At 40.4% G+C, this 128,931-nt stretch overlaps 7 protein-coding genes across 13 annotated transcripts in view; 3 read left to right on the plus strand and 4 right to left on the minus strand.

Annotated features, from left to right (window-relative positions):
* Positions 1-4,320: 4,320 nt before the first annotated feature.
* Positions 4,321-5,974, minus strand: LOC137072719 (microfibril-associated glycoprotein 4-like). The gene is made up of 5 exons (XM_067440651.1): positions 5,922-5,974; positions 5,366-5,575; positions 5,189-5,285; positions 4,898-5,065; positions 4,321-4,801 (listed from the first exon to the last, which is right to left on the minus strand). The coding sequence occupies exons 1-5, from the start codon at positions 5,925-5,927 to the stop codon at positions 4,545-4,547; spliced, it is 738 nt and encodes a 245-aa protein (XP_067296752.1). The 5' UTR covers positions 5,928-5,974; the 3' UTR covers positions 4,321-4,544.
* An 8,549-nt stretch (positions 5,975-14,523) lies between these two features.
* LOC137072685 (zinc finger protein 883-like) lies at positions 14,524-22,353 on the plus strand. Of its 3 annotated transcripts, none has more exons than XM_067440601.1 (4): positions 14,524-14,591; positions 15,168-15,335; positions 15,533-15,875; positions 20,454-22,353. In XM_067440601.1, exons 2-4 carry the CDS (start codon positions 15,168-15,170, stop codon positions 21,443-21,445), a joined length of 1,503 nt encoding a protein of 500 aa, XP_067296702.1. In that variant the 5' UTR covers positions 14,524-14,591; the 3' UTR covers positions 21,446-22,353. The 3 variants fall into 3 exon arrangements, with proteins under 3 accessions (XP_067296702.1, XP_067296704.1, XP_067296703.1); XM_067440603.1 differs by having other exon boundaries at positions 14,537-14,591; positions 15,189-15,335; XM_067440602.1 differs by lacking the exon at positions 14,524-14,591 and adding an exon at positions 14,631-14,757 and having other exon boundaries at positions 15,189-15,335.
* A 4,756-nt stretch (positions 22,354-27,109) lies between these two features.
* Positions 27,110-46,751, plus strand: dnm2b (dynamin 2b). 4 transcript variants are annotated; one of them, XM_067440575.1, is made up of 20 exons: positions 27,110-27,526; positions 29,659-29,732; positions 32,203-32,352; positions 32,468-32,552; positions 32,635-32,753; positions 34,687-34,785; positions 35,217-35,377; positions 35,462-35,604; positions 36,299-36,434; positions 37,175-37,242; positions 38,445-38,583; positions 40,979-41,065; positions 41,193-41,263; positions 41,331-41,382; positions 41,462-41,572; positions 42,408-42,517; positions 42,747-43,023; positions 43,603-43,829; positions 44,299-44,541; positions 45,561-46,751. In XM_067440575.1, the coding sequence occupies exons 1-20, from the start codon at positions 27,366-27,368 to the stop codon at positions 45,628-45,630; spliced, it is 2,583 nt and encodes an 860-aa protein (XP_067296676.1). In that variant the 5' UTR covers positions 27,110-27,365; the 3' UTR covers positions 45,631-46,751. The 4 variants fall into 4 exon arrangements, with proteins under 4 accessions (XP_067296676.1, XP_067296678.1, XP_067296675.1 ...); XM_067440577.1 differs by having other exon boundaries at positions 45,564-46,751; XM_067440574.1 differs by lacking the exon at positions 38,445-38,583 and adding an exon at positions 37,953-38,091 and having other exon boundaries at positions 27,115-27,526.
* A 2,415-nt stretch (positions 46,752-49,166) lies between these two features.
* On the minus strand, positions 49,167-58,685 carry tmed1b (transmembrane p24 trafficking protein 1b). The gene is made up of 4 exons (XM_067440639.1): positions 58,403-58,685; positions 56,249-56,346; positions 52,135-52,321; positions 49,167-49,723 (listed from the first exon to the last, which is right to left on the minus strand). The coding sequence occupies exons 1-4, from the start codon at positions 58,568-58,570 to the stop codon at positions 49,505-49,507; spliced, it is 672 nt and encodes a 223-aa protein (XP_067296740.1). The 5' UTR covers positions 58,571-58,685; the 3' UTR covers positions 49,167-49,504.
* Positions 58,686-64,711: 6,026 nt separating this feature from the next.
* Positions 64,712-73,313, plus strand: LOC137072705 (lymphotoxin-alpha). 2 transcript variants are annotated; one of them, XR_010904658.1, is made up of 7 exons: positions 64,712-65,072; positions 68,720-68,755; positions 68,844-68,880; positions 69,011-69,100; positions 69,267-69,501; positions 69,576-70,114; positions 70,146-73,313. XR_010904658.1 is itself a non-coding variant. In XM_067440634.1 (6 exons), the coding sequence occupies exons 1-6, from the start codon at positions 64,866-64,868 to the stop codon at positions 69,742-69,744; spliced, it is 774 nt and encodes a 257-aa protein (XP_067296735.1). In that variant the 5' UTR covers positions 64,712-64,865; the 3' UTR covers positions 69,745-73,313. The 2 variants fall into 2 exon arrangements, 1 of the variants encoding a protein (XP_067296735.1); XM_067440634.1 differs by having other exon boundaries at positions 69,576-73,313.
* A 20,818-nt stretch (positions 73,314-94,131) lies between these two features.
* LOC137072708 (uncharacterized) lies at positions 94,132-98,052 on the minus strand. Its single transcript, XM_067440638.1, has 3 exons — positions 97,511-98,052; positions 95,573-95,606; positions 94,132-95,468 (listed from the first exon to the last, which is right to left on the minus strand). The coding sequence occupies exons 1-3, from the start codon at positions 97,751-97,753 to the stop codon at positions 95,035-95,037; spliced, it is 711 nt and encodes a 236-aa protein (XP_067296739.1). The 5' UTR covers positions 97,754-98,052; the 3' UTR covers positions 94,132-95,034.
* A 25,251-nt stretch (positions 98,053-123,303) lies between these two features.
* Positions 123,304-128,931, minus strand: part of LOC137072646 (adhesion G protein-coupled receptor L1-like) — a 55,603-nt gene continuing 49,975 nt past the window's right edge. The window contains exon 25 of the mRNA XM_067440531.1: positions 123,304-125,257. Coding sequence (XP_067296632.1) covers positions 124,425-125,257 — 833 coding nt within the window. The 3' untranslated portion in view covers positions 123,304-124,424. The remainder of the gene's footprint in view (positions 125,258-128,931) is intronic.

Here is a 128,931-nt window from a genome sequence, read left to right on the forward strand (position 1 = left end):
GGGGCGGCACACAAAAACACAATTCATATGTCAGGCAGACTCTCTTCATGTCTAATGTCACGTCGAGTCACATTCATAGCACTTCTCATAACACAGATTGCCTCAATGCGGAGTCGGCTCTTGGCCTGAATACAGAAACATTTTAACTAATATTAATACCGATTGTCTGAAGTTGGTCAATGCGACTAGAATTTGATGAGAGCCGTCACATTTGGTCTGAAAACCATCAGGTACTGTGCTTCCCTTTTTAGTGTGTTTGCGTTAGTGTGTGTTCAAGTGTTTGGACAGCAGGCAGTGCATGATGAAATGAACTGGAGGATGGTGAAGATGTACACGACTTGACTTCTGTAGAGGTGTGAAGCAAAAACAGTACAATCGTGAAATCACTGTTTTTAACTTGAAACTATTCAAATGTATTTTTTTTTTCGGTGAGCCAAAGCTGCATTCAGTTTTCAGTGTCATGCCCCTTCAGAAATCATTCTAATAATGCTGCTTTGCTGCTCAAAAATCATATCATTATTACAGTATACAGTTGCTTGTGCTGCTTAATAAAGTATGGAAACTGACAAAGTTTTTTCATCAGGAAAAAGTAACAGAAAGTGTTGTTATTCCAAACCTGAATTAATTTATGTGTAACATAAAAGTAAATAATTTGAGTCTGTTTTTTGCTCATACAATATTCAGTGGTAGCCTAACCAAAATGGATTGTTTGCCAACATTCTTCAAAATATCTTCTTTTGTGTTTCACGGAAGAGAGAAAGTCAATCAGGTTTGGAACGACACGAGACTGAGTAAATGATGACAGCATTTAAAAGCAGTAAATTCACTTTGATGCATCCTAGCTCAAAATCAGTGCTTTACTGCCAAGTGCATTTCTGTGTGACAAAAGTGCAATATTAAGTTTATCTGCATTTGCAGTAAATTCGATATTATCTATCATTATTTGTTCCTGTCTTAGTTTAATTATTTACCTTTGCCCTAACCCCTGCAAAAACATTGATGGGGAACTCATGGGCCGGATAGGCTGGGTTTGCCAGGCGTGAATTTTATCCGCAGTCCAGCCCTGGTGCGTACACATGGTTTTATAAATCGGAATATTTTTTGGCGTACGCAAGTTTGTGTAGGGACCGAATGTTCTCTGAACTTTGGCTAACATTCTGGTATGGTTTTCTCAAAGTTATGAACTAAACATGCTTCCAGTAACGGTAATAGAAAGTTTGTTCAGTTATATATTCTTTAGTAATGTTCTCTCACAAAAAGCACAGAAAAATTATCTAAACATCGCTTAAAGGTAGGGTAGGTAGGACTGATCTAAAACACTTTTGTCCAAATTTGTACTTTCTTTATATGACTCTAGACTTTTTAATCTGCAATAAACACCGCTCATTATTTTAGTTCGGGACGAAACAAATGATTGGCTGGGGCGACTGTCACTCTCCCTCGCTACCATGGCGACCACCGCTTTCACTACTTGATCCGCCCACATGCGCGCGCTCGTTTGATTTGAGCAGTTCAAGAGGCAAGAAACCCAAATAATGGCAGAGAAAGAGCATTCAGAATTCACAGTGCAGGGTTTTACAGTCAGCGAAGGCAAACAATGCAAAAAAGGAAGACCGTACGAGAAAAGGCAATGCAGAGAAAGTCTTTGGATAAACAAAGAAATCAAACGCGAGTAAATATCTGCGTGGCTTTCACACGATGGTGAGAACTGAGGGGACCTGAAAAACGCCTCATCGCTGCTGTATTTCTGCTGGACAGGTCATCTTTCATTTTGATTATAATTTTTGGTTTATGTTTTCATGAAGCATGTATCAAGAGCACATGAAGCTGCCTAATATAGCTAACATCACATTACTTAGCATAAAGTTACAATATTATACACTTAGCCATTAGTAGAGATGATAAATACTCAATATGCTTAGCTCAAGTTGAGTTGAATTTCGCAAAATTTAACTTTAGATAACAAAATGCATGTGTAAAAGCTAGTACACCGCATCCAGGAACTTTTTTTTAAAGCTAAGTTAGCTTTAGCTGCTGCTAATCAACAATGCTTTCATCATGGACATGCTTACATGCAAAACACAGTATATGTTATGAATCTTACACGAAATTCATCTTCATTACAGTATAACTCAGTGTTTCCCAACCGGGGGTACATGTACCCCTAGGGGTACGCGAGCAGTCCCCAGGGGGTACGTGTGATGATTCAAAACATTATAATAAGCTTATGAGTGAGAGACAGGGTCAAGTTTCTCATTAATTGGTGAGTCCTTTTGTGTCATACACAGATCTAAACAGTAGGCTGCTACTATGTATATAAAATGTTATCTTTGTTTTTGTATAATTGTTCTGGACATGTGAAGATGTGAAAATAATAGTCATAAAAATATTGAACGAAGAGAAGTATGTTATTATAGGAAGTCAAAATATTATTATTATTTACAGGTAAATTAGATGTTACACTGTGCAAACCTAAAATTTACACCAAATCTAAAAATCACACCGATCACATGCGCTTGTGGTAAAGTGTTTTGGGGGTACAGTCCCCTAAAAAGGTTGGGAACTGATGTTATTGGGAAAACATGATGCTACCCGTTTTCTTTGCTTTATAAATATATAAATATAAATATATCTTTTGCCTTGATAAAGTTGAATGTTTCCTTAACGCATACATAACCAAGAAACATTTAAAAAAAACAGTTTGAAAAACATGAAATAATAATGTTTTTAGTCCTCTTGTATACTCATATGTGTGAGCAGAAGACCGCTAGATCACTGCAAGCCTATACAGGTTGATTGAACTTAAAACATTTATGGTAACTCGTTGCCCTAAAAAAGTTGATTTTGTCTTCTTGAAAAAACAAAACATTTCCAGTTTAATGTACTTAAGATTTCAACAGCATTTAATTACAAACTTTTAGTTAATTGAACACCATGAATACACCATGCTGGGTAATACCAATCAAAACTTCAACATGCATTGCAGCATGAATAAATTATGCACCTGAATTGGGACTAATTTTAATTGATTCTACTATTTGCTTTTACTTTTGATCTCATGTTTTTATAGCTTGTTTTATGTTCAGAGTTGATCTGTTTATCAGAATTTATTTGTAAAAAATGTTTGAATGTCACCATTGTAAATATTCATATGCGGATTCTTGATGCCTGTGTATGTTTAACTAAAGCCGTGAATTTAAACATTTTGTTCACATAAAAAATAAATAAATTGATCAATTACCACAACAGTAAAGGATCTCGGGCTATTTTTATTAATATTTCAAAACTGTTAATCATCAAAGAATCATCAATGAATAAATAACATCACTTGTGTCTCACAAACACAAAGCAGCTAGAGAACCACTAATATTACACAGTCAAGGGTCAAGAGCCCAAATAAAGCAAACACTGATCTCCATCATGGTGACTTCCAACGAAACTATTATTTTCATTAAAACATGAATAAAGTCAGTCTGGTTAGTTATAAGTTAGTTCACATAATATTGTTATGTTTAGTAACTTACACATTTTTACTTACCGAATTGAAGATTCCACACAATGAAAAAAACTCCATCTTAATTTGAATCAGCAACAGATGAGGCGAAAAGGACCGCCTTTTGTAAATGTCCTCCAATCAGTGAATTAGTTCTCTTGTTGCCAGACAGAACTCCTGGCATGGCCAATCACATCAAAGCAAGACCAGAGTGAGCTATTTTAATAAATTATGATTTTGAGTTCATACAACTTGAAATCTTAAGTTTATGTATTTTGTAGGTTAATAAGTTATACTAACTTATATTTTTGAGTTTCTGGACTAAACTAGTAATATTTAGTCAAGATTACTTGATTTGTTTAAGTAAAGACAACATTAGGGTTTACAGGGTGCAGAATGGGATGTAAAAGAATTTTGCTGGCAAATAAACAGAGATATCTGTGTTAAGAGAAACGTACACATTGTTCATTGCAATTTGATGAAGTTCAATGTTTCCTTAACGCATACATAACCAAGAAACATTTTAAAAAACAGTTCGGAGAACATGAAATAATAATGTTTTTAGTCCTCTTGTATATACTCAATGAGAATTACACTCTATGTGTGAGCAGAAGACCGCTAGATGATGCTGGATGAGATGTAAAACAGACTTTTGCTGGCAAATAAACAGAGATATCTGTGTTAAGAGAAACGTACACATTGTTCGTTCACATATAGGGTTGTATTTATAGGGAAAGTGAATCAGTTCATGAGCAGTTGAACTGAATTCCTCATTTACTGTTTCTGACGTCTATTCTGGAGATGAACAAATCCACATCAACACATAATGCCTTTCAATGCTGAACTTTATTAAAGTTTATTGTTGATTCGTTTCAGTTGTAGATTTAAAGAAGTGACCCACACCAAAGAGAAGATAACTGATCAGGGTATATAAAACAACAGCCATATATCATAGGTCACCATATATACCATGATCTACTGAGTTACTCAGTTAACAGAGGAAAGGACACCCAAAACTTTCTGAGAAACACTGTAATGTTTCTTCAAAGGTCTAAGCCACACGTTTGATCTTCATTCTGATGGATTTCATACCGACAGCGATATTGTTCTTCCAGTGGAACCAAACATTTCCAATGGCGAAAATGGTGGGATCTTCTCCCCATAAATACACACCGTTGGGGTTTGCATGATAACAGCCGTTGTACCAAAATGCCCCGAGATACTGTTTGGCACAGTTCTTCACATCAGTGTCTTGGTCTTTGTCAAAGGTGGTGAACTTCATACCATTATGGTAGGTCAAAGAGTCGCCTGCAGAAGAGAAGAGCACCATTGAGGACATCAGGTGCACATTTACTCAACTGAGTATGATTTATTTTTATTTTTTTGTGAATGAAAGTGTCGTACCTGCTGCTCCATCCTTGAACCCTGAAACTTGCAGTTTATAGCCGTCAGTTTCAGGACCCACAGAGAAGGTCGAGTACTGAGCAAAACCTTTCCTTCCAGTGAAGTCCTCCAGATCCACTCTCAGCATGTACTTCCTGTTACGTGTCAGCTGGTGCATGTTCTCCAGCCCTGTTCACACACACACACACACACACACACACACACACACACACACACACACACACACACAATAACATGTTCAACCAAACACATGATCATCCACACAAACAGACACACACTGTGAGATCTTACCCATCCAGTATTCGCTCTGCACATTCCCAAATCCTCTCTTGTACTTATTCCACGGCTGATAGAAATTCACACTGCCGTCCATTCTCCTCTGAATCACCTGTGATGGGTTTATATAGAATATATGATTCATAATGTGTGTTCTGATGTGTGTTTAATGATCTAAAGTCAGATTCGTACCGTCCATCCTCCGTTGTCTTCATCTTTCCCATCTGAGACCATCTGACAGTAAACCCAGACAGGAGCATTCCCTGCTGGATAGATGGAGTAAATCCCACTGAGGTTCTGTCCTGCTTTATAATGGGAAGAACAGTCGACCGGCATGTCTCCATCCTGACTGCACCCACTCACCAGAACAACAGAGAGAAGAGCCACCAAAAACACCTTCAACTACACGAGACAGAGAGAGAGAAATGGTAAATGGTAAATGGACTGCATTTATATAGCGCCTTTATCCAAAGCGCTTTACATGTTTGCCTCACATTCACCCATTCATACACCGACGGCGATGTCAGCCATGCAAGGCGCCATCCAGCTCATCGGGAGCATGCTGGGGTTAGGTGTCTTGCTCATGGACACTTCGACACTTGGTCAGGTGGAACCGGGGATCGAACCACCAACCTTTCGGTTTGTAGACAATCTACATGAACCACTGAGCCACTGCCGCCCCTAGAGAAAGAGATGAACATCACTCTGAAAACCATCTCTAGAAATGTAGAGTTGTAGATGAACTTACTGCCATCTTCTCAGTCTCTTCTCAGTAAATCACAGCAGAGATGTGTTATATCTAGATTAAAATAATAAAACATGTTCATATAATGTCTGTTTTCTGAAAGTTGTATCGATGTCTGATGCTCTGTGAGGTAAATGAAGAATTAAACAGTAACTCACCTTCTGTGTTGAGTCTTGTGTTGTTCAGTCTGACAGACACTCTTTATATAGGACAGATTCTCAGACTCCTCCTCTGTCACACAAGACATTTACTTTACGACACCACCTTATAGAAAAACACATGTAAATATATGCTTATAACTTTTGTTCTGATTGACCTTTTATTGACTGAAACTCTTATCTTGTCGGCCATTTTGGTGTAATGCTTTAACACTTTCACACCGGTGTGATTCGAATGCTCAGTGCATCAAACAGATTATATAAACTGACAATGTTTTATTCATATCAGAGACACATTGCATAGGTATTGTTGACCTGATGCAAATTCGTTTATAGGCTGTTTACCCAGAATATTCTGTCAAACATGGGAGGATATTTTTACAAAATGAGACGCTCTTATTTAAGATCTGAGGGCACTGTGGGGATTTTAATTGTGCTAAAATACACCAAAGCAAAAAAATTGACTCTAAATACCAAACCGTTGGTCTAAATTACATCAAAATTGGCATGCAGTGTCTTTGTCCAAGTCGCCATCCTAGCGCTTGAGGAAAGTCACGTATCTTGAACAACATGGCCGCTATCAGCCAATCAGGATTCATAGGTTATTATGTAAGGGATAATGTCCACCCAGCCGGTTGTTATCGGAGAATAAACCCCTCCAGAGTGATCAGGACCCCGACGCGAAGCGGAGCATCACTCTGAAGGAATTTTTAATTATTGGACAGAAAAGCTCCACAAGTAGTAACCGAGAATACTGTCTAACACTTGATGACTGCTCTGTCAAGCCCTCGTCGTCAGTGAGGAACCTGGGTGTGCTCTTTGATACCAATCTTTCATTTGAAAGCCACGTTTCTAGCATCTGTAAAACCGCATTTTATCATCTTAAAAATATATCTAAATTACGGCACATGCTTTCAATGCAAAATGCTGAACAGTTAGTACATGCGTTCATGAGCTCAAGGCTAGATTATTGTAATGCTCTACTGGGTGGTTGCCCTGCTCGCTTAATAAACAAACTCCAGCGGGTCCAAAATGCAGCAGCTAGAGTTCTTACTAGAACCAGGAAGTATGATCATATTAGTCCAGTTCTGTCAACACTGCACTGGCTCCCTATTAAACATCGCATACATTTTAAAATCTTGCTTATTACTTACAAAGCACTAAATAGTTTAGCTCCCCGGTACTTAAGCGAGCTCTTAACGCATTATACTCCATCACGTCTATTGCGGTCTCAAAACTCTGGCCAGTTGATAATACCTAGAATATCTAAATCAACTGCAGGCGGTCGATCCTTTTCCTATTTAGCTCCTAAACTGTGGAATAGTCTTCCTAGCATTGTTCGGGAAGCAGACACACTCTGTCAGTTTAAATCTAGACTAAAAACACATCTCTTTACTATGGCACACACACAGAACATTATTAACTTTCATTATTCAATTCAATTGACTGATTGTTAGGCTGCATTAACTAGGTCAGCCGGAACCGGGAACACTTCCCATAACACCTGATGTACTCGTTACATCATAAAAAGAGTGGCATCTACGCTAATGTTAGTCTCTCTGTTTATCCCGAGGTTTATCCCGGATCTGGGCCGTGTCCGGATCGGATGGTGGACCTGCCTGGACATGACCAACGCATCCTGGTGTGTCTGCTGAGCCGTGTCAAATGGTGTCTCCTCCGAATTTGCCTCACTGGCACGACATGCTCAAAACCCGTCTTCGGCGCAATAATTCCGATCTTTCATGTATTCATACTCTTGTGTAATCGACGCCCCATCCTAAATAAATCTGTCTCTTCCGTGATACCCTGAAATTTTGAATAATCCGATCTAATATTATTTCTAGGGGTGTGCATTGGCACTTCCTTCACGATTCGATTCGATTACGATTCACCAGGTAACGATTCGATTCTACGATGCATTGTGATGCATCAAAATTCTACTGCACACAAAGCAAATTTTTCATCAGTCATGAGGCAATACAAGCAGATATTAAACAACAGATTGTATTGGCTGCTATGTGTCTCCTTTATCTTTGACATAAAAGTTATTAAATAAAATAAAATGTAATTAAATAAAATGCAATTAGCCCTTAAATGCATGACTGTTTCACCAAACATTCTTACATATTCAGGTCGTTAGCGACCCAGATCTATATTTAACATGGATAGACCTCTACCTGTCCTGATAATATATAAAACTCCAGATGTTAGAGTATCAGCTACAGAAGAATAAAATAAAACCTATTTCGTTACCTTTTGGAGCTTGGAAGGGTTCAGTGTGAGCAGATGTTTAATACCATCATCATCATATGACCTCGTCAGAGCTCGTTTACCAGTATATTCAGCATCTGCCTCATATTCGCCATCTCCAGCATATTCTCAAAACTCATTTTCAATGTCTTCAAAATCAATATTTTGATCACTGACAGCTTCTTGACCACATCCATCATCAAGAGACAGCGACACTAACATATGATCGTGTTTAGTACTTGCTCTCTGCTGTAAATCACTGAGCCATTTCAAGTTTTGCAGATTATAATTATTGTTTCGTTTTCTGTCAGAGGTAACTATGAGAGAAACGTCACTTCATCATTGCGTATCAGACATTGCCACCTTGTGGAATAAAGGTGAATTGCGGCGTTTTTCGACATTATAGATTCATTGATTATTGTGCAAAAAAAATATACGTACAATCCTACACACCTCGGGTCGTTAGCGCGTTTTTAATAACCCGTCTATCGCGGTCATCTCCCTCCGCCTCAGCCATCTTCCTTGTTGTTGTTGTTATTCTCTCGGAACCGGAAGTATTTGAAACTTCACAACTTTATCGTCCGCCAGAAAATAAACAGTGACATAATCGATTATGGCACTTTGCCGCATCGATGCTGAATCGTTCATGCCCCGCATCGCGATGCATCGCCGAATCGATTATTGTTGACACCCCTAATGATTTCTGACCTGTAAGGTTGCCAGAATAATAATCTTACACGGTGTGTTAATAGGCCAGAGGAGAACTGGCACCCCGACTGAGTCTGGTTTCTCCCAAGGTTTATTTTTCTCCATCACGCCCTGATGGAGTTTTGGTTCCTTGCCACTGTCGCCTTTGGCTTGGCTTGCTCAGTTGGGGACACTAAAAATATGATTATAGTTATTCAACTTATTATACAAATAAAATGTATGAATTAGGTCTTATTTAATTCTATAAACTATAATACTGATCTGCCAACATTGTTGCTATATGATAAATTAAAATAAGCTGATAACATCACTGTTTTCTCCAGTACGACTGTACAGCCAAATCTAATTTTGTCGCAATATTATCCTGTTTGACACTGAAGCTGCTTTGACACAATCGTGATTGTAAAAGCGCTATATAAATAAAGTTGATTGATTGATTGATTGAAGGGGTTCATTCTGCGATAACAACCGGCTGGGTGGACATTATCCCGCTTATTACATGGCTACTAGTCTCAAATAAATTAGACACCATAGACTGTAAAAAAATATGGACGTAGTGTCCGTGACGTCACCCATAGGATTCCGATAAGCCGTTCTGAAGCTTAAAGTAGGGGCGAGCTGGGCGTTGCCATCTTGTGAGCGAGTCATCGCGTCACTCCCGGATAACAGAAAATGAGCAAAAAGGCGGGATGTGCGCGGAGCTGAGGTGACGCAATAACTATAGACGGCGGATAAATGGCTATCCACTTGTAACCACGCCCTTAATTATGCAGAACCTTAAGGCTTTATATAACGTAAACGAATGAGTTATAAAAAAATTCACCCCCCTCAGAGTTGTCATGAAGATCAAAATTAGCCTTATAAGCCAAAACCACAATTTGTACCAGGCTGTAAACATGTTTTTTTCTGCATTAAAGTTGAGAATTTTAACATCAATGAGATTCTGCTCCCTTCTGGAGCCTGTCCCTAGTGGCCAGTTGAGGAATTGCAGTTTACATTACTTCCGTATTGGCTTCAAGAGAGATCGCGGGAGGTTGCCGCTTGTTAGACACTAAATATTGTCTTGAGATTAAATATTTTATTAGCTCTTACGCAAAGCTTCCGCGAAGAAAAACAGTTCCAGACTGCTTAAAGCCTTTATCTATTGCTGCTAAATGTTGAGAATGAATGCTGAAAGGGTTAGTTCACCCAAAAATGAAACCAAGCCTCTGATTTACTCACCCTCAGGTCATTATAGGTGTTTATGACATTCTTCTGTCAGACAAATACAATCAGAGTTATATTTAAAAAGCCCAGGCTAACGTTAATCCCAGCAGTAGTTGGAGCTGTTTCTGAAGTCCATTAAATGCAGCTGTCCGTCAAATAACGCGCTCCACACGACTCCAATGGGTTAATAGAGCCTTCTGATTCCAATCGATGCGTTTGTGTCAGAAAAATATCCATATTTAAAACTTTATAAAGGAAACCTGCCTTGAAGTCTTCCATTGTAACCCACGGCTGTTTAAGCCACAAGATGGCGCCAGCGTTAAGCACAGAAGTAGAACCGGTCAAGATAACTCGCAGTACCCGGATGAGCGGTGTGTGTTATCTGGAAATAACGTACCGCTGGAATGCGCGATTGACCAATCAGAATCAAGTATTTCACAGAGCCGTGTAATAAAAAAGTTAACAGAACCCAGTCAGAATAAAACACAAACACAAAGTTAAGAGGTTTGTGAAATATTTTACAGACATATTAATGACTTTATAGAAACATATATCTGTAACAGTTTTCATATAGAAATTAAACTTTAAAAGCTAATATAGCAATTTTTGTTACACTGTCAGTAATTCTTTAAATCACTTTGCCTAAAATAATCACCATAACGCTACATATGTGATTGGGGCAGGCTTTGCTCAGGCCTGTAAATGATGCTTGCAGCGTTGTTTTGTAAAATAAATCCATAAGTTTTTTATAATAAGTCGTACTGCACATCCTGACCGGGTATTTCCCCTAAAAACCCAAGGCCCAGAAAGGTATATTTAATAGGAAATAAAATGCCGTTTTCTTCCAATGCCGCATCCTGGACTAACATAGTCTCATCAAACAGACTCCAGTTAAACAAAAGATATAATATTCTTGATTCAACATAGATGGATGTTTGTCATCTTGGAAGATGAGTTGACTGCCATAACTCAGAGTACAACACATTGCTCTTCAGGACTTTTCTCGACCATTCAGAAGATTTCAACAGAGACAGTATTTCCAGAGCAAGATAAAAAAAAGTAGAGACGTTCCCCAGATAGCAAGTTACCACTGAAACAATGTAAAATTAATGTTAATGTGTCAACGTTAAGCTCTTTGAATCAACATCACTTATGCACCCGCAATTAATGTTGAAAATATTTGGGAATTGCATTAAAAAAATCAACACTAATGGCATTAAATCAACGTTACAATGTAATGGTTCAATCATGTTTGCTCTCTCAGAAAATGAAACACAACAACTACAACTAAAGCCACACAGCCTGAAATCAACTGAAGATAAAAGAAGACAATACATCTCTCAAGATCTCAGCAGAAGCTCCCAATGAGAACTAACAGAGGTTTAGATACTGAGGTTTTGACAGTGTTTGGTCATCATTATGGAGATCAGTGTTTCCTTTAGTTGGGCAGTTTGACTCTTGGCTTTTATGTGAGTTTGTGGTCTTTGTTACAGTGTTAACCAAAACACATACTTTGTTGCAAATAAAGTCAGAAATAAAGAAGATCAGGTGACATAGTGATGTAGAATAATTCACTAATCTTATCCCTGAGAGCTTCTGCTGAGATCTTCAATGTCTTCATGTATCTTCAGTTGATTTCAGGCTGTGTGGCTTTAGTTGTAGTTGTGTTTCATTTCCTGAGAGTGCAAGCATGATGGTGAACCAGCATTATTTTTTACAGCATTAATTGCTGATGCAAAAGTGATGTTGATCCAGTGCGATTAACGTTGACACATTAACATTGATTTAACATTGTTTCGATGGTTGTTGCTGTCTGGGTACTGTTTAATGTTCTGTCATGAAGAGGGTTAGACACGATTCTGTGCATTACACTTTTAAACTGACTATATTTGATAATAAAAATACAGAAAGGTGTGTGAGGTTGTTATTTATTGTATTTATTTATTTTCATCACAAATTAAGAAACTGTTGTGACACCGGTGACAAATTCTCATAACAGAATGCCATCTTAAAATCATTCACATAAACACTAATTACACACCAATTACATATTTACAGGAATCATGTTTAAGTTATTTTTAATGTGCTAAACAGTATAGGGGCATTATGAACAGAATAATTGTATACTTCATAAACAGTTTCTAATATTATGCTTATTTGTAGACAGAATTTGTACTTAATTAAGTGGCTGAAATGTTAATAAATATTATAAAGCATATGTATATTCACACCAAACTGGAATAATGTGAGCTGTAATTAAGCCAAAAGAACAGCAACACATAATGACAAAATATCACATGCTCCAATGTCTCTTTCTTCAGGACATAAAATATTGGTTCAGTTTTTATCTGATAACAAAACGAATGAAAACAAACAGTGCTTAATATTTAATTTCATTTGCAGAAACCGACTTCCTTTAAGGGATCGTTGACCTAAAAATGAAAATTACCCCATGATATACTCGATCTTAGGCCATTCTAGGTGTGTATGACATTCTGCTTTCAGACGAATACAATCAGAGTTATATTTAAAAAAAACAAATAAAAATTCCTGGCTAATCCAAGCTTTATTATTGATTACTTCAATAACACAGACTAATTGCTGCCTTTAAGAACAAGCGGGTGAAGAAGATGATGAAGATGAAGCCGCCGCCGCTCCATGTCTCTCCTGAGATCTCATCTTTACGAACTAGCCTAAAGCACCGCGAGATCATTCCACCTAAAGCTCTTTATCAAATCCGAGTAGATCACTGTTAAGCCCGCCCCACGAGACGTTTGTGTCAAAACAGACAACGAAAATCTGAGAAACGCAAGCGAAATCTTTGGCAATGCATTCACAATCCACGATTTGCGAAAACGAATCTTTGAAAAACATTAACAAAGAATGAAGCGTACTGAATATCCTTTTACATTTTTTGCAACTGAGTTTTTCTTCTTTTGTAAAAGAACTTATGTGACATCAGTTGGTTGACTGGAATCTCTTGAAGCATCGAAAATACATTTTGGTCCAAAAATATCAAAAACTAAGTTTTTATTTAGCATTGTCTTCTCTTCCGTGTTCCTCAAATAAAGATTCAAACGGTTCTGAATCAGTGAATCGATCAATGGTTCGGCGTGCCAGTGTCATGTGATTTCAGCAGTTCGGATCGCTTGTCAAACTGCCAAACTGCTAAAATCACGTGACATTGGCGATCCGAACCATTGATCGATTCACTGATTCAGAACCGTTTGAATCTTTATTTGAGGATTGAACACAAACGCGGAAGAGAAGCCAATGCTGAATAAAGTCGTAGTTTTTGTTATTTTTGGACCCAAATGTATTTTGGATGCTTCAAGAGACTCTAATTAACCCACTGATGTCTCATATGGACTACTGTGATGATGTTTTTATTCCCTTTCTGGACATGGACAGTATAGTGTGCATACACTTGCATACGCTCTCGGACTAAATATAAAATATCTTAAACTGTGTGTGAAGATGAACGGAGGTCTTACGGGTGTGGAGCGACATTAGGGAGAGGAGTTAATGACAGACATTTCATTTTGGGTGAACTAACCCTTTAATAAAGGTCGTTGATTCTCAAAAAATATGTCATTGTATCAACCACAAAAAACTTTTTCCAATTACCTCAAAATTTTAAGGCAACCAGGTAACTTATTTTTAAAATATTTTTTTACAGTGTAGAGTGGGACCGTTATGTGCTCTGAGCAGTGTTGTTTTAACACTGGGTATTTTGCTGTGTATGAACACACTTTCACCACCGACCCCAGTTCAGTATCCAGCTGGTCCGTGACAGAAACTGGGTATTGATGTGGTAGGGCCTTTTGAGATGCATATGCTCTTAGATGCCTTTACATTAATTGACTACCACTAAAAAGGGCTAGAGGTGGCATTTGACCTCACGTTACTGCATCTATTGTTACCAGTTTTCTGAGATCAGAGTTTAGTCAAAAGCGGAATCCACTGGAGATTGTCAAAATATTACCTCAGTTCCTGTCATCAGAGTTCAAACATTCCCTCAAAGAAAGCACATTCACACCTCCATATCCCATCAGGGAGGAAATTGAGCCGTTGAGCATTGGAATAAGGTAGGATGCCATTTTCACTGCTATCATTTTTACCAGCTGTCTGGCTAATATTCGTTTATCATTGTATTTATTACATATTCACGTAAAGACATGGTAGTATAATCGTCTCCTGTCAACGCCTCTGAAATACAATGATGTTTATTGAGAGAAAATAACTTTGGTGAATCCTTGTATACTCCTTCCCAAACTGCAGGAGGCGCTATGACGCGTTTTGTCCATCGGGTTAAAACCACTGAAGAAATAAAGACTGGAGCACTCTAACGGTGAGTTTAATCTGTTTTATATTGTTTATGTGTTTAACTGCGCTTGTTGTTGTTCATAGTTTTTAATGAACTTTTAAATGAAGATTTTCTTCGTCCTCCTGTCTTGTGAAAAATAACCATGGTTTTACTAGAGTAACCATAACAAATGTCCTGTTGTTTTACTACAGTAAGTTAATCTTGTTTTAACGATGGCATTTGTAGTGAACAATAGTTACTATACTAACACAATGCTTAATGTTCAGTGCTAGATTCTTTGTTTTGGCTGAAATTAGTAGAACTTTGGCGTTTTTTATAGTAATCTCATAGTATTTGATAATATTCCTGCTCTGAGCTGGCTCAATACTAAACATGAACACTCCTAAACACTTTTACATCTGAAATATATATATATTTATTATGAATATTTTTCATTGTGTCAAAATTATAAAGAAATTAGATTAAATGCGCTATGGTATTTGAAGGAAATAGAGTAAAATGATGGTAAATCCATTTGTTTCATAACAAAACACTGAATCATATGCAAATAAGTCCATTATAATAAACGTGTCTCTATAGTAATGTTGTGTTTGTCTTCAGATGTTGACCATGAAAGCACAGATGGATGTGATCTGCTGTAAATCAGTAGGAACTGATCTGTCCATGCTGGATATTGAGGATTTCATCAGTGAAATCTGTCAGCTGAAGAAAGAGGTGGCGTCACTGGAGGCAAAGCTGAGAGAAAGAGGAGACAAACCCAACAGAGAGGTTTGAGCCGCTCATCATTTCATCCTTCAGCTCAATCAAACCAAAGTTTTGTTAGCTTCTCACTTCTTATGCACATCTCAAATTAAGCCAGCAGCAAAATATGCCACCAGTATAACCTCTAGAGATAACAGCTGAGTAATGAGGCTAATATCAACAGGTTGATCTTTATTTGTGTTAATCTGTGATGTGTTTGTCAGGATCTGGAGAAGGTTTCAGTGTGTGTGACTGATGGGACAAAGGCTCAGGATTCAGTCTGGAGATCCAGAGACACACAGGACTCAGAGCTCAGCCTCACTTTAATGTGTTATACTGACGCTCAGGATCATGGATCCGCTGATCAAACCTCTGACTGTAGCGCTGGAGAACAGCAGATGCTGAAGATGTGCTCTGTCAAACTGGTGGATTGCATGAACCTGATAGAGAGAAGAGGAGACGAAATGACAGCAGACGAACAACAGCAGAGCCACGAGGAGGAGGAAGATGGGAATGATGAAGATGGTGATGATGGGAATGATGACGATAATGACTTCACTCCTGCAGGTGTGTTTATCTCATAATCTTTTGTTGTTTCTCATGACTCTTGAACATCTTTATTGGTCATTCAGCAGAGACTCTGTAGGATCAGGTTCATATTGGCTGTTGGTCTCTGATGCTCCTGATCAGGTTCAACAGCAGATCATCTCAGATATTGGGGAAAATAATGGCAAATGATAGTAGGGCTGAAAAATTTGAGGGAAAAAATATACATATATTTTTTAATTACAATATTTATGACAATAATTTTGATTGCGATATACAGATTGTACAGTATATCTGGAAAGTATTCACAGCGCTTCCCTTTTTCCACATTTAATTATGTTACAGCTTTATTCCAAAATGGTCAATATTGTCCTCAACTCTACAAAGAATACCCCATAATAAAGTTTGTTTGAAATCTTTGCAAATGTATTAAAAATAAAAGATGGAGAAAAAAAATCACATGAACATTAGTATTCACAACCTTTGCTCAATACTTTGTTGAAGCATCTTTGGCACCAATTACAGCCTCAAGTCTTTGAGTTTGATGCTACAAGCTTGGGACACCTGTTATCGGGCAGTTTCTGCCGTTCTTCTTTGTAGGACCTCTCAAGCTCCATCAGGTTGGATGTGGGGCATCGGTGCATAGACATTTTCAGATCTCTCCAGAGATGTTCAGTCGGATTCAAGTCTGGGCTCTGGCTGGGCTACTCAAGGACATTCCCAGAGTTGTCCCGTAGCCACTCCTTTGTTATCCTGGCTGTGTGCTTAGGGTCGTTGTCCTGTTGGAAGAGGAGACTTCGCCTCAGTCTGAGGTCCAGAGCGCTCTGGAGCAGGTTTTCATCAAGGATGCCTCTTTGCATTGCTGCATTCATCTTTCCCTCGATCCTGAGTAGTCTCCCAGTTCCTGTCGCTGAAAAGATCCCCACAGCATGATGCTGCCACCACTATTCTTCACTGTAGGGATGGGATTGGCCAGGTGATGAGCGGTGCCTGGTTTCCTCCAGACATGACACTTGCCATTCAGGCCAAAGAGTCCATCTTTGTTTCATCAGACCAGGGGTCTCATTTATAAAACTTTGCGTAGATTTCATCCTAAAAGTGTACGTACAAAAGCTAGATTTTGCGTACGCACAAAACAATTCTGATTAATAAAACCATGCGTACGCCAGAACCTGCGTTAAAATCCCTTTATAAATCCCAGCCAGCAGCAGATTGTGTGTACGTGCTTCTCCTCCCCGAAATCACCATATATGGAGCTGACAGCGCCTAGTTTTACTATGCATGACCTCATCTGCATATCATTTGCATACATATTCCCATCCACGTGACACCATGTTTAACACTGTCAAAGGTAAGAGACATTAAAATATTAGATGCGGACTATAAATGCCTTTTGTGCCTTACACATTACATTGCTGAAAATCATTCAATATCCTTTTTATGTTGCAGTATAAATATATCAAAATATCCATAAAAACATAAATAGTGTTATGTTAGGCTAATTAAAAGTATTTAGTTAATTTCGTTCATTTCAAACACTTCAAATCAAATAAAATTCTACCGTTTTGCTGAATAATTCTCCTTATTCTGCTACTGGCGTCCTCATGAAGCTCTCGGGCCACTGGAGGATTTAAATGTTTCTAACAAATAGACTGATCATTAACACCTTGACAAAATCACAGAACTAATTTGTGGGCTAAAATTTAAGACAAAATTGTTATAGTGAACACATGCTTCTTCATGACGGTTTTGTAATATAGTTGGCTACGACCGATGATGAGTAGCGATTGTGCTTCATGACTGTGTTTGCAGACTTTGACATTTTATGATACATGTTCATTAAGGTAAATATTTAGTTTTTACACTGTTCTGCAGTTCTCTAATAAAAGGCTATTATATGCTATTCTGTATCACATCGCGCCATCTCCTGCGCTCCTGTTGTGGACGATGCGACTAAGGCAGCGCTGATTATTATTTTTTTACATATTTTAAATACATTTTGAATTACGTTTGGATTTTACTGGATGCATATAACCTAAAACAATCAGCACAAATAACACTGTTGGATTTAATCTTTATGACAATGTGGATATAACGTATGAAATGGAGTGAAAATTAAATGTCATTAGGGGCCAAGCACCGAAGGTGCGGAGCCCCTATTGAAATCGTATGATTTCTTCTTATTATTATTCCGCCATGGAAGTCTATGGCAGCCCATAGAACCGTTTGCGGGAAAGTTATGAAATTTGGTACACTGGTAGAAGTCTTTACTAATAGTAACCACACCTAATTTGAAGTCTCTAAACCATTCCCTCTAGCGCCACCACCTGTCCAAAGTTTCACTCATGTTTATGCTTATAACTTTTGAACCTTAAGGGATAGAAACAAAATTCTTTTTTCCTCTGATTCCTTGGCTCAAGCTGATTCAAATGCACCCTATGACGTCATTTTAGGTTATGCAAATTTTCCCACCATTTTTAATTAACTGAAAACCAACTTTTTCAAACTAGTCCTATGCCGTTTGTCCGATTTACTCGAAAATTGAACCAGATCATTCTCAGACAGGGCTGACAAAAAGTTATGGAAAACAAGTTGATTCGTCAAATCGTTTTTGATTAACGTGTGAAGAAATTTTACGTAGCGGTTGTAAAAACACACTAAAGGCGATATCTCCGCAATGCTTTGTCGTATTCAAACCAAACTTGGTCCGTGTCATCACAAGCATGACCTGAGGCAACATGCAGCGTTTCGGCGCAGCGCCACCTACTGGTCAGGAGATAGCAAAAATGGCTATTTTGGCTTATAACTTCTGAACCGTCTAAAATTGGTCTCATTAGACTCAGGGCATCATGCTGAGTCGAATGATATCAGATTTTACCATGTCGGCCATTTTGGGCGTCGGCCATTTTGAATTATGTGCTAAAATGCTGTATTTTACGAATGCATGAACGGATCGTTACGAAACTTGGTATGGGTCATCACCACGATGCCCTGAAGTAGCCTGAGAAGTTTCAAAACAGCGCCACCTAGTGGAGAACTTTTTTTTTTCAAACGGTTATAACTTTGGGTGTGGTTGAGATATTTTGATGGGAGGAACTTTTTTGTACTCCTGAATCCTTGCTGAGTCCAACGCCAGGTTTCGATGTACGGTTTGTGCAGCGTGGTAATTAAGTGCTTATAAAACATTCGCTGATATCTTGGAAACCGCTAGTCCAATCGAGACGAAACCAGCGTCAGAAAATCGGAAACATAGGTCGATAGCTATACGCCAATGCCCAAATCTCAAAATATTGATAGTAAGGGGTAGTAAAATCCAATCAAAGTCATGTGTCAGTCATTTTGTATGTGTTTTTTCACATAAATGTCTATAACTCCAAAACAAAATGAGATATTTCCACCAAAATTGACACACACTTCTATGGGCTCACTCCGAGGACACACAAAAAAATTGGTATGATTGTGCCACTTGGTGGCGCTATAGTTAAACAAAACATGTAATTGTCTCTTTTTTTGCTTAAAAATTGTCTCCAAATGTCTTTATTATTTTTGCAGTTGGTCTGCTGCTGGCTTCCTTGTTTGCTTTTCTTGCGCTTGGCCCCTATAATGGCTGCTAGCAGCTATATTTAATTCTTATAATCGTTCTTCTCACATTTATTTTCTACAATCTAACTTCAGTTCACGATCTCCAGAATGCTTAAAGGTGCACACATTCTCCCGTCAAGTTTGTTTTTTATTGATCATAACCTTTTTGTGGGAGCTGCCGTACGTACGTTTCCAGCCCCGTTTTGTGCGTACGCACGCTTTATAAATGAGACCCCAGAGCATTTAGTTTCTCATGGTCTGAGAGTCCTTCAGGTGCCTTTTGGCAAACACCAGGTGGGTTGTCATGTGCCGTGTGGCCACTCTCCCACACAGGCCTGATTGGTGGAGAGCTGCAGAGATGGTTGTTCTTCTGGAAGTTTCTCCTCTCTCCACAGAGAAACGCTGGAGCTCTGTCAGAGTGGCCATCTGGTTCTTGGTCTCCTCCCTGATTAAGGCCCTTCTCCCCCGATCTCTCAGTTTGGCCGGAAAGCAGCTCTAGGAAGAGTCCCGATGGCTCCAAACTTCTTCCGTTTACAGATGATGAGGCTCATTGGGACCTTCAATGCACCAGAAATGTTCCTGTACCCTTCCCCCGATCCGTGCCTCGATACAAACCTTTCTGCAGACCATTCCTTGGACTTCATGACTTGGTTTGTGATCTAACATACTGTGTTAACTGTGGGACCTTACATAGACAGGTGTGTGCCTTTCCAAATCATGTCCAATCAACTGAATTTACCACAGGTGGGCTCCAATCAAGCAGTAGAAACATCTCAAGGATGTTGAGTTGAATTGCGTCTTATAAAAAATCTAATGTGAAAACAAAATTACAAAGCACTCAACAAAACCATGCATCATCATTAGCCATATTAATGTTAGTTCAGCCCCTGAGGGAGAACCTCGCCTTGGGCTATTTTTGATTGGCAATTGGACTATCATTGGAATCTTCATATTACATTCATATTTTTGTCCTGTGACAAGACAAGATTAACTTTTTTTCTGTTTTGTTCCTTTCAGATGACAACAGCGGTTCATCTTCTGATGGAGATAATGAAACGGCCTCAACATCAAAAGATCAGCCGACGGCCAAGAGATTTTCCTGCACCACCTGTGGGAAAACATTGAGCTCACAGGGAAACTTAGCAAGACATGAGAGAACACACACAGAACAAAAAGTCTTCACCTGCAAGAGATGCAACGTCAGCTTTCCTACCTTAGAAGAGAGGAAACGTCATTCAAAAGAGCATTTCGTGAAGAAGCAGTTTCACTGCGAACAGTGCGGGAAGGATTTTTTCACCACTCCTTTAAATATGAGCAATCACACAAAGACCCACGGCGAAAAGACTTTCCACTGCAGTGAGTGCGACAAGTATTTCAGCACTAAAGGAAATCTTGATGCTCATAAGCGAATCCACACGGGAGAAAGACCATACAAGTGCCCTCACTGCGAGAGAACATTCATGTACGGATCCCATCTGAGGAAGCATGAGCGTTTGCACACCAAGGAGAGGCCGTACCAGTGCAGCGAATGTGGGAAAACCTTTACAGACTCAAGTTCTCTAAAGTTACATCATAGAGTACACTCTGAGGAGAAACCGTATCAGTGCAAACACTGTGATAGACGATTCCGTCAAAAAGCTAATTTGGTCCGTCATGAGAGGGTTCACACCGGAGAGAAACCGTACCTTTGCTCCATCTGCGGGAAGAGCTTTTATGATCCAACTCAGTTTTTATTCCATCGTAGAGTTCACACTGGAGAAAGGCCGTATCACTGTAACGTTTGTGGGAAGAGTTTTGGTAAATTTAATACTTTACAAAAGCACCAGAGGATTCATACAGGAGAAAGGCCATACAAGTGTTCTCAGTGTGACAAGACATTTGCCCGATCAGACGTCCTGAAGACTCATGAGCGAGTTCATACAGGAGAGAAACCTTACCATTGCTCCATCTGTGGCGAGAGATTCGCTTATTTAGGCAGTTTTCAGACGCACCAGAAGAAACACACGTAGTTTGATGACGCCAAGTTTGAGCTCAGAATCTTGGGACATGTGGACAATCCAGGGCTTGGCCCCTTAGTTCCAGTGAAAGGAACTCTTAATGCGTCACCAAGACATTTTGGACAATTTCATGCTCCCATCTTTGTGGGATCAGTTTGTGGACAGCCCCTTCCTGTCCCAGCATGACTGCGCTCCAGTGCACAAAGCGTCGCTCCATAAAGACATGGATGAGGAGTTTGGTGTGGAGGAACTTGACTGGCCTGCTCAGAGTCCTGAGCTCAACCCGATAGAACAGCTTTGGGATGAAATAGAGCGGAGACTGAGAGCCAGGCCTTCTCGTCCAACATCAGTGCCTGACCTCACAAATGAGCTTCTAGAAGAATGGGCAAAAATCCCCATAAACACACTCCTAAACCTTGAGGAAAGCCTTCCCAGAAGAGCTGGAGCTGTTAGAGCCGCAAAGGGTGGGGCGACTCCATATTAAACCCCACGGATTAAGAATCGGGTGGCATTAAAGCTTGAGTGTATGTAAAGGCAGGCATCCCAAAACTTTTGGCAATAAAGTGTATAATACAGTCATGTGAAAAAAAAAAAGTACAATCTATCAGTTGCATGGGGACCAGAGTTTTTATATCTTTAGGTTTCAGCGCCATAGAGAAACTTTGGACAATCCGTATTCATAATTTGTAATCATAACATTTATCATAAATATCTAAAATACTTTTTCCAATTTCGACTTATGATTTTGCAAAAGTATGATTTTTTTTGCTTATGTGGCAGATATGGACTATCATACTAACATCATACACATGATTTACATTTTTGACAAAATGAGATGTCACATGATGGTTCTTATACAGGTCCTTCTCGAAAAATTAGCATATTTTGATAAAGTTCATTATTTTCCATAATGTAATGATAAAAATGAAACTTTCATATATTCTAGATTCATTGCACACCAACTGAAATATTTCAGGTCTTTTATTGTTTTAATACTGATGATTTTGGCATACAGCTCATGAAAACCCCAAATTCCCATCTCAAAAAATTAGCATATTTCATCCGACCAATAAAAGAAAAGTGTTTTCAAATAATTATGTTCAGTTATGCACTCAATACTTGGTGGGGAATCCTCAAAAAATTAGCATATTATGAAGCGGTTCTCTAAACGAGCTATTAACCTAATCATCTGAATCAACTAATGAACTCTAAACACCTGCAAAAGATTCCTGAGGCTTTTAAAAACTCCCAGCCTGGTTCATTACTCAAAACCGCAATCATGGGTCAGACTGCCGACCTGACTGCTGTCCAGAAGGCCATCATTGACACCCTCAAGCGAGAGGGGAAGACACAGAAAGACATTTCTGAACAAATAGGCTGTTCCCAGAGTGCTGTATCAAGGCACCTCAGTGGGAAGTCTGTGGGAAGGAAAAAGTGTGGCAAAAAACGAGAAGAGGTGCCCGGACCCTGAGGAAGATTGTGGAGAAGGACCGATTCCAGACCTTGGGGGACCTGCGGAAGCAGTGGACTGAGTCTGGAGTAGAAACATCCAGAGCCGCCGTGCACAGGCGTGAGCAGGAAATGGGCTACAGGTGCCGCATTCCCCAGGTCAAGACACTTTTGGGCTACAGAGAAGCAGCACTGGACTGTTGCTCAGTGGTCCAAAGTACTTTTTTCGGATGAAAGCAAATTTTGCATGTCATTGGGAAATCAAGGTGCCAGAGTCTGGAGGAAGACTGGGGAGAAGGAAATGCCCAAATGCCTGAAGTCCAGTGTCAAGTCCCCACAGTCAGTGATGGTCTGGGGTGCCATGTCAGCTGCTGGTGTTGGTCCACTGTGTTTTATCAAGGGCAGGGTCAATGCAGCTCGCTATCAGGAGATTTTGGAGCACTTCATGCTTCCATCTGCTGAAAAGCTTTATGGAGATGAAGATTTGGTTTTTCAGCACGACCTGGCACCTGCTCACAGTGCCAAAACCACTGGTCAATGGTTTACTGACCATTGTATTACTGTGCTCAATTGGCCTGCCAACTCTCCTGACCTGAACCCCGTAGAGAATCTGTGGGATATTGTGAAGAGAAAGTTGAGAGACGCGAGACCCAACACTGGATGAGCTTAAGGCCGCTATCGAAGCATCCTGGGCCTCCAGAACACCTCAGCAGCGCCACAGGCTGATCGCCTCCATGCCACGCCGCACTGAAGCAGTCATTTCTGCTAAAGGATTCCCCACCAAGTACTGAGTGCAGAACTGAACATCATTATTTGAAGGTTGACTTTTTTTGTATTAAAAACAATTTTCTTGTATTGGTCGGATGAAATATGCAAATGTTTTGAGATTTGGGTTTTCATGAGCTGTATGCCAAAGTCATCAGTATTAAAACAATAAAAGACCTGAAATATTTCAGTTGGTATGCAATGAATCTAAAATATATGACAGTTTAATTTTTATCATTACATTATGGAAAATAATGAACTTTATCACAATATGCTAATTTTTGGAGAAGGACCTGTACAACAGTTGATTTGAATCGAGCCTGTCATTCTGCTCCTATACTATATTTTCCTTTACAGAGTAAATGTAGGTGAATTAACTGGTTAAAAGTCTGACTTAGCTCATAAAGCTATTGAATAAGTAGAGCTATTGTATATTGAACTCACAGTTGTGCTGCTGTGTGAAAGTCTTCATAAATATCACAGAAAAAAGGTGTCTTTACTTACCTACAGGAAAAAATACTATAGCCTATTATAATAAAATGACTAGTGTTTTTGAGCCATATAGTAAAGATACTACGGTAATTGCAGTATAGATACTACATTTAATTTATATTACATGTAGTATTAGTCAACTACAGTAAATAAATAAATACATTTATATATATATAAAACCTCCTGGGACCCAGTTATAGACTTTTGTCCACTGTAGTGGACATTATATTTGAGTGAGTTTCTGTCACATCACACACGTCACAGTTTAGAGTCAGGATGTCCTTTATAGAGCACATTCAGGGCTTCGCACAGATACCAAATGTGTGGAGGTGTCACCAGGACAACAACAACTTCTTGGTCTTTAAAAATGGCTGACAATAATGTTTAGCACTCTTATGGAAATATGATCATATTTTGTAATTATAATTTAAATCTGATTAATTTTCTAATTGTTTGTTATAAATCAACATCTCAGGAAAATGGGTTTCTAATCAAAATATGACTGGAACAAAACAGGGCATTGATTTCATAAATGTCCACTGTAGAGACGCCAGGACTTAAATCATGTTTATCAGGCATTTTGGAGACACAAACAGTAAATAGGGAAATAAATTACATATCAATATTCCTATGAAATATTACATATTATTATGAAAATGTTGCCAATTATTACTCCCCTTATTACACTTCTTTTTTTCTTTACATGTTGCACCAAGAACACAATAATATGCAAATTAGATGCAATATACCGATACATTGTATTGAATAGGAAAATCCAACTATGGCCATTTTACCCACATAGTGCATAAAGTAAGATGGTATATCAAAGCATTCAGTTATATCTTTTATAACATAGCTCAGAATCATCTTTAAAAAAAGTTTGTTTTAAAAAAATCCTGAAACTTAAAAATGTATTCGTGAATTAAAAATAAGTCCCATTGTTTTTGCCTATACATGCGATTTCAATTTCAAACAACTGAGTCCTGGTGTCAACTACAGATATCATAACATATGAATACAATATAATTTTCCAAAAAAATAATCTGTCCATTTGTTTCTTATGCTCTAAACAATCTAATGACATGAGAAAATACAAAATTAAAAAAACTTTTTTTTTCTGGGTCCCAGGATATATATATTGCTAGAGTCATTTAGTGTTTTTTTTCACGTGGGGCGATTTCTCACGAAATCTGCCAAAATGTCTCGTATTTCTCAAAGTAAATCTTTAGGACCATTAGTTTTGGGAATGTCCTTTTACTCATGCTTTCTGGAATAATACTGATGCTCTGATTGTCCAAAAGATTTCTTACAACTTTTCTTTATCATTTAGACATATTCTTTTTGGCTTTTATGGGACATTCTACCAGAAACGCACATTTCCACTTGTAAAAAATCTTGGGGGGAAAAGATCTTATTCTTAAATCTGAACATTGATTCATATTGAGGACATGTTAAACTATAAGAAACACATATCATGCCATCTCAGCATGTTTTTATGATTGAATAAAATACATTTTTACACGCCTTGCACCCTTAAAATGTCAGGCCCTGTCACAGACAAATTTGCATATGTTAGAATGGTTTCCTAATGATTTTTTTATATATAAATAGCATTTTCTTATTGGTCACATGTCCCTGATTGTATCTCACATGGTTTTGTAATTCCTATAAGAAATATAAGGTCAACTATAGTACACAAAAATCACAGAATACCCGCCAGGCACTCATATAATTATAAAATAACTACCTTTACATAGGAGATTTTTACAAAAACATCGTAGTGGATATATACCCCCACATTCATCTATACAGTTAAAGAGATTAATTCATCAATATTAAACGTGACAGGACTGACCAAAAGCATGGGGACAGTTGTAAAATAGTATTTATTTGTAGAATTTAATGTTTTTAATTAATTAATGTGATTGATAACAACTTAAACTTTTTATTGATGGAGTTTTTTTTTCCTAACAAAAGTTTTTTGCATAACAAAACTATGAAAGCTGCAGCTTCAATTCGGCTGAGGACAAATACAAGGACAGGATTTGTAATTTTAAAAAGTGTTTTTAATAAAGAAAAAAACATCTGAAAACCTAATGAATGACATATTCCTTTACAGAACAATTCACAGAAATCAACCATTAGTCAGCTTTAGACATTTTTGGATAAAATACTTTTAATTCCCTGTAAACAATTCAAGGACAGATAATGTACGTTTCTGGTAGAATGTCCCTTATGTCAAAGACAGTAATCTAATTAATGCCAGTTTTTGTATAAACCTTCTTTTATTTATTGGAAAGTTTCATAAATGTAAATTTATAACAAGTAAACCCCATTTTAACTTCTTTAAAGAAGAATTGAAGATGTATTTAAATACAATTTCAACTTCTGTTAATAGGAAAGCAATGCGAACATCAAGAATTTGTGCCATGTTTAATATTCTTTCTTAATATTTCTTTCTTTATTTTTGCCCTCTTCTTTTCTTTCTCTTCTCTCTGCTTCCTTTTTTCTTAGGTTTATTGTTCAATAGAATTGAACTTTTTACATACTTTTTCATTTGAAAGATGGTTTGTATTTCTTGTATGTATCGAATTTTTTGTTTGTTATTTTTGCATAAAAAAAAGGACCATTAACAGATTTTACATTGTGACTTTCACTTTACATACTTATAAATCTTATAAAACATGCCACTATACATGTAGTCTGATAGAAATAACGGTCAATAACGATTTTAAGGAGGGGCACCGGTTCTGAGGAAAATATTATCAGATGCAAAACGTTTAAAAATAGCCAAATTGTGCTTTTTTAGCTAAATATTTTTTTTATTTTGGGCGATTGGTCCTGATTGTCAACACTCGCGTTAAGTACTGTACAATTGTATTAAACTAATATCGCCTAATGTATTACTAAAGTATTTGATGTGTGTAATGGAAGAATTGTCTCAGTCTCGGGTCTAACGCCCCGTCTCGTGTTTGATGGACATCCGCGGTGGCCAATAGGAACGCGCGGTTTGAACAAGGGCTGTTCTTCATAAGTTTATGGTTGTCTGCTGACCGGATAGGAGAACTTTTTCTTTTTTTTTCCTGCCCGTCGCTTTTCTCTCCCTGTCTGACAAGTGGAGTTTGACATCTCGAGTCGGTTTTATTTGTGTTAAATCGGTTTGCTCTGCGTTATGAAGTGATTGGAGTTTCTCTGTGGTGTGTGTGGAGTTTGACTAAAGCTCGTGATGGGTAACCGAGGGATGGAGGAGCTTATTCCTCTCATTAATAAACTGCAGGACGCCTTCAGCTCCATCGGCCAGAGCTGCAGTCTGGAGCTGCCGCAGATCGCGGTGGTGGGCGGCCAGAGCGCCGGGAAGAGCTCGGTGCTGGAGAACTTCGTGGGCAGGTGAGCCAGCCTTCAACATAAACAACGCTCGAGAGAAATGTGTCGAGGGCTAACTTCAAATATTAAGTGTTACATAAGTGTAACAACTTGATATCATTGTTTTAACGTGAGTGTGTGTGTCCCGCAAGCGATACGTTGAAGCGTTCAGTGATCGGAATGTCACTGCTAGTCAAACATTAACCTTTAATACTCTAAAATGGCTAGTTCACTCGAAAATTTACATTTTAAGACCCACCAGTAACGATGGTAACGATTTCTTTGGAAGAATTGCTTTCATTAGTTATTTTTTCCCCCAGCTGATAAATAAAAAACTTTGACAGCCAATCAGAATCCATCCTGAGCATTTAAAGCGGCAGCGCGCTTATAATAAACAAAACGTCGATGATGTAGTTAAAGAGATAACTGAGTTCACCCAATAAAATGAAAATTACACCATTGTCTAGGCTACTTTTCAGAGTTATAAGTGTAATAACTTGATATATTTGTTTTAACGTGAATGTTTGTGCCCCACAAACGATCCGTTGAAGCGTTCAGTGATCGGAAAGTCACTGCTAGTCAAACATTAACCTTTTGATACTCAAAAATAGCTAGTTAACTCGAAAATTTACATTTTTAGGCCTGTTCACACCAGTAACGATTCCGTTGGAATCTCTTCCTCAATGATTTTCCCCCCAGCTGATGAATAAAAAAACACTTTGACAGCCAATCAGAATCCATCCCGCGAAGCATTTAAAGTGGCAGCACACTTATAATAAACAAAACTCGTCAATGATTCGTTATGTTGTATTTAAAGGGATAGTTCACCCAATAAAATGAAAATTACACCATGGTCTAGGCTACTTTTCAGAGTTATGTTTAAAAAATATCCTGGCTAATCCAAGCTTTACTGAATAGATAAAATAATAGATAGTGTAACGCCTCTCTCAGTTCCAAACTCTTACATTCATTTACTTTATACGGACACCCATCGATTCGTTTCAGAAGGCCTTTATTAACTTTATTAACCTCTAGAGCAGTGTGAAGCAGTTATATGATGGATAGATGCACTCTTATGATGCATAGATGCACTTTTATGATGATGGATGCACTTGTATGATGGATGGATACACTTATGATGGATAGATGCACTTTTATGATGGACGGATGCACTTTTATGATGGACGGATGCACTTTTATGGACTTCAAAACAGAAACAGCCATTCACATTCTAAAGCTTGGAAGAGCCAGGACATTTTGTAATATGATTCTGATTGTATTCGTCTGAAAGAAGAATGTCATACACACCTCAGCTGGCTTGAGGGCGAGTAAATCATGGGGTAATTTTCATTTTTGTTTGAACTATCCCTTTAAAGGCGTAGTTGGTGTAAGCGGGCCTTAAAGGGATATTCACCCAAAAATGTTGTGATGTAGTATAGTATGGAAATGGAAGATTTACTGACCTTTATGTTAACACAGACCCGTTTTTGTGAGCAGTGCTAACTGATTTTTGCTGATCTTTTCAACAATTCATAATAGTGACCACACACGTCACACTTCCCATGAAAGCGTCACAGTAGTCCACAATAGGACTCATTTATGGGAAGAATGACGGCATACGGGTTTGGAAGGAAGATGTGATGTATTATAATATTCCTTTCTTGTTGTTCCAAGGATACTCTAGGCTTGATATAGTAATTGTGTTCTTCACGTCTAACTTGAGTTGAGACAAATTTCAGCATGTGCTGACTTGACTTCTTTAGGATTCCTGCTCAAGCAACAGGAAGAGCCACACACACACACACACACACACACACACACACACACACACACACACACACACACACACACACACACACACACACACACACACACACAGAGTGCACTTTGGTCTGGGAAGTGAAACGTGATTTCTTGTCATTGAGGGTGTGTGTGTGATTCATTGCTCTTGTCTCCGTTGTTTGTGTCATTACATGAACAAATCAACCCTTCACTGAGAAAGGACAGCTCTTAATTCAGTTCAGAGATGCTAAAACCCTTCTATTGGGGGGTTTCCTGTACATTTTATTGCATTTTAATACCCCAGAAGCTGGTGCACCACAATAAAGAGTTGATGTTTTCACACACTCTCTGAAACCATATGCTCTGTTTCTCAGAGACTTTCTGCCGCGAGGATCCGGCATCGTCACACGCAGGCCTCTGATTCTCCAGCTGGTCAACAGTAAAGCGGGTAAAACACACATTACACACACTTAACATCACATCTGTCCCTCCTAAAGGTCCCAAGATGAGCGGTGAGAGCTAACTCACGTCATGTGTCCTCTTTTAGAGAGAATCACCTTCAGGGCGGCCGGAAATTATATCACAATATTGCAATAATGCATAATTATGGCGCTAAAAACAAACAGCTTTGCATCACAGGAATAATTACATTTTACAATATATTCACTAAGAAAACCTTTATTTTAACTGGGTTTCTGCAAGTCTTTAAAGCTCTTAAAGGTGCAGTGTGTAAGTTTTAGGGGCATCTAGCAGTGAGTTCGCCCGCCCCTCCCTTTCTGAGCACATAGAGAAGCTACGGTGGCTCACACAGGACAAAGATGGGCTCGTCTGAGACGGCGGAGAGACGCTAGTGCTCTATAGAGAAGTTTGTCCCTTTAGGGCTACCGTAGAAACATGGCGGGCCAAAATGGCGGGTTCACTGTAAGCGACCAATAGTGTGTGTAGATAGAAACGGCTCATTCTGAGGAAATAAACACATAACGGCTCATTGTGTGAGGTCTGAAAACATAGTTATGTGTATTATATTGCATTTCTCTCAATAGATCCTCATATATATTACACACTGCACCTTTAATTAGACCTGACACAATTTAAGGCCTTAAAATGGATCAGAAAGTGCCAAACGCGAATTGATCGTCAAAATCGCGTCTAGTTTGACGCGTGAATATTTTGAATCCATTTGCGCGTCTGCAGAAAATTGGACGCGCGTAGAAATCGAGCATTTGAAGTGCAATAGACGCGTGTTAAAGGCGCTCCAGGTGAAATATATTAAGCATTAACAGCCACACACGTGGTTCAGCCAACGCACTACCTGGATTATCTTCACTGCATGTATATTTAAATAAAATATAAAGTTATGAAACTTCACTTTGCCCTCAGTCAAAATGTTTTGGTAGGGAACAATAGATTAATTGGACCAAAGATCGGCCATTTGATGTACACAAGACGAAGCATATGTCATGTTAACCTCTACATCCGAGCCGGCGGCAAACGCCAGAAGGACCGGCCGAGGAAAGGCTGCTCTCGCCGGGGTTAACGAGCGCTGAGCGCCCGGAGATCGCCTGGAGCTCACAACTACAAAAACACAAGAGTGTTCTTTTTAAATAGGCACTATTTACTTTATAGGTAAACCACATATTTTAGCTTTAAACAACTACATTATCAACTGAAAAGCATTAAAACTACATTTAGTGACAAAATATCAGTATTTTTTAATTATATGTAGGGTTTCTCATCACGTGGCAGCAGCAAGCAGGCTCCTCATTGGTTAACGCGGCACGAATTGACGCCAAAGTTCACATTTTTTAACTCGGGCGTAGACGCGAATTCGCTTCAAACGCGTGAACGCGCAAAAAGCACCACTCGCGCAAGATGCTCAATTCGTCTTCAATTTCGCGTTATTCGCGCAAACTGGACGCGTGAATGAGGCGGAATCTGGTCCATCGCGCTGCAGGACCTCCAGACGCGCGTCAACGCGCCTTTCCATTGACTTAATATGGAAATCATTCGCTCCAGACGCTCTATTCGCGTTTGGTGTGAACGTACCTTAAAATTCGATATCATGGCATTAAATCAGGGCACTATGATGTCAGTGATTGCAGACTCTGTTCATTAAATGTCACAGAATTTCGTTTTGTCTAAATAAATCAATAGTAGGTCAGGCTCTTAAAGGGCCAGTTCACCCATTAATGAGAATCCTGGGATCATTTCCTAATGTCGCTCAAACCCATCAGACTTTCCTTCCTCATGTAAAGCCATGGAGTCTCTGCAGAACATCTGGAATAATCCGCTCGATCCGTATGGATCAGTTCCTCTTTATGAACTTTCTGAAACGTCAGTGGAAGTTGCTTAACCTGTCAATGGAGGACAGAAACCGGTGCATTTCATCTCAAATATCTTAATTTGTGTTCAGAAGATCAATGAGAGTCAACATTTAATCTGACCATTAAAACAGAGGCCAGAACAATTAAAAACATTAAAACAACATCCTTTGTTGTTATCCTAAACATCCTTAAATCGGGACACATTTAATAACATGAAAAACTAAGAAAGTCATGTTTTCTGAGAAACTGAACAGAATGAAGTGAGTTTGAGCTTAAAACAAGAGCAAATATCTGTCATTGGGGATGAACATGACTTGCGATTGAATGAAGTGGATGTTTATGAGGCCATTGGCAGAGATTTGCTCTCGTTGTTTCAATCATAAAATCACTTTCACTAGATTTCTCATCTTAAACTTTAAGCTGTTGTTTGTCAAATGAATAAAACAAGTGATGGAGCTCTGTTAGAAATTGTATTGAAGTGTCACTAATATAACGCATTTACATTAGAGGATGTTCCTTTCAGGTTTATTCTTAACATGTAATACAATAGTAATGATATCATTTCCCTGTTTTCACCGTGGTGTGTTGGTCTAGAGTATGCCGAGTTCCTGCACTGCAAGGGCCGTAAGTTTGTGGACTTTGACGAGGTTCGGCTGGAGATCGAGGCTGAGACGGACCGGATCACCGGATCCAATAAGGGGATCTCCGCGGTGCCCATTAACCTGCGCGTTTACTCGCCCAACGGTGACCGCAGTTTCTCTCTGTTGTCTGTTATACGATACTGATATTATTAATCCGGTTTGAGGAGTTCTTGAGCTGATCTGAGTGGTGTGTGTAATGACTCGTCCCTCTCTCGTAGTCTTAAATCTGACGCTGATTGATCTTCCCGGCATGACGAAAGTGGCGGTGGGAGACCAGCCGACGGACATCGAGTTCCAGATCCGGTAAGAGCCGTGGCTTTGATGGCCTACGGGACCCGGGTGAAACACTGACAGCTCTTCTCCCTGTCTGTGTGTGTGTGATCAGAGAAATGCTGCTGCAGTTCATCTCCAAAGAGAACTGCCTGATCCTGGCCGTCACGCCCGCCAACACCGACCTCGCCAACTCTGACGCGCTGAAGATCAGCAAAGAGGTGGACCCTCAGGGTGAGACACACTGACCCGCCTGCAGGAGGAGCTAACGCGCTTCATCCGTCCTTTAATGACCTTCGCGAAACGTCCTGGAAAACCTGATGATACATTGTTCACGCCCTAGCAATGCTTGGCAAACACCCAGGTTATCATAGCAACACCTTAGCAACCACCCATAATAGCATAGCAACTGACTAGCATCACCATAGCAACTACCTAGGATATCCTATCAACCACCCAGCAACAACATACCAACCACCTGGAACACACTAGCAACTCCCTAGCACCCACCCAGAACACCCTAGCAACCACCCAAAATACAGAACAACACCCCAGCAACAACCAGAACATCTTATCAACTGCCTAACAACACCATAGCAACTACCCAGGATATCCTATCAACCAACCAGCAACACCATGCCAACCACCTGGAACAAACTAGCAACTCCCTAGCAACCACCCAAAACACCCTAGTTACCACCCAAAATGCGGAGTAACACCCTAGCAATGACCGGAATATCTTAGCAACTGCCTAGCATCACCATAGCAACTACCAAGGCTATCCTATAAACCACCCATCAACACCATACCAACCACCTGTAACAAACTAGCAACTCCCTAGCAACCCCTTAAAATACCATAGCAACCACCCAAAAAGCAGAGCAACACCCTAGCAACGACCAGAACATCTTAGCAACTTCCTAGCATCACCATAGCAACTACCAAGGCTATCCTATAAACCACCCATCAACACCATACCAACCACCTGTAACAAACTAGCAACTCCCTAGCAACCCCTTAAAACACCATAGCAACCACCCAAAAAGCAGAGCAACACCCTAGCAACGACCAGAACATCTTAGCAACTTCCTAGCATCACCATAGCAACCACCTAGAATATCCTATCAACCACCTTGCAACACCATACCAACCACCTGTAACACAGTTGCAACTCCCTAGCAAACCACCCAAAACATCCTACCAACTCCCTAACAACCAATCAAAATGCATAGCAACACCCTAGCAACGACCAGAACATCTAAGCAACTGCCTAGCATCCCCATAGCAACTACCCAATATATCCTATCAACCACCTAGCAACACCATACCAACCACCTGGAACACACTAGCAAATCCCTAGCAACCACCGAAAATGCAGCGCAACACCCTAGCAACGACCATAGCATCTTCGCAACTGCCTGGCATCACCATAACAACTACCCAGCATATCCTATCAACCACCCAGCTACACCTGTAACACATTAGCTACTCCCTAGCAACCACCCAAAACACCCTAGCAACCACCCAAAATGCAGAGCAACACCCTAGCAGCAACCAGAACATTGTAGCAACTGCCTACCACTTAATTTTGATTAAAAACTTGCAGTTGGGAGTCATAAAGTCAGAATTGTGTGATATATCGCAGATTTGTATATATAACTCGCAATTGTGAGTTTATATCACAATTATATAAATTCGTAATTGTGTAAAAAAATTATGAATTTAATTTAAAAAAGACATTAAAAAGTTACGTCTTTTCTTATTATCCTGTGGCGTAAACAAGCTTCACTAGTCATAATGTCTGATTAAGAGCTCATATTAAAACTGTTTTATGGTTAAGTCATGGCAATAAAGTGTACGCCTTTTAAAGACTCGGAGAGCAGTATTTGGCGTGATCTGTCTTTTATTCCCGTTGAAAGGATCTCTGTAGAGTGGGGAACCCTGATGACACCTCGCTCATATTTCATTTGGACACTTTTCTTTTCTTAGAAAGTTCAAAAAATCAAAAGTAACGTCGCCACGATGTTTGCCAAAGGGAATGCTCACTGTTCAAATAAGAAACGTTTAAAAAACGGGATGATTGGAACGTTCAGAGAACATTCCGAAATAAAAGGGAATGTTAGCAAAACATTTTGAGAAACCAAACGCCTTTGCTGATGCCCTGCAGGTCTTCGCACCATCGGCGTGATGACCAAACTGGACCTGATGGATGAAGGAACGGACGCCAAAGACATCCTGGAGAACAAGCTGCTGCCGCTGCGCAGAGGTGACGGACAACACCGACTGTCTGTCTGTCTGTCTGTCTGTCTGTCTGTCTGTCTGTCTGCCTGCCTGCCTGTCTATCTATCTATCTATCTATCTATCTATCTATCTATCTATCTATCTATCTATCTATCTATCTATCTATCTATCTATCTATCTATCTATCTATCTATCTATCTATCTATCTATCTATCTATCTATCTATCTATCTATCTATCTATCTATCTATCTATCTATCTATCATGGACTAGCTGGAGTTTGTTTATTAAGCGAGCAGGGCAACCACCCAGTAGAGCATTACAATAATCTAGCCTTGAGCTCATGAACGCATCGACTAACTGCTCAGCATTGAGAGCATGTGTCGTACTTAAGGGATGGTTTTGTTCTCTTATCAGTGATGCCGGGTCTGAATGCCATCTCCGTTTGTGTTTATAGGTTATATTGGTGTGGTGAACCGCAGTCAGAAGGACATCGACGGCAGGAAGGACATCCGAGCCGCTCTGGCTGCCGAGAGGAAGTTCTTCCTTTCTCATCCGGCGTACAGGCACCTAGCGGAGCGGATGGGCACACCTTACCTGCAGAAAACACTCAACCAGGTACACAAACACCGACCGTAGACGCTTCAACCGCTCCATTATAATGTGGCCATGGCATGATAGCTTTCCATCGCCTCTTTCCAGCAACTGACGAATCACATCCGGGACACTCTGCCGGCGCTGCGCAGCAAACTACAGTCTCAGATGCTGTCCCTGGAGAAAGAGGTGGAGGAGTACAAGAACTTCAAACCAGACGATCCGGCGCGGAAGACCAAAGCTCTGCTGCAGTGAGACCCGGACACACAGCTCTTAAGATTATTATATTACATAATGCCTGACACATTTTTCTTCCATTGTCAATTAAAGACAAAATGGGTGCGTTTACATGCACGTTCTTAAGCCGATTAGGCCTAATAAGCCGACAATGAACATGGTCATGTAAACGCGGTAACCCGTTTTCTTTAATCAGAGTAAGGTCATAAACGGCGTAAACCGGTCGGGACAGGTCGTTTTCTTCTTACCTCGATTTCATTCTGCATGTAAACACATTAACCTGCTTTCTGTGTGATAGGTGACAAAAGCACAAACACAGAGCAGATTTAAACGCATCCAGACAGAGCGAGCGAGCGTTTTGCATGAAATAAGGACATATCACAAACGCAGACTCTTTAAGACCCAGAACATTGTAAAGATGTGTTCTCATCTCAGTCAGCAGAAGTAGTATTATGTTATATCCCTTATTATGTTTGCCATCACTACAAGGAAATAACACAGTTTATTAATAAAATATAATGTAAATAATGTAATAAATGTAAATGCAGTTTACTTGCGTTGTCAGTTTACTGGTTTGCATGTAAACAGGGAAAACTGGTTATTTCAATAAGCTGATATTTGTGAGCTTACTGGCGTGCATGTAAACACACCCAATGAGTGTGAATAGAATAGACCACATGCTCGATAAACTACTCTGTGTGTGTGTAGGATGGTGCAGCAGTTCGGCGTGGACTTCGAGAAGCGGATCGAGGGCTCTGGCGATCAGGTGGACACGCTGGAACTCTCCGGCGGCGCGCGGATCAACCGCATCTTCCACGAGCGCTTCCCTTTTGAGCTGGTTAAGGTACGGTCAGCCCCGTTTATTCACATTTGGTTTCGCTGGAGTCCCACTAGCCGATCAGGAGCATGTCTGTGTTCATGGAGCTCATTTTCAACCAAATCAACATTTTGATTTGAAATAATATTCTGCAGGTTTGACTTTTTTTTTGTAGAGCGGAAATGGGAGCTAAACTATTTAGTGCTTTGAGTAATAAGCAGGATTTTAAAATGTCTGCGATGTTTAATAGGGAGCCAGTGCAGTGTTGTCAGAACTGGACTAATATGATCATACTTCCTGGTTCTAGTAAGAACTCGAGCTGCTGCGGTTTGGACCAGCTGGAGTTTGTTTATTAAGCGAGCAGGGCAACCACCCAGTAGAGCATTACAATAATCTAGCCTTGAGCTCATGAACGCATGTACTAACTGTTCAGCATTTGGCATTGAAAGCATGTGCCGTAATTTAGATATATTTTTAAGATGGTAGAATGCAGTTTTACAGATGCTAGAAATGTGGCTTTCAAATGAGAGATTGGTATCAATCAAGAGATTAATTAAAAAATGTATTTAGTTCAGAATCGTGATCTCTATTTGAAACAAAAAATCGTGTTTCTTACTTCATCTGGAATAAATAATGTCAGAATTGACATGCTTTTAATCGCATAACACCATAAATAAACGTGTGTGTGTGTGTGTGTGTGTGTGTGTGTGTGTGTGTGTGTGTGTGTGTGTGTGTGTGTGTGTGTGTGTGTGTGTGTGTGTGTTTAGATGGAGTTTGATGAGAAGGAGTTAAGAAGAGAGATCAGCTATGCCATCAAGAACATTCATGGAGTCAGGCAAGAGCACACACACACTGTTCACGACCGTACTCCCTTCAGGAACATAACCCAGTCATTAAACTGTCCCATATCACACATCCCTGATCATTTAGTCCGCTTTCATCGCTTAACCTCTAACATTTGAGCCATGTAAAGGCAGCATAGACACACCACACATATTCAACATGACCAGCTCAGTAAACGCATGCACTGCAAAAAATGCTCTTCTTATTTAGTGTTTTTTTTCTGGTTTCCAGTCCAAATATCTAACAATTCTTAAATCAAGATGCATTTACTAGATAAGTAAAATTACACAAGACATTTTTGCTTGTTTTCTGGGGGAAAATTTCAAAATGAATTGAGTTTTTGCTTAAAACAAGCAAAATGATCTGCCAACGGGGTGAGAAAAATAATCTTATTTCTGTTTGGGACGGAAACAAGAAACAAGATTTCAATCAGAAATAAGATTATGTTTCTCACCCCATTGGCAGATCATTTTGCCTGTTGTAAGCAAAAACTAATTTTGATTGTATTTTTAAGAAAAACAAGGAAAACTATCGTTTTACTTATCTAGTAAATGCATCTTGATTTAAGAATATTTAGATAATTCGACTAGAAACAAGACAAAATGACTAAGAAGAGCATGTTTTGCAGTGTGGGCTCATTATTATAGTCGTTCTCTCTATGGTTTCGTTCTGTTTGACCGTGTGTTGTGTGTGTGACCTCAGGACGGGGCTTTTCACCCCTGACATGGCCTTCGAGGCCATTGTGAAAAAGCAGCTGATCAAGCTGAAGGAGCCGTGCCTCAAATGCATTGACCTGGTCATCCAGGAGCTCATCAATACGGTCAGGCGGTGCACACTGAAGGTAGACTGAGAGAGAGCATGGCACGCTAACACCTGCTAATGGCGCCACAAAGCAAAAACACTCCCCAAATGCCCTCTACCTCAGCGGGGAACTGACCAAAGCTGATCGCAAACTCACATGCACACGACGCATTTCATATCAGCAATATGATCTTACAAGAACAAACCCATAAGGGATGTTTTTACACTCAAATAGTGTTAGAAAACCATCAAGGTCAAAGTGCTGCGTTACGTTTAGGAAAGAGGAGCGAATGGACCGTTATGTGCTTCTGTTTTCATCCACCCGTCCACTTTTTCCCAGTATTGTGCCCCTAATTATCCAAATAACCCCTCCGCTGTCCCATGATCCTCCAGGACGGGGCTGTTCACCCCTGACCTGGCCTTTGAGGCCATAGTGAAAAAGCAGATTGTTAAACTGAAGGAGCCGTGTCTCAAGTGTGTAGACCTGGTGGTGTCTGAACTCGCCACGCTCATCCACAAGTGCACCGAGAAGGTAAAACATGAGCGTTTCTGACCGATCAAAGTCCTGTAACCGAACCCTCTTTGATTGACAGATCCTTTAACCAATCAAATCCAGTCCTGTAACCGAACCCTCTTTGATTGACAGATCCTTTAACCAATCAAATCCAGTCCTGTAACCGAACCCACTTTGATTGACAGATCCTTTAACCAATCAAATCCAGTCCTGTAACCGAACCCTCTTTGAGTGACGGATCCTTTAACCAATCAAATCCAGTCCTGTAACCGAACCCTCTTTGAGTGACGGATCCTTTAACCAATTAAATCCAGTCCTGTAACCGAACCCTCTTTGAGTGAAGGATCCTTTAACCAATCAAATCCAGTCCTGTAACCGAACCCTCTTTGAGTGATGGATCCTTTAACCAATTAAATCCAGTCCTGTAACCGAACCCACTTTGATTGACGGATCCTTTAACCAATCAAATCCAGTCCTGTAACCGAACCTTCTTTGAGTGACGGATCCCTTAACCAATCAAATCCAGTCCTGTAACCGAACCCCCTTTGAGTGATGGATCCCTTAACCAATCAAATCCAGTCCTGTAACCGAACCTTCTTTGAGTGACGGATCCCTTAACCAATCAAATCCAGTCCTGTAACCGAACCCACTTTGAGTGACGGATCCCTTAACCAATCAAATCCAGTCCTGTAACCGAACCTTCTTTGAGTGACGGATCCCTTAACCAATCAAATCCAGTCCTGTAACCAAACCCCCTTTGAGTGATGGATCCCTTAACCAATCAAATCCAGTCCTGTAACCGAACCCCCTTTGAGTGACGGATCCCTTAACCAATCAAATCCAGTCCTGTAACCGAACCCCCTTTGATTGGCGGATCCTTTAACCGATCAAATCCAGTCCTGTAACCGAACCTTCTTTGAGTGACGGATCCTTTAACCAATCAAATCCAGTCCTGTAACCGAACCCTCTTTGATTGACAAATCCTTTAACCAATCAAATCCAGTCCTGTAACCGAACCCTCTTTGAGTGACGGATCCCTTAACCAATCAAATCCAGTCCTGTAACCGAACCCTCTTTGAGTGACGGATCCCTTAACCAATCAAATCCAGTCCTGTAACCGAACCCTCTTTGAGTGACTGATCCTTTAACCAATCAAATCCAGTCCTGTAACTGAACCCTCTTTGAGTGACGGATCCTTTAACCAATCAAATCCAGTCCTGTGACCGAACCTTCTTTGAGTGACGGATCCCTTAACCAATCAAATCCAGTCCTGTAACCGAACCCTCTTTGAGTGACGGATCCTTTAACCAATCAAATCCAGTCCTGTAACCGAACCCTCTTTGAGTGACGGATCCTTTAACCAATCAAATCCAGTCCTGTAACCGAACCCTCTTTGAGTGACGGATCCTTTAACCAATCAAATCCAGTCCTGTAACCGAACCCTCTTTGATTGACGGATCCCTTAACCAATCAAATCCAGTCCTGTAACCGAACCCTCTTTGAGTGACGGATCCCTTAACCAATCAAATCCAGTCTTGTAACCGAACCCCCTTTGAGTGACGGATCCCTTAACCAATCAAATCCAGTCCTGTAACCGAACCCTCTTTGATTGACGGATCCCTTAACCAATCAAATCCAGTCCTGTAACCGAACCCTCTTTGAGTGACGGATCCCTTAACCAATCAAATCCAGTCCTGTAACCGAACCCTCTTTGATTGACGGATCCCTTAACCAATCAAATCCAGTCCTGTAACCGAACCCTCTTTGAGTGACGGATCCTTTAACCAATCAAATCCAGTCCTGTAACCGAACCCCCTTTGATTGACGGATCCCTTAACCAATCAAATCCAGTCCTGTAACCGAACCCTCTTTGAGTGACGGATCCCTTAACCAATCAAATCCAGTCCTGTAACCGAACCCTCTTTGATTGACGGATCCCTTAACCAATCAAATCCAGTCCTGTAACCGAACCCTCTTTGAGTGACGGATCCCTTAACCAATCAAATCCAGTCCTGTAACCGAACCCTCTTTGATTGACAGATCTCTTAACCAATCAAATCCAGTCCTGTAACCGAACCCTCTTTGATTGACAGATCTCTTAACCAATCGAATCCAGTCCTGTAACCGAACCCTCTTTGATTGACAGATCTCTTAACCAATCAAATCCAGTCCTGTAACCGAACCCTCTTTGATTGACAGATCTCTTAACCAATCGAATCCAGTCCTGTAATTGTCCATGTTGACTAATTGCTGTCTGTGGTGGATGAGCTCCGCTTGTGTTTGTTTTTGCTTTGTGGGGATTATATTCAGTAATCACAGTGACCGTCTAAACACACATCACTGCGGTCGTACTCAGCCGAGCTTATGAAGCCTTATGTGTGTGTGTGTGTATGTTTGTGTGTGTGTGTGCTAGCTGAACTCGTATCCTCGGCTGAGAGAAGAGACGGAGAGAATCGTCACCACATACGTCAGAGAGAGAGAGAGCAAAACTAAAGACCAGGTGTGTGTGTGTGTGTGTTCCCGAACCCTCCAGTTCTCATATCACATTCATTCACTGTTCCCTCACACCTGTGTGTGTGTGTGTGTGTGTGTGTGTGTGTGTGTGTGTGTGTGTGTGTGTGTCGCAGGTGATGCTGCTGATCGACATCGAGCTCTCCTACATCAACACCAACCACGAGGACTTCATCGGTTTTGCCAAGTGAGTGACCTCTGCCCTCTGTTGACCTTTGACCTCAGTGCAGCGTTGTAACCGCAGTGTGTTTCAGCGCGCAGCAGCGGAGCGCCGCGGTCAGCAAGAAGAGGGCCATGCCCAATCAGGTACAGCACCACCAGCTCTCGCCGCTGCCCATTGGCCTGCTCCACCGCCTCATTATCATATCCCCTCCCCCCGCTGCAGGTGATCAGACGCGGTTGGCTGACCATCAACATCAGCATCATGAAGGGCGGGTCTAAGGACTACTGGTTCATCCTGACCGCAGAGTCCCTGTCCTGGTACAAGGACGAGGAGGTGTGTGTGTGTGTGTGTTCTTCATCTTTTGTGGAAATAAGGATGGGTGCCGAGACCCGGTATTAGATGAGCCCGGTGCTAAAGAATGACAGAGCGCAGTATGGAGAAGATCTGATGCTATCGTTCTGCTGTCGCTACTGGAGAAATGAAGAAAATACACTTACTATTCATTATCGCCACATAGACGTTATATTACGAATTCTATATTACCAGCCGTTTCTAAAAGCAATTGATTATTGTAAAATGCAGTCTCTACTGTTGCTAAATTATGGATCGTGTTTGTTAATAAACAGAGCTATGAAAAGCACAATAATCCGTGCAAGAGTTTCCAACTTTAAGGCGACTTATGCGAGTGTGCTTTGAAACCGACCGCAACTCGCACATTACAGTACTTTAGACGTTGTGTGTGAAGGGCTAAGACCATCAAATACACACAACAAATAGCCCATGCCAAAATGACCGCTTGGTGAGTATTCACTAAACACAGTTTATGTCTTAAATGGCCGTTAATAGTTATAAATGTTATGTATATTATTAGATCTGCATTTGGTCTTAAAGGGGCAGTGTCTAATAAACCCTGACGATTGTGTCATTAATGGTAATCCAATAAAAGATGATGAGAAAGATGCTCGATAAATAGATATTTTACATCTTCAGATTATAAAGTAATGTTAATTAAGTTCTTAATTTTTATTTTTATCATTAAAAAAGTTACCAAAAGAACCGATAAGAATACCGTTAAAGTACCGGATCGATAATCGGTATTGGTAAGAGTCGATACCCATCCCGTGTGTGTGTGTGTGTGTGTGTGTGTGTGTGTGTGTGTGTGTTCCAGGAGAAAGAGAAGAAGTTCATGCTGCCTCTGGATAATCTGAAGCTCAGAGATGTTGAGAAAGGGTTCATGTCCACCAAACACACCTTCGCCATCTTCAACACCGAGCAGAGGTGCGGTACGGCTCATAAACAACAACAATAATAATAATAATAATAATAATAATAATAAACTGGTTGTTGTGTACAACAGAGAAGCCGAAATAAAGTTTTAATGGTTTAATGTTTGAAAATGAAGAAATGAAGATGGCTATAAATATTAGTATTATGATTCATAATGCTGAAATGTTTGTCCAAATTGTGCAGAGCTGTCGCGTTATTAATGTTCTTATATCTGCTGCAGGAACGTGTATAAGGACCTGCGTCAGATCGAGCTGGCCTGTGACTCTCAGGAGGACGTGGACAGCTGGAAGGCCTCGTTCCTGCGGGCCGGAGTCTATCCGGAGAAGGACCAGCCGGAGAATGAGGACGGAGTGCCGGCCGACTCCCTGTCCATGGACCCGCAGCTGGAGCGGCAGGTGGAGACCATCCGAAACCTGGTGGACTCCTACATCGGCATCGTCAACAAGAGCATCCGAGACCTGATGCCCAAGGCCATCATGCACCTGATGATCAACAGCGTGAGTGGGGAGGGGGCGGGGCTTACACCTGATGATCAACAGCGTGAGTGGGGAGGGAGCGGGGCTTACACTTGATCATCAACAGCGTGAGTGGGGGCGGGGCTTACACCTGATGATCAACAGCGTGAGTGGGGAGGGGGCGGGGCTTACACCTGATGATCAACAGCGTGAGTGGGGAGGGGGCGGGGCTTACACCTGATGATCAACAGCGTGAGTGGGGAGGGGGCGGGGCTTACACCTGATGATCAACAGCGTGAGTGGGGAGGGGGCGGGGCTTACACCTGATGATCAACAGCGTGAGTGGGGAGGGGGCGGGGCTTACACCTGATGATCAACAGCGTAAGTGGGGGGCGAAGTTTATGCTAATAATGGTTGTTGGTGTCGATCACAGAAGGGTCTATTATTTATTTATGAGGTTGTTTTTGTCATTCATTCTTTCATTCATATTTTGGGGTTGATTTTATTTGTTTTCATTCATAATTTGTATACTTTTCTAATGTATTATATTAATTTAATAGAGTTTTGAAGTTAATTATATATATATATGTATATATATATTTCTCTCTCTTACCCTCTCAGGCGAAGGAGTTCATCCACTCGGAGCTGCTGGCGTTCCTGTACTCGTCCGGTGATCAGAGCAGTCTGATGGAGGAGTCGGCCGATCAGGCGCAGCGGCGAGACGAGATGCTCCGCATGTATCACGCGCTCAAGGAGGCGCTGCACATCATCGGTGACATCAGCACCAGCACCATATCTGCACCTGTCCCGCCTCCGGTGGACGACACCTGGATACACACCGACCCCAGGTACCGCTGTCACCTCACAGCACACAACGCAAAAAATGCTCTTCTCACTTTAACTCGTGTTTCTAGTCAAAACATCTAAAAAATCTTAAAACTAGAAGCATTTACTAGACGAGTAAAAATAATTGTCTTGTTTTGGGGAAAAATAACTCAAAATGAAGAGAGTTTTTGATTAAATAATCTGCCAATGGGGTGAGAAAAATAATCTTAAAACATTATTTTTCTCACCCCATTGGCAGATTATTCATTTTATTTTAAGCAAAAACTCTTCATTTGGAGTTATTTTCCCCAAAACAAGACAATTATTTTTTACTTGTCTAGTGAATGCTTCCTAAAGTAAGATTTTGTAGATATTTAGGCCTGAAACAAGACAAAAATACTAAATAAGAAGAGCATGTTTTGCAGTGCATGACGGCTCTGGTGATAACAGAAGTGTATTTAAAGTGCGTGTGTGTGTGTGTGTGTGTGTCAGCCCTCCGTCCCAGCGTAAGCCGTCCTCAGGCACGGCTCCGCCCCCTGGCCGCCCCCCTGCAGTGCGAGGCCCCACCCCCGGCCCACCGGCCCCGCCTCCTCTGAACCCCTCCCCTGCGTTCGGAGTCCCGCCCCTGCCCTCCAGGCCCGGCCCGCCTCCCGCCAGCTCTAATGAAGCTCCGCCCCCTCAGGTGCCGTCCCGCCCCGCCCGCGTGCCGCCCACTCTGCCGCCCGGTATACCCAGGTACGACCTCTTCCAGCACCTCAGGTTTGCCTAAACACATTCCAGTTGCCTCTGTTGTGAAGGCTTATGAATATTAGTTAGATCACATGTCAAGTCCCATAGCCAATTAAATATTCATGAGCCACGGATTATTCGTAGTAAGATTCTCTAATAGAGACAGAGCGACACGCGTCATAATCTGAAGCCACGCCCACCGGGGGGAAAAACACACCAGCCGTCTCCATTGACTTTCTATTGCGGGAAGCGCCTCCTTATCATTTCAGACTCATTACAAAAAAACGAACAATGTCTGAAAGCTGACATGTGACGAGGTGTGCAGAAAACAAGCTGAAGAACCCAGACGTGTTTATGAGCTGCGGACCCAAAAAACGAGTGTTAGGGACACAAAAGTGGACACCGGCACTAGAGACAGAGCACGACATGTTATATTACACTGAGAGCTACACACACTGGAGGAGAACATAATCAGAGACAGGGAATATCATTTATAACACTGACATTTGGATATTTGACACAATGTTTCCTGCGCACTGAGAGTCCGGATCCCCAAACTGAGCCCTTCTTCTGCTGAAGCTTCACGTCTTACTGCCTGTGTCCACTTTTGTCTCCTTAAACACTCGTTTTTTGGGTCGACAGCTTATAAAAATATAGTTGTGTGTTTTTTAGCCTGTTTGCTGCACACCTTGGCACATATCAGCTTTTAGATATTGTTCTGCTTTTTGTATTAAGTCTGAAATGAAAAGAAGGCGGCCTAACGCAATACAAAGTCAGTGGAGAGCGTTGGATTGGGTGGGCGTGGCCTAAATACGCTCTGTCTCTATTGGCAGAAGGCAATTAATATTCATGAGCCATAGATTATTCATAGTAAGATTCACTTATTGGCTAGCAGCATCTGCCTTTCAACCAATCATGCATTCCCACTGGCTGAAGGTAATTAATATTCATGAGCCACGGATTATAATTATTTCACAGTGTGCTGTAATACCATGATGTGTGTGTGTGTGTGTGTGTGTGTGTAGCAGGAGACCTCCAGCGGCTCCAAACCGGCCCACTATCATCAGACCGTCAGAGCCGTCTCTACTGGACTGAGACTTCAACAACCGAAGGAACCAACCACACACACGCGCTCACACACACTCATGCGCTCATACACGCATACACACACACACACACACACACACACATACACACACACACACTCACTCATGTGCTCATACACGCATACACACACACACACACACACACACACACACACTCAATCATGCGCTCATACACGCATACACACACACACACACATGCATACATACACACACACGCGCACTTATTTATATATATACACACACACTCATGCACTCACACACACACACACACACACTCATGCGCTCACACACTCATGCGCTCATACACGCGTACACACACGCTCATGCGGTCATACACACACTCACCTACACACACAGACTCATGCGCTCATACACGCATACACACTTACGCTCTTATATACACACAGTCTCACTCACGCGCTTATACATACACACACACACTCACGCACTTATTTATATATACACACACACACACACACACACACACACTTTCTCACTCGCGCACACACACACTCTCTCTCAATGACATACACACACTCAATGACATACACACACTCACACACACATACAAGTGCAAATAAGGGCGTCAACTCAAGGTTTGATTGACACGTGGCTTTTGATACTCTCAAGCGTAGCACTAGTGATAATAATATGCTTTCTGATGGGGTTAGATATTGTTTCTATAACTTCAGGGAGAACGAGCACTACTTTAGATGAATGATTTAAGGTCCGTTTATTTCACACTCACACACACACACACACACACACACACGCGTGTCTTACCAGTCCCGTTTACAGTCTTTAACACACTCCCGGTTTCCTGATGGGAATCTTGTCTTAAGGTGGGGCACTTTTACAGCTGTACTGCTTTATTATCTGTGGAGTGACACTAAACATCTCCACAGCCTAACGCGTGTTCAGTAACACACACGTGTTCATTAACACACACGCGTGCTCTGAACCCTCCTCATGTCTCAGATAATGGCTGCGGAGGCGTCTCGTCTCCAGCCGAGTGTGTTCTGCTCTGCTCCGTGTGTTTCTGTCTCCTGGTCTGCGAAGGAAAGCTGGCGTGAGCTGAATGTGCTGATCAATAAAGGGCTGTTTGCTGCACTGCTGCTCCGTGTGTTATTCCCAGGCCGGCCGGCCGACGGAGGGAGGAGCAGACGCCACAACACCGTCTCCAGAGTCAGACATAATGCCACAACTTCTGGGAATAACTATTCACAATACAACGCTGAGATCAGTTTTACTCTCAAAATCTAATGAGTTTATTCTCAACATTTTATTCAGAATTCTTCTTGAAATTTAACGGGTTTTTTTTTTTTGTCTAAACACTTTGTTCAAATTTTTACATAAAAAAAATTCTCGATTTAATGTTTTTTCCCCTTCTCTAAACACAACTTTATTTTAAAATTTGAATGTTTATTGTGAACTTTTTTTAGTTTCTCATTTTAACAAAAAAAATTATTCATTTAATGAGTTTATTCTCAACATTTAATGTAGAATTCTTCTTGAAATGCAACGTTTTTTTGTCTGAACACAACTTTATTTTCAAATTTTAATACGTTTATTCGCAACATTTAAAAAAAACAAATTCTCGATTTAACGTCTTTTCCTTCTCAAAACACAACTTTATTTTAAAATTTGAATATATTCACAACTTTTTTCTTTTCTCAATTTAACGATTTTTTTTCTTGAAATGAAACGTTATTAATTTTAATCAGTTTTTCTCAACATTTTATTTAGAATTGTTCTTCAAATGTAATGTTTTTTTTTTTTTTTTCTCGAATCATCTTTATTATCAAATTTTAATACGTTTATTCTCAACATTTTTGCAATTTTTTTCTTGGATCAAAACAACTTATTTTAAGGAGTTTATTCTCAATATTTTATTTTGAGTTTCTCTAAATTTAACAAGTTTTTTTTCTTCTCAAAAACAAAATTTATTAAAAAAAAATGTTTATTCTCAACATTTTACTTCTACTTTATTCTCAATTTATCCCCATTTTATTTCTACTTTTTTTTTCTCTAAATGTTGCTTTTTTAAACGTAATATTAATGTTTATTCTCAACATTTCTTGAACTTTAATGAGTGTTTTCTTGAAACAAAACAACTTTATGGGTTTATTCCAATAAACTTTCCCTCAAAACACAACTTTCTCAAAATATGAATTTGTTTATTCTCAACTTTTAATTTAGTTTCTCTAAATGTAGTTTTTTCTAGAAAAAAACGAATTTATTGTAAATTTATTACATTAAATCTCAACATTTTTTAAAACTTTTTTCCTCTAACAAGAACTTGAGAAATCTCGTTAAATTTAAACTAATCTGTTCATTTGTTTACACTAATTGAGATAAAACAAATATTAAAAAAGGGTAAAAAAATTTGAAAAACATTTGATTTTGACATTTTTCTTGATCTTTCTCTCGAAAAAACAACTTTAGTCTCTTTTTATTAAATTTATTACCATTTTTTTTCTCTAAATGTAGCTTTTTTAAACTTAATAATAATGTTTATTCTCAACATTTAATTCAGAATTCTTCTTGAAATTTAACGTTTTTTTTGTTTTGTTTTTTGTCTAAACACAACTTTGTTCAAATTTTTTACATTTAAAAAAAAAATCTTGATTTAACGTTTTCCCTAACTTTATTTTAAAATTTGAATATATTCAAAACTTTTCTTTTCTCAATTTAACTTTTTTTTCTTGAAACAAAACGTTATTAATTTTAATCAGTTTTTCTCAACATTTTATTTAGAATTGTTCTTCAAATTTAATGTTTTTTCTTTCTCGAAACATCTTTATTCTCAAATTTTAATAAGTTTATTCTCAACATTTTTGCTATTTTCTTGGATCAAAACAACTTATTTTAAAAAGTTTATTCTCAATATTTTATTTTGAGTTTCTCTAAATTCTCTAAAATCTAAAAAAGTTCTCAAAAACAACATTTATTTTAAAAAAATGTATGTTTATTCTCAACATTTTACTTCTACTTTATTCTCAATTTAATGAATTTATTCCCATTTTATTTCTACTTTTTTTCTCTAAATGTAGATTTTTTTAAAACAACTTTTTATTCTCAATATTAATATTTATTCTCAACTTTTCTGGAAACAAAACAACTTTATGGGTTTATTCCTATAAAGTTTTTCTCAAAACACAACTTTCTCAAAATATTAATGTTTATTCTCAACATTTAATTTAGTTTCTCTAAATGTAGTTTTTTCCAGAAATTATTTTTTATTGTAAATTTATTACATTAAATCTCAACATTTTAATTCTTGAAAGACGGCTGTTTATTTTGAAAACTGAACAGGTTTTTCCTCAAACTTTAATCTTATGTTGCTTGGCCCTAATCCCCTTCCGTAGTGACCCACAGATGTTTAGTCTTGAGTTTGTAATGGATTGTGACTGACAGGAAACTTGCCGTTTCCTCCATAAAATGACCTTCCCAAATAAAACCAGATATTCAACGAGACCGATTCAGACAGAGTTGACCGGATCACTGAACACTAGCCACACCATGTACAAATATACAACCCATTTTATTAGTTTTACTGTGTAAAAGTCTTTTAAAAAGGCTGTACAGAAGATTCCCTTTGTTAGCCGTAACGGCACATTCTCCCGAAACGCCATCATCTCGTGCGATGAAATGACAGGACTAAAAAAAACTATGACAGGAAGACATGAAACGGACAGAAGTCTTGCGTCCTCAAGAGTCGGAGGACTGGTTTCAGTCCGTTATTATCATCATTTCAGCAGTTCTGGAGTCTTATTCCACTGCACTTCACAGGCACCCGGAAACACCAATGAGAAAGTCTAGAGTCCATCTAAAGGCACGGAGGTCTCCGTCTCCATCCAGATTCAGGAGCAGACCCTCCGCTTGTCGTCGAACAGCCGCCGCACGGTGTACACCTGAGTGAGCGCCACACTCAGCAGGACCAGCATGTTGATACAGGACCAGAAGGAGACCCGCCACAGGTTATCCTCCAGCAGGTTTCGGTCTCGAGCCTCGAAGGCCCGCAGGACCGTCTGCATCTGCCGACTGCGCTCCAGCCGCCGGTGAACCGTCTCCATCGACTCCTGCCACACAAGAGCCACAACCATCGGCTACTGAGGCGCCAGAGTCAAACTACCGCACCGCTTCAACAGAACAGCACTGCGCAGCTGAGAGGAATGCCGAGTAAAGGCGTTCGTAATCGTCATTACTTTTTACAGTAACTTTAATAATCACATTTATATATTTTTAATTAAGAGGGAAAAAAACTTAAGATGAATTACAAAATAATCTAATATAGCTAAACAGAAATAAAAATACTGAAGTAATTATGTGAGTAATTCTGAGAATAACGTCGCAAATGTGAGAAAAAACTAGTTTTTCATAATCGTCGTTTGTATTGCTTTTTATTTCTGTGTAGCTTTGATTTCAGTAATTCAAATCAAGTTCTGAAGTTAATTTTCCTCCTTTAATATTCATTGTTTTATTAGTTTTATTTCAATTGCTTTTTAACAATTTTGGTTTTTGTTAACAAAAGGTCTCTTAAAAAAACCATTAAAAATTGTTTACGGTAACTTAAATAAAACTAATAAAATATGAATATTAAAGGGGGAAAAATTAAACAAGCTAAATTACTAAAAAATTAAAATACAGCTACACAGAAATAAAAAAGGGTAATACAAAAGCGATTTAAAAACAAGTCATAAATGCTTTCAATTGAGTAATTCTCAGAATAAAGTCGCAAACGTGAGAAAAAAAAGTATTTTTCGTAATTTTGTCATTTGTTTTACTTATCATTTCGGTTTAACTTTATTTTAACTTCAGTAAATCATTTTAATAATTCAAATTAAGTTCTAAAGTTAATTTTACCCTTTAATATTTATATTTAATTTGTTTTATTTCAATTGCTGTAAGCCATTTTGACCATTTTTTGTTCTTGTTAACAAGAAGGCTGTTAAAAACCAAAACTATTAAAAATAGTTTACAGTAACTTTAATATTCATATTTTATTCGTTTAAGAGGGAGAAAATCGTACACAAGCTGAATTACTAAAAATTAAAATACAGTTAAACAGAAGTGAAAAATTAATACAAAAGCGAGAATAAAGTCAGGATTGCTATCAACCGAGTAATTCTGAGAAGTCACGAATAGTTTTAGTTTTTCGTAATTGTGTTGTGCTTTCGTCGTTTGTATTATTGTTTAGCTTTATTTTAATATCAGTTAATAATTTTAGTAATTTAAAATAAGTTCTGAAGTAAATTTTCCCCCTTTAATATCATATAACATATTTTATCGGTTTCATTTCAATTGCTGCAAGCCATTTTTGAGTTAGCAAAAATACCCGTTATTGTAAACTAAAACTATTAAAAATTGTTTACGGTAATTTAAATAAAACTAATAAAATATTAATATTAAAGGGGGGAAAAAAACGTAGGAACTTTTTAAAAAAAATAATAAAATGAGCTGAATTACTAAAAATGTAAATAAAGTTGAACAGAAATAAAAAGTAATTCAAAAGTACATTATTTTAGTTTTGTTTTTTAATAGCCTTCTAGTTAACAAAAAAATGGTAAAAATGGCTTAGAGCAATTTAAATAAAACGAATGAAATATAAATATTAAAGGGTGAAAATTAACTTCAGAACTTAATTTGAATTATTAAAATTATTTACTGAAGTTAAAAGCTAAACCGAAATAAAAAGTGATACCGAAACCGAAATGACAAAATTACGAAAAATAACTCACGTTTGCGACTTTATTCTGAGAATTACTCAATTGAAAGCGTTTGACTTTTTTTTAAAATCGCTTTTGTATTACCTTTTTTATTTCTGTGTAGCTGTATTTTTATTTTTAGTAATTCAGCTTGTTTAATTTCCCCCCTTTAATATTCATATTTTATCAGTTTCATTTCAAATGCTGTAAGTCGTTTGTATTATTGTTTAGCTTTATTTTAATATCAGTTAATAATTTTAGTAATTTAAAATAAGTTCTGAAGTAAATTTTCCCCCTTTAATATCATATAACATATTTTATCGGTTTCATTTCAATTGCTGCAAGCCATTTTTGAGTTAGCAAAAATACCCGTTATTGTAAACTAAAACTATTAAAAATCGTTTACGGTAATTTAAATAAAACTAATAAAATATTAATATTAAAGGTGGGAAAATAACGTAGAAACTTTTTTTAACAAATTAATAAAATGAGCTAAATTGCTAAAAATGTAAATAAAGTTGAACAGAAATAAAAAGTAATTCAACAGTACATTATTTGAATGTAGTGTTATACTAGTGTATATAAAGCAAATACTAAAATAACGCGGTTTAATGTTAATAACAGCTGTCTGGGGATCATTAAGTCGCTTCGCATTGAGATATATTAAACACCAATCATCAAGTTACACCTCAAAAACCTGATCCAACAAACATCTCTCGTGCGTTAACTTCAACAAACGATATGGAGTGACATAACCCTGTATAAACCAACGCTACATAACTCACTTTTATGTCATCCAGCTTGTACTCTAATAGGTTCTCTGGCTCTCCTAGCCCCGCCCACTCGTCGTCCGCCCCCGCGTCATTGGACGGGCTGTCCAGGATGACCTCGAAGAAGACCATCTTCTCGGAGAACCTGCTGAAGGTGTTGTCGAAGCAGATCTGATAGTCTCCCGCCTCCGTGGGCTCCACCCTAAAAAAACACCAGACCAATCACAGGCGAGTAAATGGCAGACCGGCCAATCAGACACGATGATCAGTCTCCTGTGTGTACTTACTGAGGGGCGATTATTCACAGAACACGCTTTTGCTTTTAGAAATGAGACGCGGGGCAGTCAAATAAGGCTAGTTATTTTAGCTATTGATGTAACGGTCTAGAGGCGTGTTTACATTCAGAAAACGACAGCTAACGCTAACATTGTTATCTTCCTACTGTATATTATGATTCTTTCCGGTTATGAGAGAACTGCTGAAAGTGTGTATTTGGTCTCTGAGAGTCTGGCCTTGAGATGTGTGATGTGTTACTAAACACTTGGTGTCGTGTGTTTGGTTTTGAGGTATCACACACACCCCTTACATGACAGGAGTGCAGCAACAGTGTTTGCTCACTTAGCCCAGCTTCCAGATGTGAAATGTGGATTTGTTTTTCATTTAATTTATTATTTTACATTTCCTTTCACTGAAACTCTAAAGAGTCCAGATGAATATTTGCTGTACTAATGTCTGTCCCTCTCACTGAGAGAAAGCACATATTATCAGTGTTTTTTGCGTTAGAACTGGAGCCTAATCAGCTCCAACCTTGGAGAGAGTGTGTATCTGTGAGTGCGCACAGTGTAAAGAATGGACATCTAGGGCCCTCTAATTTCCATGATCACGGAATCGCGGAATCTGGTGTTAACGCAGATTTCCCCGGAATTTTACATATTTGTAATGAAATTCTGTGTCGTGTGGGTGGAGAACGTATGTCTGAGGAAAGTGCAGAATGGGGGAAGCAAATCTTCGCGACACAACCCCTCCCGTCATTTCAGCTCGCCCTTCAAAACAATGAAAGTAGGGCGAAGTTGGTCTCCACGGCTCTGCTTTCGGCAGCGAAAAAGTGAAGAAACTCGACGCTAACGGCGGTTTCACACTGCACGCGCAGGCGGCGCAGAAGCTTTGCGTATGGAGAGCGGGAGCCGCGCGCTCGTTGTGCTCAGGCAGCATTGGTCGCGGCTCGTGTAACTTATTGCACAGACAGACAAATATTGTCCATTCTGTCAGATTTTCCGGTGTTCTGCTCGACCCCTGTCGTCTCGTGCTTTGATTTATAATGAGCACATTAGGCAGCAATGCATATCTGCTGCAAATGCGACCGTTTTCCCCTCTGTTCCAAACATGCATTTAACATGCTGTATATGGGGAGTTTACATGATAAGTAACCTTAAAGTCAAAATTAAGCATCTAGTTTTAATCATTTAAAGGGGCCTTTGAATTTGGGAGAAAAAACTTCAGGCGGTGTTGTGTTTTCATGTATTTTTATTTTTCACAGCTCTGGATATCAATGGTGATGGTGACACACAGAACATTTCACTACATGATATTATGGTGAAATGTGTTTTTTTTTTCATGTTAATTTTCAGCTTTAAATGTTTTACTTAATAGTACTAAAGTTTAAAGCTAATAACCGTTAATATTTGAAGTGCAGTGTTATGTCAAATATCATATTTGTCCTAAAAAGTAAATGTGATGTTTGTTACCTCGATAAATTTAAGGTCATTCCTATTTTTTGTTTTATGTTCTATTATATTAACATTAAAAGCACACTCTTTTTTCACCAAAATAACAGTAAAGGGTAAAAAAACTGAATTGCCAAACATTTTAAGGAATCTGCAAAAATTAAACCGGAAAAAACGGAATTTGGGAAAAAATAAAACAGATTTTATAGGGCCCTAGACATCCTAAGAGATGAGTGGACTTGTTCTGGACAAGCTGGCACCTGCTCCAGATCTGGAAGGTCACTACGGCCTAATTCTGGAGTGAAAGTGTCAACAAGTGACACATCTTTGGACACGGGCATCTGATTGTATGTACGAGATGGTGAGAGAGGGAGGAACATTTTTTTGGATATCCAAAGAGAAATTTTGCCCATTCAAAAAAACAAAAAAAAAGCCCACAGACACATATTTCGGCAACATTGCTCAAAAAGCTGCCCTGTGTACCGTCAGCTTTAGGTTGTGAAGGTGCATTTCATCTTCAAACTTGTGGCGATTCAATCGAGAAAACTGTCAGCATGGTTTACGGTTATGTTTATGGAGTGTGGTCTTTAAATATCACCATCATTTATTTTATATCAAAGAGCATCGTTCGTTGCCTTATGAATTTGCAGGGCAATCTGAAGCTGTGGTTTGTCTCATTTGCAAACAAATTCTGTTGCTTTACAAAAATTAAATGTGAATACAGATTACAAAGTGTTCACCAAAACCATGTGTTCTGTATCGATTGACCATCTAATTTATTTTATTTTAGTATTCATTTAACCAGGCAAGTTACTTAAGAACAAGTTCTTATTTTCAACAACAGCCTGGCAGGAGAATTAGATCTCCCGAAAGACATACAAACATAGTTTACAGTACATATATATAAAACATTTCTATAATAAAACACTCCTTAATAGTTTGAGCGCTGAGATAGAAATATATGACTCCACTTTCAGTGACTTTTGTACCAAATTCCAGTCATTAGGAGCAAAACAAAAAGCTGAACGACCATAAGCGGTTTTCTTTTTGGGATATTTAAAAGAATTTGATGCGATGATCTGGTTGTAGACGTACTAATACGAGGTAGAAGCAATTCTTTAAGATATTTTGGTAAGAATCCTAACATACCAATGTATTTCCCGTCTGATGTGTAGTGATGACCAATTTAAAATGGAATAAAGCTCACAGTGTTTGTTCTGTAGGGTGCGTTGGTAATGAATCGAATAGCTGTATACCTCTCTGAACTAGTAAAAATATATCAGCCAGCCAGGATGCTCCGTTCCTCTGATCAAATTTCTCTGGTTACCACAACATACAGGTATAAAAAGTTTGGAGGCTGGTCATTTAGTGTTCTAGGACCGAAGTTGTGGAATGCACTCCCTGTGCACCTCCAAAACATCACGGTGCTGAGTATTTTCAATGCACATCTGAAAACACACTTTTTTGATCAAGCTTTTGACTTTTAGTCTTGGTCTTGATTGGTTGGATTTGTCTTTATGTTGTCGTTTGATGTTTGTCCTGGAAAGCGCCTTGTGCACCTTTTGGCTGCTGTAAGGCGCTATATAAATAAATTATTGATTGATTGATTGATTGTATGGTACAACACATCTAATGGGTCAAGAGTCCCTTTACGAGCATTTCTATAAACTGTCTCCGTACTCAAATAGCGGTAGGACTGTAGTTTCTACATGATATTTCTTGGATGACTGAGTAAACGCAGATCTATTTCGATATAAGAAACCAAGCCTTGATTTAACTTTTTTTTCTGAAGATTGATTATGTGATCAGTGAAAGTTAAAGAGCTATCGAGCCATATTCCGAGATATTTATATGAGGATACCACTTCCAGATTTTCCCTATTTTCCCCCATATCCTGATTTGCTTCATCACTCGGTCTCCTCTCCACCAATCAGCTGGTGTGTGGTGAGCGTTCTGGCGCAATATGGCTGCCGTCGCATCATCAGGTGGTGCTGCACATTCGTGGTGGTTGAGGAGATTCCCCCTTCTATATGTAAAAGCGCTTTGAGTGCTTAGAAAAGCGCTATATAAGTGTAATGAATTATTAATTATTAGTATTATTATTCAAAGATGTAACACCCTGTTACACGGATTCTTTCCAAACCACATTATCTTTGTTTTTGTGCTATTCAGAACCAAGTGTAAATCATGAAAAGAATTGAAGTTATCATAGCTGGCTAAATGAAGTCGGTGCGCCACCTACAGGCCTTCTGGGTGTAGTGTAGGCTGCTAAAGAACATGTAAAATGGCCATAACTACATTACCCTTGTTGATAGAATAATCGTGATTATAATTGAGCAAAATAACCATGACCGTTATCGTGCGGCCCTATAATGTACCACAGAGAGCATGATGTGAGCACTCACATGTGAACGCCGTCAGACCGCCGGAACTCCGACACCAGATGAATCCCCTGAGGAGAGAGGATGGAGAAATCCACATCCATACCTGCTCCAGCGATCACCTGCAGACACACATCACCAGACCGTACTGTAACCGCTGGAGGAGAACGCCTTAAAGGGACAGTTCACCCTAAACTAAAAACAACCCCATGATTGAACTCCTCAAGCCCGCCATCCCAGGTGTGTATGACTTTTATTATTTCAGACAAACACAGTTATATATATAAATGTCCTGGCTCTTTTGAGCTTTATAATGGCAATGAATGGCTGTTTCTGTTTTAGAAATCTATACAAGTGCATCCGTCCATCATAAAAAAGAGTCTATCCATCATAAAAGAGCATCTAGATAAGTGTAATTATCTATCGTAAGTGCATCTATCCATCATTAAAGAGCAATTAATGTAATTGTCTATCATAAGAGCATATATCCGTCAATCTATCAATTATAATAATAGTGTTAATAAAGAGTTTGTGTGAAAAAAATATCCGTATATTAAACTTTAAAACCTTCCCGGCGTTCCAGCGTAGGTCATAGGCGTAGCATCCGGTGACGAACGGTGAAGCGCAGCGGATAAAGCAAACAAAACTTGGTTCTCGTGAGAACTAGCATATCCTCACCGTAGCGTCCTACGTCACACGCTGAGAACGCCAGTACAATGGTTAGCGGGAGTTAAGCGATTACATTTTGTAAAGTTTTAAATATGGATATTTTTCTCACACAAACGCATGGCTTCGCTTCAGAAGGCCTTTTATTAACCCCTGGAGCTGTGTGAAGCAGTTATATGATGGATAGATGCACTTTTACGGACATAAACAGCCATTCAAAGTAGGGATGCACCGAATGTTCGGCAACCGAAATTATTCGGCCGAAAATAGCCAAAAAAAGCACTTTCGAATAAGTAAAAAGGCCGAATATTTTTTGCCGAACAATGACATTTTTAATGACGCGATCAAATAGTAACCCACGTAGAGTGAGAGGCGCGCGCTTTATGCAGCAAACATGTCAGCAGTGTGGAAGCACTGTTTAGTGCTGCATCTCATGTCATCGATGAGAAGAGGAACCGACTTTCATCTGAGAGAGCAGAGAAGCTACTTTTCATAAAGAAGAACCTGCCACTTTTCCTGAAGAAGTAGGCTAAGTAGGCTTATGTCTAGGACAGTTATTTATTTGTTGTGGGTTCATCCATATTTTTCGCACTATTCAATGCACATTTGTTGTTGTAGACATATAGCGTTAGATTCCTTCAGCAGTCAGTTATAGGCCTAACATAGGCTAAAGAAGGGGGGCTTCAAAGATGGCCAAATAAAAATATATTTTTTATTTTACTAATTATTTATTTTAAGTTATGTTGTGCTTAGTTTGTATAATATCTGCTGGAATGTTAAAAAAAGTTCAGTGTTAAATAAATATTTTGAAATTGTATTTTTTATTTGATTTATTTCTCTGAAAAGCAACACAAAATAGTAAAAAGCAAATTTAAGCATAATTGTAATGGTAAAAAAATGGCCAAATAAATGGAAAAAATGCGAAACACCGTGTTCGGTTTTCGGTTTTCGGCCAAGCATTTCATTATTATTCGGTTTCGGCTTCGGCCAAGAATTTCATTTCGGTGCATCCCTAATTCAAAGCCATTATAAAGCTTGGAAGAGACAGGAATTTGTTTTAATATAACTGTGTTCGTCTGAAAGAATGATGTCAAACACACACCTAGGGTGACTTGAGGATGAGTTCAATCATGGGATAATTTTTATTTTAGGGTGAACTATCCCTTTAAGAAATCCATAGGGAATACACAACCACTCATCCAGAGTTTTGCATGCAAACATCATTCAGTTATTTAATACAGAAATCTGTAGCAGAATAATATCTGTGATTGCGGAACTGAGAATGATTGACGTGTCATGAGTCGGATCTAAGGCAGGATGCGATAGGCCACGCCTACTCCTGACATTTACTGTGGTACTTCTGGTAAAACCACAAGTGGCTCCCTCTTTAACCCAAAGCGTTTGCGTATTCTGCTACGATATTATAAGTAATGCTGTTTTTATGCTATATTGAGAATATGAGCTAACTACACATCGTTTGTGTGTATATATGAGCGTTGATTGATGATGTACCTGGTACTCGACCTCGACGCTTCCGTTGGTCGCGGCGCTCTGGTAGAAACACTCTTTACTGGCGGCTGGCAGGAGGAACGTGAACTCGCTGTCCGTGGGGCTGAACGCGCTCGCCGCGCCGAGAAACACCGCGAGCAGCGACACGCACATCCTCCGCGCGTCATCCATGCTTTTCTTACCGCAGAAAGAGGCTTTAAACGCTGGGGAAACCCGTTAAAACACCTCCGTCCCTCCAGCGGCGGATGTGTTCCGCTTCCGTAGCTCAACTTTGGTGCGGCGCTCAGCCAATCGGAGCGCACCGAGTGTCCGAGCTCTAGCCAATCAGCGCGCGGGGAATCATGGAACCATGGCACTGAAACTTTATATACACCCGTGATATTATGAATCATAAACCATTTATAGATAAGAAAACCCTTATAAATCATGATAATATATAGATACACAGCTACTTATAATTCACACTCAATATCTATCTATCTATCTATCTATCTATCTATCTATCTATCTATCTATCTATCTATCTATCTATCTATCTATCTATCTATCTATCTATCTATCTATCTATCTATCTATCTATCTATCTATCTGTCTATCTATCGTGTAGACACACTGAGGATGTCGCAAGATGGCAGCACAGTCCCATCACACTGAGCACCTTCACCGAACTGTTCATTCTCAACATTTTAATTCTACTTTTTCGTCTAAATTTAACATGATTTGTTTCTTAAAGCACAACTTTATTCTCAACACTTTAATTCTACCCTTTCCTCTAAATTTAACAAATTTTCTCTCGAAACAACTTTATTCTCAAAATATAATGAGTTCATACTCAACATTTAAATTCTAAATTTTCCTTTAAATTTAATGCAGTTTTTTTTGAGACACAACTTTATTCTCAAAATGTAATGAGTTAATACTCAACATTTTAATTCTACTTTTTTAATTCCAGACACGTCTTATTGTAGACACACTGATGATATGACACAAGATGGCAGCACAGTCACATCACACGATCACCTCCACGGGCTTAAAGGAGACGCGTTGGATAAATCTGTTGTGACCTGTTGTGTGTGGAAAATAGGAAATGACTAGCAATTGCTTTTATTACTTTAGTAGTAGTAGTAGTAGTAGTAGTATTGGCAGTAGTGCTGTTTGTTAAGTCAAGCATCATTACTCTTGCTCATGCTTATACTTTGGGCTAGTGTTTATTATCATATTCATGCACATAAAAGCTTAATCTGCCAAGAAAATTGTGCAACAGTTGAAGCATTTGCACCGTGCACAGAAACTGTGAAATAACCCCAGAGAAATGTCACAGTGAAATGAATGAAACCGAGATGGTGAGAGCTGAACTTTGAACACACACAGACTGAAAATACTGCGTGAAAACTGATGAGAGATCAGACATTTGTCCAGTTTCAGAGGGAGCCGGTGCATGAGAGTGTGTGAGAAAGCAACCGTTTCCTGTCTCACTGCATCCTTACTTCTGAGCTACCACTGCACCGGATCTCACAGCTCTCTCTCTGTCTGTGTGTGTGTGTGTGTGTGTGTGTGTGTGTGTGTGTGTGTGTGTGTGTGTGTGTGTGTGTGTGTGTGTGTGTGTGTGTGTGTGTGTGTGTGTGTGCGTGTGTGTGCGCGCACTAGTCTCTAGGTCATCAGATAAACAAGTGCACATGTGGTCACCCAATTTGTGTCTGCTTTTTCCGGATTGTCTTTATATGTGTGCATATCTTGCATCAGCTTCTCCTTGCTTTGCATGCACACTAAAGCAGTGTGACATTGGGACTGCTGCGAGGAAACTTCAAAAAGACAAACTCAAAGTTTCATCATATATTTAGAGAAATGAAATTACAGCTTACTTCCTTTTTGGTACACTAGTAGCTGTCATTTGATATTATATAAACCATACTGTTACTTTTAAGTAACAATACTATAAGCTTACTTTTTTCAAAAGTACACTATCAGCAGTGTTGAAGGAAACGCATTACAAGTAACTTGAGTTACGTAATCAGATTACTTTTTCAAGTAACTAGTAAAGTAACACATTACTTTTAAAATGTACAACAATATATCTGAGTTACTTTTGCACGTTTATTTGACTGACAGCTCTTCTGTCTCCATGGTGAGAAAAACCAAGAGTAAGTGCAGAGGCGGTGTGTGTGTGTGTTTGTTTGTGTGTGTGTGTGTGTGTGTGGCAGAGAGAGAGAGAGAGAGAGAGAGAGAGAGAGAGAGAGAGAGAGAGGCTATACTAAATGTGAGCATTAATTCATCTCACTTGCAAAATAAAGATTGAGTCCTCCTCAAAATGAATTAAAAACTGTCAATGCAAAATCAGAATTCTATTCAAGACTCCAATAATAAAATATTAACTAAAACAAGTATTTTTATGCATTTAACCTAACTTTATTGACCAGTCTTGCTGCTAACTTTCAATGATTCAATTAAACCAAAAGCAAAAATAACTTGATATTTTTAGTTTTTATTGGTGAAGTATTAAACTTTCTCCTCCTGCATCCTTTTCTCCATTATCCAGAACGGCAGCCTCTGAACGGTTTGTTGAAGCGGCGCCCTCTACTGTTTTTTTAATGTGAGAATTTGCATTTTTACCGCGCCTTAGGGCTTATTATTTCAATTTTGGTGTATAGAGGTCTTTACATTTGCACAAAAATAAAACTTTTATGTTTTAAAAAACAAAAGTGAGAAAAATTAATGCAAAAGTAACGTAATGTATTCCTTTTCTTAAAAAGTAACTAAGTGACTCAATTAGTTACTTTTTAAGGGCGTAACGCAATATTGTAATACTTTTCAAAGTAACTTTTCCAAACACTGATATAACTAACTTTTTATTAAGTTGGATATTTTCGGTTGTTACTACCACTAGGCTGATGATCTCTGGCGGAGCTGAAGGTGGGAGGAGCCACTAGGCTGATGATCTCTGGCGGAGCTGAAGGTGGGAGGAGCCACTAGGCTGATGATCTCTGGCGGAGCTGAAGGTGGGAGGAGCCACTAGGCTGATGATCTCTGGCGGAGCTGAAGGTGGGAGGAGCCACTAGGCTGATGATCTCTGGCGGAGCTGAAGGTGGGAGGAGCCACTAGGCTGATGATCTCTGGCGGAGCTGAAGGTGGGAGGAGCCACTAGGCTGATGATCTCTGGCGGAGCTGAAGGTGGGAGGAGCCACTAGGCTGATGATCTCTGGTGGAGCTGAAGGTGGGAGGAGCCACTAGGCTGATGATCTCTGACGGAGCTGAAGGTGGGAGGAGCCACTAGGCTGATGATCTCTGGTGGAGCTGAAGGTGGGAGGAGTCACTAGGCTGATGATCTCTGGCGGAGCTGAAGGTGGGAGGAGCCACTAGGCTGATGATCTCTGGTGGAGCTGAAGGTGGGAGGAGCCACTAGGCTGATGATCTCTGGCGGAGCTGAAGGTGGGAGGAGCCACTAGGCTGATGATCTCTGGCGGAGCTGAAGGTGGGAGGAGCCACTAGGCTGATGATCTCTGGTGGAGCTGAAGGTGGGAGGAGCCACTAGGCTGATGATCTCTGGTGGAGCTGAAGGTGGGAGGAGTCACTAGGCTGATGATCTCTGGCGGAGCTGAAGGTGGGAGGAGCCACTAGGCTGATGATCTCTGGTGGAGCTGAAGGTGGGAGGAGCCACAAGGCTGATGATCTCTGGCGGAGCTGAAGGTGGGAGGAGTCACTAGGCTGATGATCTCTGGCGGAGCTGAAGGTGGGAGGAGCCACTAGGCTGATGATCTCTGGTGGAGCTGAAGGTGGGAGGAGCCACTAGGCTGATGATCTCTGGTGGAGCTGAAGGTGGGAGGAGCCACTAGGGTGATGATCTCTGGTGGAGCTGAAGGTGGGAGGAGCCACTAGGCTGATGATCTCTGGCGGAGCTGAAGGTGGGAGGAGCCACTAGGCTGATGATCTCTGGTGGAGCTGAAGGTGGGAGGAGCCACTAGGCTGATGATCTCTGGCGGAGCTGAAGGTGGGAGGAGCCACTAGGCTGATGATCTCTGGTGGAGCTGAAGGTGGGAGGAGCCACTAGGCTGATGATCTCTGGTGGAGCTGAAGGTGGGAGAAGCCACTAGGCTGAGGATCTCTGGCGGAACTGAAGGTGGGAGGAGCCCCTAGGCTGATGATCTCTGGTGGAGCTGAAGGTGGGAGGAGCCACTAGGCTGATGATCTCTGGTGGAGCTGAAGGTGGGAGGAGCCACTAGGCTGATGATCTCTGGTGGAGCTGAAGGTGGGAGGAGCCACTAGGCTGATGATCTCTGGCGGAGCTGAAGGTGGGAGGAGCCACTAGGCTGATGATCTCTGGTGGAGCTGAAGATGGGAGGAGCCACTAGGCTGATGATCTCTGGCGAAGCTGAAGGTGGGAGGAGCCACTAGGCTGATGATCTCTGGCGAAGCTGAAGGTTGGAGGAGCCACTAGGCTGATGATCTCTGGCGGAGCTGAAGGTGGGAGGAGCCACTAGGCTGATGATCTCTGGTGGAGCTGAAGGTGGGAGGAGCCACTAGGCTGATGATCTCTGGTGGAGCTGAAGGTGGGAGGAGCCACTAGGCTGATGATCTCTGGCGGAGCTGAAGGTGGGAGGAGCCACTAGGCTGATGATCTCTGGTGGAGCTGAAGGTGGGAGGAGCCACTAGGCTGATGATCTCTGGTGGAGCTGTAGGTGGGAGGAGCCACTAGGCTGATGATCTCTGGCGGAGCTGAAGGTGGGAGGAGCCACTAGGCTGATGATCTCTGGCGGAGTTGAAGGTGGGAGGAGCCACTAGGCTGATGATCTCTGGCGGAGCTGAAGGTGGGAGGAGCCACTAGGCTGATGATCTCTGGCGGAGCTGAAGGTGGGAGGAGCCACTAGGCTGATGATCTCTGGAGGAGCTGTAGGTGGGAGGAGCCACTAGGCTGATGATCTCTGGCGGAGCTGAAGGTGGGAGGAGCCACTAGGCTGATGATCTCTGGCGGAGCTGAAGGTGGGAGGAACCACTAGGCTGATGATCTCTGGTGGAGCTGAAGGTGGGAGGAGCCACTAGGCTGATGATCTCTGGTGGAGCTGAAGGTGGGAGGAGCCACTAGGCTGATGATCTCTGGTGGAGCTGAAGGTGGGAGGAGCCACTAGGCTGAGGCTCTCTGGCGGAGCTGAAGATGAGAGGAGCCACTAGGCTGATGATCTCTGGCGGAGCTGAAGGTGGGAGGAGCCACTAGGCTGATGATCTCTGGTGGAGCTGAAGGTGAGAGGAGCCACTAGGCTGATGATCTCTGGTGGAGCTGAAGGTGGGAGGAGCCACTAGGCTGATGATCTCTGGTGGAGCTGAAGGTGGGAGGAGCCACTAGGCTGATGATCTCTGGTGGAGCTGAAGGTGGGAGGAGCCACTAGGCTGATGATCTCTGGCGAAGCTGAAGGTGGGAGGAGCCACTAGGCTGATGATCTCTGGAGCTAAGACAAAGCTGACGGGCCAAGATGGGGCAAAGAGATCCTAGAGCAGAGCAGAAAGATCCTGTCCTGGATCGGGGCCGGACAATCTCCAGCCACCAGATGAGGGCTTCTTTCCAGTTCAGACCAGCGGTGTCTGTGAGGTCAACGTTATTTCCCCCGTTCCAGAGCAGGGACTTCAGGGTCTCGTGGAGGCTAGTGATGGCAAGACGGAAAAAAACATGCAGAAAAATCGCGGCTCTCCTGAGCTCAACAGCAGATCTTGCTGCATAATCAATATCTTGTCTGGTATTCTGTAACCCTCTCAGGTCAAAGATTTCGAAGAAGACAAAATATTTCCCAATAACAGCAAGATTTATTTAACACACGCAAACAACACGAAACTGAGTGCAATACCGGGCACTAAATAGAGGAGGAGGAACTTAACTGGACGGATGATTTACTAGAAAAGATGAACTCTGTGACTGATGAGTGGTGGGAAATGAGATGGGTGATGAATGAAAACAGACTGAAAGTCCACCATAAAGAAACTAAACAGAACAAACTCCTGACAAGGACATTGTTTCTCATAAGTAGCAACATACATAAAAAAGTTACTTTTTATTTAATAAGCAAATATTGTCACTTTTCACAATGCAAAAAAAAGAACAAAAAGAAAAGTTGAGCAATGTAAATAGAGAACAAAAACAAAACAGTTTCAGAAGACATGCGTACTTATGAGGTGACAGATAGATTTATCACAATACAGCCCAAACTTCCTCATTTTAGTTTCTTTCCTTTATTGAACCCCCTCCCTCTCTCTCTCTCTCTCTAAGTGAGATACACACCCTCATCTCTCTCTCTCTCTCTCTCTCTCTCATGCACTCGTGAGGTTTAGGGTCAGAGGATGTCTGCTCGCTCTGAAGCTCAGATGATGGTTTATGGGTGTGTGTGTGCTGTGCTCACTGTGACGATGCAGTAACGCTGCATGGAGGAACGCTCTGAAAGTGTCATTCGTGTGGCTCGTTAGATCAGTTCTGGTGACGTGCAGAATGACGGACGCAGGTGAGAGTGTGAATAAAGATGTGAAGGACTGCTCTCCGCAGGTGTTTGTGGTGGATAGCCAGGCGTTCCCGCGTCAGGTGCCGGTCAGGATGGACGTCCCTGGGCTCAACCTCATCTACCTGTTGCTGGCCGTGGCCCTGCTGGGCATCTTCATCGAAGCTGGATGCATCTGTCACCTGTACAGCAAACACACGGTGAGTCCTCATGCACGTGTCTTCATAAAGTTATGCTTCTTCAGCCATTTTTAGACCGAAGCATTCAAAATGTTACGTTTTTACTTCATTTGTTTGGTAGAAAACCTATGCACACCAAAAAATACGGACAAAAAAAAGTCAAAATTGTGATATTTGTGGTCAGAAACAGCCACATATAGTACAGTCATTCAAAACTAAATGTAACACGGTTTCACAGACCAGACTTAAGCTAGCCCATGTTTGAGTTGTTTTAACTGAAAACATGTCTTAAAATATGTCAGTGCCATTGCTTTGTCTTAAGATGGACACCAGTAGTGTTATTTTTCTAATGCGTATTCATAAAAGCCACTTAAATGCCCTAATTTAACTAAAGACTAATCCTGGCTTATAGTCTAAGCCCTGTTTGTGAAACATCCAGAGTATTTTGAGTGAGATCGTTGAATATTTAAAGCCCAAGATGCCCTTTGGATCATCTCAGATCCTGCTGGAGGTCATGATCGGCAGGTTTAGGCCAAATACTGAGACATTCGGCTTTAACTCGAGTTTGGATTCTCAGAAAAAGTGTTTATTTTAGGTGTATATTAAAAACGGTTTTACCGGTATGTCCTGCGGTGTTAATCTTTTAAAGTTTCCTGTAGCTCAAACAGTAGAGCATGGCGCTAGCAACGCCAAGGTCATGGGTTCGATTCCCAGGGAAAGCAAGAATTGACAAAAATGTAAAATGTGTACCCCTTGAATGCAATGTAAGTCGCTTTGGATAAAAGCGTCTGCCAAATGCATAAATGTAAATGTAAATGTAAAGTTGCACAAATATTCCAAACTTAAGTTAATATGTGACCCTTGGAAAGTGATCTGTGGCAATAGCCAACAATACATTGTACGGGTCAAAATTATACATCTTTCTTTTATGCCAAAAATCATTAGGATATTAAGATCATGTTCCATTAATATATTCAGTAAATGTCCTACCAGAAATATATCATAAATGTGTTATTAGTAGTAATAGGGATTGGTAAAGACCTCATTTGGACCACGTTAAAGGAGATTTTCTCAATATGTAGATTTTTTGCACCCTCACATTCTAGCTTGTCAAATAGTTTGGGCAAATATCGCCCTAACAAACCACACATCAATGGAAAGCGTAATTATTGAGCTTTCATGTTTTGTGGTTTTGTGGTGCCACATATGAGCTCATTAAATTTGCACATGCAATATTTACCCAAGAATGAGATGCCTTTGCCAAAGCTGGACGTGTCATGACATCATCAGTGTCGGTCAGATGACCAGATTGCCCCCCCACCCACCCCTGTGCTGACATCACCTCCTGTAGGAATGTTAGGTTTCTCTTTGCTGCCGAATTAGTCACTGTGTTTCCATCTTTACGAATTAAGATTCTGCATTAAAAAAGCTGGATAGAAACAAAGATACATGTGCTCAAGTGAGACAGATAAACATATTTACTGAATAAATCCCTCAGCAGAACCTGCGATTGGATAACTGGACCAGTGGACCAATGGCGTCGCAGGATTTTAGATGTTAGTTTGGTGTGGGTCAAAGTCTGTGATCAGGGCCTGTATTTATCAAGCTTCTCAAAGTGCTATTTTAGTCTTAAGTGCTGAGAATAAAAGAAATTTACTCCTACTTCAAACTTAAGTACAAAAGCAAGTCATCATTCACACTGCGATTCCGGCAAATACACGGATATTGCGACCCGGCATTTGTTCCCGGGCCGCTAGATTTGGTCCATTCACACTGCCAGCGAAATACCGTAATATGTGTGCTTTCACACACAACCCGTAACGGTCCCGGATCGAGTCGACACGTGACATCCGGATGTGACGTATAACGGCGAGCGATCTCCGCTTCAGCGCGGATAGTCAGGAGCTCCGTGGTCTCGACTTGTGTCCAGTTTGCGCTCATTTCTGCTTGTTTAATTTGAGTTTCTTTTGTAGACGAACACTCTCTGCGTTTAAAACACCGACGAGCTCTTCTGGCACTGCAGGGTTGTGTTATTGAAGAAACAAGCTCTAGGAGTCGCACGATAACTACGCACACGCTGCGGCATTAGTTTCGGCTTTTGTTCACACAGCGCTCGTCCCGGGTCGAATCCCGCAATGTTACTAGGTCCCCGACCCGGGTCGAATTCGGTTATCAATCCCGGGACGTGGTTGCTTTCACACAGAAGGCGACCCGGCAATGCTCCGGGAATATTGCGGGTCCGACGTGCAGTGTGAAAGGGGCTTTACTGCCCCAGTTATTTAAGAGCTCGAGAGGCCTCTCAGTGTTTAGGAGCACACCAGTTTAAAAATTGCAATTGTAATTAAGCGCAGCTTTGAGCCAAGAATTATTTTACTCTTAAGTCATTTCTTAGCAGTGTTCCTGTGAGTAATTCTCAGATGTTTGATAAATACGGGCCCTGAATCATTTGGTTTAATTTCTCCAGAAGCGTTTAGTGTGTGTGTGTGTGTGTGTGTGTGTGTGTGTGTGTGTGTGTGTGTGTGTGTGTGTGTGTGTGTGTGTGTGTGTGTGTGTGTGTGTGTGTGTGTGTGTGTGTGTGTGTGTGTGTGTTTGAGACAACACCCATTTGTAATGAAGGGAAAAGAGGCCAATTGCAAAAACGTACCGTTTATTACTGATATTTTGCGCCAGGAAGTGGCCATTTTGTTCTCATAAACACATGGGATGGAAACGCTGATTCATTTGCACTTTTTTGTGATATTCCAAATTTTAAGTAAACTTTGTGTCCTAGCTAGTGTCTTCTGTTAATAATAGCTGACGCTCTATTGTCATTGATGACTGGCTAATCTCATTTAGCTAATGGATCCTGAGGTGTTGTGTTTGGTGGTGGTGAATGTTTGGTCACTAGCCCAGATTGCTAACCGCTAGGTTACACAACCCACGCAGTGTGTTGCTCATAGTTTTGGATTACTGTGTTGATTTCCTGTAAACATATATATTGGTTTGCACGCTTGGTTTCAGGGTCTGAGACCAGTCAAATGAACACACATTAGATGCCCTTAAGCACATCAGGTTCAGATTATACAAACATTCTTCAATATTTCAACCACATAAGGAAAAATGATCATGCTTGGGTAAATCTTAATTAAAAAAAAGTCAGAACTATGACACAATCATGATCATAAGGTCTGGAAAAGAGTTGAAATTATTACTAAAGCATAATTATGCGATTGCAAAAATTTAAATTATGACATTAAATCATAATGAGATTGCACGAAATGAATTTGAGATCAATTAAAATTAGGATATTATGTCATAATTATGAGATTGCAAAAGTCGAAATGTTGACATTAAATCATATTTATGAGATTGCAAAAATTGAAATTATGAGATAAAGTGTCAAAATTATGACACTAAATAATATTCATGAGTTTAAAAAAGTAGAAATTGAGAATTGAGACTGCAAATGTTGTGTAAAAAGTCACAATTATGACAGACTAAGTATTTTTATGTATCCACAGCGGCTAAAAGCATGAATGTTATTGGTTATGTGTTTGTGTCGATACATTAAATTAATTCAAATATCGTTTGTGTGAATAGGCTTTGATTTCCCGATTAATTCACGCCTGAAAAGCCAAAATATTTTAGTTGTTAAAAACATGTTGTCATATATTTTCTTTTCCCCCTAGATTTCACCAGATATCCAGAACGTGGAACACATCAAAGTGAGTTAATCCTTACTCAGGTGTGTGTTTGTGAGTATATTAACATGTCTTGGATGATGATTCTAATTATACTGTTAATATTTATCAGCAGGGAGAAATGGACAAATTATCCAGCAGTTCACATGGTTGGTAAACACACACACACGCACGTACGCACGCACGCACGCACACAGGTGCGAAATACTACTATTTGTATTTAATAATGTGTTTAATAGTGTTTACCATGTATTTAATGTTTGTCCTGCTTTTTTACAGTATTTAATGAAATATTACCTGGAATAACCCCCAAAGGAGAGAGCAAACCGGCAGACAAAGCTGACAACAAACCGGCAGCATTTCTGCAAAGTATGAAACACTTTTGAAAGACTTCTCATTAATACAATAACTTCTGGTAAAAGCATTATATTATATTAGTGCTGTCAAAATTAGTCCCTTAACACATGAGATTTTTAGCAGAATTAACACAGCATCTGTTTTGGATGTCATCCATATGTTATGTGCGTTTGCATAGGTGTTTCGTCTGTGTCCGGAGGCGATGGCGTCCTGCACTGGAGGTCCAACAGCTTCCCGGGGTTCCTGAAGGGTCTGTCCTACAGTAATAACAGTCTGTACATCCAGCAGGACGGCTACTATTACATCTTCTCCAAGATCACCCACCTGGAGAACTGCAAATTCTTCCAACAGAAAGTCATGCAGTGCTCAGAGAACTACAACAACAAGCCCATCGAGCTGATGCAGAGCTCCAGGTACGCCATCCTTCAACAGAAATCTCTTCAGATCACGTCTGTCAGCACTGAGGTCATGAATGTTTTTACCGTAGGTACATCTGCTGCTCCGATAAACGGCAGCCGTCGGGCGAGCGGGGCGACAGCTACCTGGGCGGCATCTTCCACCTGAATAAAGGAGACAGTGTGTTTGTTAAGGTCAATAACAGCTCCATGGTGCACTATGAGCCATATGAGAACTTTTTCGGGGCCTTCATGGTCTGAATACTGACAAACTTTTGCAAGAAACATAGTTTCACACACAGATTCTCATTACGGATGCACTGATATGAAAAAAATGGCCGATAACCAATAAGTCATTAAATTTGTAAGCCGATAACTGATAGTTCTTTAAATTTGAAAGCCGATAACCGATAATTCTTTAAATTTGTAAGCCGATAACTGATAGTTCTATAAATTTGAAAACCGATAACCGATAATTCTTTAAATTTGTAAGCCGATAACCAATAGTTATTTAAATTTGAAAGCCGATAACCAATAATTATTTAAATTTGAAAGCCGATAACCAATAGTTCTTTAAATTTGTAAGCCGATAACCGATAAGTCATTAAATTTGTAAGCCGATAACCGATAAGTCATTAAATTTGTAAGCCGATAACCGATAGTTATTTAAATTTGATAGCCAATAACGATAATTCTTTAAATTTAAAATCCGATAACCGATAAATCTTTAAATTTGAAAGCCGATAACCAATCGTTCTTTAAATTTGAAAGCCGATAACCGATAAATCTTTAAATTTGAAAGCAGATAACCGATAATTCTTTAAATTTGAAAGCCGATAACCAATATATTGGCGGATTAATCTAAATAAAAAATATATATAATTTTTGAGAGGCTGATAGCAAAAACAAAAGCCTCACCATTAAATGTCCCAAGCACACAAATATAATGTTCTCATAATATTTTTATGTAGCTAATATGATTGTTGCATGTTAACTGTATTTTCCTTCTCAAATGGATTCCAATCATATTTCAAACCCATCATAGCGAACACTAATCTAAAGTGTCTCAGCTGAAATAAATAATACATTATTTATCGACTTTAAGATATCGGACAAATTTTCTCATCGGGCGATACCGATATATTGGCCGATATATCGTGCATCTCTAGTTCTCATTCCAGTTTTTAAATATTATTTTTACATTATTTTTGTGAATCATTGCAATATATTATTTAGATTTTTTTTTCCTGTGGTCGACAGATATATTTCATTGCCAAGGTTAATATATCCACCGATATTTGAAATTATTAAAATATCGGCATTGGCTGATATGTTTGGCCTACTTAAAGTAGTAGTAGTAGTATTTATATCATTGAAACAAATCTTTGAATATGTAGTAAACATTTAATTTAATGATCCTTGCAGACTTTGTTGAATCCAGCTGAGAGATATATCTGAAATGTGTATTGTAGACTGGATAAAAATGTGGTTGGTCCATGCAAATCAACTTTGGATGAAAACACTGTAGACGCACGATCAACACACTTTAAACCCTTAATTTCAAACTATGCTGCGTTTTATGCATTTATACTGTTTTCTGTTTGTAAAATTAATGTTACCATGTCTTTATTTAAAATAATATGATCCCCTTTAGGTTTCAGTGTTCACTTCCTTCTTATTCGTTTTTTAATCAATTCTTGACTTGTGAAAATACAGCAGTATGGCTACAAAATTAAGAAGCTGCCAAAGTCTTTTTATCTTACAGATTTATTTTTAACAAATTATTTATTTGTAATGTATTAAATATTAAGTAAAATACGTAGTAAATTATTCATATAAATTATATAAAATATATTCTTAAGGCCTGTTCATACCAAGAACGCGAATTATACCAATAACTATATTAGCGTCCACACCAGCTCTGATTGGCCGTCAATGTTTTTATCATTCATGCGCTGAGGAAAAATTATTCCAGTCGATATTGTTGGTCTGTGCTGATATTGTTATATCTGTGCTCTGAACTTTAAATACGTATTAAAAATGTATTGTTATATTTTCATCTTTGGTGTGAATGGGCCTTTAAACTATTTCCCACAATACAGCACAAATAGTCAGGCAGGTTTGTAGTACCATTTAAATAGATAACTAAATAAAATTAGGTCGGATCAGAATTTATTGCACATTATCGAAAAAACACTGAGAAAAACTGTCAAATTCAGTCTTCCTTTTAACCCTATTACATTCAAAATGTTTCATGGTTGATCATTAGGGTTAAATATAAGAGCAACAATGTCTAATATTTACTAGCAAATATCAGGGTTGCTTATTAGCTTGCAATTTTGTTGTTTATTGTTACATATTAATGCTTTATTCTGCATGACCTTATTCTACACACCTTAATCCTTCCCAATACCAAAACTTAAACGATACAACAACTACCTTTCCAACTGTTAATTAAAAAAAAATTTAAAGTAGGCTTTTGACGCAAAAGTCATAGTTAATAGTGAATAATGTGAGTAAAGTGTGACCAATACCAGCTCAACAAACCACATTGTATTCATATGGTATATGCCAAGAACAGTTTTTTTTTTAAATGCCAAAGATTTTATAATGTTGCCATCAAATATGATCACAGCATCGTTTTTAAGGGGGTGACATTCTGCATTTGCTCTGAAAACACAAGCAACATTTAATTTCTCATAGTATTTAACCATTAAAATGTAATGGTGATGAATGTGGATATAAAAAATGGCGAATAAAACAAATATACTGTTAATTATATCAGTAGTACACACACCATTTCCTGAGAAACTTTACTGTGTCAGATTCATGTTTAAATAGGCATAATGGTTAAAGTCATTATCTGAGGTCGGACGCCACTCCAGTGCCTTTAACCATCATCCTTCCCTCGGGTCAATTATTTAAAAAAATTGTGCCTTTTGTCGCACTTGAACCACAAATAAATTATTGGACTGGATGCGAGTAGTTTTGTGGTTGAAATTTAAATTTTTTTTACAAATCCTTCTCTCTCGGGTCAATTTGACCCCCATAAGAATGAATGGAATGCTTCTGTAGGTTACACATAGAAAAATTGAAACTATAAATACTAAAACTTTACCCAAAAGTGATTGTGTATCTGAATGAATCCTGAAGAGAATCTGACTTTAGGACCCAGCGGAACAGCTTATCTGTTCCATTTAGAGCTATAAAGACCTCTAGAGTCATGAAATACCATGCTGTATTATTACCCCTAATGTGATATCATGCTATTAGTAGTTGGCAAAAACACCCAAAGTGAGATCTTCTCAGCTGAATGAACATTTATGCATGACATTGTGAGTTATTTAGAATTTAAAGGATTAGTTCACTTCAAAATTAAAATGTCCTGATACCCCCATGTCATCCAAAATGTTCATGTCTTTCTTTCTTCAGTTGAAAAATAATTTTTTCGTGGAAAACATTCCAGGATTTTTCTCCACATAGTGGACTTGGTCCAAATCACTGCAGTTTCAGAGGAAGAGCCTCAGAGACTCTGGTGATTCCAGAGGAATAGAGTCTGATCCAGACTTACCATCCGACATTTGAGGTCCATTATGAGGAGAAAAATCCTGGAATGTTTTCCTCAAAAAACGTAATTTGTTTTTCACTGACGAAAGAAAGACTTGAACATCTTGGATGACATGGGGGTGAGGAAATGATCAGGACATTTTCATTTGAAAGTGAACTGAACCTTTAAGTTGAATGAAAGTGAATAACATGCTTAAATTACTATTTATTGATCAAATCAAGTAATAAAAAAAATATCACAAAAAATCATAAAAATATACAATAAAAATGAAATAAGCTATTTGAATAAAAATAAATAAATAATTTACGTATACTTTTAGGGTCATTTTGACCCGTGAGGGAAGGATGAGGGTTGTGTCTGTAAACATCATGTCTGATATATCTTTTATCTATTATAAGCTCATGTCTATTTTTATGTATATTACATGTTTTTATTAAAAGGTTTTAAGTGGATTTTACCCAGAAAGCACATGTACGTCTCTAAGATGTCACAATCTGGAAAACGTCTTAGAAAAGGCAGTTTTACATTCATTCTAAATCATGAACATCTTAAAGACGTTTTTTTTTCAATGCTTAGCATCTGAGAGGAAACGTCTTAGAGACGTATTGCAGATGAGCAAGCGCTCTAAAAATACTTCTCACAGACATTTAATAGACATCTCCGTGACGTACGTGTGCTATCGGATTAGATCCTCTGATCATTACTGACTGTCACCTTCACCTGACTCAAATTTACCATGAATGTTATATTTAGTCTGTGACTGAATGTTTGGGGGAGAAACGTACTCTACTCAAGTATGTGAACGCAGACGCTTCTCAATCTAAACGGCACTGAAATTCTCAGCTTTGCAGTATAAATCATTACTATTTTCTTTGATTTCAGCTAGTCAAAGCAAAAGTCTGAGAGCATTTTGCTGAGAAAGACAGTCACCCACTTCAGGTTTTTTAACGGCCCGTTGAGACCAAAAACGATACGTTTATTATTGTCCACACCAATGCACGCTCTGCTTATTACAAGTATGTAGTAGTCCTTTAAATGCTCGAACTCTTTAAAGCAGGATGGTTTCTGATTGGCTGTCAATGTCTGAACGTGTTGTTATAGTTGTGGTGTGGACTCTGCTATTCCTTTACTTTTCTAACACTTTCATTTTTAAAGCTATATCGCTTCATCTCTGGTGTGAGCGGACCTCGAGTACACGCTAACAACGAGATCAAACATTCATGTGTGTGTTCTAGTTTGAGTGGGGGTGTGACATTGTGTTTGCTGTTATTTATAGAATGCATACTGTATGTGTCAGTCGAACATTGTATCATTGACTGGAATGTGCATTTATTACATTTTCATAATAATAATAAAATACTGAAATCCTGAGTGTTTTCTAGTGAGTCACTTGAGCCATGCACAATGTCGCTTGTCTACCTGGTTTTCTCTTTCTTGTGCTTCAGCCTCATTGTTCTGAATGCAGCACTGCACATCAAAACCTCACAAAACACGGCAGATAGAGAGAGAGAAATGCAGGGAAATGGAGATAATCAGAGAGATAGTGATGGGAGGATGTGGTAAAAGCAAGGTGGAAAAAGACAGAAAGTGGACCGCGCACAGGAACAGGTTTTTTTTGGGGGGGGGGAGGGGGTTGCATTTTCCTGACTCAGCGCATTTCTGCATTCACAACGGAAGTTTCCACAAAAAAAAAAAAAAACTGCTGTCACCACAAACAAACAACGGCTAGTTTCTTCTCACTTCACTTTCTATCTTGAGAGCGAAAGGCAGTCAATAATAACTGCAGATGTTTTAATACTCCTCTGGGTTTGTTAATATGATGTCCTGATATTCCCCAACATCTAGGCGTCCCTTTTGAAAGGTGAGGTTTAGGGGGTTGAGTGTAACGTAGGCCAGTAAGAGCTGTGTGTGACCCGGATGGGAGTGAGGTTTAGCGGGGTGAGTGTAACGTAGGCCAGTAAGAGCTGTGTGTGACCCGGATGGGAGTGAGGTTTAGCGGGGTGAGTGTAACGTAGGCCAGTAAGAGCTGTGTGTGACCCGGATGGGAGTGAGGTTTAGGGGGGTGAGTGTAACGTAGGCCAGTAAGAGCTGTGTGTGACCCGGATGGGAGTGAGGTTTAGCGGGGTGAGTGTAACGTAGGCCAGTAAGAGCTGTGTGTGACCTGGATGGGAGTGAGGTTTAGGGGGGTGAGTGTAACGTAGGCCAGTAAGAGCCGTGTGTGACCCGGATGGGAGTGAGGTTTAGGGGGGTGAGTGTAACGTAGGCCAGTAATAGCTGTGTGTGACCCGCATGGGAGTGAGGTTTAGGGGGGTGAGTGTAACGTAGGCCAGTAAGAGCTGTGTGTGACCCGGATGGGAGTGAGGTTTAGCGGGGTGAGTGTAACGTAGGCCAGTAAGAGCCGTGTGTGACCCGGATGGGAGTGAGGTTTAGGGGGTGAGTGTAACGTAGGCCAGTAAGAGCTGTGTGTGACCTGGATGGGAGTGAGGTTTAGCGGGGTGAGTGTAACGTAGGCCAGTAAGAGCTGTGTGTGACCTGGATGGGAGTGAGGTTTAGGGGGGTGAGTGTAACGTAGGCCAGTAAGAGCCGTGTGTGACCCGGATGGGAGTGAGGTTTAGGGGGGTGAGTGTAACGTAGGCCAGTAAGAGCTGTGTGTGACCCGGATAGGAGTGAGGTTTAGGGGGGTGAGTGTAACGTAGGCCAGTAAGAGCTGTGTGTGACCCGGATGGGAGTGAGGTTTAGGGGGGTGAGTGTAACGTAGGCCAGTAAGAGCTGTGTGTGACCCGGATGGGAGTGAGGTTTAGGGGGTGAGTGTAATGTAGACCAGTAAGAGCTGTGTGTGACCCGGATGGGAGTGAGGTTTAGGGGGGTTAGTGTAACGTAGGCCAGTAAGAGCTGTGTGTGACCCGGATGGGAGTGAGGTTTAGGGGGTGAGTGTAACGTAGGCCAGTAAGAGCTGTGTGTGACCCGGATAGGAGTGAGGTTTAGGGGGGTGAGTGTAACGTAGGCCAGTAAGAGCTGTGTGTGACCCGGATGGGAGTGAGGTTTAGCGGGGTGAGTGTAACGTAGGCCAGTAAGAGCTGTGTGTGACCCGGATGGGAGTGAGGTTTAGGGGGTGAGTGTAACGTAGGCCAGTAAGAGCTGTGTTTGACCCGGATGGGAGTGAGGTTTAGGGGGGTGAGTGTAACGTAGGCCAGTAAGAGCTGTGTGTGACCCGGATGGGAGTGAGGTTTAGCGGGGTGAGTGTAACGTAGGCCAGTAAGAGCTGTGTTTGACCCGGATGGGAGTGAGGTTTAGGGGGTGAGTGTAACGTAGGCCAGTAAGAGCTGTGTTTGACCCGGATGGGAGTGAGGTTTAGCGGGGTGAGTGTAACGTAGGCCAGTAAGAGCTGTGTGTGACCCGGATGGGAGTGAGGTTTAGGGGGTGAGTGTAACGTAGGCCAGTAAGAGCTGTGTGTGACCTGGATGGGAGTGAGGTTTAGCGAGGTGAGTGTAACGTAGGCCAGTAAGAGCTGTGTGTGACCTGGATGGGAGTGAGGTTTAGCGAGGTGAGTGTAACGTAGGCCAGTAAGAGCTGTGTGTGACCTGGATGGGAGTGAGGTTTAGCGGGGTGAGTGTAACGTAGGCCAGTAAGAGCTGTGTGTGACCTGGATGGGAGTGAGGTTTAGGGGGTGAGTGTAACGTAGGCCAGTAAGAGCTGTGTGTGACCTGGATGGGAGTGAGGTTTAGCGGGGTGAGTGTAACGTAGGCCAGTAAGAGCTGTGTGTGACCTGGATGGGAGTGAGGTTTAGCGAGGTGAGTGTAACGTAGGCCAGTAATAGCTGTGTGTGACCCGGATGGGAGTGAGGTTTAGGGGGGTGAGTGTAATGTAGACCAGTAATAGCTGTGTGTGACCCGGATGGGAGTGAGGTTTAGGGGGGTTAGTGTAACGTAGGCCAGTAAGAGCTGTGTGTGACCCGGATGGGAGTGAGGTTTAGGGGGGTGAGTGTAACGTAGGCCAGTAAGAGCTGTGTGTGACCCGGATGGGAGTGAGGTTTAGGGGGTGAGTGTAACGTAGGCCAGTAAGAGCTGTGTGTGACCCGGATGGGAGTGAGGTTTAGGGGGGTGAGTGTAACGTAGGCCAGTAAGAGCTGTGTGTGACCCGGATGGGAGTGAGGTTTAGGGGGGTTAGTGTAATGTAGACCAGTAATAGCTGTGTGTGACCCGGATGGGAGTGAGGTTTAGGGGGGTTAGTGTAACGTAGGCCAGTAAGAGCTGTGTGTGACCCGGATGGGAGTGAGGTTTAGGGGGGTGAGTGTAACGTAGGCCAGTAAGAGCTGTGTGTGACCCGGATGGGAGTGAGGTTTAGGGGGTGAGTGTAACGTAGGCCAGTAAGAGCTGTGTGTGACCCGGATGGGGGTGAGGTTTAGCGGGGTGAGTGTAACGTAGGCCAGTAAGAGCTGTGTGTGACCTGGATGGGAGTGAGGTTTAGCGGGGTGAGTGTAACGTAGGCCAGTAAGAGCTGTGTGTGACCCGGATGGGAGTGAGGTTTAGGGGGTGAGTGTAACATAGGCCAGTAAGAGCTGTGTGTGACCCGGATGGGAGTGAGGTTTAGGGGGTGAGTGTAACGTAGGCCAGTAAGAGCTGTGTGTGACCCGGATGGGAGTGAGGTTTAGCGGGGTGAGTGTAACGTAGGCCAGTAAGAGCCGTGTGTGACCCGGATGGGAGTGAGGTTTAGCGGGGTGAGTGTAACGCAGGCCAGTAAGAGCTGTGTGTGACCCGGATGGGAGTGAGGTTTAGGGGGGTGAGTGTAACGTAGGCCAGTAAGAGCTGTGTGTGAGCCGGATGGGAGTGAGGTTTAGCGGGGTGAGTGTAACGTAGGCCAGTGAGAGCTGTGTGTGACCTGGATGGGAGTGAGGTTTAGGGGGGTGAGTGTAACGTAGGCCAGTAAGAGCCGTGTGTGACCCGGATAGGAGTGAGGTTTAGGGGGGTGAGTGTAACATAGGCCAGTAAGAGCTGTGTGTGACCCGGATGGGAGTGAGGTTTAGCGGGGTGAGTGTAACGTAGGCCAGTAAGAGCTGTGTGTGACCTGGATGGGAGTGAGGTTTAGCGGGGTGAGTGTAACGTAGGCCAGTAATAGCTGTGTGTGACCTGGATGGGAGTGAGGTTTAGCGGGGTGAGTGTAACGTAGGCCAGTAAGAGCTGTGTGTGACCTGGATGGGAGTGAGGTTTAGCGGGGTGAGTGTAACGTAGGCCAGTAATAGCTGTGTGTGACCCGGATGGGAGTGAGGTTTAGGGGGTGAGTGTAATGTAGACCAGTAATAGCTGTGTGTGACCCGGATGGGAGTGAGGTTTAGGGGGGTTAGTGTAACGTAGGCCAGTAAGAGCTGTGTGTGACCCGGATGGGAGTGAGGTTTAGGGGGTGAGTGTAACGTAGGCCAGTAAGAGCTGTGTGTGACCCGGATGGGAGTGAGGTTTAGGGGGGTGAGTGTAACGTAGGCCAGTAAGAGCCGTGTGTGACCCGGATAGGAGTGAGGTTTAGGGGGGTGAGTGTAACGTAGGCCAGTAAGAGCTGTGTGTGACCCGGATGGGAGTGAGGTTTAGCGGGGTGAGTGTAACGTAGGCCAGTAAGAGCTGTGTGTGACCTGGATGGGAGTGAGGTTTAGCGGGGTGAGTGTAACGTAGGCCAGTAATAGCTGTGTGTGACCCTGATGGGAGTGAGGTTTAGGGGGCGAGTGTAATGTAGACCAGTAATAGCTGTGTGTGACCCGGATGGGAGTGAGGTTTAGGGGGGTTAGTGTAACGTAGGCCAGTAAGAGCTGTGTGTGACCCGGATGGGAGTGAGGTTTAGGGGGTGAGTGTAACATAGGCCAGTAAGAGCTGTGTGTGACCCGGATGGGAGTGAGGTTTAGCGGGGTGAGTGTAACGTAGGCCAGTAAGAGCCGTGTGTGACCCGGATGGGAGTGAGTTTTAGCGGGGTGAGTGTAACGTAGGCCAGTAAGAGCTGTGTGTGACCCGGATGGGAGTGAGGTTTAGGGGGGTTAGTGTAACGCAGGCCAGTAAGAGCTGTGTGTGACCCGGATGGGAGTGAGGTTTAGGGGGGTGAGTGTAACGTAGGCCAGTAAGAGCTGTGTGTGACCCGGATGGGAGTGAGGTTTAGCGGGGTGAGTGTAACGTAGGCCAGTAAGAGCTGTGTGTGACCTGGATGGGAGTGAGGTTTAGGGGGGTGAGTGTAACGTAGGCCAGTAAGAGCCGTGTGTGACCCGGATAGGAGTGAGGTTTAGGGGGGTGAGTGTAACGTAGGCCAGTAAGAGCTGTGTGTGACCCGGATGGGAGTGAGGTTTAGCGGGGTGAGTGTAACGTAGGCCAGTAAGAGCTGTGTGTGACCTGGATGGGAGTGAGGTTTAGCGGGGTGAGTGTAACGTAGGCCAGTAAAACCCGCGTGTGACCCGGATAGGAGTGAGGTTTAGGGGTTGAGTGTAATGTAGGCCAGTAAGACCCGCGTGTGACCCGGATGGGAGTGAGGTTTAGGGGGTGAGTGTAACGTAGGCCAGTAAGAGCTGTGTTTGACCCGTATGGGAGTGAGGTTTAGGGGGGTGAGTGTAACGTAGGCCAGTAAGAGCTGTGTGTGACCCGGATGGGAGTGAGGTTTAGCGGGGTGAGTGTAACGTAGGCCAGTATGACCCGCATGTGACCCGGATGGGAGTGAGGTTTAGCTGGGTGAGTGTAACGTAGGCCAGTAATACGGATAGGAATGTAGGCCAATAATAGCTGTGTGTGACCAGTTTAGGAGTGAGGTTTAGCAGGGTGAGTGTAACGTAGGCCAGTAAGAGCTGTGTTTGACCCGGATAGGAGTGAGGTTTAGGGGGTGAGTGTAACGTAGGCCAGTAAGAGCTGTGTTTGACCCGGATGGGAGTGAGGTTTAGGGGGGTTAGTGTAACGTAGGCCAGTAATAGCTGTGTGTGACCCGGATGGGAGTGAGGTTTAGGGGGGTGAGTGTAATGTAGGCCAGTAATAGCTGTGTTTGTAAACCTCACTTCCTTTACCTCAAGAGGTTTGTCAGCGACTGACGCTAGTGTCTGTGGTCGCCTCTTACGCCGGAAACTCCGGTTTGAATCCCACTCAAAGTGTATAGAGACCCCGGTTCAAATTCCACTCAGAGTGGGTCAAGTAGGACAGGTAACATTTGGTGCCGTGACCCGGATGGGAGTGAGGTTTAGGGGGATGAGTGTAATGTAGGCCAGTCAGAGCTATGCATGAAAACCTCACTCCCTTGATCTCAAGAGTTCGCTTCTGTCTTGAATCCCGTTTGGAGCAGGTCGAGTAGGACCAGTAACATTTGGTGCCAGTATGAGTTTTGTGCATAAACCTCACTTCCCTAACCTAAAGGGGCGTGGCAGCGTGTGGCCGCCTCCCACTCTGGAGACCCCGGTTTGAATCCCACTCGGAGCTTTTTAGGGGGGTTTTAGGGCAAGTTTTAGGGGGGTTAGTGTAATGTAAGACACCATCCACACAGAGACACTGTATACGGAAACATTTTGTATTGTTACAGCGTTTCATCCAAACTGATCCAGCATTTTGGGAGACTGAAACTGGTATTTTTTGAAACCGGGTCCCAGAGTGGATACATTTCAAACTGACACCCTTGCGTTTTTGTGTGTACAGCCAATCCGTATATTTTATGTCATCCCACCATGTCTCGTGCATACTCCAAGTCTTCTGACAGCATTACAGTGCTACATACTGGTCTGGCATGTATACTATAGGTGGTTTCAGTGGTTTTATGTGTACACTGATATTTCTTGAGACAAGGGAAAATAAAGATCAGATATGGAAAGCTCTGGTTTTGTGTGGATGTGGCCTAAGAGTTGTGAGTGTAAACCTCACTCTTCTGGCTTCAAGCAGTCGCCTCCCACGCTGGAGACTCCGGTTCGAATCCCGCTCTGAGCGGGTCGAGAAGGACCGGTTATATTTGGTGCTGTAACCTGGATAGAAGTGAGGTTTAGGGGTGAGTGTAACGTGGGCCAGTAAGAGAGGTGTGTGTAAACCTCACTTCCCTGAGCTCAAGAGACCTCCAAAAGGAAGAGTCACAGTCTTGGTTAGAGATACAATCCGACTTTTTCTCAATCTCTTTAGTCATTCACTGTCCTTCTGTGTGGCAATTTTTCCAGAGAAACTGAGGAGAATGACCACAGAGAGTCATGCGAACAGGTGAAATCACAGATACACTCAAGAGATGTGCCAGCGACTGACTCTTTCTTGGAGACTCTTCTCCTTTTCTGCTGCTTTTGACATCACAGCTCAGGTTAGTCACAAGGAAATAGCAGAACGAAAAGTAAATTAGTGTGTAGTAGAAATTGCACACATCAGCATAGCTTGGGAAACATGGGCTGTGTTTCACTACCATAGGTTTTCCCTCCTCAGGTTAACAGAAATGTAAATACAAACCTAAAATAAAACCGTGCCTTAAAAGGTTTGAGCATTACTTGATATCTAAGAGTGTTCTTCAGTTCACTCAAGAGTTTGGGAACCGCTGATCCACATGGGGGATGAGACTCAAAGGTAATCGTTTTTTGTGTGCAAAAAACACTGTTACTGAGGTGAATGGAAAACCAAATTGGGATGAGGCACAACCTAATACACAATCATCTATATCAACTTGACCTCAGTGAGGCACTTTAGATCAGAGTTCCTGTGTTTTTTTAAGTGCAAACATCTCAAACATGACTGTCTATAGATAAACCGGTAACGCTTTAGATTACGGCATAGTTACAGCATAACTTTCGAAAATTATAGTGTAACTATGAAGTAAGTAGTTGTAGGTATAAGGGAACAATATGTAATATTGGGTGAATAAAGGGGTAACTATCAGGAGAATTAACAAATTGTTTATACTGTAAGTATTTTATAATTAAGGGGTAATTATCCGTGTAGTTAGAGGGTAAGTATGAATCTGCGGGCTCTAAATTAAAGTTGCTCTTGCACACTAAAAGCTCTTTGTATTGTGTGGTCGTGGTGACATGGCATCTCTGTACATTACACACCTGGTGGTTTCCTTCAGCAGCCGCTCACACTGCACCTGTATGCGACAGGAAGTAGAACACTGAGTCACATGTTCCAACAGCCCTGCTCTTCATTTGATATCAGACAGACAGACACACAGACAGACAGACGGGTAGATAGTTCCTTTTTCTGCCTAGTTGCCTCATTACAACAGCGGAAACAATTCCGTAACTTATGGTCACACAGATAAGACATCATTTGAAATGGTAAAGGGTCTGCACTTTAAAAACAAATCATTGTGCATTTGTAAAATAAAGAAAACCGCCAGGATGCCACGTCCTGCCAGTGTATAGGCTCCTCGTAAGCTCTTGCATGCATCTTGTTTTGGGTTGGTGTGTAGATCGTCTCTTCTTCTGCCCCTCTTGGACTGGGGTGTGGATCGCCTGTGACTGACTGTATTCGTCTGTATGCACCGCGACGGTTTGGGACGAATACATGTCAAAGTGGCTTACAGTAGGAAATGAATGGAGAAGAGATTGTTTTGGCTGTACATCAGCTCTAGGAAAAAAAGCTATTGTTCAGCAATAGTTTTTGATTCATTTCCGTTGTTATTTACTTTTGGGGCCACTTACACAACACCATTTTCAACTAAAATAGAAAACTCTCAATCCGTTCTGGACTTTAATTTGCATGGCAACAGTGTTTGGTGGCTTGAGAATGCAGAAGTATTTTCGAAATGATACTGTAATCATCTTCATTTAAACTTCAAGAAAAACGTGTTATCTATGAGAACAGTGACAGCATAATGTAAGCGTTACGTGTTTAGTCTACGTGTTTACGTGTTTAGCAGCAATGTCCAACCCTGCTCCAACACACCTGTCTGTAATCATCAAGCAGCCCTGAACCCCGTGATTAGCTGGTTCAGGTGTGTGTGATTCAGGTTGGAGCTAAAATCTGCAGGGTGGTAGAACCTCAGGCCCAGAGTTGGACACCCCTGGTCTAGGCAAGTGCGTACGTATGTGCACAGGCGCATTGTTTTTCTTTACAAAATGGCCACCAAAGTACTTATCTGGCATACATAATACAGTGTTTCTAGTTGTTTCTGATCATTTTAATTAGACAATTTTCATAAGATAGTCTATACATGGAGTCTGTATTTTCCTGTAGAGAGTTTGATTTAGTGAGGTAGGAAGGGGTGAGAGGATGTAGTGAGAGAGAGAATGGAGAACGAGAGTGAGAGACGGGGGTGGTGAGAAGCCTTCTGATTCAGCACTTTTCTGGCTTTTTGGTGGAAGTTTCCAGAAACTTTCTGTCTTCATACGCAATCGACTCGACCGAGACCATTCTCTCTTCTCATTTCTTTATGTTAGAGAAAAGATAAAAGGCATGAGAAAGAAAGAAAAACTTGCTGCTAGTTTCTTTCCAAACATCAGGCGGTTCCTTTAAGACCATACCAAGGGAGACCAAATCCAGAAAGACAAGTATAGGTGCGGAACAATATTCCTGTCAACCTAACACAGTCCTGCCAAAACCATGAACACGCCTATAAGCGTATTTTCCAGATGGAATAATAGACTGATATAAATCAGTTTAACTTTCTGATGCGCTGTTCCAGCACCACAGATATTGCTCTAGGAACACGGCCTGCAGTACCTGTTTTTGAACATTGTTGGTCTGGTCTGGTGTGGAGTGTGAATACAGCTGCTATACTGTGAGAGTATCTGTCTGAAAACAATGATACATTAGGGTTTACTTGAGATTTACCATCTATGTGCATATGTTAGTGCTGAAATGAAAGCTGCAAGTACCAAGAGTGTTTCACTTCTCCACATCCATCAACAGGTGGCAGACGCGAACCATTGAACTTCCTTCAGCAGAGACTGCAAATCTGCTCATAATCTCCTGATTTATTCAGTGTGATTATCAGGAACACTGTTTGTCTTTATGGTGTTTTTTTAAAAATGTTTTATTTATTTGTATTTATTTTTTTGAAGCAGGAGAAGGACGTGTCTCAGAACTGTGGCTTGTTCATCTATAACAGTCACTGCTACGTTTACACGTCCAGTTGTGAATTGCGTCGATTATGGTATTTACAAGCCATCAGCAAAGTCCTCATAACTATGAACAGAAGTTATGCTGGTCGTTTCTTCACTATTGTACCGTATATCTGAGATAAATGCTTCTCAAACGAGAACAAATGTAGGGCGGGACTTGATGCGTTGATTGAAGGGTTGTGGTTTGCTATTTGTGGAGCTCATGTGATTGACAGGTTGCCCTGTCCTCGTCATCAGAGAAGAGATTAAGTTATTCTGATTCAAGAGTATTAAAACATTAGTGATGTGCACCGATATATTCCTTTAATATTCCATAACCAAAAAACAAGATTTGTCCATTTTGATTCCATGGTGACTTTAACCTGCAGCACAAAGAAAAGATTTGAAATGCAAATGTCTGTTTGTTGTGTCTGTCGTGTGTCTGTTCTAGACCATCAGTAACCACAGGATATCCATGCCATATAAAGCTGCGAGCACAAGCTGTGTGGCTTTTTCTGCTCCACTACACTTTCAAATCTGTGCATGAACACATGTGCGTTTGTGGTAATAACACTGAGAATGGAAGAAATGCTGTTAAAGCGTTTTAAAAACTCCATGTATATTTCTGGAGTTATAGCCACTCAGATTATGTGCGTAATCACATTTACATTCTCAGTGTTCTGCATATGTGGGCTCCGAAGTGTATTTATCGCATTATTAGTGTTCACAGCCGCCACATCACATCTTGCTTATACTAAAAGGGCATGAAATACTCCTCAAAGTCTGCAGACTTTTGGGAATTGACTTGGCATTCCTCTTCCAACAGGAAGACTGTCAGGCGCGGTTAGAGATACAGTCTGACTCTTTCTCAATCTTTATAGTCATCCACTGTCCTTCTGCGCTGTAATTCTTTCCAGAGAAACTGAGAATGACCACAGAGAATCAAGTGAACAGGATTAATCACAGATAAAGCACTTACTGCTACTGGCATCAGATCCTGCAGGTTGGTGCATTAATAGAAAGCAGCTGAATGGAGGTGTTGTCAAGATGAATGCTTTGGGAGGGTTAGGCTCAGTTTTTGAGCAATGAATCCAGTCACAGGTGTTTAAGTTAGAATCCACTCACCACTTAAGTTTTGAGGTCTGCACACTCACAAATCCTCTCTAACAAAGTGTAGGCATCATGTGGGACATCAAATTAGAGATTCTCTGTGCCGTCAGCTTCATTGATTAAACGAGATTGTTACTTGAACGAGTCACAGTTTTTTTAGATTATAAAGGGAGCGCTCTTTGCTGTCGAGGCGATATAATAATTAATGTAATATATTTTAAGCATTTGAATAAAACATGTTTTCCATGCTTGAGATGCAGCCATGTATACGCATCAAAACTTATAGGCCGAGCCACATATAAATGCGGGATTCACTCTTGAAATTTTAATGATTGACACAGAGATAGCAGAATGGAACAAAAATGCCCTCACTAAATTCAGACGCACTCTCTTACCCAGCCTAGAGATCTAGACGCACCCTAGCGGCAGCAAATCTAATCTGCCCGTGTGTGTCGTCTAGCAACTCTTAATACACTTTTGAGCTGTAAACGGCAAACTCTGGTCGGGCCAATCACACTGTGTATAGAGTCGGTGGGTGGGGCTTAACATAATGACGGCCGAGTTGCGTTTGCGTGCTTCTAGTAAACACAGAAACTGGCGAACGGCGGTCTGTCGAATCAGCTTTGACCGCAACTCTGGAAGAAGAACAAAGAACGGCACTGAAGTCATTCTGAAGAAGGGAAGATGTGTTCTGAGTTTTGCCGACCGGATACGGCGAATGTTTAATCTGTCAGCGAGCTCTCCTTCACCTTCGTTGCTCTGGTTGGTGTAGCGCTATCCTATCGCGTGCAGAGGGAGTTTGAAAGACAACCGTTTATCCGCCCCTCGGATTGAGCCGTCAATGGGAAGTTTCCAGACCAAACATCTTGGTGTGGGTCTGGCTTGTCAGGCTTCCTCTTACCCCCTTTTCCATCAGAATGAACCGGGTACAAGTTCAGAGCCAGTGCTAGTTCCAGTTTTGAGCTGGTTTGACTGACGAGCCTTTAAGAACGGGTTTGTCTTTCCACAGGCTAGAGAGCCAGCACAGAGCCAGGTCTTACGTCACTGTATACGTCTCATCTATCTCTCAGTAACGCTAGTGAGGCAGCGGGAAACACAAACACTCCAGGCTTGTTTGAGATGTATCGGCGCTGCTCAGATCGATCCGTGTATGATATCAAAATACCGCGTGAGCGATTCAAAAGCATATGGAGTCGTGTGCACTCGCTGTACTTTGTACTTTGGCGATCGTGCTACACAGCGTTTCAATTGCTCATGGCTTTATGATCCTACATCGGCATCAAAACTCCGCGAATCCAACGCATTCGTGCAGCTCACCATGATTAGTATAGACGGAGATTACAATCGAACAGCTATAACCTTGCTTAGCTGCTATTTAAAAAATGGCGGTCACAAGTTTGTGTTAGTCACGCTAACTCTGCACCCACTGATGCAAGTGGTTCTTACTTCTAGCCCAGCAATGTTTTGGTGCTACTTAAGAACCACTTTTTCTGGCACGGAGCTGGTGCTTTGGCTGTGGAAATACAAAGAACCGATTTGAAACTAGGCTCTGGCTCTGAACCAGCACACCAGCTGGTGGAAAAGGGGTATCTGTCATCTGATTCTGGAACTGGGCCTGCATCAGGTAAGACAAAAGTTATTTATTTATTATTTGTATTGGCAAATCACGCTTGCTTGTTGAGTCTCAGACGCTGTCGTATTTTGTCTGGAGGGTTTATGCTCGGATTTGTAGGTTGTTCCACGTAACTTGTCTGTATCTTATAGAAATCTTTAACACTCGTATGGCTGAAGGGATGACATATTTTTGTAGACCAACATGTAAGTTTGCATTCGTCCCTGGACAAAATCCTAACGGGATTCATCAAACAATTTGAGCTGTACAGCTGTGTTCTGGACTCAGCATAGAATTGTCAATACAGCGAAGAGAGAACATCACATGAGCTGACTTCATGAACTGATGTCGATTTTCCTGATATGTTTTTGTTTGTCACCATTATGGAGATCATTGTTTCCTTTGGTTGGGCACTTGGACTGAATTGATTCTAAACAAAGCGATCGAGTTGACGAGACGAGTTGACGTTTATATGTCACAAGCTTCAAATCGGAATTGATTTTTTGACCTGCTCACACTGCACAAATATGCAGAGTCCCCCGCTAATTGCACATTATAACTATTCTTCTACATTGGTTCTTTATTGGTTTTAAACAGCAGACTTAATATTTACCCATTTCTGGTCATAATTTGGAGACAATAAGCATATGAATCATTTTGCTGTGTTACTTATATTTATCACACAATAAAAATGCCCAATCCCACGCCTAAAAACATTCGTCCATGGATGAGAATCCAAAACAAGGACGGGTGGGATGCTGTCCTGCTCCACTTCACAAGCCGCGTTTCCATTACAGATTTACACAAAACGTTTTTGCTACATTTTCTAAATGTTCAGCGTTTCCATTAACCAATTTTTTGTGACTAATTTTTTTCCCCTCGTGAAAAGTCATTCCAAAAATGATGCTATGTATGTTGGTAGATTTATGTATATCCCAGGCACCACACTAATTTAAGGAGATGTAGGCAGAATCTTAGCATGAATGGTAAGGAAAGCACCTTACAGTTGTGAGCGTCACATATGATGTGTTTGTGTGTGTTTCTCATTTCTGCGTCATGATCTTTATGATAATGTGGCATTTCTTTGTTTAGAATCTAGTATTCCTGTAATTCTATTGACTTTTATGAGTTTAATAAAGAACTCAGTCTCATCTTCTGTCCAAACACACCACGTCATCTGTAAAGAATGATTGGCTAAATAAGGACTGATAATACAAATTCCACAATGTGATGTTTTCAAGCAGTAATTCAAATGGGATCAATGACACCAGATGAGATATGAGGTGTGGAGCAAGAACTTTTCGAATGGTCTTTGGGATAACGTGAATAGCTCACTATAAGACCAGAAACACACACAGAGAAAGTCCACTTTGACTCACGTTGAGTTCTGTGTAGCATCTCCTGCAGACTCAGTTTCATGAACTCGGTTCCAGTCAGACGTTATGAAGTGAATCTCGCACTGACTCATGTTGTTTCCGGGTGCTCTGCATATGATGCCCACATTTGTAACATCCGTTTGAGAAACTCAAAGCAATAATTTGTCCTTGAGGTGATAGTTGATGATAGGTCAGTCTGATTTATTGCAAACTTTATTTAGAAGAAGCTCTCTGAAGTTTTGTTTCTTCTACGGATAATATCTTGAAGTACATTCGTTCTCAAGCACCCGATTGATTGTTTGTTTGTTTGTTGTGTATTGTGCGGATGTGTCAGTATGCGGTGAGGACTGAAACTTTCTCTAGCGCTTCTGACAGTAAGTGACGTAGGCGAGATGACCTGGATCTGGCAAAACTTTCCTCCCACAGGGTCTGATGAAACCTAACCAGAGGAAAGAAAGTCACCCATGAGAGCTGGTTCTCCCAGGCAGGAACACACATTTAAAAGGAGATTTGTGTGCTCCTTCAATCTCCCACACTCTTAAAATCAAAGGTTCTGAGAGGAGTAAAGCCATAGATTAATCATTTTTGGTTCTCCAAAGAACCTTCACGTTAACCTTTTTTTTTCTTGGTTTGAAGAACATTTTAATAATATAAATAATCTTTTTTGGCACGGTTCAATGGATGGTCAAGCTTTATTTTTAAGAGTGAGCCACGGTTCTTAAAAATAATTTACATAAACATGCCAGAGATCTCAATATGAACTCGAACATTTCTCAACAAATCCATTTCACTGTTGCATATATCTATTTAGGGCTCGAGCACCAATGCTATGAGGACCCTATTGACATTTTTCAGCCTATCCTTCCTCTTCTCTGAAATGGTTGCCGAAACATGCTCGAAAACTCATGAAACTTTGCACACACGTCAGAAGTGGCGGACATTTACATCTGATATGAGTTTCAGAATTAGACATGGCAAAAGGGCACGATAGCACCACCTATAATATTTCAATCAACCACTGTTAGCATTGCATGCACATGCATGTATGAAAATATAATAACAATACCTACACTAAAGTCCATAGATTTAAAACATGAAACCAACAGGAAGTGAGATATTTTGGATTTGCTCTGCAAGATTTTTGCAGTTTTTGCCATTTCCAGACATTGTACTTTAACAAACTCTTCCTAAGGTCTTGGTGATGTTACATTGTGAATATCTTGAGTTTTTGTTGAATGGTGTGTCCGTGGCGGCCTCACAAAATCTGGTGTTTTGCCAAGAAACATGAAGTTGTTGTTAAGACATACAGGGCCCTATTTTAACGATCTGAAACGCAAGTGTCAAAGCGCGAAGCGCAAGTAACTTTGTGGGCGGGTCTCGGCGCTGTTGCTATTTTCCCGGCGGGATAAATGGCTCTTGCGCAAATCTAAAATGGGTTGGTCTGAAGTATCTTCATTATTCAGAGGTGTGGTTTGGGCGTAACGTGAATAAACCAATCAGAGCGTCATCCAACATTCCCTTTAAAAGCAGCTGCGCAAGTTCCATTATGGGTCGCTATTATTATGGCGTATTTACCAGGCGCACGCCAGGAGCGGTTCACAGCCGAGGAGTCTGATGCTCTTGTGAGAGCAGCCCTTACGAAACAAAAATATATTGCAGTATATTGGAAAATTTCATGCAATACATTAGGCAATATATTAACATATATGGGAATTAATATTTATATCTTTCAATACATTGCAATATATTGAAAGCGGCAATCATTTGTATATTTTGCAATATATTACATGAATACAAGTATAATACAATATATTAAAATATATTTCAAGTAATATATTGGTAAATATATTGTCCTTTCGTAAGGGAGTGAAAGACAGAGAAGTTGTGTTGTATGGGGATGGAGAAACCCACCCAAAATAGCGTCGGTTAAACAGCTTTTTAGTTTTCCAGTCGATTTTTTTTCCTGGTTCTTGACGGACAAACCAATTTGTCAGATGTCCTTATATTCATATATGTCTTGCCACTATTGGGCAAACAGGTCTGATCCTTCATTACTACAGTTAGCCTGAATAATTTGTAAGCTAGATTTATGCCTATTTTTTCACATCTTTGTGGCACACCACAATGTGTTAATATTTGTTTTAGTGTAACAATTTATGATTTGCAAAAATAACTGTTGCATCTTTGTCGATTTCATGAGCAAAGTGTATGCGCATTCGGCACGCTATACATTATGGTCAGGCATGCGCCCTTAAAATAGCATAATGAACAACGCGCAACGCGCCACTGACTTTAGACTGGGGTTTTTCTGGTCAGTGGCGCAACTGATTAATGGAACAGCAAAATAGCACCAGGGATTGTTTGCGCCGGAACACGCCTCCTTTTTTGCGCTGAACCGCCCAGGGAGCGCAAGTTCATTCACTAGTTTAGCGACGTGCTTCTGTGGAGGGAAAAGCGCGCTTTGCGCGGGTGCAAAATAGGAATGACACATGCGTCGGTGTACAAAGTCAATTGCGCTGGGTGCAAGATAGGGCCCACAATGTCTGATCTGCCCCAAACTTTACATGTTTGATAAGAGTCCTGGCCTGAAGACTTCTACAGGTCCTTCTCAAAAAATTAGCATATTGTGATAAAGTTCATTATTTTCCATAATGTAATGATAAAAATTAAACTTTCATATATTTTAGATTCATTGCACACCAACTGAAATATTTCAGGTCTTTTATTGTTTAATACTGATGACTTTGGCTTACAGCTCATGAAAACCCAAAATTCCCAAAATCTCAAAAAATTAGCATATTTTATCCGACCAATACAAGAAAAGTGTTTTTAATACAAAAAAAGTCAAACTTCAAATAATTATGTTCAGTTCTGCACTCAATACTTGGTGGGGAATCCTTTAGCAGGAATGACGGCTTCAGTGCGGCGTGGCATGGAGGCGATCAGCCTGTGGCGCTGCTGAGGTGTTCTGGAGGCCCAGGAGGCTTCGATAGCGGCCTTAAGCTCATCCAGAGTGTTGGGTCTCGCGTCTCTCAACTTTCTCTTCACAATATCCCACAGATTCTCTATGGGGTTCAGGTCAGGAGAGTTGAGCACAGTAATACCATGGTCAGTAAACCATTGACCAGTGGTTTTGGCACTGTGGGCAGGTGCCAGGTCGTGCTGAAACACCAAATCTTCATCTCCATAAAGCTTTTAGGCAGATGGAAGCATGAAGTGCTCCAAAATCTCCTGATAGCGAGCTGCATTGACCCTGCCCTTGATAAAACACAGTGGACCAACACCAGCAGCTGACATGGCACCCCAGACCATCACTGACTGTGGGGACTTGACACTGGACTTCAGGCATTTGGGCATTTCCTTCTCCCCAGTCTTCCTCCAGACTCTGCAAAATTTGCTTTCTTCTGAAAAAAGTACTTTGGCCCACTGAGCAACAGTCCAGTGCTGCTTCTCTGTAGCCCAAAAGTGTCTTGACCTGGGGAATGCGGCACCTGTAGCCCATTTCCTGCTCACGCCTGTGCACGGCGGCTCTGGATGTTTCTCCTCCAGACTCAGTCCACTGCTTCCGCAGGTCCCCCAAGGTCTGGAATCGGTCCTTCTCCACAATCTTCCTCAGGGTCCGCTCACCTCTTCTCGTTTTTTGCCACACTTTTTCCTTCCCACAGACTTCCCACTGAGGTGCCTTGATACAGCACTCTGGGAACAGCCTATTCGTTCAGAAATGTCTTTCTGTGTCTTCCCCTCTCGCTTGAGGGTGTCAATGATGGCCTTCTGGACAGCAGTCAGGTCGGCAGTCTTACCCATGATTGCGGTTTTGAGTAATGAACAGGCTGGGAGTTTTTAAAAGCCTCAGGAATCTTTTGCAGGTGTTTAGAGTTCATTAGTTGATTCAGATGATTAGGTTAATAGCTCGTTTAGAGAACCGCTTCATGATATGCTAATTTTTTGAGATAGGAATTTTGGGTTTTCATGAGCTGTATGCCGCAATCATCAGTATTAAAACAATAAAAGACCTGAAATATTTCAGTTGGTGTGCAATGAATCTAGAATATATGAAAGTTTAATTTTTATCATTATATTATGGAAAATAATGAACTTTATCACAGTATGCTAATTTTTTGAGAAGGACCTGTACATTCCAATATTTAGTTACAGTCATAGCACCACCTGTTGGCAACAGGAAGTGTGGCACATCAAAGTGACTTTGCCATATTTCTCCTAAATGTACCGTTTAAATGCATGTCACCCAGTGATGTGTTCAGAGTTTTCCTGACGCCACCAGGTGGCATTGGCCCCGGGTACGAGGGCTCTTTCATCGCTGCCTGCAGCTTTAATGGCATTTTAAATGTTCTTCCAGAAACATTATTAGAACGTTTGTTCAAATGTATCTGGTCTTTAATAAAGTTAGCACAAAACATTATTTATACATAATTTTTCCTGAAATGTTTTAATTGGACATTTTTAAACTTGTTTCAGTGAACATCCAAAAGTAACATTCCAGATTTTTTTTAATTTTCAAATGAAACGTTCCCTTAAATTTCACATTACCACAAAAAAAAAACATTTTTAAAACATTTACAGTTTGAACATTCTGAGAACATTCAGAAACAAAACTTTCATAAGTTAGTGGGAACTTAAGTAAAACGTTCTTTTGTCAGCTGGGGACATGATGCTAATGTCATCCATTATTACCTTATGCTTGTGAGCTAATAGCCTGGTTTTCAACAAACACCACACACTTTGGCTAACATGGTGGCAAGGTTCTCCCAGTAACGTTGATAGAATTTTTGCTCAAATATATCTGGTCTTTAAACATCAGCATAAAAAAAACGTCATTTATAAATCATTCACGGAGCATTTTTTCCAGCATTTAAAAAAAATGTCATTTATTTTTTGAATAATTTTTTGAATGTTAACATTTGGTTAACATTCAAAAGTAACAATACAATTTTTTCCCCCAAAAATGATTAAATGGAGCATTCACATAACCAAGAATATACATTTTAAAACATTGACATTTTGAACATTCTGAGAACATTTAGAAATAATATTTTCATAACTTAATGGGAACATTAGCAAAACGTTCTTAGAACATATTTCGGTAGCACTTTATAATAACGGTCCGTTATTAATAGATAACTCTGCAGGACTAATGCGTAGCACTACATTAACACTTCAGCTACTACTGTTAACTAATACAGAAACAAGCTCAACTAATCAGTAAGTAACATCGAATTTAGGAGATAGATCCTTAAGTTATCAATAATTACTGACTGAGATTAGCCTCAATAATAACTATTAACTAACTGACCAATTATAGAGAACATTATCGCATGTCTGAGACTTAATCAGTCATCATTCTTACTCTGAATATAGTCATAAAATGCATCACTAATTACTCAATACCTAGTTACTCTTTTTATATAATGGTCCAGATCACCAGTAGTCCCTGAAGAGTGTCTATGGTGAGTAATTACGGATGCATTTATGACCATGTTCTAAGTAAAAAGACATCTTCAAGAACTGCTAGTGATCTGGAGCATTATTTTATAGTGAAAGAGGTGTTTTTCACTTTAAAACAATGAAATGAAATCATTAGTAGCTCCTGCATAATGACTAGGTAACACTTGAGTGATGCATTAATGTTGTGATTAGTAATTCTTTATCATTTGTCATAGCTACCTATTAGTTGTTAATGATGCAATCCCAATGACTAATTATTGATTACCTAATAAGGAACTATCTCAGTCCTGAATTCGATGTTACTTACTGATTAGTTGAGCTTGTTTCTGTATTAGTTAACAGCAGTAGCTGAAGTGTTACTGTAGTGCTACGCATTAGTCCTGCACTACTTCCTGCAGAGTTACGTATTTATAGCGACCATTATTCTAAAGTGTAATCCATATTTTTATCAGCTGCTAATGCTTGTGAGCTAATACCCTGGTTTTCCAACAAACACCCCACAGTTAAGTCAAATTAACATGTTTTATTAAATATCGTATACAAAATAAAGCATTTCACACATTGTCGTTACATTCATCTCTAGAGTTCCTGAGTTTGTTAGCCTTCAGACACTGCTCTCCTTCACAACCTGTGTGTGAAGAGATGCTCACATTCATTCACACATGCAGCTTTTACAGTGATCGTTCAGACCTAAATGAGGCACTTAGTACACTAGTTAAGGCACAAGTGTCGAGGCGTGAGTCACGCGATAACCACGTGTTCACTGTACAAAACAATGTTGAGAAAACGTAAAAGTTTAAGGCAACCAGCTGCTGAACAGTTTTCAGTTTTCTCAACTTAGGGTCAATAGTTTTACAAGATGTTTTTGGTTATCTCAAGTCTTATGGTAAATAGTTGAATAAACTTTAAAAGCTGAATTTGTCATACAAAACATAAGTTGGATTTTTTTACAGTGTTATTTCAGCGATGGACACACACAGTACAGTCGTACCGCCATCACCAGGCCTGACATTGCACACACGTAGTGATATCTACAGCTGTTTAACACATAATATAAAAAACAATATATAAATATTACACTTCTTTAAAATGTTAAACACATATAAATATTTTTAAATTATAAATAGTGCTTAAAGAGCATTGCAGACGCGGCTCAGCCCCAGACCGAGTCTGTTAACGTCTTTGCATTTTATGGTCTTTTCTTGTAGAGGAAAACCTGCCAAATTTGGCAGAACCCATCTGAATATTGTGGCTAACATATTAAAGTGCCAGTCTTTATGGTAGCTGAAAGCATTCCCAAATTAGCCAAGATAGTTCAGGACATTAGTGGACTCCGCCTGGACCCGCTCATCAGAGTATTAAAACAGTACTGAGAGCACCAAAAGTGGAGAGCGCTCCGAAGTCAGTTCGGTCACGTATGATGAACTGCCTGTACTCCGTCCACGAGAAACATCCCAAATCCAGATTCGTTCATCTCCAGTTTCCAGTTGTCCAGTTTGCCCGGAAATGTTGATTTAGCCATGAGGCGGTAATCTTTTTCTGGAAAAGTGACGACGCTCCAGCAAGTCTGGCTGAAAGGCTCCTCTCTGTTCCCTTTAGACATTGTGACGGTGCAGGTCAGCTTTGGGCTGTTATTTTCTTGGGTCTTAAAGCTGACGGTGAACTCGCCAGGCTGACACACTCCTGAGCAGGATAGACTGAGTTTGACGTAGAGAAAGTAGCTCCCACTGTTCTTCACTCTCAGTGCTCTCTGTGTGTCATGATAGTCGAAGAGCGAGCCGACGGTGTGACCCGTTCCAGACGGGATAGATTCCCACGCCATCACGTGAGCGTTTTTCAGTTCACCTGCGGGGTAAAGACAGACCTTTAGTGTTTATGTTTTAAATACAAGTCTATACTGAGTTTTACACCATTATCGAATGTCTGAGATATAATGGGAAGAAACTTACTTTCATTGGCCCTCAGGTAAGCAAAATTCTGCATCTACAAAAAAAAAACAAGAGACAAAACCCCCATTAGAAACAGATTCAACAACCTTTCACACCTGCAGGGAAAGTAGAGATGAATGAACCGTCTGTGCTCCCCAATAAGATTGGAGTCGCCCATTCGCTCGGGTCTATTCTAGTGCATCTGCCAAGGGTGTGACCCGTCTGCCCCTCTTCTGCTATGAATGGGGTCATGTTAGAGAGAACGGCTCTGACTCATTCCTCAGGAGCCCGTTTGAACTCTAAAGGGCTCTCGAGATGATTCTTCACTTATTAACTCAAACAACAGTTCAACGTCTCCCTGAAACTCTCCTCACACGGAAGACCCCTAATTCTCCAGAAATCAACCCTAGTGTCTAATCGTCTCATCTCAAGGGGAAGTTTTGCAGCATTTTTGATACATTAATGCTATATATGGTAACACTTAAGAATAATGGTGATAAGTTAACATTAGTTTATGTATTAACTAACATGAACTAACCGAGAGCAGTGCATGTGTTACTGTATTAGTTCATCGTTGTTAGTTAAGTAATGTTAACTTTTAAACCTTATTCTAGGTTGCCATTTATTTTTAATCACAAATCAACTTTGTTGACATAGTTTTGCTGTAAATGATATGAGTGTTGGCAGCGCTGTCCCGCAGTGGAATAGCAGTCAGATGTTTTCTGATCTCAGTGGAGAAATAAATGAGCAATATTTGACAGAGAGGGCGATATATGAAAAGTCAGGAATTCTGCTTAGGTTAAATGATAGGGACTTATTTTTGGTGTCAAGTATATAAATCTACCAATTTCCAAAAGAAATGTGCATTCATATAGAAAAGAAAATATTTTACAGAAAAACTTTTGGTAACACTTTATTTTATTTTAATGGTCCACTTTAGACATTCTACTATCTATACACTCTAAAAAATGCTGGGTTAAAAACAACCCAAGTTGGGTTGAAAATGCACCAACCCAACAATTGGGTTGTTTTAACCCAATGGTTGAGTTGTTTTAACCCAGTGGTTGGGTTAAATGTTGCTTAAGACAACCCAATTGCTGGGTAAGAACAACTCAACCATTGGGTTAAAACAACCCAATTGTTGGGTTGGTGCATTTTCAACCCAACTTGGGTTGTTTTTAACCCAGCATTTTTTAGAGTGTACGTAACTTTGCAACTTCATGTCAACTAACTGTCATTAGAGTATTATTAGACTCTCTGATTAATATTTACCCAAACTTTATTTTATTGGTCCCCCGACAGACATTATACTGACTATAGGTAACTTGGTCGAACTAACCCAAACCCTAACACACATAACCATGACCTGCCAGTCTATTTATACTCTACACTGTAAAATAATAAAATAAAAAATTAATTTAAATCCAATTTCCAAATGAACATTTTCTAGTGACTGATCACATCTTTTGATTTGATGAACTTTTTCCAGTTGCCCAAGTTGACTTTCTGTGAATTAAATTGCATGAATACACAGATATTTAATTTACAGTGTAATGAGAGTTAGTTAGCATGTCGTTGCAAAGTTACTTATGGCAAGTAGACTGTTTTTAGAAACATAACTTTATTATTATTATTATTATTATTATTATTATTATTATTATTATTATTATTTCCATTGTGGTACAGCGTTGCCTCATGGCAAAGTTTCCCAGAAATAATAACTTTTCATAACTCTAAAGAAATGCATTTATTTATTTGCAATTGTAAACGTTCTTTACTTTCATGACAGATGATTTTAAAACTCAAAGCTGCTCCACTAGTGTTATTGTCGCATCGCATTAATATTATTGAACCCAGTGCACTTCTGATAACCGACGACTGGTGCGTTCAAAACCATCAGGTCTACTTCAAGGTCTATTCTAGTAATAAAAACATGTCACGTCTAAGTTGAACACTCACCTTATAGGCGTTTTCGCTGCCAGGGAACTCCGAGATCAAAGAGTCCGTCGACCCGTGTAATTCCTCTGCTTTTCTCCCGTTGATCTCGCTCTCGATGTGCTTGGCGAACCACAGCGCGCCCGCGAGCGCGATCGCGAACATGATGAAGAGCGCGATGACGGACACGGTGAGGAAGGTGTCCAGACACCGGCTGCGGGTGCGCTCGGAGGCCGACTGGCTCTCGACATCAGCGGACGCGGTCATCTCCAGAAACAAGCCGTGTAAAAGCCGGTATAAATCCACACAGCAGGTGCAACTCTTCTGACTGGAGGCATAGCGAGATTTATAAGCAGGCGATGGAGGAGGAGCCAACGGGTTTCCCTCGTCACCTCCTCCTCACACCCACACACAAGAGAGAGAAAGAGAGACAGAGAAAGAGAGAAAAACCGACTGACTTTCCGCTCCTTTCGCTCTTGCGCAAACGGAGGTGGAAAGCGGGAGGAATATGAAGTGTGAATTTCTGTGACTGGCTCCTTATTCCGCTCGCTCTTTCATGGAATATATCCTACATCTATCCCTTCACATCTGTATTTCACACTCTTGTGTTTCTCACGCGTTGTGCCTCTGTGTGCTGCTGTGTTTCCAATAATGCGCTTTAAATCAGTCATCAGCTTGAGAGCCATTCCGCCGAGTTCATCTATAATTAGGCTTGAGCATTAGCATAACTCTGAGATATATTTGTATTATTACTCTGAGAGCAAAATAAATATATATCATTTAAAACATTACATTTAAAGCAAAAACATTGTTTCGTGACACTGCTTACAAAACAAATCTGTCATACGCTGATCAGGTTAAACATTATGACTAATATTGTGTTGGTCCCCATCGAGGCACTGACTCCACTCGACCCCTGAAGGTGTGCTGTGGTATCTGGCACCAATATGTTAGCAGCAGATCTTTTAAGTCCTGTAAGATGTGAGTTTGGGCCTCCATGGATCGGACTTGTTTGTCCAGCTCATCCCACAGATGCTCGATTGGATTGAGATCTGGAGAATCAGGAGGCCGAGTCGACGCCTCAAACTGGTTGTGAAGCGTTTGTGCTTTGTGTCGAACACTTCACCTGATCGGTGTAAAATACACATTTTAGATATTACATCCCTACGACACATAAATCTCTCACACACACTTGAACACATTCCTAAAATTGTTTAATAAATTAAATTCTAAAAAACATTATGCACTTTATTTTTTGATAAAATAATAAATGGCATTGTTTATATATATATATATATATATATATATATATATATATATATATATATATATATATATATATATATATATATATATTTAATTAAAATGCAACTTGTCTTCATATAGAGTGTTTTTAGTCACAATTATTAATATTTTGACATACAACCAATAATTTATTTAAAATTAAGTGAGTAACAGGACTGAGAAAACATGTAAAAAATGAAATAAAGTTACCTGCAATTGACCAATACACATTTTAAATAGTTAAATAGATGTAGTATTAGACTCAGTGTTGAAAAAAAAAAAAAAAAAAAAAAAAAAAAAAATATATATATATATATATATATATATATATATATATATATATATATATATATATATATATATCAATTAAGTAAATGATGTTATACTTTCTATTTGAAACTGAGGAATTTGACAAAAATGTGAGTAGTTTGCATCACTGGGTATTTATGTTTGATCGTTTAACATTTGTATTGTAGAGTTGTCAAGAGTTGTCAAGAGTTGTCAAATATTAAATGTTAAACTGCTTAGCTCACCCTCTTACTGTTCAAGTGGCCCTTCAACAATAGTCCAGGGCTGCCAACTTTTGAGTTAATCTTGGAGTGAGATTTATTGACGTTATACAGGAGGAAGCGCGTGCATCCATGACCCTGTGGCCGGTTCTCCACTGGTCCTCTTGGAGCACTTTTGATAGACACTGACCACTGCAGACCGGGAACAGCCCACAAGAGCTGCAGTATTTACAATTGGAAATAAATCTGTCACTGCTAATTCATACAGGAAAACCTGTCAGCATTGTCAGTGTGTCATGGAGCTAACACTTTAGCCCCAAACAAAATATCCTGAACGGTCCAGACACAGACAAACTGATCCCCTTAGTGGAATATTATTCTGTTATGATGTATAACTGGCATGACATGTTGGTACAAGCACAAGTGTGTGAGGGGTAATGCTGAATTATATGAAATCAGAAGAACTTTACTCCAGCATTAACTTGAACTCCACTTGAACAGTCACGTCAAGACATTTTTTGAGACATTCTTGAAAATCTTTTGATGCGTGCATGTATTTCCTCTGATAGTGTTTAAAAGTTTCACATTTTGATTACCGCATCATTCCCATACATTGACGCAACTCAGATTTGTAAACATCAAGGTGATTTCACATCACTTCCCCTTTCATATTGCCTAAAAATAGAGCCGTGTGCCTGGAAGAGGAGGGGCCTAGTTTTCTCACCTGTGCATGAGAGCCGGAGCATTAACAGGAAGTGATGTCATCACCACAGGTGAAGCACCAGGATACCCATAGTAGGCGTCACTTTCTCAGATCCTTTACTTACTGCCATCTCTTCCCACATGACATCACTGACCCATTGAACAAGATGTGTTATCTTCACAGCTGTGTGTGCGTGTGTGTGTGTGGGAGTATGTGTGTGTTTCAGTAATTCATTCATCACATGAGATCTTTACACTATTTAAGTTCTGTCAGCTTCCCCTTTGAAAGTGCTCTGTAGCGCTTCCTGAATGTGGACGGGTCTTTTTGTTTTTATTTTCCAGACCCGTGATCAGGTTGTACTTTGGGGAAAAGTAAACAAGACACATTTTGGAAAGCCCATCTGTAAAAAACAAATGCACACATTATTTGACACGAGTTGAAGTTTATATATATACATAAGCAACCCTAAACTTACACAGTAAAAAATATTTTGGAGTGGTTTATTTGAGTTTTCCTAAATTCCATGTTGAGCTCACTGCGTTACTTGCAGTGTGTCTGTAATTGTGCAATGTGTCTGCAATTTCAGAGTGAAAACTTTTCTATACCAACCAGTGTTTTTGAGAAATATTCAGAAAAGGTACAGTGTATTTTCATCAGGCCACTATTTACTGTATTGACGTTCTTCAAGTAATTCCTGGAACATTTCTGCCAAAGTCATGCGGTACTATGATCACAAACACACATAAAAAGTCAAGCGTCAAACTGCCTTTCCAACTACTTTAGTCCTTAAGTTGCTTTTCTCTGAATTGAAACACTGATTCCCATAATGGTGATCAAACTCTTTCAGTGAATCATTTAAACCTCTGTTAATTCTCCATAAGACTTTCTGCTGAGATCTTGAGAGATGTATTGTGTTCTTTCATCTTCAGTTGATTTCAGGCTGTTGTTGTGTTTCTTTTTATGAACCAACATCACATTGTAACATTGTTTTACCGCCATTGAATTTTTTCAAGAATTGCAGGTGCAAGATGTTGATTCAATGTAGTCAACACTGCCGTATTAAAATTGATTTAACGTTATTTCGATTGTGGCTTGCTAGCTGGAGATTTGTTTGGGCTAGCACATACTCTGTCTGACGGTCTGTCAGGGAAAGTCTGCATTTCACCTAAAGGTCACAGATACTCTGCCGAGCACTTACGTCATGTTAGTTTGGGGTTTTTGTACAGCTTTGCTCCAAAATGTGGAAGTTGCATTTCGCAAAAACAAACTACAAAGCATACAAGACTTCAAACATGAGTTTTTGTTCCTGTTTTTCCTGACTGTCATTACAGAGTTATCAGATTGAGACAATTTTTCATAAATGTAAACACTGGCAAAATGAGAAGACATCTGGTAAGATTATGGATCATGTTGTGAGCGGGTAATGAGTGAATGAAGATGCCATGAGGTGTTGCACATTTTGGGAAATTTAGTGGGCGTGTGGAAACAGGTTAGTGGAGTGAGGAAATATTCCACATTTACTGCTGCTATTTTTATCTTGATCCTCTGGCTAACTCAGCACTCGACAAGGCTTAAGTACTGCCAGATTGAGCCCAAACATGATGTCACAGAGAAGTCATGTGTCACAGCGGCCAATCAAAGAAGTGCGAGGAGTACGTTTGTCAGGAAATCACTTGCTGATTTCACAAGCGTGTATTTTATGATGAAAATCTGCCTCTTTTACTGTCCAGAGGCTGTGTTGTGTGACACTGCATGTGCATGCACATCTTTCGCATTCCTTCTGATCCCATGTCTCTCTGTCCGGCATTAATTCCAGTCCCGGTTGTCTGCGCTGTTTCCTTTCTGCCTGTACATTATAATACTGGAGTAACGGGATGGGTTATCTGCTCATGTTCATGTTCTGCTCGTTTCCTAAACGCTTCTGGTGTTTGCACATCAGTACACTCTCAGAAAAAAAAGATACATTGGAGGTATAATTTTGTTCCTTGGGGAACAAAACGTATAACTGTACCGTTAAAGGTACACAGCTGGTCCTTAGGGTTCAATTATACCATTGTGTTCCTCAGTTCGGTCCTAGTGAGCCGCTGTCCTGCAGAGTTTGGGTCCAACCCCGAAACACATCTATAGAAGCTCTTATTGAGAATTAAAAGAGGTTTAGATGCTGATGATTTATTGAAACTGTTCGGTCACCATTATGGAGATCAGTGTTTCATTTGGTTGGCCAGTTTGACTTGGCTCTTTATGTGAGTTTGTGGTTTTTGTTACAGTCTAAACAATACACAAAAGAAGCAAAACAAACTGTATCAGGAAGAATAATTCTTGACTAAACTCATCACTGAATAAGAAGATGGGGGGAACGTCTAGACACACACATATATCACGAATCAGCATATGAATCTCAACAATGGCGACATACTTAATGCTGCAATGCATGCTGGGAGCCATGAGTTTTATACTGTGGTGGCTTAGTACGGTTAGAGCTAAACTCTGGAGAACATCAAATCTCTAGGACTGAACTTGCCTACCCCTGCCTTAGGGTGCGTTCCCACTTGTCATGTTTGGTTCGATTGAAACGAACCCTGGTGCGATTGCTCGTTTAGTGCGGTTCATTTGAACACATGTGAACGCTGCCATCCGAACCCTGGAGCGCACCAAACAAGCGGACCGAGAGCGCTATAAAGATGGGTCTCGGTCCGCTTCCAAACGAACTCTGGTGCGGTTCGATTGATATATGAACGCAACACAGACCAAAGACATGTAAACGGACCAAAAACAGGACGTAATGTCACAAGATGCGACGCATAATGCAGCTGATTGGACGACGCGGAAAGATCGGTGTATCCAAAATGAGTAACGTTAACGTTAGAGGGCAAACGTGGAGCAATGAAGAAGAGCCTCATCAATACTTGGTCCGACGAGCATGTTTCGAAAATGCTAGAAAAAACGCACAAAAAGCAAACCTGGCTCTTCTCATCAGAGGACCTGTGCTGCCCATCAGTCGGTACAGACGACAGAACGGCACCGTCTTTTTTGCATAAGAGACGCCCGTCTCATTTCTTCACAACGGAGGAAATCCTGGAGCTGTTTTCAATGTTAAACCTCTTGGTTTGGTGGGGTTACGTGTGTATCATACGGCATATATTGTGTATCATATGCACACAAAAACTAATTTGTGTGCATAAATTGCAGATATAACCTTTGTGTTACAGATATGCACTTTCATAAGCTCGGCTGGTTGGTTAGAGAAAAATCAGTGGGAAAAGTGTAATTACCATATACATCCAACTGCTCTTATGACAGCTTCTGTGAGGAATACTTTGAGAATATGTTTATATTGAGGTCTTTTGAAGTGTCCTGTTGTTGGAATAATGCCACATAGGTTGCAACAAAAGTAAAAAAAATTCTTTTCATTTTTATTCATATAATTTTCGTTCCACATTGCATTTGTACTCTAGCATCAGGCCTGGATTTTATTTTATTCTTACCTTTAGAACAACCATATTGAGCCAAGATGTGTGTAGAAAAACTGACCAAGATAACAGGCATTTCGAACTCCAGAAAGGAACTTCGTTTTGTCTTGATTTTGTTCAAAATGATGGCACACAGGTTTATCTTGCAGTATCTCAGGGCATTTGGGGCAGTTGGAGTCCCATAAGAAGTACAACATGACACTACAAGTAGACGTGTTAGCTAAATTACCATGAGTAAAGACTCAAATAACATCTGATCTGGTAGAATAACCAATAGCAAGGCCGTTCATCAATATTTGTGCTAAAGTTCTCACAGTTTGGAGGGATTATACTGTATGTGTCTAATCCTGCCGAGGGCAGTGAGTCATCCCAAGTATGTTCTTCAGAGGAAAGGGTGTAGATGAAGTGTTGTAGCATTTAGGCGACCTCGTACTTGTTTCACTACAGGGGAACAATTGGGGAAGTCCACCGCTTTAGTGTGCCGATCTCTGTGAAGTGAAAGACAACACAAATACGAGAGGTTCGTGGGAAACTGGCAACCTGCCATCACACCGTGATGACGTGACTGCAGGAGCCGACATTACTGACGACCCTGTTTAAACACATACTGTGTGTGTGTGTGCGTGTGTGCGTGCGACATGTGCGTGCGTGCGTGCGTGTGTGTGTGTGTGCGTGCGACATGTGCGTGCGTGCGTGCGTGTGTGTGTGTGCGTGTGAAATCCATTAGGCCTATGGAAAGCCCCCATAAAACATGGAAACACGACATGTGCGTGCGTGCGCGCGTGTGTGTGTGTGTGGGGGGGTTATTTTGTTAAAAACAAATAAACACTTAGTAATTAGAAAATAACAAACGAGCAATTACACGAATAAATACAATTAAACAAAGAAATGATTAAAATACACATTTTCCAGTAGGCTTTTGAGGTACTGAAACTATACGCCATAAAGTGCGCATCATATGCACGCAAAAAAACCGCGTACCATATGCACACCAAAGATCATTTTGGCGTCTCCATTCCACGAGATTGCACATGTACTATTTATACGCATTTCTGTGAGCTCGGGCTGGTTAATGCACAGGCTGAACAGACTGACACTACCTTTAGAGTATTTAGAACAGCTAATAAGGCAGAACCGCAAGAGTCCTGCCCATGGATTTGAGCATTGAGTAGATTGGGTTAAATGGCATCGATATAGGCCGTATTTTACATTCTAATGTAGCGTGTGCCGGTATTCAGGAACACATTTCATCTGACAGGAGATGTAAATTGTTTGAAGAAAAAAATCGCTCCTAAATTTAACCTTATTACTGATGAGGCACGAGGTTTAAGCGAGAAAAGTGGCCTAATCGTTTACATGAGACATGTCCGCTGGTTTATTTGTGGATCAGATGGGGCTGCATGAGTTAAGTGCCGAGGGAATAGTTCACTGCCTGTTGTTGAGTGTAGAGAAACACAACTTTACCAAACAACTGATGGAGCCTCTGTGATGTTTGGCTGTAACAGTGGTGTAGCAGCTGGAATGCAGGCCCTGCTCCCTGTTCCATGATATCAGCGCTTGGCCTGAGTTTGCTACGAGTGACACGCTCAAGGTTGCAAAACTCAGGCCTAGAGTTGAAGAGCTCTGACATACAATAAAGTGTTTTTATTAAGTTTTATTAATAAAGTGATTTTTTTGAACAGTTGTCTATATAGGTCAAATGTTTGTGACCTACAAACAGCAAGATTGTATAACATTTCTGTATGCACATTCTGACCACACACCAGCGTGTTGAAACTGCGCATGCATACTCATGACCCTGAAACGAGAAAAAGTCACAAAACTTTGAGAAAAATAACATTAGATGGTATTCCAGAGAGCTTGAAAGTATCAATGATAGCTATTTCTGACCAAAATATTATCCAGTATTGAAATAAGTGGGGAAAGGCTCATTTTTACCATCAAAAGGGTAATTAAAAACCAACATAACAAAATATAACCCAAGAAATCCTAGTATTTCGGGTCTACAGTTTCCTTAGAACATTAAAATATGCGGGTCAAATTGACCCATGAACGTCACAAACATAACAGAAATGATGTCAAAACACACCAGTGTGTTGAAACTTAGCATGTACCCACACAGCAACATTGTGTCGGCCCAGATCTGGCCCTCATCTGGCAAATGTGGAATACAGATCTGGCCCACATGCTGCGATGAATGACGGCCCTTGAGTGGCCCACTCCTGTATGCCAGATCTGGGCCACAAGCAGGCCATAACAATGCCACATGTCAGCCAAGAGCAAATAAATAAACCAGAACTGGACCTTATCTGAGCCACAAAATCTGTGGATTATAAATATGGAGTCATCACAGACTTAATAAGCCTGTTAACAGGCAGAAAAACTGAAGGAAAGTAGAGAACAGAAAAAGAGACGAGCAGAAACACAAGAACTACAACTGACTTCAGCCACAGCTTTAGATGAAATCAACTGAAGATAAAAGAAGACATTAAATCTCTGAAGATCTCATCAGAGGATTAAACAACTCCACAAACAGCATTACCAGCTTCACACATTACTAACCAGACTGACTTTATTTCTGTCAGACGACTACAGAAGCTCTTATTGAGAATTATCAGAGGTTTAACTCTAAGGTGTTTCATTTGAAGTCACCATAATGGTGAGTTTCACCAGAGGGCCAGATCTGGGCCGACACAATGTTGCTATGTGGGTATGTTCATGACCCTAAATAAGAAAAATTCACAAAATTTCTAGAAAAATACATAAATTAAACTGGTATTTCAGATGGCTTGAAAAATAAATGATAGCTAAGTCCGACCAAATACTTTCCGGTATTGAAATAAGTGGCAAAAGGCTCCTTTTTTCAATCAAAAAGGTAATTAACAACCAATATAACCAAAGAAATCCTAGTATTTTGGGTCTACAGTTTCCTTAGAACATTAAAATATGCGGGTCAAATTGACCCATGAACGTCACAAACGTAACAGAAATTATGTCAAAACACACCAGTGTGTTGAAACTTAGCATGTATGTTCATGACCCTAAATAAGAAAATTACATAACACAAGGGTTAAAGGATTAGTTCACTTCAAACTGAAAATGTCCTGATAGTTTCCACACCACCATCTCATCTAAGATGTTCATGTCTTTCTTTCTTCATTGGAAAATAAATGAAGTTTTTTGAGGAAAACATTCCAGGATATTCCTCCACATAATGGACCTCAATGAGAACCAACAGCTGAAGGTCCAAATCACTGCAGTTTCAGAAGGGCTTAGAAGGGTTTGTAGGCAGAAGTGTTTACAAAGCGCATATGTGAAGACCAATACCAACATCCTTTAGCAAAAAAGGTGAAACAATGATGTCGGACAATGATTTTGAATTTGGAGATGGAGATTTTTTTCCGTAAGGGGGATTTGTATTAGTCTTCACACATTTGTTTGGGTGGTCATTCTGCCTATGTCTAATGTGACCTTTCCGACGTGATTTAAGCAATCCGTGGTGCAGAGCAGCGCAAGATTAGCCATTTAGGACTCTATTCTTCTGGATCATCAGAGTCTCTAAAGCTCTTCCTCATTGATTTGGACCTTCAACCGTTGGTTCCCATTGAAGTCCATCATGAGGAGAAAAATCCTGGAATGTTTTCCTCCAAAAACGTAATTTCTTTTCCAATGAAAAAGAAATGAAAAAGAAAGTCATGAACATCTTGAATAAGGGGTGCGGAAATAATCAGGTTTTTATTTTGAAGTGATCTAATCTTGTATTTTTTTTCTTATCTGTTGTTTCACAATGGCCAATAAACGTAATATTCTTGTAAGATTGACCCCTCTTGTTTCCCACAATAAAGTTGGACTTCTCTCCAATCGTGGAATCCAAGTAAGCCTCTAAGTGACAGATTTCTTTCTCAGCTCTTAATGATGGTCTTTCACAGCCATCTGTTGTTTGAGGGAAATCCATTAGGTCGCATTATCCGTAGTCATGGTCTCAGCTATCATTGTTATGCTGATGATTTGAACATTTACATTTCAGCTCGCTCCATCTCCTCTCCCCCTGGACTCACTGAATACCTGTATTACTGACATTAAAACCTGGCTACATAGAAACTTCCTTACATTTAATAACGATAAAACTGAGCTCACTGTATTCGGTCCACCATCCCTTCTGAAAAAGTCTGATCTGAGTCTACTTATTGATGGGTCCTCAGTAATTCCATCTCACACTGTTAAAAATCCTGGCGTAACATTTGACTCTTCTCTTACAGTTCAAGCTCATATTAGTTCAGTTACCAAGGCTGCATTCTCCCACCTTCGTAACATCGCCCGACTGGGACCAGCTCTCAGCACTAAAGTTACCGAAACTCTAATCGATGCTTTAATAACCTCACGTCTTGACTGCTTTAATTCACTTATTAGTAAATCCCTCTTTTTTTTTTAAAGAGAACTACTCAGTGGGCACCAAGTCTCTCTCGGATGCATTTGAGCTTTGCTGTAATTATTGGAGTGCAAATAATTAATAAAGTAAAACATCCCACCTTGTTGGCAGAGGCTATTTACAGTAACCTGGACCACTGACGTCTAGTTGGGCCAGACTAAATTACGAAAGATGCTGGATTGTTAGTAGTGTAGGGGTAAGGTGTGTGTCAGAAAGTTTTGACAAATAAATGATAGCTAAATGTGACCAAATATTTTCCCGAATTGAAGTAAGAGGTAAAAGGCTCATTTTTACTTTCAAAGGGGTAATTAAAAAACCATATAACAAATTATAACAAAATAAATCCTATTATTATGTCTACAGTTTCCTTAGAATATGCTGGTCAAATTGAGCCACGAACGTCACGAACGTCACAGAAATGATGTGTGTCTAAACATATCAGCGTGTTGACAGCAAGCATGTTTATGACCCTAAATAAAAAATAACAAAAATCATAAAATTTAAGAAAAATAACATAGGTTAACTGGTATTTCCGACAACTCAAAAATCAAAATGGGTCAAATTGACCCGCAACATAACACAAGAGCTAAAAGATAAGTTCACTTCAAAATGAAAATTTCCAGATAATTTACTCAAATTGACTCGAGTTTGAATCTGCCTTTGGCTGAACTCATTCTACACCCTTTCCCCATCACATATTATTAGTAAGGCATTTATTTTCAATATAAATTGAAGAAAAAAAAACATTCAAAAAGTGTAAATAGAGTGTCTAACATGTGTTTATTAATAAAGTATTAGTGTAGGGAGGGCTTTATTGTCCTAATAAGGCGACATCCATTTTATAATTTTAATAAATATAATAATTTACACTGTTATTTTTGCATATCGTTTAATGTACAACAACACTGAGGTGCAAATGTATAAGTATAAATAGCATAACTACTATTTATTGCAAAGATAATGGGCCACTGATATCTTCACTTAGTGTAAAGTGTAAAATCCAACAGCGATTCTAACCAACACTTTTTGATTAACTTTGCTTAATGTCTTAACTTACATCTAAAAGTGTAGTAATCGCACTAATCACATACTGTCGTATTTACTAAGAAAACCCAAGTTATGATTGACTGGTTGATTTCCCAAAGTCATCTTGAATGTTGCATTGTCAATACACCTGAAAATAACTCATTTATTGACATAAGCTGACTTCATAAATGATTGAGGATTTTCCTAAAAGTCACCATTATGGAGATCAGTGTTCCCTTTGGTCGGGCACTTCACTTATATTGCGGTAACTCTCTTCCTATTGATGCAGTGATGCAACAAGAAATCACAGTTATTTGATTTCAAAGGAAGGGAAGTAATACATACTAGAGTAACTATACATCATGTGAGATAATGCGATTTTAAAATTTTGTTAACACTGGTAACAATTACATTTTATTTACTCTATTTACTTTATTTACATTTCGAGTACTCCCTAATTCGTCTTTAGTCATTAGAAATCGTGTGTAAGTGAACTACACTAACAAAGCATTTATCAGTACAACATACTATTCCTATTTAACTCTACTTGGTTTTTCTAAGGCAATCATTTGTGTTTAACTTGTGTTAGATAGATAGATAGATAGATAGATAGATAGATAGATAGATAGATAGATAGATAGATAGATAGATAGATAGATAGATAGATAGATAGATAGATAGATAGATAGATAGATAGATAGATCAGCAGTTTCTGACACCAAGCATCATTAAGCGGTCAGTCACATTGATCACTTCCTCATTCCGATGTCTGATCCTCTGCATTGGGCCGTCGCCAAGTATTTAGTTGTGATTTCATCATATTATTATACAATATGAGTGTTTCAGTAAGATAAAGTCTAATACGGAAACAGCCCATAATCAGGACTTCATCGTTTAAGAGTCAACCCTGTATTTACGCATGTTATCTCAGCTATTGTTCAGGTTTTTCTGTGTTCTTTTTTCCCCAACTGCAGTCGGTGTTGATCAGTCATCACAGGAAGAGCAACACATATACGAAACTCAAACAGAGACGCATGCCACCAGTGTTTTTGGTTTGTTTTCCCCCTTCACCGCTACATTTGACTCTAGGAAGCTGAGCAGTGAGTCACAGGGCACTGACTTCACCCCTGACTCAAACGCAGAGGTTTAGTTTTTGGAAGCATTTAGCCGACACTTACAGAGTTTATTTGTTCACGTAGTTTTGATTAATTTATGTAATCAGTCAGAACAAATAATGAGTCAAGAAAGACAATATTCCACACAGTGTCCTCTGGTCGTATACTGAATATTTCGTCAATCAGATATTCTGTGCAAGCTGGAAATGCAGATGCTTTCATCCTGGACCCAGTCCACGTCTCATTCAAGAACAGCTGGGATATTTCTTATCCTAGCATGAATCACCACAAACTTGGGATTTGTGATAATGCGTCATTTAATAAAAAAACACATACCTTAAAAGAAAGCTTTGGTGTTAGTGCTAGATAAGGGTGTTTCACACAGATAAAATAATCAGAAATAATGTTGCACAGGCCCTGACCTGCAGCAGAGGATGAATAAATAATGAAACATGGCAGAATACAGGTCCTTCTCAAAAAATTAGCATATTGTGATAAAGCAACTAATGAACTCTAAACACCTGCAAAAGATTCCTGAGGCTTTTAAAAACTCCCAGCCTGGTTCATTACTCAAAACCGCAATCATGGGTAAGACTGCCGACCTGACTGCTGTCCAGAAGGCCATCATTGACACCCTCAAGCGAGAGGGGAAGACACAGAAAGACATTTCTGAACGAATAGGCTGTTCCCAGAGTGCTGTATCAAGGCACCTCAGTGGGAAGTCTGTGGGAAGGAAAAAGTGTGGCAAAAAACGAGAAGAGGTGAGCGGACCCTGAGGAAGATTGTGGAGAAGGACCGATTCCAGACCTTGGGGGACCTGCGGAAGCAGTGGACTGAGTCTGGAGGAGAAACATCCAGAGCCGCCGTGCACAGGCGTGAGCAGGAAATGGGCTACAGGTGCCGCATTCCCCAGGTCAAGACACTTTTGGGCTACAGAGAAGCAGCACTGGACTGTTGCTCAGTGGTCCAAAGTACTTTTTTCGGATGAAAGCAAATTTTGCATGTCATTGGGAAATCAAGGTGCCAGAGTCTGGAGGAAGACTGGGGAGAAGGAAATGCCAAAATGCCTGAAGCCCAGTGTCAAGTCCCCACAGTCAGTGATGGTCTGGGGTGCCATGTCAGCTGCTGGTGTTGGTCCACTGTGTTTTATCAAGGGCAGGGTCAATGCAGCTCGCTATCAGGAGATTTTGGAGCACTTCATGCTTCCATCTGCTGAAAAGCTTTATGGAGATGAAGATTTGGTTTTTCAGCTCGACCTGGCACCTGCTCACAGTGCCAAAACCACTGGTAAATGGTTTACTGACCATGGTATTACTGTGCTCAACTCTCCTGACCTGAACCCCATAGAGAATCTGTGGGATATTGTGAAGAGAAAGTTGAGAGACGCAAGACCCAACACTGGATGAGCTTAAGGCCGCTCTCGAAGCCTCCTGGGCCTCCAGAACACCTCAGCAGCGCCACAGGCTGATCGCCTCCACGCCACGCCGCACTGAAGCAGTCATTTCTGCTAAAGGATTCCCCACCAAGTACTGAGTGCAGAACTGAACATAATTATTTGAAAGTTGACTTTTTTTGTATTAAAAACACTTTTCTTTTATTGGTCTGATGAAATATGCTATTTTTTTTAGAGAGTAATTTTGGGTTTTCATGAGCTGTATGCCAAAATCATCAGTATTAAAACAATAAAAGACCTGAAATATTTCAGTTGGTGTGCAATGAATCTAAAATATATGACAGTTTAATTTTTATCATTACATTATGGAAAATAATGACCTTTATCACAATATGCTAATTTTTGAGAAGGACCTGTATGGTGTTTCCCGCCATGGCACAGATCTCACTGAGTGCCCTCTACTGGAGCTCTGACGCGCTTACACACACACATTATCCTGAGACCAAACTCTTCTGGGTATACTGTAAGTGTCATTTATTCCTGTGATTTTCAGCATCCTTACTCTGTGTGTCACATGATCCTTCAGAAATCATTCTAATGTGAGGATTTGCTCAAACTTAAGAAACATTTATGATTATTATCAGTGTGGAAAACAGTAGTGTATCATTTTTTCCAGTATTATTTGATGACTAGAAAGTTCAGAAGAACTGCATTTATACGAAATAGAAAGATTTACTGTCACTTTTGATCAGTTCAATGCTTCCTTGCTGAATGAATGTATTCATTTTTTTAAGTGCAAAGTTTAAATTAAAAAAATGAACAGTAGTACAATGCTTCCTATTGCAGATAAATACTGTTCCTTCTGTTCATCAAAGAATCATAAACAATGTCTCACAAAACTATTTTTAACACGGATAATAATCAATAATGTGTGTTGATCATCAGATCCTCATGAGAATGATGAGTGAAGGATCATGGGACACTGAAGACTGGAGTAGACATTTTTAAGACATTAAAAATGATTAGTTACGTAAATGTCCAGTTACAATAACATTAAAAATGAGTAGACATTTTTAAGAGATTTTTAAAATAATATTGAATAACACATTTGCTTGTTCAGGATCCTCTGGTGTCGGTTAATGGTCAAAGCATGTAAATAAGTCCATCTGTATTAGGAAGTGTTATATTATTTCCACATTGTTTATGACAGAAGTTTTTAAAGGATTAGTTCACTTTAAAATGAACATCTCCAGATAATTTCCTCACCCCATCTCATCCGGGATGTTCATGTCTTTCTTTCTTTAGTGGAAAAGAAATTACGTTTTTGGAGGAAAACATTCCAGGATTTTTCTCCTCATGATGGACTTCAATGGGAACCAACGGCTGAAGGTCCAGATCACTGAGGAAGAGCTTCAGAGACTCTGATGATCCAGAGGAATCGAGTCCTAAATGGCTAATCTTGCGCTGCTCTGCACCACGGATTGCTTAAATCACGTCGGAAAGGTCACATTAGATGATCTGGCAACCCATTCTCACTCCCAAGGCGTCAAAAACCGAAGCATGGTCAAGTGCCTTCCGCGTCACAATAAAGACGCTAAAGGTGCCCCAAGGCGTCATGTTTCGACGCGCTGGGTGTTCCATTCATTTCAGTGAGAACCCTTTGGCGTCATACACAGACGCGCTGGGTATTAGTAATGTTATCGTCATGGTGAAATTGTATTAGTTTATGATTTTGCCATTATGACATGTTGGAGTGTGTTTTTCAATTTAATCAGCAAGCATAATTTTATTTACATTTATTTTATTTACGCTATTTAGACATGCTTAACATGTAACCCAACCCCATCCCATCCCTAAACCTACCCATTTGTCTGAACATGATATAAAACACAGGATATAGCCTAACATATACGACTGCATACACAAGTTATTCAAAAAAGTTAAATAATCCAAGTTTTCCGAGGCCAAACGATTGATTTGTATGAAGAAAATCCCCAAAAGCGATCAGCATCTCCATCCGCAGAAGATCATCAACAAACACAATCAAATTTCAAATATTGGCGCCGGTTACGTGAGATTTCATAGTGAAATGTCATTGGCTCTCGTGTGTCTTGTGACCAATCGCGTCATTACGTCAGCATTGATTGTAAAATGTCATTGGCTCTCGTGTGTCTTGTGACCGATCGTGTCATGCTCAGGAGTCTTTTGAATTATTTGAATGAGAAATGAATGAGTTCGTTCACGGGGCAGCGGGATCATCATTTCAGCGATTAAAACATCAAGATCGACTCTGTTCTTCACATGAAGATATCGTATGACTTCAGAAGACTTGGAATGCAACATGAGTTAATACTTTTATACTGCTTTGGTCAGTTTTTGCAATAAATACTTGTGACTGTACATTTATTTGCCTGTTATGTGTTTTATATTGTTTAGCTGTGGGTAGGTTTAGGGTAGGAGTGGAGTTAGTTGCTCCAAAATATAAAAGTAGCCTTTAAATATTAATAAAATCATGTCTGCTTTTATAAACGCAAATAATTAAATGCGTCTGTTTATGACGCCAAAGGTTTATCATTGTAATGAATGGAGCACCCAGCGCGTCGCAAAATGACGCCCAGGGGCACCTTTAGCGTCTTAATTGTGACGCGGAAGGCACTTGACCATGCTTCGGATTTTGACGCCTTGGGAGTGAGAACGGGTTGGATCTGATGATCCAGAGGAATAGAGTCTGATCCAGACTAACCAGCCGACATTTACAAAAAAAATGATCATTAATACACTTTTTAAAAACGCTCGACTTTTGTGTTGTTCTTCTTCACAGCATATGATGTCATCACGTCAGAATGGTCACATGACGTAGATGGAAGTGCTGACCCAGTGTTAAAACCATCGTGCGAACACTAAATCAAACGCCCTTTACACAAATAACAGTTAAACAACGATTACAGATTATTTTAAAGTGGGAGGAGAAAATGAGATGTAGTTTTTCGGCACTTCCACCTGCGTCATGATAATGTCATACGCCATACAGAACGACGACATTGAAGTGAGCCATTTAGGTCAAAAAGTATATAAATGTGTATTAGTGTTGATAATGTGTAGTCTGGATCAGACTCTATTCCTCTGGATCATCAGAGTCTCTGAAGCTCTTCCTCAGTGATTTGGACCTTCAGCCGCTGGTTCCCATTGAAGTCCATCATGAGGAGAAAAATCCTGGAATGTTTTCCTCAAAAAACGTCATTTCTTTTCCAATGAAGAAAGAAAGACATGAACATCACGGATGATATAGGGATGAGGTAATTATTCTTTATCTTCTTGACCCCAGTTAGTGAGGAGATCAATGTAACCCTGAAGTAGAGCAATCTGTCCTTACAATATTACATGTAAATTTCATGCTATAACCGGCAACTTTTTAAGCTTTAAACTTTTTAAACCAACCAATGATGTATTTGTGATTTATATGTTGCCTGGAAAAGCAAAGGTGATGCACTCATGACAGGGGCTTCATGAAGAGACGGATCTTGTTTATAATAACTAATAAAACCGTGACTAATCGCTTTTGGCCCATTGGAGTTGTTGATTAAACACTAAATTACCCCTTAAAGTACTAAACGCATAAATCGGGTTCTAAACTATATCAATAGAAGCAGCAAACCCGCAGGCTCAGGATGTAGAGTCCGTCAGTCAGACGTTGGATTTTGGTTAAAAAATGAACATTTGTTTGACGTCAAGCTCCAGCGTTGGGCAGATGTTGAATTTTGGTTGGAATAAACAAACCCGTCTTGACTTTTTAACATTAGTTTCTCTTGTTGCTGTAACTGTTTGTGTGGCAAGAAAAGCAAGAAGAAATTGTGTTCAGATGATGTCAGCTATTTGATGATGATAAAGATCTTGCTTTTCTTGCCATATCAAACACAGCAGCAAGAGATAAACTAATGTTAAACAACTCCACAAACAGCATTACCAGCTTCACACGTTACTAACCAGACTGACTTTATGTCTGTCAGACGACTACAGAAGCTCTTATTGAGAGGTTTAGATGTTGATGATTTATTGAAAAGAATGAAGTCACCATTATGGAGATCAGTGTTTGCTTTAGTTGGGGAGTTTGACTCTAGACTTTTTAATCCTCTGATGAGATCTTCAGAGATTTAATATCCTGCCACACGTTTGACCCTTTTTATGTTTTCTTAGTCACAGAAAAGCTTACATTGCTAAGAGCCTTTGACTGTTTATTAGTTTTAGTGACATTTATTAATTCACATAGTAATTCATAATAATTCAGTGTTTATTTATTAAGTCTTTTTTTGGGAGTGTTGGTTTTAAAACGCAAACAACTAAAAATGATGAAATGTCAACTTCATTTGTTTTCATGGTTATGCTATGTTATCTTAAAGTAAAGAAATGTGACTATTTATAAAAGGAAATCTGATTATTAGAGTGGTTAAAAGTTAAAATGGGTTTGATTCAGATTCTGTTACACCCAGATGGTGGAGCTTACCCACTGACTCAGATCTTCTTGGTTAAACTGAGCCACGAGAACAGGTTTTTTTCATTAAAAGACACATCTTTAGAAACCCTTTTTCATAGATGCATTCTGATCATTTAAAATAAGGAAACAAATGAGATACTTTCTGCCTGGTTTTCCTATATCTTCACGACCACACAAGTAAAAATAATTGGCTCATCTTACCCCACCCCCATTTTGTTTTACGGTACTAGTAGATTTGTTAAAGTATTTATATTGAGGATTTAAACTGGGGGGGGGAAAGTAGTTCAATCTTACAAACTATTTTTTTTTACATTGGTTTATTCCAAGTAAAATTAAATGTCTATCTGACGTTGGAGCTTGACATCGAACAAACGTTGGGTTTAGACGTCAATTCAATTCAAGACGTCTGACTGACGCTGGATTAGTTGGAGTCCAATGTCTTCCTGATGTCCCTGCTGGGGAAAAAAGTCTTGTATTCAAAACCGTGTGTTTTAATATGAGCGTAGGGAGAGGGATGTAAAATAAGCCAGTAAGTTGACTCAGTTACTATAAAAACTGTTTTTGGCTTGTCAAAGTAAAATTGAAGCATAACAGATGTAATGGCTGTTGCGTCAAAGAGAATGGATCCAGGGTCCCTGATTTATAAGACATGCATACACACAGTTTTGGTCTAAGAGTTTGCATATGCTGAAATCCACAGTACAGTTAATATTTATAAAAACGGTCTTTGACGTATAAAAGTGTTTACCACCATGTTAGGGTCTGAGCAGACGTACACACTTTTCCCGGTGGCAGAGTCGGAGTACTGCAGGTATTTGGAAATCTATAACACAACATCTATAACCAAACATCTTGATGTGACTCTGGCTTATCATGCTACATAAGAACAACATTTATCTGAAATATAGAGCAACATGAAATGTCCATGTCACTTCATCAATTTAATGCATCCTTGCTGAATAAAGAAATATTACTTTGTTATTTTCCAAAATAAATAAATAAATATATTCTTACAGACCCAACACTTTTCAGTGGTAGTACACTCTAAAAATTACTGGGTTAAAGACCACCCAAGTTGGGTTGAAAATGGACAAACCCAGAAATTGGGTTGTTTGAATGGTTCCATTCACTGGGTTCAAACCACCCAATTTCTGGGTTTGTCCATTTTCAACCCAACTTGGGTTGTTTTTAACCCAGTAATTTTTAGAGTGTACAAGTTTGCAGAAGCTTTTGAAGAATCCTAATGTATTATTATTATTTGTTTTACAATATTACAGCTTTTTTTGTATGTATATAACATAAATGCAGCCTTTTTGCGAAGATACTTCTTTAAAAACATTAACAAAAGCTGTCCAAAAATGTAATTTTTACAAAAAAAATTGGCCTCTCCCAAATTCATCTTGCCGCTCGCCATTCTAAAGTACAAAATGTTGACGTTCAATGTGCTCTTTTATATGCTAATGACAGTGTTCGAACTATACTGTGGCCTTTGGGGGAGCCCACTTTTCGGGGGTCGGGGGGTGGGGGGGGTGTGCATCCCTATACACAAAAGAGGACGTGTATATTCCTTCACACACAGACGAATGCGTCAATCTATTGCTTAATGCATTGCGGAGACTCTTAATATACAATTTACAATCATTGAAGAACATCTTTGATTTTAATGAAGGAAGAAAAAAACAAGAATTGATAGGTCAAAAAGTCCACAAATCTATAAACAAAGCATCCGGCTGTCTTTGAGTTCACATGAACAACGGTTGAAGTTACTCGTCAGGCTACAGAAGAATACCATAATTCAATCGATAGTCGCGCAGACCTATATCAACCCAGCCACAACACATAATTGGGAATAACATGCCTTAACACAGAAGCGACCACAGAGGCTTGAGGTCAGCCTCTTTTTCTGTTCTTCCAGAAATCCAAGATCAAGAAGTGGATATTCGTTTTTGTTTTTTCTGCGAATCTTTGCGTTGACATGTACTAAACATGAGTGGAATTTGCACCGCAGTGCCACCACATCTTAATGGTCATGACAAGAACAGCATGTATAGTTATCTTTATTGAAGTGAATTAGATTTAAACTGCCGTCATGCATGAATTAATTTTATATTTTTATCAATTTTACAAATAATAATCCACAATGATTACATTACATAAAAATGAAATTGCACCTCAAAATAACACAGTGTCAATATTTTTGAGACCCCCCAAAATTTCACAAATCACGTTTTCAGGGGAGCCCATGTCTTATTTAGGGGAGCCGAGCTCCCCCTAGCTCCCCCGTAGTTCGCACCCTGGCTAATGATTTTAATTAGGGGGCGGATACAAGGCGGAGATCTGAAACCATTCAGCTGAGCACAACTTCAAGATCATTTGCGATTTATAGATTTCACATGTGAAAGAGTGGCACGTTTTTTTGTGTACATATGTTCATTTTTCAGAATCACACACACACACACTTCCGAATTGATCTCAGATCAAACGTAGGATAGTTTCTACGCAGCATTTTATAAATGAGGCCCCAGGTCTAAACTATTTATGATCCATATTGGTGATTTAGCAATCTATAAAACCATGCAAATAATTCAGCTAAATATTAACCTGATTTGGTAAGATAGCTGGTTTAAACCAAGATGGCCGCTATGAAGCAAAGTGAGCCAACTGTTGTGGGGTAAATTGAGCCAGCATTTAACTTACCCCACCTTAATGCACTGTAGTTGAATATTTGAAAAATAAACTGGTATCATTTCAATGTAATGTTACACAATTGGTTTAGTTGATCTCTTCATTATCATATATTTTTGTCTGAATTTATTTGATAGGAACAATGGAAAAGTACACCAATTCCGTCTCTGAAATAACCAGATGAAATCTATCTTTCCATCTGTAGTCCCTAATGGCCTAACATGTCCATCATCGCAGAAAAGCTACCATACTTAGAACCTTTGACTAAAATGTTCATTAGTTTCAGTGACATTTATTAATTCACTTAGTAATTCATAATAATTCAGTGTTTATTATTTTTTATTAAATTTGTTTAGTCTGTTTTTGGGAATGTTGGTTTAGAAATACAATTACTATAGCAAACAACTAAAAATTATATAATTTCAACATCATTTGTTTTTCGGGGTTATGCTAAATTATCTAAAAAAGTACCGAAATTTGACTATTTATAAAAAGACATTATAAAAGATGATTAAAGTGGTTAAAAGTTAAAATGGGTTTGATTCAGATTCTGTTACACCCAGATGACACAACTTACCCACTGACTCAGATCTGCTTGGCTAAACTGAGCCAAACCACACAAGTAGAAATAATTGGCTCATCTTACCCATTTTGTTTTACGGTATTAGTAGATCTGTTAAAGTATTTATATTGAGTATTTCAACTTGGGGTAAAAACTATCTAAATATAAAACTTATATACTAAGAATAAAAACATCAAAACAATATTTTCTGCAGCAATTGCCATGCTTTGATAAAGCAATCAGTGTTTTACGTGTCGTCAGTGTCACTTTCCATTAATAGAAGACAGTGAGATGGTGATGAGATGAATCTTCGCACAATTCATGAAAACCCTTATGAAACATACTCAAAAATAGCTCATTTTAATCGAGTCAAAAACACGTGTTTTAGTGAGCTAGTGTTTTATCAACTGTGACTCACCTCTTTCTTTTGAAATGTTTACAAATGTAGAAGGAGATTCCCATCATCCTCTCTGATCGGCGTCCTGCCACACCACAGATAAGGGCTTTCAACCACATCCTCATCATCAATGTGCCTGTGGTTAAAGCCTGCATGAGCAGAACGGATGAAAAAACAGAGCTTTTTAATTAATCACTTCTCTGTAACGAGTGATTTAAAAAAAAGACAAATCTCATCGGACTCAACGTTCCAATACTTACCCCAAACAAAAACAGATGGGTGTGGTCCTGGTCAAGACAATCTCCTGAACTCCAGACTGAATGTCAGAATGGGAAAGAAAGGTGATTTAAGCCGTTTTGAGCGTGGCATGGTTGTTGGTGCCAGACGGGCCGGTCTGAGTGTTTCACAATCTGCTCAGTTACTGGGATTTACACACACAACCATTTCTAGGGTTTACAAAGAATGGTGTGAAAAGGGAAGAGCATCCAGTCTGCAGCAGTCCTGTGGGAGAAAATGCCTTGTTGATGCTCGAGGTCAGAGGAGAATGGGCCGACTGATTCAAGCTGATAGAAGAGCAACTTTGACTGAAATAACCACTCGTTACAACCGAGGTATGCAGCAAAGTATTTGTGAAGCCACAACACGCACGACCTTGAGGCGGATGGGCTACAACAGCAGAAGACCCCACTGGGGACCACTCATCTCCACTACAAATAGGAAAAAGAGGCGACAATCTGCACAAGCTCACCAAAACTGGACAGTTGAAGACTGTAAAAATGTTGCCTGGTCTGATGAGTCTCGATTTCTGTTGAGACATTCAGATGGTAGAGGCAGAATTTGGCGTAAACAGAATGAGAACATGGATCCATCATGCCTTGTTACCACTGTGCAGGCTGGTGGTGGTGGTGTAATGGTGTGGGGGATGTTTTCTTGGCACACTTTAGGCCCCTTAGTGCCAATTGGGCATCGTTTAAATGCCACGGCCTACCTGAGCATTGTGTCTGACCATGTCCATCCCTTTATGACCACCATGTCCCCATCCTCTGATGGCTACTTCCAGCAGGATAATGCACCATGTCACAAAGCTCATATCATTTCAAATTGGTTTCTTGAACATGACAATGAGTTGACTGTACTAAAATGGCCGCCACAGTCCCCAGATCTCAACCCAATAGAGCATCTTTGGGATGTGGTGGAACGGGAGCTTCGTGCCCTGGATGTGCTTCCCACAAATCTCCATCAACTGCAAGAAGCTCTCCTATCAATATGGGTCAACATTTCTAAAGAATGCTTTCAGCAGCTTGATGATCAATGCCACGGAGAATTAAGGCAGTTCTGGAGGCGAAAGGTGGTCAAACACGGCATTAGTGTGTGTTCCTAATAATCCTTTAGGTGAGTGTATGTTCAGTGTTGGCAGTCATAGTGGTCACTTTATTATTATTTTACTATTTGAATTCTTGTTAGCAGGACCTCAACACAAGAACATGCTACACCCCCCCCCCCCCCCAAAAAAACCCCCCCGAACATAATACAAACTTCTAAATACCTACATATATTTTTTAAATGCATAAAATAGCACTTTATTTATACATTTACTCTCCAAAATCAGCCCCTTTGCAAAGCATGATGGGAATTGAAAGTCCTGTTTGTTTGGGTTACTTGTTTTTTTTATTTTTTATTAAAGCATCAAGTTAAGTCAAAGAGTAGCTGTTTAAACTCAATTTAACATCCAATCACATTTCAACCAGAAACCTGATATAATGTGTTATCTTCTTAAAGGTGGGGTGAGTGTTATTTCAAAACCGCTTTAGAAAAAGGCACTCGGGCCGAGTGGAATAACAAACTTGTAGCCAATCAGCCAGTAAGGGACGTGTCTACTCTTGATGGTGAGACGAGAGGCTCAGGTCACGTCATTATTCAAAACACACACGAGTCACACAGGACGGACATTAGCCGAGAACTAATATATGCTGCTTTTGCTTGAATATGCTCGTGTGTCATGTTCGCTTGTTTGTCCATTTGCGATCATATTGTGTCTCACTTCAGCGATGATAAAGAGCCGTTCATTTCCACACCGTATGAGCATCTAAATCTCCTCACTGTCTGTTTCAAGATCAGCTCACTAAATGTGTCTGACAGGTAAGATACTATACTCCTAATGTATGTTTGTTACCTCTTTCATGATCTATATTACCCTAATCCAGTCATAATTATAATAAGTCGTTAGCTGGACTGTCGGCTCGTGTACTATCGAGTTGTTCATGAGAACGGTTTGTGTTTTTGTGGTTGAAGGGGTGACTTTTTCATTGAACATTCAACCTGGATTAGTAACAGATTCTGTCATAGTCGTTGCCTGGGTTATGTATGTGTGAGACGGAGCTATCAATATAGGGCCGAGCCTCTTTTGGGGATAGCGGTGTGTTTGTTTTGGTGATTTGAAATACCAACAATGGTTACCAGAAAGCACTTACCCCACCTTTAACTGAACCCCCACCCCCCACCCCTCTTTTGAGAATAGTCATAAAAATGCAAACTTAAATGGCTGTAATTCAAGAATGCATTGGAACATTAACCTAAGTTTGGTCTTGTTTTAAAGAAAACACTCGGCAGATTATTGCTGAAGTGAAAATTATTAAAAACAATATGAAAGTATGAAAAAGTTATGGAAGTTTAACAGTAGATGAAAAATTCTGTACTAAATAGGTTTTATTTTATATAAAATATATATTTTACAAAAAAATCTTTACTCTTAAATTACTATAAGTTTAAAGCCATATGTCTAACCAAGTTGTGTTCCAAAGTTGATTTCACAAAAATGTAAGTTCCCATGTTATATTAAGTGCTCTACCAAAAATAGCCAATGGGTGTCATCCACAAAATGCATTTTCCTGTAAATTTCTGTCCAAATATCATTTCCATCACAAAAAACTCACCATATATGAAACCTTGAGACTCTGACTTTTCCGACGATATGTGTTTTGTCAAGATTAGAAAAGATTTTGATTATAAAGTAGTTAAAATAAATGTTGTAATATGAAACATGACACTGCCCACTAGGGGGAGGAGCCTGCTGGAATAAATTCGAGTACCCTTTCCATGGTAACGCAATGTCCGATTTCAAAACGGTTTTCATAGGATAGATTTTGAGTTCATGAGTTTCGAATGATTTCAACCTAATTTATGATAATTACTAAAATATAGGATACAAAAAAAAAAAAAAAAAGAGTGCCAAGCTTCCCACCTGTGGGACTGTGACAGTTAAGGGTTTAATGGAGATGAATTGCTTAAAGTGAACAGCACCTTTTTTGTATAGTGTATAATTATCAATAACTAATACTTATTTTGTCATTATTTAATTTATACATTTAAGAAATAGAAATATCACTATTATACTGTAAAATAAAAATGAGTATTATAATAATAGTATTTAGCAAAACAACAGTGGAATTACAATAGCCTACTAATATGTATGGCTGTCTCACGATGGCTGGCGCATGCCCCAGAAGTTACGCAATTCAAATGGATTAGAAAATGAAAGTGTTTGAAGAAAGCCAGACATTAGCACACGCTTTAGACAGACTGACAAAAACAAGATTTATACTAAAATGCCAAAAGCACAGCTGCATCCAAATGTGTGCATATTGATAAAAGTGCTCGTTGACATCCACCCGTTCACCGGTTGGACCTAGACCTCCTGGTGAACGATATTCAGCTGGAGTAGGTAATTAGGAAAAGAAGTGTACCACACCCGATTGCTTTTGTCCGTTTTATTTTGGTTAAAAAACATTTCTTATCTTTTTTTCTTTTTTTACATGGAACACTCTCAGAGAGCAAGAAAGACTGAAAGAGACAGAGTGAGAAAAAGACCGAAAGAGGAGACAGTGTCATCAGATCATCTACATATTCTTTAAGACTTTTTTTCAACCGTAAACTCATAAGTGAAAGAGAAGCATGTCCAGAGACGTCGCCGCGTCTCTCAGTTCGTATTTACAGGAAGTTATGCGAGCGGCCGTCGCCCGCCGTTGAACATCAACACAGGAAAGGGGGCGGAGCGTTTGCGCCAACGTCTTTGAAACCCGGCAACGTGATTGGTCGGTGTCAACACCGAAGCAGATGATTGGTTGGCAGTTCGCTTGTGTTCAGCACGCTGAAAAACAACAGTCTGTTTGAAGCGCTGACTCGCAACCATTGACCTCTATGACAGCGAGAGCGTTAGCCCGACAGTAGCCGCTCCCCAAGAGTGTAAGTGTGTGTGTTTTTTTTTGGCATGTATAAGAGCTGCAGTCTCTGGTGTAAGTGTTATCACATTCTGATAAAGGTCTGACACTCATTCACCACACCACCCTGAACAAAAAAGAGATCCGCTGAAAAACCAGCCTATCCCGGCCTAAGGCGGTCTTTAGAAGGTCTTCCACCCGAAACCAGCAAAACGGACCATCTCAGCAAGGCCAGAAGACCGGGAAACCACCTCAGGCTGGTTTAAACTGGTTTTCTCAGCAAATGGAGGATGGACAAACAGAAGAAAAACTACCCGATAAGAAGACTTCTTCTTGGAAAAGACAGACGGATGTGCTTGAATGGCAGTGAAATGAGCAGGGTGGGTGTGCGGGTGACCAGGAGACAGAGACGTGGAGGAGGAAGCCAACATTGCCATCATCATCATCATCATCTAAATAGGGCAAAGCAATTATCATACTCATACTGGTATCTCAAAGAAAGCATGTCTGGGTTGCATTTCGCAACCCGGCAAGTTTTACAAGGCCTCTTGAGATTTGCCCTGATGCCAATGCCGATGACTATGATGGTGATGTAGAAGTCCTCCACCCTCACTGTCCTCCTCCAGATCTGCGTGTCCTGGTCACCAGCGCCCTAGTCACAGACTCGTCACCAATTGCATCTGTCCGTCGGTCTCCCCCTGCGAGGGCTGCAGTCCCACCCGAGGCTCGTCGGTGGTCCTGCGGGGCGGAGGCTGGTAAAACGCTGAGATGTGCGCTTGGCGTCCCGCGCTGAAATACAGCTCGTCCGGCGGGAGTGTGGGGTGTGGCTCCGTCGCCAGTGCCTCAGGACTGCTGTCGGGATAGGATGAATCTCGGTCCCGCGCGTACAGGGAGGCGGAGTCAGGTCCGGCCCCGCTCACGCCGTCGGTGATTTCCGCAGAGAAGCTCTCCGAGTCCTCCTCGCTCTGGTAGAACACAGACTGGGCGTGCTCCAGGAGGCGGGGCTTATCCGGAAGGCGGGGTTTATCAGGTAGACGGGGCTTATCCGGTAGGCGTGGCTTTTCCAGTGCTTTGTACAGCAGCTCCTCCTCGTCCTGAGGGGGCGGCGGCGGCGGACGGGGTAAGGGCCGCTGCGGAGGCTCTCGGTGACCCGTGGACGTGGCGTAATCCTGCCGGTGCATTGTCGAACTCGTTCCGTTTCCGTATCTATCTGTGGAAGGCCGCAGGTTGCTCTGCACCAGCTCGGATATGATCATCTTCTCCAACGCCGCTGCGTCGGAAAGGTTACGCCTCAAACTGCTAGCAGGCTCCGCCCCTCTGGGCGTCAAAAGGGCAGGGCTGACTTCTCCGGACACGCCCCCCGATCCCACAGGAACGCCCCCCAGCAGATCCGAGCTCCCTCCGTGCAGCGAGTAGCTGTTGTTGTAGTTTCCGTTCAGCCGAACTCCCTCCAGCCCACATGACTCTCGGCTGCGCGACAGTGTGCCCTCTACAGGACAGAGAGAGAAATGTTCAGCGACACATGGAACTATCTTCAGGATGTGACACCATTTAGTAGAGGCGTAACGATATATCATTAAATGATATATCGCCATATAAAAATGTGACGATATGTATTGTTGATGGAAATGATATGATTTGCGTTATAGCTGTTTATAAGGTATAATCAGGTGGCAACCTCCCTCAGTTTCTCTTGAAGCAAATACAGCAGTGACTTAAACTGCAATTTCTCGACTGGCCACTAGAGATGGAGCAGAAGGAACCGGCTCCAGAAGGAGCAGAATCTCATTGAGCCCAATGCCCAACTTTACAGCAGAAACACACGTTTACAGTCTGGTATAAACTGTGGTTTTGGTCTATACGGCTGATTTTGCCCTTCATGAGAACTGTGAGAGGAGTGAATTTTTTTATAACTCATTTGTTTACATTATATAAAGCCTTAAAGTTCTGCATAATTAAGGGCATGGCCACTTTGATTGACAGGTGGATAGCTGTCTGTCTGCTGTCTGTTAGTCATCACCTCAGCTCCGCCCACATCCCGCCTCTTTGCCCATTATCAGTAATCCCGGTGTGATGTGCTGTCAAGATGGCGACTTTACACGTCTCTACTTTACACTTCAAGACGGCTCTTCAGAATCCTTTGGGTGACGTCACGGACACTACAGCCATATAGTTTTTTACAGTCTATGGGTATAACTCACCCAAACACAAATTTACAAATGTAAACTCTGTCATCATGAACACGCCATTATGTGGTTTTTCGTTTAACTTCCAAACACAAATGAAGATATTCTTTATGAACCCTGAGGGATTTCTGTCCCTCCATTTAAAGTCCATTATTCTTCTCAAACTTAAAAGATAAAGATCCCCCCCAAAAAAATGTCATCCAAATAAAGGCATCGTAAAAATAACTAATCTGAATCCAAGTCTTCTGAAGAGACACGAGCGATGGCTTATGATGAACAGATTTACAGCGACGCTCATACTGTAGTAAACACGGACGCTTAGATGACCGAAGAAACAACACGAGAGTAAACAGTTTGAGACTAGCGGTCATTCTGACGAGCTTTCCTGCGATCAGAACTGAGACGGATCGCACTGATCATCTGAAGCGCAAACATCATTTAAAGGACAACTCCGGTGAGAAATGAACCTCGGGGTGATTAACAGATGGTCAGCGAGTAGATCGTTCTCTGGGATGCGTTTTCATGAAAATCGAATGTTAAGAGTTTTATCTTTAAACACAGATTAGCTTATAACACTAGTCTATGGGGCACAGAGTAAGTGAAATTAAATCGCTAGTTAATACGACTAACAAGGCTCAAAATAGCCTCACACTAACACGGCAGCATAATGAGTGTCCCTACATGCAAACCGAAGCATTGAGAACTGTGTAAGAGTACAAACAGTTTAATAAGAAGATACTTTATAAAGACAGTGCATAACACGTTCACGGACAGGCGCCATCTTGGAAAACAGTCTCGACTCATTGAGCGACGAGCGCTCTGCTAAGTGATGAACTGTGACTGTGAATCTCATATGGTCCGTTGTTTCCGGAAGAAAACACTGAACACAACAGAGAAAAAAAATATAAAAATGTCCATGTTATTACATTTCACAAACTTAATTCCTATCAACCAGCTCACTTAGAACAGCGCTCGTAGATCGATTCATCGAGACTGTTTTCCAAGATGGCGCCTGTCCGTGAACGTGTTATGCACTGTCTTTATAAAGTATCTTCTTATTAAACTGTTTGTACTCTTAGGCCGGGGACACACTGCAAGCGTGTCGTGAGCGTCTCGGCTGCGTGGCGTGTCCGTTTTTATTTCGGCTCCCATGTTAACCGGTTAGCGCTTGCATACTGCCTGCGTCAGCCGCGCGGAAAACGCGTGCATGCTTCAAATAGAAGAGACGCCTATTTTTCACGCGACACGCGAGCGTGTTGGAAGCGTTTCTAGGCAAAACAGCATAGGAAACGATATTTATATGCCATTTTGACACGAATACATATTAATAAATGACATTTTCATGTTTAAAAGTCTTTAGGTTAACATAAATGCAGATGGCCTACTTGTAATAATAAAAAACAACATTATTATCGATTTTGTAATATTAAACCTGTCAATACAGAACGAAATATTCTGTAGCCTTTTTTGCCGTCAATACCATATATATGTATGGTCAATAGGCTACTGCCGACGTTGTCTTTGCTGTATCAATAGGCAATATATTTATATTTAACATGAAGTATAGGGCTTCCCAGCAGCAGCAGCGCCGCGTCAGACACGCTTCTGGTGTGCAAAGGCAGAGAAAACGCCAGGCAGCCGCCCCGCGACTGACACGCAGCAGAAACGCCACGCTTGCAGTGTGTCTCCGGCCTTACACAGTTCTCAATGCTTCGGTTTGCATGTTGGGACCCTCATTATGCTACTGTGTTAGTGTGAGGCTTGTTTGAGCCTTGTTAGTGGTATTAACACACTGTGTTTATATGTTAACCGTGTGTGTGTTTGACAGTATTAGCGCAGTAAGACTGTCCAGTAATGCCTAGGGTCATTTCTCACCGGAGTTGTCCTTTAAATCACCAGAGCACATTTGGTTTTAGTAATATGATTGTTCAAAGCATTTTCGATTTAGGTTTATTCGTATACGTATAGTGCATTAATAGCGGGAGTAATGCGCGAGGGACAAAAATTACGTTAATGGAGTTTCAGTGACATTATTATATTAAAAGACTACATATATTGTTGAATATAATGTATAATGATGCAATGGGGGAATATTTGTGCATCCTAATAATACACAAATAATAACATCATTATTATATATATATAGATTAGGGATGCCACAATACTCAATATAATATTGAACCATTCGGTACGGCATTCACGGTTCAATGCGCGCTGGTGAATTGTTTTTCCGGTTTTGCATTTAATTAATTATTTCCATTTCTCTCCGTTTGAAATATTCCTCTCAGTTTATTTCGGCTGTGTTTGAGTGTGAGTCTACGCGCTGATATGAGCAAATATCCAATCATATGCACCAAAGATAAGGGGTGTTAGCCGCGTTTTAAAGCCTTGCCGGTTAAACATTTAATTTGCGTGCTTATGCGCTGTTTTGGATTGAGCACGCGCACTAAACGTCTGTCAAACACACGGCATTACTGGACAGTCTTACTGCGCTAATACTGTCAAACACACACACGGTTAACATATAAACACAGTGTGTTATGTCTAAAGTGAAAGTAAAATCGCGTCCGTCTACATGAGATGCGAGCAGGTCTTCAATTGACAGCAGCAGCCTAGTGAACACCTTAAAGGGACAGTTCACCTCTAAAATGATTTTAATAAAATAAAAACAACCTTTAATCAGTGTTGTATATTGAAGGATATAGTTTTATTTTTAGCCTACATTTATTTGTTTAAATTTATACTTAAATACTACTGTTCATCTCTGAGCTGCCACTGTAAATCTTTATATATATTTATTTTATATTATACAATACACTGGGAATGTGTACAAGGGTTTTTTAAGTAAAGTTTTAAGTTTAAGTAAGGGTTTTCAAGTCTATTAAGTAAAATAAAGAAAGAGTATTGCAATAAAAACATTCTCCATAACCCTTTCCTGTTCCTGTCGCCTAAGAACAGAATGGCAAAAAGGGCGAAC

The sequence above is a fragment of the Pseudorasbora parva genome, chromosome 4 (genome assembly GCF_024679245.1).
Source record: "Pseudorasbora parva isolate DD20220531a chromosome 4, ASM2467924v1, whole genome shotgun sequence".
Classification (NCBI taxonomy): domain Eukaryota; kingdom Metazoa; phylum Chordata; class Actinopteri; order Cypriniformes; family Gobionidae; genus Pseudorasbora; species Pseudorasbora parva.

What these genes read in the sequence shown, in the direction of transcription:
- dnm2b (XM_067440575.1), top strand. Translation starts at nt 27,366, where the DNA reads ATGGGTAACCGAGGGATGGAGGAGCTTATTCCTCTCATTAATAAACTG. An exon ending in CAAAGAGGTGGACCCTCAGG is followed by an intron (nt 32,754 to 34,686) that starts GTGAGACACACT and finishes GATGCCCTGCAG; the next exon opens with GTCTTCGCACCATCGGCGTG. An exon ending in AAGACCAAAGCTCTGCTGCA is followed by an intron (nt 35,605 to 36,298) that starts GTGAGACCCGGA and finishes GTGTGTGTGTAG; the next exon opens with GATGGTGCAGCAGTTCGGCG.
- LOC137072719 (XM_067440651.1), bottom strand. An exon ending in GCAGAGCGAATACTGGATGG is followed by an intron (nt 5,066 to 5,188) that starts GTAAGATCTCAC and finishes GTGTGTGAACAG; the next exon opens with GGCTGGAGAACATGCACCAG. An exon ending in GTTCAAGGATGGAGCAGCAG is followed by an intron (nt 4,802 to 4,897) that starts GTACGACACTTT and finishes TCTCTTCTGCAG; the next exon opens with GCGACTCTTTGACCTACCAT.
- LOC137072708 (XM_067440638.1), bottom strand. Translation starts at nt 97,753, where the DNA reads ATGACCGCGTCCGCTGATGTCGAGAGCCAGTCGGCCTCCGAGCGCACC. An exon ending in GCAGCGAAAACGCCTATAAG is followed by an intron (nt 95,607 to 97,510) that starts GTGAGTGTTCAA and finishes TTTTTTTTGTAG; the next exon opens with ATGCAGAATTTTGCTTACCT. An exon ending in TTACCTGAGGGCCAATGAAA is followed by an intron (nt 95,469 to 95,572) that starts GTAAGTTTCTTC and finishes TTTACCCCGCAG; the next exon opens with GTGAACTGAAAAACGCTCAC.
- tmed1b (XM_067440639.1), bottom strand. Translation starts at nt 58,570, where the DNA reads ATGGATGACGCGCGGAGGATGTGCGTGTCGCTGCTCGCGGTGTTTCTC. An exon ending in GCGTCGAGGTCGAGTACCAG is followed by an intron (nt 56,347 to 58,402) that starts GTACATCATCAA and finishes GTGTGTCTGCAG; the next exon opens with GTGATCGCTGGAGCAGGTAT. An exon ending in CGGTCTGACGGCGTTCACAT is followed by an intron (nt 52,322 to 56,248) that starts GTGAGTGCTCAC and finishes GTGTTTTTTTAG; the next exon opens with GGTGGAGCCCACGGAGGCGG.
- LOC137072685 (XM_067440601.1), top strand. Translation starts at nt 15,168, where the DNA reads ATGTTGACCATGAAAGCACAGATGGATGTGATCTGCTGTAAATCAGTA. An exon ending in GAGACAAACCCAACAGAGAG is followed by an intron (nt 15,336 to 15,532) that starts GTTTGAGCCGCT and finishes TGTGTTTGTCAG; the next exon opens with GATCTGGAGAAGGTTTCAGT. An exon ending in TAATGACTTCACTCCTGCAG is followed by an intron (nt 15,876 to 20,453) that starts GTGTGTTTATCT and finishes TGTTCCTTTCAG; the next exon opens with ATGACAACAGCGGTTCATCT.
- LOC137072705 (XM_067440634.1), top strand. Translation starts at nt 64,866, where the DNA reads ATGACGGACGCAGGTGAGAGTGTGAATAAAGATGTGAAGGACTGCTCT. An exon ending in AGAACGTGGAACACATCAAA is followed by an intron (nt 68,756 to 68,843) that starts GTGAGTTAATCC and finishes AATATTTATCAG; the next exon opens with CAGGGAGAAATGGACAAATT. An exon ending in ATTATCCAGCAGTTCACATG is followed by an intron (nt 68,881 to 69,010) that starts GTTGGTAAACAC and finishes GCTTTTTTACAG; the next exon opens with TATTTAATGAAATATTACCT.